Source organism: Taurulus bubalis, assembly GCF_910589615.1.
Source record: "Taurulus bubalis genome assembly, chromosome: 1".
Taxonomy (NCBI): domain Eukaryota; kingdom Metazoa; phylum Chordata; class Actinopteri; order Perciformes; family Cottidae; genus Taurulus; species Taurulus bubalis.
The window spans coordinates 40578505-40711603 of record NC_136589.1 but is presented as its reverse complement, the minus strand read 5'-3'; the positions used below and the strand labels follow the sequence as shown (position 1 = coordinate 40711603).

The window sequence follows — 133099 nt, the reverse complement described above, 5'->3', positions numbered from 1 at the left end:
ACACTGACACGTCTGACAGGTCGGATTTGGCGAATAATTTAGGAAACCACATGACGCACCGGAAAGCTCCAAAAGGAGGAAGAACTTCCAAATCTTAACCACGTCTTAGTTAGTTTTTTCCCCACTGCTTTAAGGAATCAGGTGCGTTACTTTAATTGTATCATGTTTTATAGCTCACATTTCTGTTCATTGTGTTGCTTTCTGGCTCTAAATACCTGTTTGTAAATTCAACTGTTTGAATGGCCTCGTGTCCAGCTGGGGGAACCCTGAGGCGTGTTGTGAAGTGTGATATTAGACGTCTGTGACTGACAGCTGCTCTCATCTGGAACAAAACGCTGCCAAAAAGAGAGAAACCGCCTTAGTGTGAAATGATGGAGAGGGGGTCGGCGGACTAAACCTGCTATTAGCACAGAGTGGCTGTCTGGTGGATTATTGAACAACTCTGATGGATTTGACCAAGAAGAGAACTGACCACAGATCAGTGGACAACATGACACTGCTGAACATCCAGGTTCAGATGGAGAATTTTGAGCGATAAAAGTTGTAGCTGAAGTTGTAACACCCTTTTGGTTGTGTGTGTGTGTGTGTGTGTGTGTGTGGATGCTTAACAAGGAGAGATTAGGATGCAGGGAAAAGCAAGTACCGTATTTATTAAAGGGGTTTTATTTATTTAGTCCAAATTGACATTATTCTACCTTGACAGTTCAAATTTAAAATGGTTTGTGAGACGGGTGTCCACTAGCAGTGTTTCCACTAAGCACGTTTTACAAATGTTGCAACAAAAAAAAAAAAAAAAAAAAAAAATCAAGTTTGCAGCAAAAGGTTTGCGCAACCGTTTCCGTACAGTTTTTCCAAATGCAACTTCAAAATGTGCATAGTTACGGCCTGTCCAGGGGTACACAGGCCTAACCCAACACAAGGAAAATAGCTTTGGCAAAGGTGGAACCAGGAAAGGAAACAAAGCAGGTGAGATAAGCAGCAATAAATATAATTTGACAGCTAACAAAAAGGCAAAATAACTAAAATGGAAACAATAGGCCTCAAAGGCCAAAACAAAAAAAAAAAAAACATACAAGCTAGAAAACAAAGTCTCTCTTGCCTATCGTGGAACAACAATACTGACCTTCCTGGCTAGCCACAAAACAGGAGAAAACAGAAGTGACAACAAAAAAATGGCAGAGAACCCCTACACGGCTTCCCCAAAAGGTCATAAATGGTCGCCTGCACCACCCACACTCCAGTCCGACCGCTTGCAGCTCAGAGAGGACAAGAGAGAGCACTGGATCTGGGTGTCCATATCACCAGCCCACTGATTGCCTGATGTATTTCAGGTGGTCTCCCGCTGCTCCAGGTGCACCAGATCTGCCACAATTAGACAAGAGGGCGGAGTTAAATCAGGGGGCGTAACATGCATCAACGGCTGATGCAAAGCTCTGCAACGCAACCAATGTGTGTTGCATCCCCTGGAGGGGTCAAATTCAAAACGACTGGATCCTACACTCCTCATATGCAACTAATGCACCACGGGCTTTCTGTTCAGAGTCTGTAGACTCTTCAGTCGATTCCTCAGACTCGACAAAGCTCTTCAAGAGCCACAGAAGCCATCGAAGCGAGTAAACTCACATTGACTTGTGAAATCAGAGGAGTGCCCCTTTAAAGGTAAAATGTGGGATTAAAGAGTGCTGACTGGTCTGAGGGTTTTGTTACCACGGATTCATTTTCTAAAATACTGCAGAATCAGAATCAGAAACCGTTTATTGCCAGGAGTGTTTGCACAAACGAGGAATTTAGTTAGGCGGAAGTTGCATACATTAGACATTAGACGAGACAAACAACAATCAACGACAGCAACAGTGCAAAAAGTCTAAATCAGATAAGGATAAAGTGCTCAGACAACAGATAACATTGATGTAAGTGTATGTTAAAGTGACGTGTGTGTTAAAGTTAAAGTTAAGTGTATGTGGCATGAACAGCAGTGCTGCTGTTCTGGTTTCAGTCTCCAAACCTATAATAAAAAAAGGGGAAATCTCCCACTGATTGCCTGATTTGGACAATTATTCATTTCTAATAAGCTGCTTCGCACTTCTTGGTAATAACAATTTCCTGCTCTTCACTGACTCTTAATGCATTTAGTGCTGCCTCAGACTACATTTAGATTAAGTTTCTCCTTCACATATGTCATTTCTTCCTCGGCCTCTTTTCCGTCTCTATGCTGTCCTCTTCCTGTCTGTCTCTCACCAACACGTTCTCTCTCTCTCTCTCTCTCTCTCTCTCTCTCGCTCTCCTCTGTCTTTCTTCCTTTCAGTGTCTGTCATTTCTCTCGGCAGGTCTCTTCCTGTCACAGCCGACACTTCTTACCTCTCCACCAATCTCCTGCTGTCAGCAGCGGGGCCGATCTGAGCAAACTCTTTCTCCTCCCATGTAAACATTGATTACTGACCCCCGATAGAGGCAGACGTAGTGGTGAGATGCTAGCGGGAGTTGTTGCAGTCAACCACAAAACAAACCTTGTGACAGTGTTGACCTCAATTCCAGGTGGAAAACTCTGAGCATCAGTTGTTCCCAACAGCACAGAGAAAAAATAAGATGATGCATACGTGCAACAACTGTATAATTCGCTTTATTGACTTGACAGTGACATTAAATTCAGCACTGGCCTCCTCATCGTGATCCACGTCAGAAAAGAAAATCACTGTTGGACATATTTTCTTTTATCAAGTCAGTTGAAATAGCTATTCCCATGTCCAGAAGACGCAACATGATCGCACCGGGGCACCGGCCGCACCGGGAGGCTCGGGGCTCGGTCTTCAGATGCTTGGCGTCGCCGTCAGGCCGTCGGTAACAGCCTCCTTCGCGCCGGCTCCGGTCTTCTCTGACTCGGGTTGTTTGTGAATGCAGCCCAAAGTGTGTGATAAACTCCATCTAGTGCAGTAAACCACTGCGATCATCAGCAGACACTCGGATCTCTGTGGTCACATCGGCTGAAGAATCTGACGTGAAAAATATTCAAACGGGCGGAAGGAGTCACGGGACCCAACATCCGGTTTTCAAAATACTAACTGATATGAATGTGAAGACCGGAGCCGGCGCGAAGGATGCTGTTACCGACGGCCTGACGGCGACGCCAAGCGTCTGAAGACCGAGCCCCGAGCCTCCGGGTGCGGCCGGTCCCCCGGTGCGGCCGGTCCCCCGGTGCGGCCGGTCCCCCGGTGCGACTGACTCTCGGGCTCCCGGTGCGGCCGGCGCCCGGCCCGGGCCGGCCGGCTCTCACTGGCCGGCTGTCACTGGCCTCACCCCGCCCCTCTTTTCTTTTTTCTCCTCTTCCCCTGGCAAGACCACCGTTCACGCTACAACATTTTTCACACAAGGTATTTTGTCTTTTCATAGTCAGGAAAGTAAAAGCACAGGTGTATTTAGATGTGTTCTGTTACAGCCACGGGATTTAATGAAACCTTGTGCAGCATCTTCCTTCGAGATAATAAATACATGTTGCTCTTCAAACATCAACACCTCCTGTACCTTTAAGTCTGCTTGCTCCACAATGACACTAACGCTCAGACCGACTCAGAGTAAGTTAAGCAGCTCATTTCCCATCAGCACTTTGCTATGAAAGGTCAGGCATTCATACGACGATTCAGCATTTTTACGTGTGAGCTGAAACATTTCTCAGAGCTCAGGACGGTCCAAGCGCTCGCCATCGAAATGTCACCAATCATCTGTTGGTTCAGTCTCGTAATGTTTGACCTGCACCGCTTTATTTGAGTTGTGACTTTCTCTCCAAGTCAAGTATTAGGAAGAACCGATTGGCTCCGCTGTAATGAGCTTCTTCTCAGCGACGGAGGACACGCTCGTTTACTCTGCGGGGATGTTTGGATTGTTGTCTCGGAGCCGACCTGCTGAGTGTGGAGGATTAATGGAGACGCTAATGACTCCACTGAATCAGACTGGAGCTGGTTGGGCTTCAGCGGCTGCAGGGTCAAAGGGTTAATGGATGATTTCTCCTTTAGGGCCAGGAAGGCAAATAATGTTGTAATATGGAGAGGAGAGGAGACGAAAGGAGACGAGACGAGAGGAGGAGAGGAGACGACACGAGATGAGGTGAGGGTAGTGGAGAGTAGACTAGAAGAGAGGAGATGACCAGAGAAGACGAGACGAGAAAGATGAGACAAGAAGTTTAACAAGACAATAAAAGTGTAACTGGCAGTGGTGGGCCGTCAGGGCCAGCTAAGCCTTCTCTGCTGGCCTAAACAGAATCACAAAGTTATAGCTATTTTATAATGTAATTGTTTTTCACAAATACACTACATGTATTATAATTATTTTTCCCTATCAGCTTATTTTCTCATTGCACAGCTCCTATCTTCCTCTGTTGCTCTGCTTCCAGTCTAAAGCGTTGCTTCCAGTGGAGCTTTTTTTAAGGAGAGCTCTTATCCAATCAGGTTTCACTTCTATGTCTCTATGTCTCTTTATGTCTTTCTCATGGAGGGTTATGGGCATGTTTGGCAGTGATGATCCTCACTGGCGTCCATGAAGCGCACCGATAAACCTAACAACCACGTGATTGAACAGTTTGTTAACAAAGAGAGGCGGATGGACTTACAGCATCTGGTAAGTGAACAGCATTTTCTGCTTTTTGTGTTGTTGTTTTTTCACCCTGCTTGGCTCTCCGCTGGCACTCACTGATGATGCCACCAAGCTTACCCGAGCAGGAGCGATGGAAAACAGATCTAGCAGCGAGCGCTCTCCCTACATCTCCACAGCATTAGCTCGCGCCGCTAGCTGACAAGCTAGCGCTGTGGAGGTGGTGGGAGAGACAGGGGTTCCCTCGCCGTCAGAACTGTTTTCTATCGCGAAAAAAAAAAAGTAGCTGCTTATAACCAGAATTTTACGGAAGTTAATATCGTTCCTTCTGATCGTGGCTCGTGCTCTTGAGCGTGCGGTGTTTTAGTGCTGTAGTTTTGTTGGATTGTTTGGTCATGTTTTGTTATAACTAAATGTGACTGGTTGTTGATGTGGACTACATGCATTGTTGCATGTTAATGACGCAGCATCCTGTCATGAGCGTATTCATGTATACAATATCAGACGGCACAGAAGGCCCAGGTCGAAAATGCACAGCCCGCCACTGCTAACTGGCCTTCTTCTTTTAAATCTTCCCTCTTTCTTTGTCTCTGAAGGTGCAAACTCATTTGAATTCTCAACAGCAGCCGTGATTCAGCAGGTCATTTATTCACAGTTTCACTCATTTATGTTCTGCTGAGACTTATTAGATGCTTAATGTTCCCGTTTTATCGCGGCAGAATTAATGAAGGCCCTGACTTGACACACAAGAAATGAAAACTGCATCAGAAGTTTCTTTATGTGATGAATAAATATCTAAATGAAAACTGACAGTGTTGTGTTGACATTCAGCAGTTCAGAATCTTAATCATGATTAAATGACTGCTGTGTACAGTAATTAGAAACTCATTGAAGTGATTTTGAAATAAACTCTGGCCTCTTGAAAGTATGAGATGTGTGGGATGAGTGAAGAAACAAACGCTTAAGTTTTGTAAAGCATAATTATTAAGTTAAAAACATCACAAACAAGTGTTTCCCTTTTGAGCTGCAACAAAATATCTTCAACAGAAGAAGAAAAAGGCTTTTAAATTGTAATAAGTGATGTCGGTTCTGATGAGCAACACAGAGGTTTACATTCATGCTTCATCATCACAGAAGTATTTTCAAAAAGTACAATTTACTTTTAGAAGAAAACATGAAGTTCTGAATGAGGATTAATTAGATTAAATAGTTCATCACTTTGGAACATTAGTGTATTTGCTTTCTTGGCCAAGAGTCAGAAGAGAAGATTGATATAATTATCATATCTGTGCATTCAGTATGAAGCAGGAACCGGCATCTGATTAGCTTAGCTAGCTAGTCTAGCTCTGTCCAAAGGTAACACAATATACCCAGCAGTATACTGTTAATGCTACCGGGGTAATTAAGAAGTTGCATCTTGTTTGTTTATTCCACACAAAAACAAACGAGTAATAATGAGATGTGGTTAATTGACGGACTACCCAAGAAATAATCCTCACACAACAACCGCTAAAACCATAACTAGTCGTTTGTTTCTCAGTCAGTTATGCAGCGCTATCTATTTCAAGTTTGCGAACATTAGGCAACATTAACCACGATAAGCTAGTGACAATATGAGAGTTAAAACCCTGCAGATTATGTTGCTATATGTAGACGATGACCTGCTTTCCCTTGGGAAAATGATGCTAGGATCATGATGCTAATGATGCTAATGATGCTTGGGAAGTGATGCTAGGTTACTGTAAACTAAGCTATGTATCCAGGTATGCTAATGTTAGAGGCAATCCTGCAATTTCCCCACTGCGGGACTAATAAAGGATTATATTATCTTATCTCGTATCTTATCAGACCACGTTGAGAGCAGACAAACACTCTAATCCACTTTTGCTTGTTTTGTTTTTTGGGATAGTCAAACATGAATGTTGCTTTTCTTGAAACCCCTAAAGCATGTCGAGGAATCCCCAGTTTGAGGGACTTGTCTTTGACTGGATGATCGATGTGAATAGTCAATTGAGCTTCAAAGAGTCAGAGAGACGTTTCGCTCGCCGCTTCATCTGCAGTTAATCACAGCCTGTAATGAAACAGAGCAGAGGATTGTGGGCCGTTGGCGTCCAACCATTCTTCCCATCAGCAGAGCTGGACTGAGACCAGTCGCATCACATAGGCAGTAAAAGTAAGACTCTCTCAGCTCTGTGTAATTATCAATTGACACAGTCTGAGCGTCTCGTCTAGAATAAGAATGAGGAAGACAAAACAAAAAAAAAGTAGTGAGATCACGGAGAACCAAAGCCTCGTACCTGAAAGAATTATCAACGCCTCGACTCCCATCAATGTCCTCTCTGAGCCTCGCTAACGCACAATAATCATCCTGTTTGTGGCCGCTTTGCCTCCTCACATCTTCTGCCTGGTGATTTTCTTCCTTTCAGAGGTGAATTCCTCCTGGATATCCTAAATATGAGCCAGTGTGTTGCAGGTTTACAGTGGCTGTATGGCACCGAGCCCAGACCTGCTATTGACGCGTACAGCTTTTAGCGATGGAGCTAATAAGAGCTTAATGATTTCTGTGTGTGTTTTTAATGCTTCATCTCATGGGAATCCTGTTCCCTGACATACGAGGTCAGGGCCAGGCAGTTTGTCATCACATCCAAGAAGATCCTTGACAGGCGTATAGCAACAGTAATAAAAAAGGGGAGGGGCTTAGAGAGGGGCTAATCGTGATATAGCCAACCCTCAAAGAGACGACGGAGACATTCAGCTGTCAGGTGGATTTCAACGGAGAGCAGGCAGCGGAGACAGACAAAGTCAAAGTGATCGAGGACGGGGAGCGAGGGAACAAGAGGACGAGGACGGTGAGGAGGGAACAAAGCGAAGAGAGGTATTTAGAATGGTCAGCCAAATTTCATGTGATGCCTTCCAGGATGGGCAGAATGAAAGAGCGAGAATGGGGAGGAAGAAAGGCCGTCCAGGTGCTGATGAAAAAAACAACAACGAGGGACACTGGATCTGTGTGTTCAGATGGTGAATGGAGCTCCTCAGGGAACATCCCACAAAAACATGTATCCTCTCTCTCTCTCTCTCACATTCATCAAGGTTACATCTCAGTCAGTTCATCCTCTGATGAGCTGCCAATGAGCCCATGAGCAAGGCGATCATTGTGTCGGTGTGAAAGAACTTGAGATCTGAGCCAGACTGCACTCAGATAGCAGGACAATGACCTGAAAGTAACCTCCTTTCTTTTTTTTATGTTGCTCAAAAGGTCCAGTTACGAGCTTTTTGTTGATTTTAACTGAATCTCATGGCCTTCTGTAATTAGATTAGATTATCTATACAACTTTTTACATATATTTTTTGTTGTTGTTGTTGAGAGAATAGATTCCATATTTTCTTCGTTCACGTATGTATTTATTAGACTATTGTTTTTAATTTCCTTTATTTTACAAGGTATCAGGGGCTGTTCAACCTAAAGTAGTCTCTATTACTTGTCATATCTGTATTGTTGTCGAAGGAAGGTCATCTTGTCCATACTGGGAGGAAAAGGCATTAAATTGTGATTAAATCCACCTGTGTGTATTTCCTGACACGCACACAGCAGTAACACATCAAAGACACACATGTTGTGACAGCTGCTGCTTTATCGTTCATTCTTTGTGAACGTTCGTGTCGCTCCGTTTCAGACGGCCGCTTGAATCTGTTAACTATTCCCTCCCTTTCTGTTGGATGCTGCCGTGTTTTGAGGGCAAAGTTTCGCATTCAGTGTCTGTCTTCAGGGACGGACGGAGGACGCTCTATTTCAGTTTAGAAGCTCCGCCAATCAAAGCTTTGATTACACTTTAGGAACAAAAAATCAGCAATTTGGTTCGTTCACCGAGAAGATTCTGAAAGGAAACCGCTTGAGATTCTGTTCCAAAAAAGTCTTTGATTGGGAAGATTTCCTCTCTCATCATCACTTCCTGGTAGACACACACACACACACACACACACACACACACACACACGCACAGCACAGCACAGCACATAGGCGTACAGGTCCAGGCTGAATGCATTGTAATGATGCTTTAGCTAACACTGTCACACTTTAACCTCTCTCTCTCTCTCTCTCTCTCTCTCTCTCTCTCTCTCTCTCTCTCTCTCTCTCTCTCTCTTTCTGCCAAATCAAGTCATTTAAGAGAGGGAGATTCACTTTTCTTGACAAACAGAAGCAGATTTTACCCGGCCGTCTCTTGGAAAGTGCAGCAGATGGATTTCATTCTAGCTCCTCGTGTTTCAAACAGCGGATTCCATTCTTTCGGACCATTTATTTTTATTTTTATTCCTTTCTCTCCTCTTACCGGTCACTCCACTGCACAATTCATATTTAAACACTCATGCCACATACACTTAACTTTAACTTTAAACTTAAACACACTCGTCACTTTAACATACACTTATATTAATGTTATATGTTGTCTGAGCACTTTATCCGTATCTGATTTAGACATCATTGCACTGTTGCTGTCGCTGATTGTTGTTTGTCTCGTCTAATGTCTAATGTCTAATGTATGCACCTTCCGCCTAACTAAATTCCTCGTTTCTGCAAACATTCCTGGCAATAAACGGTTTCTTTAACCATTTGGCTCTTTAACCATCTGGATGAAATCTCTTTGCAAGTTATTTCGATTGTGCGCTTTGGGGCGCAGCTGACAAAACAAAACAGAAATGTATCCTTTTTCTAGAACTTTGGAACAGCAAAAAAAAATATATATAATCATATGAACGCGTCATCAGCATGCTAAAGAGAATGTAGAAATATGACCGCCCAAAAAGAAGTGGTACATTTATTAATCTTTAAAAAAATGAAAAAAAATGTTCTACTGACAAAACCTTAGAACTACCAACAACCAAAATACAACAAATACTGTTGTATGCGTCGAAATCTCGACCCTTTAGCAATACATACTGTCCATGCTGTTGTGTGGAATCTCAATACGCAGACGTTTTGGACTTTTGTTTTGAGACGTTTCTCTTTCTCTGGTTGCTTTCATTCATTCTGAGTCACAATGTTTCTCGACAATGTTGCCCGAGAAACAAATCCACCGTTTCCTTCGGCAGTCAGGTTGTTTTTGTAGAAACCGAAAGTGTCAGGATCCAAGTTGGTTTATTGTGAACGAGGCGGGCTGATGCTTCTGTCTCTCTTCCAGAGTGAAAAAATAAATAAAGCTTGTCGGATGCTTTCGATGTTCACGAAACGGAGTGCTGTAGGAGTGGAAACGGGTATAAGAGCGTAAACAGGAGGAGGAGCACAGCACTGAGCCCGGCATGTGCTGCAAGATTACAGCTGCTCTTCATGTGCTGTTGCTTATTTATAGGCATCTTAAAGACTTAATATATTTTTACACTCCATGCAAGGAGCCTCAATTTCCCTTCTCGTAACTGTGTGATATTTTGATGATGCAACGATCACTGTGGCCTCAGGATTTCTCACCTGCAGCAGCATGTGGGACACTTTAAGCTTACAGGAACACAAGGAACACAAGAATTTAAATAATGTAGACGTTTGTGCCACACTATATGTATTTTTCTACTAAATATTAAACAGTCACCGCTCGAGTTGAGCACCCAGCTCAACAGAAACGAGGCCACAGCAAACAGACTTCTGCTATTGAAGACAACCTGCAACCCCCAAAGTCAAAGAGAAGCTCCCATTCAATCCCCTGACGAGGCATTTATAATACAAACTACTGTCATCAACAAGAGCAGAACCTCCGTTCTCTGTCGGTCGCGACATTCCCCCTGTGGACGTTAATGCTGCAGAAAACACGATGACTTCTCCACTTCATATGCTTGCATTTTGAAAAAAAACAGGAGGGTACACACACACACACACACACACGCACACACACACACACACACACACACACACAAAAACGGTTTTCATGACTTTTGGGCACAATACATTTCCTGGACGCTTACCCTACCTCATAACCTCTACCATCCTAGACCGAACCCTAACCTTGAACCAAGCCTTCGCCCTAAAATGTCATGATGTCATTTTGTCCTTATAAGGAAGGTGAGTCCCCACCTTCTGTATCAACAGATGTATGTCCCCACAAGACGGGTAAAACACACACCGGGCTCTGTGGGAGTAGATTTGATGCCGGCTTAATTAATGATTTTGTAACTGTTGAGGCGTTAAGCGGAGCATGAGGGATGAGGAGCGTTAACACAATGAGACCTCATGAACTCTCTCTCTCTCTCCCTCTCCCTTGATTTCCCTCTCAGATCGCCGCAGCAGGACGCCGGCAGCACGCCGGCCGGTGATATTGTAAATGTGGAGGAGGAGAGCTCAGCAGCTTTGTGTGGTTTTACCTGGACGGAGTCACCATTGTTCATGAAACGATCTGCAAGCCAGGCTCCAAAGAGAAAGTAACCTTGTGATTTCAGTGGAACAGATCCAGTTTAAAGTTTGTTTTCGGTTTAAACTTTAGTCTTTCCGAGGAGTTTCCGAGGGTGTTTGAGGTTGTTTTGGGGGTTTAAAGGGGAGCTCACCTCCGCATGCCAACGTTTCATCAACCGTGGACAAAATAACCACCATTGCTTATCTGTACATGTTGCGGAAGTCCAAGATACGACAGAAAATCAAACGCCGTTGTGTCTCGCTTCATAACAACATCATCATCATCATCATCATCATCGTCATCGTCATAACCACTACACCTAGCAAGCCACACATCGCCTGGTTTACTCCAGCGGTATGAGCCCAAAATTAACTGATTTAATTGCATTGAACGGATACAAGAGGATGCCGAAATAACAAAATGGTGATGCAATAAAAAACACTTTTTATTAATTCTCGATTTCTGAATGAAGTTCGGTCAGTGTTTGACGATGCTAACGTTTAAGCTTCTCCATCAACACTTAAAATAAGATCATCTGGGCATAAACATGGCGGCGACGTTATGGCCGAAAAAATATTGGAAACCAATGACGGGAGGAGAATCTTAACACTTACGGGCTTTCGCTAGATAAGTCAGCAGCGTCTTATCTAGCGTATGGCGAAAACATGGCTGTGAACACATGGTTTTACCTCAGTCTGACGTCAGGAATGAAGACGTTAACGGCCGTTTGTCAGACTGAAGTTTCAGGAAACTCGCCGTTGTTAATAACCCCGGCTGCAACTCCGTCCTGCTCTCTGAGCTGCACACATAATGAACATCTGCCCAAAGGGTCTGGATTAAAACTTAAACTCGAGCCCGGCGTGCTGCTGAATGAGAGAGCGGGAAATGTGCCGCCAGGTTTATGAAATTAAGACTGAAAGGAAAAAGGCGAGAAAACAGCTCTCCGCCGTTCTGCTCCTGTGGTTATTTAACTTGTACAGAAGAGTATGTGTGATTGTTGTTAGTCATCATGGCGACCACACACTTTAGTGGCGCCACAAATAGCTGGTCTTTCTCTGCAGAGGAGGGGAATTAGCAACCTAGTGGTCTCGCTATTTCCGCTTAAATTAGCCAAACACGAATGCGCTAACATCACTGATTCACTGCTCGATGTAGTCGGTACTGCTAAACTGTGAGTCCACGACTTCCCGTAAGGCGGTTTCATTTATATGGACGTTATATGGAACAAAGGTTGCACTGGCAGAGCTACACATCAAAATGGCCACCGCTCTGACCATCCTGCTACGTGGAATTGAATGGGAATGCTCTATTTCTATTGGTGGGAACTGAATGAAAAAAAGTCAAACTAAAGTGAGGTGAGAATCAGTTTCTTCATTGGTGGTTCAAGTTCAGAGAGATTCAAAGAGAGCACACAGACAAGAACAACACATTATGTCTGTTATTTCTCTGTGTATGAAGTGGAGTTTAGAGCAGTCGGCTGCTTTCTAATCAAACATCGTTCAGTTTTGAAGATTCAGGTTCAACAAAAGCTTCAATTGATTGAACAATTTAGATCACGTGCCTGCAGACTTTTGCGAATCTGACCGTTTGAAGATGAAAGTGTTTTTTATTATGGAGCAGAAACTTGTGTTCACTGCTGTGAGAGAGATGGCTTTATAGCTCCGCCTCTCTCTCTCTCTCTCTCTCTCTCTCTCTCTCTCTCTCTCTGATGACCTTATTTTCTCTAAACTATAATTCAGAGGTCTCAAGTTAAGCGGCCTTTTGATCTAAATGATGTTGTTAATCAGCCGCCAGAGGAGAGGAACCGCTAATGACCTTTATAATGAGAGGGCCAGAGTCAACAAGCCTCTTCTTCTCTGCTCCCCTCCTGCAGCGCACTCCTCCTCCTCCTCCTCCTTTTCCTCCTCAGCATCTGCCCTTTTGTCTTCTGCTTTCATTCCTTTAATTATCCCATTCGCTCCTTATCCTCCTCTCACTTTGTTTCAAATCTCCTCGGGGGGTAAATTGAGTACGGAAATGCTGCAGACAGAGAGTAAAGAAGTGATTTGAGATTTTAACAAAACACTGTTTTAGTGGCTGCTTTCATCCAACATCTCTATCCACACTGGGAGGGAATGCATTTGGTAAAACATGGATTCCCAGTGTGTGTGTATGTATGTGCATGTGTGTGTGTGTTAGTGTGTGTGTGTGTGTGTGTGATATATATATATAAATATATATATAAATATATATATATATATATATATATATATATTTATATATATATATTTATATATATATATATATATATATATTTATATATATATATATATATATATATATATATATATATATATATATATATATATATATATATATATATTTTAAGTGGCACAATCTTCACAGAATGGAGAGTGTTTGTCACATTTAGCACTGGACCATGAAAGTTGTCTCAACAGCACTTGCATGAGGACATGAAGCTGCTTTATTATCAAAATATAAATGTACAAATGCATGCGGCCTGTGACATAAATGCACACACACACACACACACACACACACACACACACACACACACACACACACACACACACACACACACACACACACACACACGGATGGACAGATAACTGGAGGTCATGTTTCGAGTTTTACATCCTGAGTTGAAGTAAGTAAAGTAAAACACAGAATCTCCACCACTGCAGCAGAAATGACGGAGAGGAGGAAGAAAAGGTCGCGTCTCCTCTGGACCCGGCTCACGACCTTGCATGGTCACCATGGAAACAGAGCCGGAACTGGCGACAAAGCACTGCGGGGTCGTTGTGGGTCTCGAGTGAAGCTGTAAACAACCATGTGACGAGTCTTCTTCTCGTACCTCGGGATGAGAACTGTCTGAGACTGACGACAGGAAGACATCACCAAATATATTCTCCTTCTTCTCCTAGTTCACATGTTGAAGTGTCTTTGCATTAATAAAGGATAGTTTCCTTCTTTTCTTTTTGTCTGTGCTAGTTTGTCGTCAGCAGCACAACGTATCGGAGGTGATCCTGAAACCAACGTGCGGCCTCACAACCAGAACAGAAGATTTCCACAGAAGCAAAACTAGTAAAAAAGATGTGAGGATCGCCCAAAATAAAGCAAGCAATTACTGTATCTGCTGCGAGGAAAAACAAAATATCCCTAAGAGCTTCTGTCTCTGATGTTTTGCACTCAGAAACCTTTCCTTTTTTTAAAACACAGTCAACATTACCTCTCCATTTGCCGAAGGCTCATCATTAAAAAGTTTTTGCACAGAGGTGTAAACCCGGCCAGGGATTCGCAGCATGAAGGCTCTGCTCCTCAGTGTGTCTCAGGTACAATCCAGGAGACACACGAGGATGTTGATGAAATGATGATATAATGCTTCCAGGAATCCTCCTTCGAATTCAGGGCTGAATAACACGCTTCTTCGAGGAAATTAATTGAAATGAGACCCCAAAATGAACCCTATTGCCCTTAGACGTACTCGGACTAGCGAGCAATAGCTCGTGTTGAGACATAAATCAAAATGTCTGAATCTTAATCTTATCGGTCCAAGAACATTCCGTCAATTTTAACATACTTCTGGAGCGAAGATGTCCCAATTCTTACCGATTTGTCAGGAGAATTAATTAATATGGATGTCTAGAAAAAAACAACACGGGTTAATTGCTTATGATTCATTTCATCAAACCTACCACTGGATTTTTGGGCTGGACCCAGTAGAGATTAAAAGGGTCATCTCTGATTATCAGCGCTGGGATGAAGGCGGCCAAGAGTCCAAATATCTGGGTTTCACAATTTTCAAGACATAGTCTTGTTAAATATCTTTTTCCTGTGTTATTAAAATGCATCCGATCCCATAACACACACATTATGTATTAATACATTCATGATTTTGGCCTGTGGTAAACAGCAAACCACCAGTAAACGTTCCCAAAACGCATTGAAGGTTGCTTAGAGCGATCTTTATAATAATAACTCCCTCCTTGTGAGAGCAGCGTCGATGTTTAGCATCTGTCATCGAGTGGCTCGGAAAACAAGTGCAACCCAAACACCTGTGAAGAAATGACCTTGGACTGGTTGTGTTGGGGAGAATTTGACGCTCGTGAGGATTTTTGTTGTTGCTGCTGTTGTTGTTGTTGTTGTTTTTCCATCATCGTTCAGCTGCAGCAGTTAGAAGGTCCTCAGAGAGTTTATTATTTTACCAGTTTAGCACGCAGATGTCTCATTAGCTGGCGAGGATTCCCCCTAATGACAGTTATCAGGTTAATAAGTAGCGAGGGGCAGGTGTTTGTGAATATGTGTGTGTGTGTGTGTGTGTGTGTGTGTGTGTGTGAATGTGTGTGTGTGAGTGTGTGAGTGTGTGTGTGCGTGTGTGTGTGTGTGAGTGTGTGTGTGTGAGTGCGTGCGTGCGTGTGTGTGTTTGTGCGTGTGTGTGTGTGTGCGTGCGTGTTTGTGCGTGTGTGTGTGCGTGCGTGCGTGCGTGTTTGTGCGTGTGTGTGTTTGCGTGCGTGTTTGTGTGTGCGTGTTTGTGCATGCGTGCGTGTGTGTATTTGTGCGTGTGTGTGTTTGTGCGTGCGTGTGTGTGCGTGCGTGCGTGTTTGTGTGTGTGTGCGTGTTTGTGCGTGTGTGCGTGTTTGTGCGTGCGTGTGTGTGTGTGTGTGTGCGTGCGTGTTTGTGCGTGTGTGTGTGCGTGCGTGCGTGTGTGTTTGTGCATGCTCGTGCATGCGTGTTTGTGCGTGTGTGTGTGTGTGTGTGTGTGCGTGCGTGTGTGTGCGTGTGCATGCATGTTTGTGCGTGCGTACGTTCGTTGTGTCCTGCCGAGTAGAAAGCGGAGTGTCTTGGGTGTGTGTGTGTGTGTGTGTGTGTGTGTGTGTGTGTGTGTGTGTTCCGCTTGTGTCATCACATTACCTACAGGTAAAGTATAAAATGCTCTTGAACGTCTCATCACCACAAGTCTTCGATTTTCACTGCAAGTAAATGAAAGTATTCAGCGCTTCAACGTTGAAGTGAAATCTGATTGTTCGTGGGCAGCAGACTTCCCCTGACCGCCCTGACGGGTAATTATAATCCTCGGTGTGCGTGGCTTAGAGTCACCGGGCAGCTACGTCCTCCACGCCGCGCCTGAGCAAACTGTTTAGTGAGCAGAGGTTTCCAATGAACTGGTGATTAAAGCGCAGAGGATTACAATCGAATGAATGCGTACGGGGCCGGAGACACGGTTTTAGTCTCTCCCATTCAGTTCAATGCCAGCCAGTATTTTTGACATATTCAACGCTGCAGTTTCCTGGTTTGGTGTCATCATCTTTTTGGCTCAGACGGACTGGAGGGGCAGATAAAATACTATGCTGCACCACGGATTTGAGGTACTTGTATCTTTACTTGTCACAGGCAAATGTTGTACTTTTTACAACAGCTTTAGTTGCTCTTCAGGTTCCAATTGTATATGTTCCCAACAAACGTATTGTTTTATAGAATATGATGCAGTGAAATAAACTAGCCAACAATATATAAAAGGAGTTACAATTAACACAACCGTGAACATCTACGGTACTGAAATGCAACATACACTTTAATGCAGCTGTAAAATTCATTCAGACACATCATATTTATATATATATATATACACACCGATACAGCAGGGTATGTTTTAGGGCGGGGCTACCTTGTGATTGTCGGGTTGCTACCACGGCGTTGCAACTTTAACCCTTTCAGTGTGTTTCCAGTTCATTAAAGACAATGGTAACCTTTTGGTCGGCATTCAAATGTTTTGTTCAGCGGTTGTGCTCCAACCAGTCGCGTCGCTGCTGGTTGCAAAAAGCCAAAATGTCAAAGACAAGGCCTCAACTGTAGTCCACAAACCAACTGGTGATTATTGATGTTCCTGGGTCCTTCAGTGCACTTCTCATATTGTAAATAATGATGTATTTTGCAGCTTGTGATGCTGTTAGTGACACTATTATTCATTACACTCACTCAAAACGTATTACGACGAGTATAAAACTGACTAAATAATAATTAAAGTAATTTCAATCTTTACTATTTCATCAAGACCTTCAGTGTTAAAACCTTTGAGATACCGGAGAGCAGACTGTCAGGAAAGTGTCCGAGAGACAGACCCAGAAGTCTTGTGAACCTCGACGAGTGGAGCGTCTCCTCCACAGCCGCTGGTTTTATTCCCACTGGGAGCGTCTGAACTCAGAGTCTGTGAGCCGCTGCAGATAAGAGCTGCATGTCCACGTGATGACACAGAGGTGTTGGTGCCGGTCTCCGTCTGCTGCTTCTGTCTTCTCTCCTCGTGCCGCAAAGTCTTGTTGGTGCAGAAAGACAAAGAGGAGAAACTGCTGCATCCAAAAAAAAACCTGGTTGAGCCAAAACTTTCTGTCTGACGGCCTCCTGATAGAATCCAGCGGAGACCGGACTCTTCCAGAGGTTTATCAGCAGCAAGCAGCAGCACAATTACTCCAAATCTACAATGGAAACCATTACTGGAAACGGCTTATGGACATTTCCATAACTCAGAACGACTGTCTGTCTCTCTCTCAGCGGCTCTGCTTCTCTTTCCATTCTTCTCTCTTCCATCCTGCAGCATCCCGGCATCATCCTCAGCTCCTCTGCTAAACCTGTTAACTTGCATTTCACACAGAAAAAGGGTTCCCCCTTTAATTCACGTTGCTGTGATTTCCAGGACTGTTGTGTTGCTCTGGCAGGTTTCAGTGTAACAGCGATTAGTGATGGAAACATGGAGGAAACATCTTCTCCTCCCAAAGCAGCTCCCCAAACACAAACACCTCCACTTCCTGCCAACAGCTTTCAGGCTGGGTTCAGTAGTGGTTGCACTCTAACAAACAGGACCGTCTCCTCTCTCCCACAGCACCAAGATCCTGGATGGAGGATAAATATAAAAAGTGTATGTTCTCCTCAAGAGACTCGTAGGCCCAGAGAGGGCAGCCATTATGCAAAAGCCTCCAGACATCAAAGCGTGTGATGTTTTCCTCTAGAAACGTGTCGACAGCGAGCGGCTGGAGAAGTGGAACTTGTTGGGAGTAATCAGGCGAGACGTGAAGCTGGAAGCCGACACGGCGGTCCGACCTAACGGAGCGTGTGGAGTCACCAACACGCCGTTCCTCCTGCTTTTGTTCCACGCTCTCACGCGTCTAACCAAGCGTGCCGCGTCAGCAGATGCTGCCTCCATCGAAGGGATTTATTTAATGATTTCAGATGGAGCTCGAGCTGCTTCCAGTGTCTTTATCAAAGATAAACAACTGTTCATGCTTTGACGGCCCGACTTTCCGGAAGACGTGTTCCTCCTCGTGTTGTTTTATAAACTGAATACATTTGCTGAAGACGGCGTGGCGACAAATCCCTGAGCGCTTTCTTGACACTTTATGCTAATCTCCTCTATTATTTGCTTCCGTTTGCCCTTGATGGAGACAGCTGCACCCTCAAGCGAGGAGGAGGAATAGGTTTTGGATTAAGGCCTGCCACACACACACACACACATACACACACTACGCCATATAGATCTGACTCTGTGACTTTCACGTATGATCTGTGCCAGACAGCCTGAAGACAACACGGCAGCTCGATCTGTCGGCGTTTAAAAATTCAACTGGATGTGCATCAAATATTTCCATGTTCTTTAAATGTCTTCTGTGTTAAAGAAGCGCCGCTTCGATGAATCAGAGCGCCGAGGACATCAGACGGTTATCAGATGGTAATCAGATGGTGTCCTCTGTTGTTCTCTGAGTCCTCGACTGTAAACCACAAGCCGGCGCCTCGCTGGAGCGTTATTTAAACACCACCAAGATAAACCAGATATGTCATGCGTAAACAAGAGATAAACACACGTTAATGCTGCTTTTAAAGCCAAACTTACACGATGCATGTTAGCGTGTGTGAGGTGAGCCACTATCTTCATATTTAAGGACACGCATGTGTTTAGACCCCTTCAATTACATCTAGAAATCCATTCAAATGTGTTTTATCTGAACTGTAAAGTTGGCTATAATGTTTGAAGGACAGACAGAGGTTGACTGTTCTGCGGCCGTGAACAGGAAGCTAATTAATATTTTGCTCCTGGGCTGCATATTGTACCCCAAGCGTGTTCGTATGCAGAATAAAAAGATCCTCATTCATCCACACGAAGAAAGAAAATGTCATTTATGAAGGAATAAATGGCACAACGGTGCTTATGCTATGCTCACTTTTAGTTATGATAACGTTTAAACTTGTTTGAAGATTTTTTTGTAATAGCTCGTAATAATACTTGCGTACTTTAAAAACATTTAGCTCATAATAATACGTGTGTGCTTTTACTTTAACAACATTTAGCTCATAATAATACTCATGTACGTTTACTTTAACAACATTTAGCTCATAATAATACTCATGTACGTTTACTTTAACAATATTTAGCTCATAATAATACTTGTGTACTTTTACTTTAACAACATTTAGCTCATAATAATACTCATGTACGTTTACTTTAACAATATTTAGCTCATAATAATACTTGTGTACTTTTACTTTAAACACATGTATCTATTCTTTTGATGTCAATTTCTGTGGGTTTATATTTACAGCTACCTTTAGTTTCTCAAGTTTCTGATTGGATATTTCCTGTACCGACATCCATATTTTGAAAGTTCAACCCGCCCCAAAATATTTTTTTTGGTTCATTCAAGTCAGCCATTTAATTTAAAGTCTCTTCTTCTGTGTTTTTGTCTTAATGTTGAGCCTGACGGGAAAAGGCCTGGCCACTTATCCATCAATCTGCGGCCAGAGAAATGTCACAGCGGCGCGGCGCATTAGCAGATTGGCCTTTCTGGATAAATGCCATTAACTCTGTGACTTTTGCCATTTTGCTGTCAGCCGTCAAACAAAAGCGTTGAGAGAAAGCCGTCACCTTCGTGACGAGGGAATTCAAAACGAGGCACTCAAGGCATTTAAGAGGCATTTAAAAGGCATTTAATTGAGGCATTTAACTTCTCGTTTCTCTGGGTTTCTTATGTTTAAATGCACAGAGAACCAACAATAGGCCGTTTAGGCCTCTCAATCACAGGTATATATCTGTTCAGAGTAAACAAAATGGAAACCACTCGACCTGCCCCGCAGAACTAAATCTCGTCCAAATTGGGGGCTTCAGACCATCAATCAACTTCTGAAGTAGGTGTCACTTTACCCCAAAGAGAAGATCTCTCACGTCGGAGTTATTAGAGCCAAATGAGTCGAGCCGTCTGCTCAGCGAGGGTCCAACATCTACAGAGGGGAGGGAGGTTAGTCTTCTAAAGGAGGAGGAGGAGGAGGAGGGGTTTATGTCTAATGCCACTATTCCATCACAAACACTGATGCCAATATTGCACATTGTAATGAGTTATTGTCACACGGTGTGCAAACAGCTGTTGATATTCCAAATGGCGTCTTTCTGAAGCGGCCCGTCTAATGAGGACGTCTCCTGTCTGTGTGAATGCAGCTCTCTGTGTTTTGTCATCAATTATTTTTGCTAATTTGTCAAACACCGAAGAGTCTCCGAATTCTACTCGGCAAGAGACAACAGAGCGCGCACACACACTCACACACACTCACACACACGCGCACACACATACAGTATGTGGGGGCGGGGCTGACGCAGGCCAGTTTTGAAGCGGGAGGCCCGTGGTTAGGAGCGGGAGACGCTGTCCAGGGTGCTGATCCCGGATCAGCACCCTGGACAGCGACAACACTTTGTCATGATCACAACAGGAAGAAGCTCCAGACTGCAGGCTGACCCAGTGAGCTCAAGAAAATCCACAAGTCTCAGTCTGCAAACAAATCCCATTAACGGCCACTGAATTGGTCTCAAAATATCTAAATCCCATTTTGATTGTCGGCCATCTTGCAACCATGTTGTCACAACTTTAAAGCGCTGGGAAATGGAAAATACACCCTCGTAATTTCCATTTGACCCCAGGGACCACATCACTTCACACATCAACACTTTGGGGTCATTCAAGCAAGAGGAGAGCAGTCAGGGTGAAGGATATACTTTCTGACAGTTTGCAGCCCGTTCGGACAGATAAGAAGTGACTCTACAGGCCCGTCCGTGATTTAAAAAACAGAACGTTTTGCAGCTTCCACGCTGATCTTATCCTGCTGGTTAGCTGGATTTTCTCCCCGTAGTGACGGACTTACACCAACCAGAGAGAGACTGTGATTTTTTGTAGCTACCTGGAGCGCTCGTCATTCAGGTCAATCTTAATGGAGATCTCTCTCACAGCCGCCGGTGACCGTTGAAGCTCAACGCCATGCGGAGACAAAAACAAAACCAGTTCAGCTTCAGCTCCTGAATCAGAAGGTCACTGAACTCCACGGAGTAAACACACGTCCTCACACCAGAACTACACACACGCACTCTTTAAAAAAACATTGGAGCAATAGCAGTTTGACTACGACCAGTGTGCGGTGTCAGAATCAAACATCCTCCCAAGGTGAGCAAACACCTACGATTACAGTAGATTAGTTAAAAGAGAAGAAAAGTTACATGTGTGTGTGTGTGTGGACCCGTCACTGTCTGCCATTGTTGATGCTCCTCGTGTCTCTTCGTCCTTCATCTGCTGGTCACGTCTCCTCATCCTCTGAGGCCGGTTGTCACTCGACTGTTTCGTTAAAACTCTGAATTAATGTGAAAAAAGTCTATATTTAATTGTTGTAACAGACGGTCAGGAATCTTATTGAGGAAACTTTGAATTAAACACACGTGTACGTGGAGGTGTGGTGACGTGAACGTAGCCCTTTAAGCCCTCACCCTCAACCTAATCCTATTTATTGTTTGAGTTGTGTTTAGAGGTTGTAAATGGGGATTATATATTATCGTAGCCCTGATTTGTATGTTTAATTTGATACCAAACATGTTTTTTTTTGGGGGGGGGGGGAGTGGATTTATACAATGTTTTTTTTTTGATGTGTACCTTGTGACCTGATATAAAAGGGTCCCATAATTAGGGCTCAACAGGTTTTAAATGTCGTGTGTGTTTTTTAAAACTTGATAAAGTTTGTTTCTGATCAAAAGACCAAAATCCAAAGATATGGACTAGATTTTATTGACTATACAACTAATAAATGAAAGTAATACAACAATGATACACAGATAGATTAATAATAATCCTTGAATCCTAAATCATATTCCAGTCTGGTTTTAAGTGAATTTTCTGACAACACAACCACCTCAGGTTCAAACAGGAAACGTAAACTCATTAATTGATGCAAGCACATGAGCAAATATTTACGATAAGCGCTGTTAATTACAGTGTAAAAAAACAACATAACTTCAGAAAAGATTTTGAGATTAAATCAAATTGAATTTGTTAGACTCCAGTTCCTTTTGCAGTGGACAGCAGTGAGTTTATCTTCCTCCTGCAGCAGCGCCGGGCGGGTATCAGCTCGGCCTTATCAGCGGGAACCACAAAGGGCTGAGGGTGAAGTGGAGCGAATACAGGGGGAGGAGGGGACCGGCTCTTTGGGGAGGCAGCGAGCGATTGTCCCCCACGGACGGAGCCTTGACCCAGAGGCCCCGGACCGGGGGCCTCTCTGTGGAGGACCGACGGCCACTGTCATTTTGCTTTAAACAGGAGGGATCTCCTCGTTCTGCACAGCCCGGGTTCACACAGAGTCAATATTTACTTTCAAATTGGACTTAATTGTAATTCAGAGGGACTGCAAGGTCAGTGTTCAAATCCTCAGACCGGCTGCAGGAAATCTGAGTCTGAATCCACAACTTGAACCGCAATACTATAAAGCTGCAGTGTTGCTGTTTTTCTGTTTAAAGTAAATGTAATATTATTGTTTAAAAAAAGCAAAGTAACAATGTTAGCTTGGTGATGGGCATTTATGTTTTTTTTAATTGATTAAAATAAACTTAACTGAATCGTGATATTTTCCAGCTGCAGACTAATTTCATTCATGTGTAGAAAATCAATAATACATATATATATATATATATATATATATATATATATATATATATATATATATATATATATATATATATATGTATTTTAATCCACATTTCTTTTTTTCAGTTTACTTTGAATGTGACTTCCTTCTGGTTAAAGTGATTAGAAAATACAGTATAGTTGGCGTTAGAGGTGAAACGTGTCTCACAGAAGATATCGGTATATATATATATATATATATATATATATATATATATATATATATATATATATACATAGATAGATATATACATAGAAAGCAAACCAAAGTAAACTGCTTATGTCATGGGTCTGCTGGACTCACAACATTGCACCCTCAATTATCCAGAAAAGGGATTTTTGCTGAGCTTGCATGCTCCATTTTTTTTTAGGACTGCCCTATTTTAAATTGCCCCAGTTACACCTGATAGATGAGGTCAGGACAACTACCACCGTTGGTAGTCACAAGGCTGAATACACGTACGCATGCTGATGGTCAGTGTCCCTTGACAATCAGGGATCCCCGGATCAGCACCTCGGACAGCGACAACACTTTCATGACCAGCAGGAAGCTACAGACTGCAGGTTGATCCACTGAGCTCAACATAACCCACAGATCTCAGTCCGCAAACAAATCCCATTAACGGCCACTGAATTGGTCTTAAAATATCAAAACAAATTGATAAATTCAACTAAAACTATGAATGAAAGACTGGATTTTGGGGCGCTGACCCAGATACACAAGATGGAATTTGACCATACTTGGACTCCAAAGTAATATTACGTCAATCAGGTCATTTTTACACCTCAATGATCAATTATCTCCCAGTCTTGTTATTTTGTATCCAAAAGTATATTAGTACTCTTTGATGAGAGAGGGTGAGTTGGTCTGGTCTCTATTTTCAACACCAACAACAAGAGAGGAAGGCAGCTGTGCTTCTGGTTGTTTTTCAGGTTTTCCTCACACTGATTAGACGTACAGCGTGAGCAGACATTGCATATATGTATCAGAGAACAGAGGGGGGGCCAACAACAATCACTGTTATGATCATTAAAACTATTTTTTTTCCACCCTAGTGGACGACACGCTGAGGGACTGCAAAGAAAGAGGAGTTTGATGAAACGTCCTGCTGTCTATGAAGCTGCATTCAACACCGCAAGAACATTTTTTTATCTGTGTTTTTTGAGGAAAGCATCTTATCAAATGTTGATCTGTAGTCGGAGGTTCCCGACATGAAAAGCTTTCTGTGGGTTTGAACTTGACATCTGGAGGAGGCAGCGCATCACAGTGTCAGGAGCATCACAGTGTCTGATCTCCACATGTCATTCCACACGCGTGAAAGAAGTCGGCACGCTTTGAATTTTAGCAGATCATTAATTTAGTTTGGAGGGTTTGCATTATAAAACTCATCGGCACGTTCTGTTGAGGAAATCTTGAAGCCTGCTGGAGAGCAAACGCCGAAATGACTAATAGATCCGATGTGCATTTAAAAAAAAATATTCATAAAACAACTTATGATTTAGTTGTATATAACAAATTGCTGAGTTTCCCCCTTAAGGGTTTTTTAAATGTTTCAACAACACCAGAAACAAACAGAAACATTACATTTAGTCATGTTTATTCAGATTCTCCTACATAAATATTCTGGTTTCATGACCTATTTATGGCGTCTAAACTCAACTTCTGAATGAAGACGCCTGAGGACTGAGGATTGGTTTACAAGAAGTAACAATTCTTAAGTGATGCAGGGGAGAGAAATGTAAAGATATACAAACGTTGAGATTATTTGATGAACTGAACTCTCTTTATTCTGTGGCTCAGAGGATCAAAGGATCCGCTCCACAGGTGTAGCTCATTAGCAAGACGACCACAGGTGTGTTCAATAACCCTAATTAACTCTCACAGTCGTAGAGGAACTAGTTGCAGGACCGTGGTGCATGCTGGTCAGTGTTTGCTTGGCCACATAATACAAGTTGAGAAAGTTGCACATCAATGAAGAATTATTGGTTACTGGGCCGTCTTAATGGTAAATAATGAATGTAAGTTGTAGCCATACAGAGTTTGTTGTAGAGCCGTCACAGAGTGCAGAAACATGAAATTAAATGTTGAATTTTCTTCAATTATATCCAGACAATTGTCACGACTTGAACCTTTTCATATTTAAATTGTATTATTGGCTTTAATGTGTTTAATAGAGTCAGATGCAGTAACGTGATCAAAACCTCTAATTCCAGCAGCATTGATATTTGTTGTTCTTTCTGTGTATTGTACACTGTACCTGAAAATCATGTGTACCAAGACATGCATCTGAAAATTTGACAAAAGAATGTGACGGTCTGAAAATACAAGTTGTTATGCTGTTGAAAACTAAATAAAAAGTGAGTAAAAAGAAAAATCCTCCAATTCCAGCGGTGTCCCCTCTTTGATCTTCACACTGAAGTAACTAACTACTGTAGCACAAGTCTAAACATATGAACAAGTATCACAATAAACACAACACAGAATATATCTCTCCTTTGGAAATATCTCTTATCAGAGCTCTTTATTCCAGTTTTGTTAAAGCCAACAGTTACTTCTCAAAGATTTACATTCAACAACTTCCCTTTACCCGACACGCAGGTAAACCTCCTCGTCCCCGGTTCCCTCACACCGTCTGTTGGTCGCACAACAATCACACAATAGTGTCATATTCTCAGTGTTCCAGGCATACACACTTATATTTACTATTTGTACAATATGCTGTCATTGAGTTCATCCATCCATCCATCCATCCCCACCCTCATCCACACACGTAAAACACTGTACAGATTTATGGGCGGAGTTCAAAAGGTCGTTCGCCTTAACGTTTAATATCCAAGAGTCGAGGGAAAGACACTGCTGAGTAATTTTTTTTTGCATTTTCTTTTGACTGCTAGAAGATGATTTGTTCTGAAAAGCCAAATGGAGAGAAGGTGGCGTGCAGATATATAATACAGAGCGATAACCTCTTATGTGTTCAGAGGACCCCGGTCCAGTGTGTCAGGATTACAGGAAGGAGAAGGAAATTCAGCGCGCAGGAGGAAACAAAATACTTTAAATAAAAGACATCATGAAAGGGAGAGCAGTCCAGCAGAAAATGTTCATGTTAATCCTAAAAAAGCCTCCGTATCATCCCTTCTTCTTCTTCGCCTTGTTCTGTTTCTTCTCTTAGTGTCTAGACGTCTAAAAGCCAAGCAGTAGCTTGGTTTCCTCTTTTGGTTCATTAAAGAGCGGGTGAGCCGCTGCAGTGAAGCCTCCTCTGGAGTCGGAGGCCCGTCCTTCTGCTTTGGTCTCTATTGCGGTATCAGAGGCGTGTTTACGCAGCCGTGCGCCATGTATATACTACTTCTAGGAATCCAGTGTCGCGACAGGAGGTCGTCACCTTTTTTGCAGTAAAGTGGCACAAAAGTAGCTGCAGGAGAAGAAGAAAAAAAATGGAGACACTGAAAAGTGCAAAAGAGTTTTTGGTCGCTTGTTTAGTTACAGCTATGTTTTTGGTTTTTCGGGGCGTAACGGCCGTGGCTTTGGTCCGGGAAGTTTGTATGATTGGAGAGGTCCGTGACCGCAGGGTTGAGATGAAGAGATGCTGCACCGGGGGACACGGGCTGGACCAAGCCGAACCGAACCAGAGGGAGAGAGCGAGAGAAAGAGAGGGAAGCGTCTCTTTCTACCTGCCGAAAATGTTCTCGTACTCCAGCAGTATGAGCTCCACTATCTGGTTCTGGTACACCATGTGGACCGCGATGTTCCAGGTCTCCGTTTCCGGCCGCAGCAGCGTGGGGCCGAACACGATGGCCACGCTCTGGGTGGTCATGCGGTTCTCCTCGCCGTGTTCGATCACCCTGGAGGAGCCAAGAGACGCCGTCGGAGGTTTAAAACACAAACAAGATAAAAACGCGACAGAATTCACACAGAAATACTCAGAAATGCTGCGTTAACTTGTAGATGGTTTGTAATTCATCATAAAAGTGGTACATTATTATTCATACACTCAAACACCAGCTATAAAAGGAGAGACACACTTTGATAACAGACATGAAATAGTATCATTTAAACTAAGTACTGGCTGGTTGGATGGAAGAAGTAAAACTAGTAATGTGATCGTTTGGTAAAAGTCCTTAATTCAACATTTTACTGAAGTAAAAGCATCAAATATGTTGAAAATGAAAGTACTAATAATGCAGAACTTCCCATTATTGGATTTTAATTATTGACGCATTACGTTTTCATCACTTAAATGCTACAGCTGTTCAAGTTGGAGCTAATTTGAATCAGTACAGTTTCATTGTATACATCATAATCTATTTGTTTTATATTTTGTAATGGTCAGAATATACAAATTAACTAAATGTTTCTCTCTGAACTGCAGTGGAGTAAAAGTAGCAGAAATACTAAAGTACCTCAGAATAGTACAATCTAAATACAGTACTAGTAAATGTACGTTGGTACTTTCCACCACTGCTTGCTGGTACAGTGGATGCATCTTAGATTCATGTGCTGGAGTTAATAATAATAATAATAATAATAATAAAGGAGTCAAAAGTAACAAACATCCTCTTGTTTCTGCTTTAGATGTGATACCTTGAGGCTTTTCTCCATTCAGATGTTTGTGAATTGAATTAAAACAAAACAACACAAAATAACAGATTAATGAACAATTGAAATAATCTTGTGTCAGCCCTAAACCTTGTTTTGAGAATATAGCCTATTTATTGTTATTTTAGTAATACAATGTTCTGTTCTGAGGGGAAAGAGGAATAAAATAAATAAAAACCAGAGTGTTTCTTACCTCCTGAGGTGTTTGAAGAGCGTCTGCATGGTGTCGTGGTTGGGTTTGGGCAGCTGTCGGACCAGATCCTTGATGGACTGAACTCGCTGTTTGTAGTCTGAAATCTCTGCAGAACCAAAAACATTTATCAAAGTCTGATGGATTCACCAAAGCGTTCTTCTATTGTTTCACTGATGCAATGTTGGAGAACGTATTTAGGATGCTCGTGGTTTATGGCTACGCAAACGCGACTAAATCACTCAGGAAGTGGGGTTTGGTGTCTTTAGGGTGTGTTTGTGTGCGTTTCTGTGTGTTTCTGTGTGTGTGCGTTTCTGTGTGTTTCTGTGTGCGTGTGTTTCTGTGTGCGTGTGCTACAGCTGCACGTGACACGTACTGATGGCGTTGACAAAGTCATGGAAGAGGCTGTAGGTGAAGAGCGGCTCCGGCAGCTCTCTGAAGTACATCTTTAAAGCTCCAGTGGTCACGTGGATGTCCTCCCACTTCTCGTCCGTCAGGTTCACCGTCTCATCTGGCCACACACACACACACACACACACACACACACACACATAAACCCTTCGCTCACAGTGCTGCCCGCAAACAGGTTTAAAGAACAATAGAACTATTTTATTTTATTTATGTGCCAAAAGTGACCGGATAAGGATTGAAATCAGTCTCCTGCATGCCAAAAGATCCATCGCAGTGTTTTGTAAAAAGCCGAATAAAACAAGTAGTAACGTCTCCTTGAGAAAGAGTGACCTTCACATGAAAAGGGAAACCGGAAACGTTAGAAGAGGTTTGGTGACCATTTACTGCTGTGAATTGTGAGGATTTATCAGATGAGGAACAAAGTAAATACAAAATAAATAAATAATCATTTTTAGGATGTACGAGTGTGTCTGTGCAGAATATGGCTCTATGTCTGAGAAGATGCTATTTATGATTTGTGTGTGTTCGGGCGGACGAGGCTCTCGTGTGTTTGTTTCCGTCTATATATGAAGGTACGGATGAGAAAATAGTTAATCTAAATAAAACCTTTCATACATGTTGAGTAACTTACCGTGGTTGACAACAAAGCGTAGTTTTTGTATGATCGCTAGGTTCCCGCTAACTCTGTACAGCCCGTCGACACACAGACCTGCAAGGCATCATGGGAGGAAAACGTCCATCAGTTCAGTATCTGTTGATTATTCCTGCTTGTTTTTCATTTGCTTTGAGCACCAGAAAGAGAAGAAGTGCCCACAGTCTATGTGACAAGCTGAGGCAGTTAAACCCCGCCCTTCTTTTACTGCAGGTTACATCACAACGGCCCAGAATCACTTCCTCCTAACGGGACACCCACCGTTGTTCTCCACGTGGTCGATGCACATCTTGACGAAGATCGGCACCGTGTCGCTCTCCCTGTGGCACAAACTGGACAGACTGCAGCCGAACACCTGGTCTGGAGACAGAAACACAGAAAACAGTCCAATGAAGTGTTTGTTTGTGCTTTAATGACCGCGATACTTGCTATGAGAGATAAAAAGAAAGATACGTTTTATTTCTGTGGGCGAAAAGACATCATAAACTACGGGTTAATTATTATACAACTATGAAAACATCAACTTTTTATGATTCCTGTGAGCAAACCGGCTTGTTGAAACATGAATTAAATCAAAATAGGACATAATTAAGGTGAACATTTATGTTTAAAAAAAACAAAAAAACTCTTGATCCACTTTACTAATATTGATTTGGTATTTTTGAGTGAATGATAAAAGTCAAGACACTATTAATAAATCCAAAGCACAGACGACAGAAAATGTGCAAATATAACATTTTGCAAAGGAATAAAACAACGGGAGGCAGTCAAGCTTTCGGGGTTAAAAGCGAGCAGCAAACCTAAAATCGACCTAAAATACTGCTTTCTACTTATTTATTTTTAATAAAAATGAACTTGACATTCATTGACTTCCCCAAAGAATAAATCAAACTCTTTGCTGCCTGTCGTCCCTTTCTGAATTCCAGATAATCCTGGGAACAAAAAGAGCGAAACTTTGAGTAAACGTTAGCGGTTCTGCGGGGAACCCTCGGTACCTTTGATGTATCCCTTGTCCCGGACGGACTGCAGGGTCGGCCGGCGGGTCAGGAACTTCTTCAACTTGTGTCTGGTCTTCTTGTTGTCGGAGGCATCCATGCTGGTGGAGGTCTTCATGGCTGCAGAGGACAGATGGGACAGGACGGTGATGTCCACGACTCGTCTCAACGCGCTGATCGCCATTCAACGTTTTGACGGGAAGGAAACCGATAGGCCGTCGTTTTAAAGAGCACGCGGGTCACGTGACACGTGGGTGCAGTCTACGCTTTCATTTTCAGTGTTCATTCACTCTTGATGATGTATTATCAGTTTTACTAAACATTTTTACGTAGTACTTTGCGGGTAAAATACAGAAAACGTGTTTATATATCAGACACAGACCTCGACTTTTCTTTGAGTCTCTGTGTTCTTTCTCCTTGTCATTTTTCTCCGCACCTGGCGACTCCGGCATGTCCTCCTCAATGGCCTCATCTGACTCCCAGGCCTAACACACACACACACACACACACACACACACACAGACACGATAAGATACAGGTTGCAAAAACCTCTTACTGCTGCACCTTTAGACTCTCAGGACAGTAAAACTACAAACCCAATCTGTTGACGAGTGAGTTGACCTAAAAACAAATGACTAACTTACGTTATTTTACTATTTTCTAATTGTATTTCTGTTCAAATTCACATAGTCAGTTAAGAGGCCTTCCACAAAGTGTTTTAATAACAACAACCAGGAAAGCAGCAAAATATACGATTGCTTCATTACCCTGCAAACAGCAAATATCTGCACAGTATTAATCACACATCGGTCAAAATGAGCAGCTGGTGTTCAGTTGGAAGTGCAGAAGTTATTACAAAGTGTCAAAGTCCACTCTGTTTCTCCTCTGAACAACCAAACAACCTTTGCAGTGCTTAGGCAGCTCCCTTTGATAATAATTTAGGCTAAATTCAAATAACTCTGTCCCTCCTCATCTACAGTGGGATCTAGAGTTCAGTAGCTCGACGTGACTGATGACAAACGTCATTTCGGTTCATTACAACGCAGTAGTAGTGTAATAGTAGTAGTGTAATCACAATTGTTATTGTGTAATAACTCCTGTATACGTATATAAATATGTACAGTATACAACTAAATACTGTGTGTATATATACAGATGTTTTGGGACTGGGTGAAGGCGGTGGGTCCTCACATGGGTGCTGATGGTGTCCAGCAGCGTCCGGTACCAGTCGTTGATCAAGCCGTCGTTCTCCGACTGGATCAGCAGCTCCGTGCCCTGTCGAGTCTTCACCTGCAGCCGGGAGGGAGGGAGAGAGAGAGGGAGAGGGGGAGAGAGAGGGCGGGAGGGAGAGGGAGACCAATAAATGAATCCAATCATCAGCTATGCCCTGATTTTGTGTATTTTGAATCGTTTGTTTTCATTTTTAGAAGAAGCGTCCTTTATATTTAGTGTTTCAGTAATCATTTCTTTAATGATACAAAACCTCTCCTCTCCTCCTACCTCTATAACATGCTTCTTGCTGGATTTGTCCTTGGAAGCCCATTCCACAGAGCCGCCCCTCAGATCCACAGTGAACTCCGGCTTGGACTGACCGCCTCCAAACTGGATGCACAGAGAGAGACAGAGAGACAGAGAGTTCAGCCACACAGCAAAATTATGCAGATGAGAGAAAATGTGATACTTTGATAATGAAGAACGCGTAGAGATTAAGATTTAAAGTTTACGGTACTTTCATGTCTTTCATTGCCGTTTTTTTCGTTACCACAGACACAAAAGGAGTCATTTGATAAGGTTTACATGCCGACTTTAAATTCTCAAGATTGAGACAAATTATCAGCAGTTCTTTATCTACATAGCTCATCAACTGCAGGCAGCGTTCATACACATTTAAACCAAATTTCCATGACCAAACATTTTGTGAAATCTTGGTGTAAACATGAAAAAGTGAGAACATGTAGTATTTAAACTAACAATGAGAATACAAAGCATACAGTAAACCTTACATGACACAAATGAATGAGACAATAGTTTGATTAAAAGAATAAACATTTATATAGATGCCTGTATGTATGCCTGCTTATATTTTGAGCGTCTTTCTTTTAAAAGCATATTCATTATTTCAAACTCAGTGTAAATGAACGACATGAACACATGAATATAACACATTTCCATGACTTACAAAACTTTTGGGGATTTTATTTCTTTCAAGGACTTTTCCAGGCCTGGAAATAACCATTTTAAAATTCCATGACTTTTCCAGGTTTTCCATGAAAGGGGAAAACTTTGCAGAAACGTTAGTCCGCTGAGTATCAACCTACAAAATAATCCTTCCCATGTAACCAGAGAGCAAAACCTCCATGAACTCGACAACTTCTCCAAGAAAACAACTCTCTGATTAGACCGAGCGGTTCATGGACTTCATCCTGCCTAATAGCCTATAATGTGAAATAAATACGTCTATTTTAAGTCAAACCACAGATAAAATAATTAATGACGCGGTATTATTGTCTCTAATCTTTTCCCCATGCCAGTGACTAACACAGAGGGAGGGGTTGGGGTCATGACAGACATGCAGAGGAGGAAGAGGAGGGAGAGAAAGCGAGGGAGAAGGACACAGTAGGAAAGAGGAAGCACGTACAGAGGAGGCTCTGTGGAGCCCGGAGCCACCATAGGAGACGGCGGGGCGTTTCTTAGCAGACGGCCTCCAGTTACTCAACAGTGAGGAGAAATTCATGGAAGGACTCACTGAGGTAGAATGGCTGCATGGAAGGAATGATGGAGGATGAAGACAAGGAAGAAGGATAGAGAAGGAAGAGGAAACATCTAGGAGATTTAATTCAACCCCAACACCCATCTAGTGACCTGACAAACCTTTAAATGCATGTTTAGGCTCTTTACCATCAAATCAAAAGACACCACTGTACATATCATCGAGTGACTAGTGTCTAGGAAGCTTTCTGTCACTCACCCAGCTGGTCCCGCCTCCTTGGCCTTTGGCAAATAGCAGCATGGATCCTTGCAGCACGGTCCAGGAAGACGTCCAGTTCTTCCTGCAACAGATGGTTCACAAACACTGTGAATGCGACACAAAAGACAGGAATCCAACTATCCATCTGCTCCGTGGGGTTACTATAGGTCAACATCTAACTCTGCATACTGCAGCGTTGGTCGAGCTCAAGTCGGCGCTACTCACCGTACTTTCTTGCCGTGCTCGGTGATCTTTGTCACATTCAGAACGCCGCACTTTTCAGACGGCTGGAGGGGAAAACAAAAACATTAGCACGCGCTCTGAAGGAAAAGCGTAACATACACATCAATCACCGATTCACAAGCACAGCAGTGTGACAGGAGAGAGAAAGTGCTGTCAAAAGTAAACAGCGGTAAACAATAGGAGTGTGTCACTCCATCGTGGAAACGCCACCACCACACAAAACAAACACCCACCGCCACCGGAAAACAATCGCAGCCTTCAGCTTGAAGGAAAACCATTATTTCCACCGGAGAAAGACAAGCGACCGAACACTAGAACGTGCAGAGAGACGTCCGATTAAATCAAATTTAGAAAAAGATAAGCCTCGAGCAGATCTTTTTGTTTTCGGATCAATCTTTGGGGATCAACGCACCCAGGAGCAAATTTACCATACAAGCAACTCCTCGGGCAACGTTGCCCATCGGTTCTGCTTATTAGCATGGGTTCCACACAGGCTCAAGTTAGAATGTATTATCTTACTGTGACTGTTATTTTCTGCTGTGAAAAGATAAACGTCTTTTATGTCAACACAGACTATCAGAGATGACAAAGGTAATAGAAAACTAGGACAAAAATGTGTTTCCAGATATTCTATGCCTGTGTAGAAACCCTGCAATAAGCACTTCCTACAACCAGGCACCAAGTTAAACCCCTGCAGGCCGGAGCCGGGTGGGCGGGTACTGACAGAGGCGGGGGGCTTGGGAGACGAAGGGCAGGAGTCGGAGTCGGGGGTCGAGGGCTTTGGGCTCAGAGGAGTGTCCTAGTGAGGAGACAGGCATGGAGAGAGGAGGGATGAGGGAAGAAAACACACACACTGTCACTAACGGCAGAAGGTTAATGAGAAGACGATGAGAGGTTAAGAACACACAGACAGTTCAAGGAGTGCGACGGCAATTAGCGGTGCGATTACAAGCGGGCAAAGTGTGTCGAGCACCTGTGTGATGTCCACGAGGCACGGATGGGTTTTTAATTAGACGAGAAGGCGGGTATTTTATCAGACTACAAACTACTTCATCTCTTTTTTTGAAGGCAAATCATTTATGCATCATCGTAAACCTTGATTATCAAGTTTGTGATTGAATGATTGAACTCGATTAACTCGGGAGGGAATCAAGAAGACGGGGGTGAGAGCGCGTGTGATTATCACTCGTTATCATGCGAGCCGATTGGTCTGCTCGGATCGAGGGCGCAAGCCGCCGATTGGTCGATCCGGCCGGCGGCCTACTGACTTGGTGTTTGTACGGGTGTTGGCGGGCCGAGCCTGCGCGGAAACGCCGGGTTTTTAACAGCCTCTGAGAAGCAAAAAAAAAAAAAAAAAACAGCCTACAACTGAAACTCTGGAGTCTCAACACAACACACACACACACACACCTGGAACACACTCATTCCCTACATTTCAGACATAAAGACTTGTTTTTGGTGATGCTGTAATGTGCTCTTAGGTATTTCAGGTTCGAGTTGCTCTTTTGCGTGTCGGACCTTGTCGCTGGCGTCCTGGACGAAGGCGCTGTGCCTCCACTTGGTGAGGACGATGGGCTCGACATGTTTCCTGTCCAGACTGTAGCTCTTTAGAGCGTCTCCCGGCAGCCGGGGGAGGGAGTTGTTGTACTGGAGGGAGGAAACAGGGAGTCATTCTGGATGGAGACACTGCAGATTCTGCCTCTGACGCATCGGAGCAGCATCTGTGGATGTAACTCATCGACCGAAATGATGCCAGATATTTACACGTCTCGAAGCAAGAAGTGACAAATCACGCGACAGTAAAAAGTGCACCAACTGAGCTCTTCATCCGCATACTTTGTAGCGAATGTATGTATATTTCAACGTGTTTGCTGTTGAATTGTATTGATTGATGTCAGGCCACTAAGTTTGTTTGATCTCTAGCTAACTCTGGCACATTTACAACGAGGTGGAAACTGAAATGTTGATTGATTAAAACTTAATTATGTTGGTTTTCAACTAAATAGCGTGATTCTCACTCACGGCCACAAAGTGTGAGAAAACTTGAAAATGAGTGACTTTCACCATCATTATCGATAAATTTTCACTATTAATAACCGCATTTCCTCTATTGGTTTTCTTTTCCCAGAAGACTGTGAAGCATACACTAATTAAATGTGTTCGAATACAAGAAATGTGTTTATAATAGAATCTGTTTAAACGCTGATTTTAGTGTTGAAAAGTGGTAATAACTGTCAACAACTTTGATAACACACTAATAGAAAATAATGTATCAAGCAAAATGCCAAATAATCACAGGGAGGGTCTGCTCATTTTTTTTACTTTTTACTCACTTAAAATTCCCGGTTGTTTTTTTTGGGACAGAAAAAGTAACTAGTATTTTGAAGACAAAATAACAATTACTGGGGATTTTCTCTCTCATCTCCTTCGTAAAACTAAAGAAGCCCGTTTCCGCCACACACAAAAAACCTCTCATAATTTCGACTTTATTCTCTCATAATTATGACTTTTTTAATTTTATTTGTGGTGGAAAACAGGCTTCCATATTAAAACAGCCAGGTTGATAACTGAGCAATCTTAAATTCAGTTTTAGTCACATGACGTCATCACACATGACCTTTCTCAGCGGGACGGAGTCTTACCTTTGGCAGCTCCCACTCTGACCGCGACCCATCTGCACTGTAGTAATACGGTCTGCCCTGCTCATCGACGTGTTTTAACCACTGGAGGTGAACACACGGACAAGGCTCGTAAGTGGGGGTCCTGACATTCCCCCAAATATGTGAGCAAGAACATCACAACTACTGACTAGCAGACAAAACGCTGTTATACATGTTCTGCAAATAGATCATAACGCTGGGGTGAGTCCTGTACTGCAAGTCCAGGAATCTAACTGTTGTTTATCCGCATCAGCGATTACAAGCATTTCCTGACAATGAGGATTTTTTTTGTTGATATTTCCATATGTGTGTGTGTTTCTCTGTGTGTGTGTCTGTGCGTGTGTATATGTGTTTCTTTGTTTGTTTGTTTCTGTGTATGTTTCTGTGAGGATTAGATTTTTTTTGTTGATATGGCCGAAACATTTGAGCCAAATTTAACCGTGAAATCAACCCAAAAGCCGAGCTCCCGCATGCATTCCCAGACGTCACCACAGTAAAGAGACAGCAGATCCCCGTGAAGCCGGTACCTTCTCGCTGGTGTGGTCGCTGACGTACAGCGTGAGGCCGCGCTCGTCCGTCTCCTCCGACCAGCCGTAGTACGGGCCGTCCGACTGGCTGGAGCCGGCGCTGAAGCCAGCGTCCTCCAACGAGGACAGCGGCTGGAGACGACCGATGGAGAGCGAGAGGAAGGGGAAGAAAGACGGCGAGAGCGAGAGAGGAGTGGTCTACCGTCAAGTGAGAGGAGAGAGGAAAGAAGAAGAGAGGGAAGCTTTCACCACGGACTCAGAGGAGAAACACCAAAACACCACCTTTAACAGAGAAGCAGGAGAGCCGTCACCCATGCTTGATTTGGGAGAAAAGTCTGGAGCCGGCTGCTGTAGGATGATTCAGTGTGTGTGTGTGTGTTTCTCTGTGTGTGTGTGTGTATCCAGGATGATTCAGTAACAGTGACTGTGTGCTGCCTGTAGGTGGCGGTGTGGTACAGCCGTGTCATGGAGCGGAGACGAATGATTCATCTACTTGTGCGCGTTCATCACAAAATGTATTAGTCCCTGTTCCATCTAATAAATTAAAACTGGAGTCGGTTCCAACACGCAAAAAGCCATGTGAGAAAATCAAAACTAGATTACTAGATTTCAGTGCTGAAAGAATAAGTTTACAGTGTACGTTAATCACAAGAAAGTCACAATACGGCAGGAGGAACTGGCCTGATGTATTTGTTATCAATTTAATAATTAACTTTGAGTGTGTGTGTGTGTGTGTGTGTAGGTTACTTTAATTCTATGCTTGTGAGGACCAGATTGATTTTAGAGTGACAACATCTCCTCTTTTGACCGTCATCTATCACCGCTTTAGTTGATAATTAAGAGTAAAGTTTGTAGTCAATTAAGTTAACGTATACTATGTCGGAGCTGCTCAGACACAAACACAGTTGATGTAATTGCTAATTCAGACTCTCTGTGTCGACGCCTGAAGTTCCTCATACGGAGAGATGAAACATAATGTGTATAGCAGGCGAGTGTGTGTGTGTGTGTGTGTGTGTGTGTGTGTGTGTGTGTGTGTGTGTGTGTGTGTGTGTGTGTGTGTGTGTGTGTGTACCTCAGAGCTCTCCCCTGCGCTCTGGCTCTCTCCTCTGGAGCTGCCGGTGCTGGAGTCTCTGGCTCTCGGCGGCTTCCAGGTTCTCTCCTGCGTGGCCCGGTTGTAGTAGAAGTGCCGTCCGTTCTGGTCCGTGAAGGTCTCCCAGTCGCCCGTCACGTGGACGGAGGAGCCGGCGGGGAACGGGGGTGGGTGGGTCTGGGTGATCTTCAGCTCCTGCAGGTTGGTGTAGACGGGCGACTCGGCGCGGCCGTGACCCGACGACGGCACCGTCTGACGGGGGAAGAGAAATGGAGCGAGAGAAGTGAGTCATCTCAGTCCGTTACATAGTCAGGGAAACGTTCCTCACCAGAGTGTGCGTGTGTGTGTGTGCGTCTGTGTGTGTGTGTAATAAATTCACAGCTTTCAGAGTGCAAATCAACACAGGAAAGCGAACTATTGAATCTAAAACACTTTAAAAGCCGTCAATCACGTCGCCGCACCGTTAATGCCACGTTCCCTCTGAGTCAATCACTTCATCTTCAGGCAGACATTTTTTGCCGAGTGGCATCGGTGCAAAGGAAATGTTTAAACGATGTGTGGTTATAGCTGACAGAGCCAGTGTTGACCGCAGAGGAGCAGAGTATTGAATGAAGAGGAGGAGGAAGAGGAAGAAGAGGAGGCGGAGGAAGGAAGTGATGTTGTTATATAACAGTGACCAGAGTCAAGTAGAAATAAGGAAGTAAAATTAAAGTTACAAAGGTAACTACGGTTCTATGAATCCTGGATGACCTCGCTGGTGGCTCTTGGGGAGCCGACATGGAGCCCCTGCTGCCGTAATTACTGATGTCCTAGCAGTAAGCCAAGTGAGAACACTCTGCTACTGTGGAAACAAGTCCTGTGGAAACAGGTCAGACACAGTCCGTCTAGTGTGAAGGGAGCGCTTCTATCTCTATCTAGAGCACTTCACTAGCATGGCTCGCTTCACTAGTCCAGCAGATGTGATTATTGGTGTTCAATCAGTAAGCTTCAGCGAGAGCACTGAGCTAGTGGGGAACCGGTCATGTGGCAACAGGCCAGGCACAGTCTGTCTAGTGGGAGGGAGCGAGGGCACCCTCCTCACCAGTACAGTCAGTGTGGCTCCTGGCGTCCTAGCAGTCAGCTACAGCGGGAGCACTGTGCTACTGTGGAGGCCGGTCCCTCTGCGACAGGACAGTACTAACAGCGGCGATGTTTAACGATGCTGATGTACACGCGGTCAATACCGTCATCGACGTAACCTCGGCAGCATCCCACCAGTTAGCCTGGTGGGAATTAGCGTGGTCTCAGTAGCCTGAGTGGCAACACTACGGTACCTATAGCAGCCAAAATGTTTACCTGACGTCGCTCTCGTTAGCGTCCCCTCAGTCAGCCTGAACGGGACTTGCTGAATACTTTCCAATTTAATCAATTAATCGTTAATCAAGAGCTAATCACAATTTTCGGACGTCTTAAAATTGCTTCTTGCTTCGAAAAGAAAAAGACATACAGTTTGACTTTGATAGTAGACGGGACAAAGCAGCACATTGTCATATTTAAGAGGAAGTAACCATCTCAAGCTTCGGTAATTTAGCTTGAAAAAGAATCATGTGATTAAGTTATTATCAAAACAGTTGTTTTAATAGATAATATCATTTGTAATTATTAGCATAACTTTTTTGAGTCAATACCTTCAGTATAGAATGACAAATTAATATTATATATATATATAAACCTGGCAAACCAAAATGTTTTTAAGGTAAGATGGAAGAGTTCCCTGTAACTGTGACTGACTTTGACCAATTGTTTTTGTAAATATTGTGGCTCCACAAAGAGAGGCAGTGAACGTTGGTTTAAACAACAACAGTGCAGATTTAAAAGTGTAAAGGTGTAGTGAGTCCTCCTTCAAAACCCTGACGCGTGACCGGTCCCCTCCAACAGGCCGCCGGTCATGATTCTTTCACACCTGCCTTACAAAGACGGCGCCCGGCTGCGGCGCAACGGGGCACAGAGAGCCATAAATAATGCAGAGGGCCCCGAGGCCTCCCACACGCCGGCTCCGTCGTGTTTTTATAGCACGGGGATCGATAGGGATGAAATATTCAGGAGGCGAGCAAACAGCTGGAGGTACGAGAGAGGATGAGTGACCCGAGGTCTTGATGAAGGCTGAGACGCTCATGTTCAATACAGCATCACTAGTTAAGGTGGAGAGTGCATATATTATACATTTTATAAGTTCTACTGTTGAGCCATTAAAGCAAAGCACTTGGCTCCCAAAAATAAAAACTGCTTTTTCAGGGGGTGTAAGAATATATAACAGATTACTTATTTATAGTTTCCATGCAAATATCATAAGACGCCAGTTAGCTTGTGGACTAACGTTTTTAAGCCTTGAGTTCGTCGATTAAACCGTCGCCATGTTGTTTTTTTGCAACCAATAAATGGAAGTGAATGCGGAGGACTGACGTATAGTAGCAGCAGCAGCCTGTCAATCAAAGTAGTCCCGACCTAAAGAATACTCTGCTTTATGGCCTATTTGACTCTAAATGGACCATAATACATGAAATGAACATCATCCTGTATTGAAGAACATTGGAACCCGGAGATTGAGACCATAGAGAGAAGAATAGTCACTCTCATAGACTTCTATGCAATCAGACTTATTTTTGGATTCCCTGCTGCGTGCCAAAGATTCTTGGCAGGCGGTGGCTCAGATTGAACAAAAAGTAGAGCTATGATGATGGATATGACAGCGAGCAACTAGTAAACACATCACCCTCTTCGTGCATTGAGATTGCTCGAATATAGTTTCTCCTCAAACGGATCGCTGCCATCGTCCCAGATGAATATTTGTACTCGTAGCGTGCAGCGTTCTGGTGACACTGCTGTGTCTTCCTGTATAATCCTGAGCGAACACGTGATTAAGTGCATGGATCCGTCAAAGGGAAAAAAGTCCTGGTGGTCAACGGACCGTGAGAAAAAGAACGAAAAAAGCCAGTTATGTAGCGTCCCACAAAAGCACATTCTCCTGCCAAAGCTGTTCTGAAATTAAACTTCACTTCAGTAGTCGGAAGCTCAATAAACTTTAGGAAGAGTTTTTTTTCTTCAGTTGTGTAGTGTGAAGCTATACGCAGGGATGTATTTATAATAATAAAAATAATAATTAATTTCATTTTTATCGCACTCTTCCTTCAAAGAATCCCAGAGTGCCACACATATAGTTAAAACGTTATAGATTATTAAACAGCCGATGGAATAGGTGCCCAACTTTCCAGTCCCTGACCTGTTATCAGTATTTAGTCGGCTGCTCAGACGTGAAGTAAAATTAGGCAATCTGCTCTCTGTCGCCTGATAAATAATTATCCTTGAGGGGAGGAGAAGATGAAGATGGCTGACACAAAGAGAAGGTGTAAAGTATAGATACAGCAAAGTGCAACTCAATACACGGAGAATAATGTGTTCTTTATGCAGTCAAACGAATGTCTATTACCTTCGAAAGGCAACTTAACAGCAATATCAAGAGGGAGCCGTAATGTCCGACTGTAAAGTTTTTGGTTTTGAACTGGTTTTACTGGCCAGAGGGTTGTCAAACCCTCTCAGAGCAGCTCGGTCTTCCATTGACAGCATCAACGCGGGCCACGGCGAACAACAGCACTTATTATGTAACCGAACGCATTAAAAATGCAGCGGGTGTCTCCTCGACTCCGTTACAGCAGCGGTGGACTCCCGAGCAGCTGGTGCTGGACATCTGGTGAGAACCTGGTCGACGAGCTAATCAATACTGAGCCGCGGTGGGACATGAAGAGGTTGACCTCTAACATCAAGGGGTGCGGCTCTCTTTGAAACACTCGGCGCTTTAATCGAGCCGCGCAAAAGGTGTCGCGCCGTCTAAAGAGTCGAGAAGAGCCGGGAGACACTCGGAATATCATCGGGGGTTTCGAAGTAAAAGCCTCTTTCTGCGTTGGGTGAGATGAATATACGAGAAACAGCATTTTAAAAATGACGAGCAACTGAAGTGAAAAATACGGGTTACTGAAATGTAAAGAAGCGAGTACAACTACAACTACAACTACTAACTACAACTTTCAAAAAGCATTTTGGTTAATAAAAAACATCCAATCACTGTGCTTCCAATGATGTTGCGTGGACTTATATAATGTTTAAAGTGATAAAGCTTAAGATTACTCTTCGCATCCAAAGACAAAGCATTTTGAATTTGCTATATTGCTCCATTCACCAGTAAAAAACAAAGTGGAAATGATTAAAAGTAATTATAAACCTATAGTATTGTTAAGTTTTCTGGTGTTTCTGAATTGACAATCAGTTTTTTTATTTAACTTTATTGGTCAAGTCATCTATCAAGCGAAGAGGTTAGACATCCTCTGGTTGCAGCTCTTCAAATGTGAGGATTTTGCTGCTTTTATGTTTTAAATATCTTTGGGTTTTGGAGTCCATTTGGGGAATTGTGGGAGGCATCTCTCACGGTTTCCGGCCTTTTCCGAGAGCAGACGATTTGATTAAGTTGTTGAACTCGAACTGAACTGACCAGTCAGCCTCGATCCCTCAACGGAAGTCAACTGCAACCACGACACCTGCAGCAAATCAACATTTCTGATTGCAGCTCAGCACACCCCCTAATGTCCCATTTCAGGCCACAGCAGCAGTTAATGAGTAGAGCACACGAAAGGAATGGAGAGGGAAGCTGCCAGCTCCAGATAGATGGACCCGCATGGTCTTATCTGTGCCGCCCGCGGCTCTGCAGGGGAATAATAATCAACTGGTCCAGTGTTCTCCAGCCGGAGATAAGAAACCACATCAGAGACGGAGAGAAGAGGAGACGGGAGGAGACTGCGGCTTCGGGGCACTGAAGGCATCACGGCTAATATTAGATGCAAATGGCTGCAGATGCTTTGGCATCACATGGTGTATATTTAGACGAGTCTGGCGTGAGGTTCATAACACTGTGTTCATGTCATGCAAAGCTGTTGTCCCGATTCACAGAGTTGGAGTAAAATAAAACAACAGCTGGGTTGCATTTTTGATAGCAGAGCAAAGGCTGTTGTGACTGAAACCACAAGCGAAACCGCGTTGCGGTTGTGGTTTTGTTTGTGGCGTTTGGTCATTTTCAGATTGCTTATTAGTCTGACGGCTAGTTCATTAAAGCTCGGGTAGACAGCTGGCGGCTCTCTTCGTCGTAGTCGTAGCTTGGGCTATTGCGTTTATTGTCAGACTTCTTTTGAGGGGGTTTTTGGGGGTTACTTTGTAATGTAGGCAGTTATTGCCAATACTGAATTAACAACTCCTTCTGCAGGATTTACCGACATTGAAGCAGAAGTTCATCATTAAAATGTATTAAATATAAATATACTACATTTTTGCCCCATGCCTTGCCAAGCTTTAGTAAAAAGATACTCAAATTGCAATGATTAGAGACAGAGGAAAGCTGCAAAACAGCTACGTTTTGTAGTATTTAATAACCCTGGAAAGAGTAAATACATCTTTTAGTATCACCAGGTTTACGACTAATAAAATGTGAAAACATTAAAAAAAACAAAGTTGTGTATTTATTCCACAGGCAGAAGTGTAGGCATGTCCTTTAGGTGGCAGGCTGACAACGGAGTTTGTGAAATCTGAAAAAAGGGATTGGCCAGTGACTAAGGAGGAGGGTGAGGAGGAGGAAGAGGTTGGGCTCCACATCTTCACCTCCTCTCTCCTCCCCTTTACCGTTTGACACAGGCGAACCTGCTCGGCTGCATACCTGCAGGGAGCTGGGCCTCGAAACACTTTGATGGCAACCTGTGCGGGGGTTAGAGCAATATATACTCACACACACGTGCGTGTGCGTGTGTGTGTACGCTAGTTTGCACATGCACGAACGTTTCCACAAAAACAAAACAAAGAGAACGCCTACTACTTTTCTACTTCCTCCTCTGCTTAGTTTAAAGTGTCACAGGTGCAAAGTGCCTCTGCGGCGCTTTAACACGTTCGGCATACATTTCCATAACCTCTGCAGAAAACTGTCTCCTAATATTTCCCCCACATGTGGGACATCTTCAAAGTCCTCTTTTAGATTAATTTAGGATCTGGACCACATTCCCAGAAGATACTAAACTCGATTCATACACCTGCATGTTCCTGCCAAGGAAAAGCGTTTATGATTCTGCCAGCTTTGCAGAGCTGCTTTTAGCACGGAGAAAAAAAAGAAAAAGAAACAAACACCAACAATTACCACAGCACAAAAGCCAAAAAGATAACTTAATTCATATTTGGCAAAAAGGTTTATTAATGTAGTCCAACGTTTGAGACTCATGCGATAACAAATATGCATTCAAAGTCAAGAAGCTTCGATCCGAGCGGATTAAAAGTCCGGGGATGAGGTCATGTTGTGTGTGAATCACTGTAGTTTCCTTCCAGGCCGCATGGACATAGTCACTGGTATTATAGAGCTGGGTGCTAGACTTAATGGCTTAATGTGAGACAAACAACCAGAGAAACTAGTTGGGAGAATGACATGGGAAGAAAGGAGTTTTATGAGGGAGGAGTTGTGTGTGTAAGGAGAACTGGCAGCCGGTTTATCCGGACAAAAATGCATCACAGATACTTTATTCACAGATAAAATATTATAATAACAATAATAATAATAGTGGTAAGAATGAGATAAATAAAATTGTTATATAGTAGGTTCAATATGGAGGATGATGATTTATGTTTGATTTATGTCTGTGTTTTTCTGACCTTGTCTGATTGTTCGTATAGATGGTTGTTATGCTGTTATGTATTATTTGTTGTTGTCTAGTTTGAGCTAATGAGTAACTTATATAAACTTAAGATACAATTATTTAAAGAAGGATGAAATATAAAAAAAAGGCCTCCATGGCTTTTCAGCTGTTTGAATGCCATCTGTGAAGTTTCTAGAAATGTATCTTCTATTTTCAGGTCACACTGCTGTCTGAGGTGATCTCACGAAATCTGACTGAAATGAACAATAGGGCATAAAAAGCTAAAAACCGCAGACAAACACAGCAAGACGACACAAGGGCGCCACCCAAAGCAATTACGCAACCTCAGAGCAATTACATTCAACGGGAGGAACGAGTAGGGACACTTGGCCGGCAGCTGCGTCCATATTTAGGCCGAAATAAAAGACACTGACTAAGATGCAGCACACGTCCGTGTGTCTGTTCAGGGACGGCATCCATTCCTTTACACACATTCCTTCTGATGCGAGACGCAAGGAAGGAGTCAATTAAAATGCACAAAGGGAACGGCAAAAGAGACGAAGGTCAGATGATCCAATTAGACACATTTTACATTGAACAAATACAAAATTAGAGTCAATAGTTTACGTATCTTTAGACTATGGGAGGAAGAGGGAGAAACACTGAGAACATGCAAAACTTATTTTTTCTTAATAATTGGGAATATTAACACTGATCTCCACATTCAATTCCATTTTTATTTAGAAAACTAAATTCCATTTAGTTATAGACCGACCTAAACTGCGAAGATATGAAAAAAAATAGCTTTTCCAGAATTTATCCTGGGAACTAAAATGTGCTTTTATTTAACAAGTAAGCAGCTATGATGTTCAATACTCCTTAAATAATAATAATAACCGGTTTGTGCACCAGACTGGGTGTTTGGTACAGCTTTTGCCTCATTGCATATTTCACGAAATATCACAAAGATCTATTTGGAGAATATCTTAGGGAAAAGGAAACGGTTTAGTTGTTCTTTGAGGGTCTTACACAGCTACAGATAAGAGAAGCGGATGTGCGGTGGCCTCTTTTACAGAATCCCGCCTGACTGTAGTGAAGTCTGCCGGAGACGGAGTGGGTCCGCAGAGGAATGCTGGTCTTGTTCCGAGTCTATCTCTGATCTGCTCGTGTCTGTACACGGTTTGCAAATGGGTCAAACGCAAGAGACAGCAGGAGGGAGAGAGAGAAACTCAGAAAGTGATGCGGTAAAGCGAGAACGCCGCTCGAAGAGGACGAGGCCGTCTATGCTACGCGGCGTTGAGATGTTACCATAATTTTAACATCCTGTCGAAACAACCTCTAATGGAAAATATTGGGTTCTGGGTTAAGTTTAGTACATGAATAGAGTTCATTATGTTAGGGTAAATACAATTAAGGATTTTCTTATGGGTCATTGACACATAGAGTGCTTTGTGATGCAGCTGATTGTGTTTAAAGCGTCCATGAGATGTCCGGATTATAGACGTGCAACAAGAAAGATAAGCACATTTAAAATGTCACTGAGCTCTGTGTGTTTTAGCAGAGGGTGCATGTTGTTTCAGGTGCCAGTGAGACAATTGAGAACAATCCAGGAAGTCCAGTTGGAATAATACAGTTTGAAGTTTTAAACCGTTGTGTTTTGGCCTTTTATATTATGAGTATTATGTGGAAGGTTTCTCACTGATCTGAAAGGTTTCATTGCAACAGGGAGGTAAAATGTGTTAGTAATGTACTTTAATCTATGGGCGTTGGCCAACGTAGCGCGTTGCCAGGTGATGTTGCGTTGCACTTTGACAAGAATTCAACCGTTTTTGTTGTCGGGGCCCTCTGCGTTTGGGGGCCTCCAGTTCTGAAAAATGAAGCCAATGCGGAAGTGTCCTAAAACCTGCATTCTCTCTCCTGACCACCAGGGGGCGACTCCTCTGGTTGTATAGAAGTATATACAAGTGACTCTACTTCTCTCTAGATGTATTCCCTCAGTAAACATTGTAAACATGAGTTTATGTCTCAATCTCTAGTTTCAAGTCTTCTTCAATACAGCATGATGTTCATTTAGTAAATTATGGTCGTTTAGAGACAAACAGACCATAAAGCAGGGGATGCTTCAGGGGCGGGGCTACAATGTGATTGACAGGTCTCTACCACATCGTATATACGGCGTCTCTACCGCGGCGTCACTCCTCCGCAGTCCAAATATGGTCACTTCCTTTCCACTTATCTACAGTCTATAGTTGGAATCTACTCAAATGAATGAGGTCTGAGGCCACTTTATGATGGAACATAAAAACACCCAAAAATAAAACAAAATGTCTTTTCCATCTTCTTGATTTCAAAGCAACACGTCACACCTTCTACAGTTGACTGGATCACATGACTACATGTACAAAACGTGCGTCAGTAAAAGTGACACATTGGTTGAAAAGTGATTAGCGTTGGCACTGCCCAAATGCAGGAGGAAATGAACGTTTTCCAGATGTGCGCATGTGTTCCTTTTTTCAATAGTGTGTGTGTGTGTGTGTGTGTGTGTGTGTACGCAGCTGTCTGGATGCCGCTCGGCCCTCTCCACAGGGGACACCAAAGTTTTCCCCGCAGGCCGAGACACGACGCTTGAACCCACATTCACCGTTTGTTTTTGTTTCGTTTGAGACAGAATCAAATTTTACGAAAAAAAAGGACATTTTTAAACCACAGAGATTTAAAAAACGAGCGAGTGGGAAGTGGGTTCAGTGTTGCTCGCTGACATATTTCCCCGAGGCTTTTTCCATCGCGATACACAGACACACACACACACACACGAGGCGAAGAATTGGCTGTGCAACATTCTCAGAGTTGACTCGGTCTTGAATTTACGATCAGATGTGTGTGTGTTTTTTCCCCGAGGCCACACGGCAGAACCGGCTTTAGGAGGACCACAGAGTGATAATCCTCTGCAGCTACCTGACTGGTCGTGGCTAATGACGCTAATTCTTGTGCGGGTTGGCTGCAGTCGAGGAGGGGGTCCACTGAGGACAGCTGGCGTGCGTGTTTATGTAATGGGACAGGTGCGGTCACTGCTCAGGACACATAATGCAATGGATGTGACTTAGAAAGAGGCCCTCATCTATCATTGAGCTCTGCTGCTAGGTAGAGCGTGCATCTTAAAAAAAAAATTAAATCGATGAATGAAAAAGTTCCCAAAGGCCTAAAATGAGAGGGATGAAGTTAAAACAACAGAATCATCCAAATTAGAAAGATACGTTTTTTATTCTCTCACAACAGTGAAGCCGAGAGCTGAGATTAGTTTATCTGCTGCCGTTTTGGTTATATCTTTTAGGAATAAAAAAGGGGGGCGACATCACAACAGGCTTTCAGACAGCATCTAAATCCCTGCTGATGGGAGGTTCACATCCTGACGCCCGTTATCTCCATCCTCCTCGGCCCCGTTGGTTCAACCGAGCCGAGGAGCAAGGAAGATATGAACTCCCGCTACTCGGTTAATGCCTTTAACGCCGCATCAAGACCTGCTGTTATCTGAGTCTGCTCTTCCTGTGCAACACCACACATACGTATATCCATCTAAGATAGTGTTCCATGAAAGTCCTGTGGCATTATTTAAATCATCTATTTATCTTGGGATGGTGCGGCTCAGCACGACAACAGTTTTGCTGCAGAGAAACTTCTGCTGGGTGTTCGGCGCCTTGCTGCAGGATAAATAGTTGTTCTCTACTTTCCACCCAGTTTTTCGCCCAGCTGGTTCGGGGATTTGAACCGGTGGTCACAAGCCCCACTAATGTACAGTACAGCTGCTCTCCGGTGTCTTGAGTTGGAGTCAGCGAGACGAATGAATCGTTGACGCAATAAGAAGCAATGATGGAAGTTCTGGGGTTTGAACGCCGCCTCAAAAAGAGTCATGTGACCAATCTGAGGGGTTGTCAGATCCTTATCAAGATAGGAAAGAAGGAACAAAGTAGTTCTGCAGAACACATTTATGATTTCCTTACTTTACTTTCAGTGAACTACATGCATATTTACCTCATCAAATAATTCAATATGATCATTTATTGTCTTTCAATGGAAACATTGTGATTAAATCACATCGAGATATCCTGATACACAAGTATGTCCTAAATTGATGACAAGCACATACAAACTCAAATTTCTAGTCACAATGTTTATTATTTAGCAGTGAAGTTCTTTATAAAATGGAGGGAGCGAGCGAAAAAGAAAAAAAAAAAAAAAATATATATATATATATATATATATATATATATATATATATATATATATATATATATAGAGAGAGAGAGAGCGAGAGAGAGAGAGAGAGCGAGAGAGAGCGAGAGAATCAGAGAGAAATAGAATGAGAGTGAGAGACAATAACAGAATGAGAGAGAGAAAGAGAGAGAAAGAGAGAGAAAGAGACCCTCCTCTCCCTCAGCCTCACACTCTTCTGGATCCCAGTTCATCTCCAGAACAAACTGGACTCTGAAGCTCAGAGATCTTCAGCCTGATTTAGCTCCCTGTCAGACGACCTTTGACCCTCATCTGATCAACCAGCCCTCGGACTTGATTTGAAAGTGGTGAGGCAGATGGCTGCATATGTGAGCGTGTGCATGCATATGTGTGTGTGTGCATGTGTGTGTGTGAGTGTGTGAGTGTGTCGTAATCCCTCTGTGGCAGACAGGGCACACACACTCTCACTTCCCATCCTGCACCATGTTGGGGAGCCGGAACAAACAGCCCGGAGTCGACTGGCCTTGTTTTATTTTTCCAATCAGACGCGTAACATTTCATCTCCACACTCTGAGGATCTCAAGCTCCTGCAGCCGGATACTATTTATACTGTATTTATACTAATTATACTGTTCCTACAAAGGAATTTTGCAAAATAAAAAATGTTTTGTGTGTTCGGCTTAGCTGAAAACATGTGTGTATTATTGATCAAAACTAAGTGCAGTAAAATGTGTAGAATGCTAATTACTTACAGATAACGACATGAAAACATCAGATCTGTGTGCTGCGAAGAGGAGACTGTAACCTTCCTTCAAACTGATACAAGATTAAAAAAATACAATTTCATCAGAGATCAAATTGATATAAATAAATGTATATATAAATATATACATAAATATGAATGTATTTATAAATATATACATACATATAATTGTATATACATAAATATAAATATATTTGTATATAATATAGATAAATGTATATATAAATATAATTGTATATATACACATATTTTATTATATATGTTTTATATATAATATAAATATATATTTTTTATATTATATAAATACATGGATTTATATATATATATATATATATATATATATATATATATATATATATATATATATATATATATATATATATATATATATATATATGCTGATGGGAGGTTCACATCCTGACGCCCGTTATCTCCATCCTCCTCGGCCTCGTTGGTTCAACCGACTCAATCCACTCAAAACTGTTTGTCACTTTACAGCTTCACAGTCAATGACATCCTTGTCAAAAACAATGCTTCAACCAGCTGAAACGAATCAATCAGATTAATGTCCATAACAAAAAGAAGCCGTCCTTTCCTTTAACTTTTCTTAAACAGGCAACTGAGAGAAGATTTAAACAACGGAGTACTGAATCTGAGAAACCACCGAACACTGTATTGAGTATTGAGCTGAACCATCAGCCTTCTCATGGGGTCGGATCTCATTTCCAGGCACACAGCTCCAGTGTCGAGCAGCCGGACCCAGCTGGACAACACTGAATGGGTTAAGACCAAAAACACAACGGGGTATTATTCCTTCAAAACACAAGACACGGGTCCTTTAAGGCCATCGGGCATCCATTCATGGCCATGAATGAGGCTACGTGGCCATTAACCCAGCAGACAATGACGCAACACACCCATGGTGCACTGGGCTCAGAACAGGGAATCTGACCAAGGCTTTTATATACACTTTGCCTCGAGTCGAGAAAGAAAAATTTTGAACGTTGTTTCTGGGAGTCGACCCCATTATTCACAAAAACTATGGGTTATAAAAGATATTCAAATGCTGGGCTATTATGCAATAATATACACTGCAAAGTACCACAATGACCGGATTGTTTCCTAAATTTGTTGCTGAAGCCGCAGCATCTTCCTGAGCTCCTCGTGCCTTTCAGACTTTTACATAACATCCTTAGAGGAGCAGAGGCATGTTAACATGGGCATGACGTTGCAAAAGAAAATGAGACGTATAAATATGGTAGTTTTCCATGTAAAGAACATCTAATCAGATAACAGTCTCATTCGTCAAGATGTTTAAGTGAACCTTGCAAAGCTGAAAGAAATGAGACAATTAAAAAATTATGAATGTTAACGCGTTTTTATTGTCATTTGGTGCTTTCATTTGTCTCGCATGACCATGAATTGATCTTTTCAGACGTTTTACAGACAAAACAATTCATGAATTATTGAAATTACTTCAATACTAGAGATTACAGATATGAATGTCGAGCTATAATCAAAAAAGTCATTTTTTCTCGCCGAGAAAGATGAAAAACAGCAATTCACCACACTCAACAACAAAGTCAAGGACTCCTGGAGGTCCACAGAACCTCGACAATAATCTCAAACAAGTGCAAACAGGAAGTTTAAAAGAGATGAACCGCACACAAAGGTAAAGAATATTATTCTGTTATTAGAAATGAAGATGTGATAGACGCCGTGAAACAAGATCGGACCGACTAAAGCTTTACACGGTGGCACAAACAATGGAAAGTAAACGTCACGCAGTGGACGTCGCACACGAGTGGGCGCTGGAAAAGAGTGAGTCACGCTTGAGAAATGACACCAGGAGGCCTTTTTTTTTTTTTTACTGGCAGAACGAAACATAGCAGAACCCCCCCCAAAAAAATAATGAAGGGTTGACTGCGAGTGAGGGGAGTATGTGACTTAAGAAAGAGCAGAAACCATGACGGCATTCTGGGTTTAACATGTCTTCCATCTGCCTCACAGACTTGGTATTGAATCAGAAATGTGCTTTCACAGCACAAATGTCCATTAAAACTAGATTCCTAGTCAAGTAGCAGTTCACATCCACGTCTTTCTGAAATGTCATCACTTATATTTGGCAGATATTTGTGTAAATTGTCTTAAATAGCTTCTTTTTGATTTGTTGTTACGGCCAACAACAACAAAAAAAACATGTTTTGTGAGGTCACAGTAATCTTTTACCCATTCAACAGATTTTTTTTTTTTAAATAGCCGGAGAAGACGACGATCCTTTCCGGTCCAAAGACAGCTAAAAAAACAACAGCTTAAAAAAAAAACTGTTACACGGCGAGCGAAGAGGCCAATAACTGCGATGCAAGGAAAGTTGAGCAGCGGCATGAGACGACAAAATGACAGAGCAATTACAAAAAGCTCAGAGTGTAATTAAGCTTGACAATGTGCCCAAATATTCCCACTACAGTCTCAACACAATGTCGACAACGGTGCAAAGTAATTGGCAGTGAGTAATAACACACGCCGACAGATAATCAGTGTGAAGGTGCAACAAAGGAATCTGATGCATTTATATTTAAATGTTGTGCCCCATCGTTCACTTTTCTTCCTTTTTTTGTGCATCTTTTCCTTGAAATCTCTCACAGCTCTTTTCGTTCACCTGGGAATCGTGTATCGACTCGTCTCCGCACACCTTAAAGAATGTGGTGAAGAGGGAGGGAGAGAGAAAATAAATGTAATGGAATACTTTTCACCTCCTCCAGCTCCAGAGAAGAGGCCACGTGTACCAGCTTCCTAACAGCCGCTTGCCTCGGCAGCGCACCTCTTTTATGGAGGAGTAGGAGGAGGGTAGAAAGGGCAGGTATGAGGAAGACAGAGGCAGGAAGACAGAGCCCCCTGGGCTAAGGATGATCCTTCCTCCTGCCTGCAGCGTGTCACGACTCCTCCTTTTAAAGAAACGACTGCATGGGCTTCAGGTTGAGAAACTAGCGTGCAAGACTGACAAGCAAAGCACTGCTGTAAGATCCAGTTTGCTCACATTTCATAATGTCAGATGAGGATTTACTCCACCGGTTAAGTTGGCTATTAAAAAAGGAGTCGTCCACCCTAAAACACTATTAAAACACACATAAGCGACCTCATGTCCCACTATGACCACCTTGATATATTTACAATAATGTACATGCTGCAATGCGCAAAAAAACATTGAATTAAAACAATACTGGATCTTAAAATACTCTCATTCAAGGTTTAACAAGCATTCAACAAGCGTGTTAAACCTCAAGGTCAAACACGATGTGTTTTGGTGAGTAAAACATAACATTTATTATTGTATGTTTGTTATCAGGAAGTAATATGATAAAAGCAACATATTCCAAATGACGATGCAGCATGCGTGTTTTTTCTAAATCTCGATGGGCTAGATATTTGAAAACTCTGCAAGGAGTCCGTAAAGCCGTCTCAATAATTCATATTCAGAAACGAGAGAGGTGGGCTTGTGGCTCTAAGATCATATTCTATACATAGAGTAGATATTACTAGTATTAGAGTAGAAACGATACAAAACTAAACAGGAGGAGGAGCAAAGGGAACGTTGTACAAAATAAAAGTGTCGTAGCTCGCCTTCAAAGCGACTTCTGGCCGCTTTCCCACTGGCCGGCTCGAGCCAGAGGGCAAGCAAGGTCGTTCTGATAGGCGTGAGGGGAAGCGGAGAGATACGACGACGATTATGCAGCGGCGACAACAATTCAACGGGGAGCTCCGAAAAGGGAAACACTGCACCAGGCAGATATTTCACCCCCAGACGTGTCCCAAACTGAACCAAAAATAAGTGAGAATTCGCACACGAAGCACTCGCACAGACGTGGCATCAGTGAAGGAAACTCCAAAAGTCTATGAATGGATCCAGAAGTGGTGCAGATCCAGCAGAGGTTACAGGTTACCTCATCTCTGGAAACAGATCTTAAAATCATTGAGGCTGAACCGTTCACATCAATAAGTAGATTGTTGTCGTCTAGGTGGGAGAGATTTAGTGTTCCCCACAACAAACGTCCAGCGGGACAAATTGTATAAACTATCAAGATAAGTGTGTGTTTTTTTTCTCCCCCCCGCATTCAAGATACAAGGCTGAAGATGAACAACAAGGTGACGCTAAACAGCAGAATTTCAGCATCTTGTTCTCCTCACTTTGGATGTTTAGTCTATTCAAGAAGCAATCATAATTTTTTCGGTCTCATTGTGATCCAAGGACGTTTTCATGTTTTCATCTTTCATCCAATGTAACATTTGTTTATGTTGTCGCGTTGACAGTGTGGAAAATGGCCACACTTTCTATTCGATAATCAATCAATCAAACTTTTATTACAGACTCAAGGTCCAGATAATACAAAAGACATTACATAGAATAAAATACATACAAAAGAACACCTACCAATGCTTTATCACTAGACAGCTGTACCAATGTCTCCACAGATGGTACTGCGAGTGTGTATTACTAAACTTTATGTTTGATAAATCCAAGATGATTTAATTTTCAGACTCATTAACTCAACAGATACATTTATACATAAGATTTCTTAAAACAGTTTGGAAGGTATTAACGCCTGCAGCCACACACATTTACTTGCACTCCACCATCTCGGTCTCTTCAGTAACGATAATGTTGGAGCCACCAAATTAATTTCCGTGTCTTGGGAACTTGGCGTCATTGCTCCAACCACGATTGTCAACAAGCCATCATCTCATTCATACTTTAATTGGAGGTGTAAGTGACAGTGCAGGCACCTGGAATGTCTAATAATCCCCAATTGCATCAACAAAAAGTGTGTAGGGTTGGTTGGTTGAAGCAGGAAGTTGGTCGATGTTATTCTATACCTACAGGTATGGTGGCCAAAACTATAGACTCAAATTGTCTTAGTTTGGGTTGGCAAACATTGGCCATGATGAAATAGATGAGTCTCTTGAAGTCAGTTTGTTTAATTACAAGTTGGTTCGGGGAGTTTTTCATGACAAATAAAAGAAAGCAACGTGCTCTGGGTCAGGATGAACCACGGACGCTGATAAAACATATATTTGTAAGATATAAAAGGCTCAGCCTCAACACATTGCTGATCCATTCAATCTTATTACAGTGTTAAGCACAGCAACAAGGAAGGGGGATCATATTCAGCTTGCAATTACAAATGACCAGAATACAGTGAACAGAAGGCCCAGCACTGAGCACAGAGGAGGTGGACTCAAATCCAACTGTCCTTGGGAAAGGGGGAGGGACAAAGCTTTCTTTTTTCTATTCATAATATCACTTATTCACTGGACCTGAACCTGAATGTCTGGTCTTGAATGCTAATGAACAAAAGTGTGCATCATGTCTCTGGCTACTCAGACAGAAAACCTGGCCAAAGTGCAAAAAAACCTGCTCGAGTCAAACCAGTTCAGCGAGACTAAGTGGAATCGCGCTCTCTGTTGAAATCAAGCATTTCTCACATAACTATCACACGTGCAATGTGGAAATATATATTACATCAGGTGTTTTAAATGATCAGTAGGCAGGAGAAAGACGAAGAGGAACCCGCAGACGCCGAGAATAATCTACTAATCTAATCTGAAATGGAATTATCCCGGGGGCACAGCCCGAACAGGAAGTTAAGGAGCTTTCATCCTGCGGGAGAGGAGCCGACATGAAACCAAGCGGAGCCGACAGGACGCAGCTAATTTTCCCAGCATGACCCTGTGGGTCCGCCAACTGTCTTTGTTTCGTCAGAACGGTTCAAAATCGCAGCGTTTTAGACACCAAGTTTCACACACGGCCTGCACAGCTGTTCACCAACCATAAGAACACAGAAGCTGCGGCGCTGGGTTTGAACTCGTAGCTCTGCAGTCGAGGGTTCAAAACACCCGGCTATGACGCCACACAGTAAAGACTTCTTTCACTCGCCTTAACACGTCTGTGATCAGTTATGATTAAACTCCCAAATAAGGAAGCCTTGAGCTATGAAGAAACATAAAAAAGGGACTATTCAGTTTGTTTTTTGTGAGTTTATAATGAGTGTTGTTTACAGTGAAGCTGATTATTGTGTCTTCGAGGATCTTTTGAGACTTGGTGATGGCAACTCCAAACAGTCAGCTTGCCGGTTCCGCACATCTAAGAAGGAGAACCCCTGGCTAAGAGAAAACCGTTACCGCCGGCCTGAACTTGTCCCCGAATGCTCAGATATGTCTGGCGCTCGTTCATCCCGGGGTTCCTTTATCCCCTCTGTCAATTAATACAGTTGCAGGAATTAACTTTTAGCGTGAAACCGCCGAGGACCACGTCCCGGTTTGCGAGTTTCACCTGAAAAATGTGCCGACCATCAACAAGCACGTGCACGTCGGTAAATACTTTGCAAGTGCTGGGTAGTAATTATCTGCACACAAAGACAGAGACGCTCCAACACAGAAGTCTTGTTCACGGCGGTGCTTTTAGTCTACGTGGACGTGATTGACGGCGATTCAAACCGCTAATGGATCTTCTTCGGGACCTTAAAGGAGCGCTTTGTTGTTGATTGACAACATCAATACACCGATCCCATTCGTTTTTGTCAACATGGATAATCATGTGCGTGTAGAAACCAGATTGCTGTGGACAGGAACTGTTTTGCTGTTGGTTTTTTTGCCTCTTAAAACATAAATAATGACATTTCTTTGAGGTATCATGTACATTTTGCTTATACTAGATGCGTGTCAAATTCACATTATTAAACATGACAGTGTTAATGCCTTGCTCTCTATATCTATATATATATATATATATATATATATATATATATATATATATATATATATATATATATATATATATATATATATCTCAAAATCACAGTTTTTCTATGAAACTCCAAGCACACACAGCAGAAGTAGAACAAAGCTTAAGCTGGGATCATCCTGTCATTGATCCCCAACCAGTTCATATTACCACCACGTACATACTGGTTTCTTTATCCCGTGACCTTTGCCCTGATTGTAACAACACTGAGAACCAGCGCTGGGGGATATTATGTAAATTGAAAGGTTTATAAAAAAATAAACGACTTTGCTGAAGCAGTTAACCACTGATCTGAAACCATTAACTTGTGACGCCCATCATAAACACACTGGAAGCTCTGGGGAGGAAGTAGACCAGGACAATGCATACAATGTATTGTGTTTGTGACACCGATGTAATGTGTGCTACATAATAATGTAAAAGGGGCGGGACCTAGACATCGTTATTTTAGCTATGGTATGGCAAAACAACGGACGCCTTTTTATTCCTTTTTTTAACTCCAATAACCATGTTTGGGCTGCAACTGATATTTATTATTTCCAACCTAATCTTGAGTCTAAAAAAAGTTTAATTTTTTTTTTCAGCTGGAACCAGAGGATTGTTGGGGGTATTTTCGCTTTAAAAATGACAATTAACTGGAACATGTACAGATTACCCTTATCAAATCTAAACTGCATATTCTTAATTTCCAAACAGTAGTAAAGAAAAAAGACAAAACTAGAAAATGACAGAAAAACTGAGTGCATTTAAAGACTTATTTAAATGTGCAGTTTGTTGGCTTCGGTCAGATGTTGCTATTGTTGCTACAAGATTCTGCAAATTCCCTCAAACGCACAACAATCTTTAGTTTTCAGCTTTCACATTTAAACATCTAAGAGTCCTTTCTTTGAGGACCTGAAGCTAGAGCACAGTCTGAACCAGTAATGTGCCAATTTTCTATTCGTTTTGGAAACTAAAACCTAAGAATACAGTCAGAGGAACCTACAAGTTCTTGATAAAGACACGTTACTCAAGTAAATACTGTTGAAGAAAACCAAAACATGATTTAAAGACTTCTCTTTCTTTTCATACAATGCAATATAAATCACATCTAAACATAAGACCTCTTGTGACCACACAAAAAAAAAATTAATAATCTCTGGCGCTGATCTTCACTGGGGGCAAAGTGCACACAAAGACGGTCCTTTCCTACTTGAAAGTGAGAAATTATAGTGCAGGCCGCGGGCGGCCAGAGAAGAGTACACATGGGCAGGGCCCGAGCAAACCTTTATTTATATTGGACCGGGAGATTATAGGGTGCCAACTGCTCTCTGTCATTTAGCAGCTGCTCAGACCCACACGGCGGTTTGGAGGAGATTGATCTCATAACACTGAGGAAGACGCAAAGTATATTAAAAGAAAGGAGCTTCTTTATCTTCTTCTTCACTCATTAAAAACCGGGTCATGTTTACAGAAAACTATAAACTCATGAGAGGCAATATGTGCCGTCCTTGTTTTTGCACACCGCTTCGAACGATGCCAATTTGCAGATTATTGTCAATTTTAAACTGCTATTTTTTTGGGTGTGTAGCAAAAGATAAAAAGGAAGAAAATAAAGGAATTTGCTGTTTCGCCGTCAGTGGAATACAACGTTATGAAAGGTGATAAAAGAAATCTACAAAAAGCTTTACCTTGAGCAGTTTACGGCTCGATGCTGCAAGTAAATTGATGTATTTTTTTAAAGACACTAAAGAGTACAATTTAAAGTCAAGTAATAATGATTTTTAAAGCAAAGCACTGTAAAATATATTCTGTTCAGCTCACTCAATGTGAAATATCAGTCATCCTAACTCCGTAAAATAAAAGGCAAGCACCGTTATCCTAATAAATAAATATGACAGAATATTTTGTCCTGTCTGCCACCCCTCCTCCTCCTCCTCCTCCTCCTCCTCTTCCTCCCTCCCACCATCATCACTGCTGCCCCGAGCTCTTCTCAGCAGCCAGCTGTCCAAACAAACATTACGTAGCCAGCACTTATGTAATGAAGCATGGCAAGTGCTTAGCGCATCCTCTCAGCCATCCTGTTGCATGCCATCCTCCATTCCAAACATCTCAAAGAGCTGAAGCTCAAATAAATCGACGTTATTGAAGGGCAATAAACGCAATTTGTGACACCAGTGAAAGAGACAAAGTCACGCAATATATAACTTTAGGGATCAACAACTCTCCGCTCGCACGAATGGGATCACGATACGAGTGCAGTAGCATGACAATTGAAATAAAAAAATAAAAAAAAACAGGCAGCACTTCATTTTAAAAAGATAATTCTCTTAAGAGTGGTGCCACGAACACCGCGAATGCCAAGAAGCGCCAGCTGGCTCGTGCGAATCCTGGCGTGCCTTCGACAAACCCTGAAAGCTGTACCATGAGCGGTAATCACCGCGCAGTGTGTGTCGCTCTGATGTGCTGACTCGGCAAAAAAAAAAAAAAAAAAAAGCAGAGTTGCAGCATCTGAAGTTGACCGTTTCTGTATTTCATTTCATTTTTTCAGCGTCCCCGACAGCCGGTACACATGCAGGGATAAAAGAAGCCGTCTTACCGTCTCGCTCTCCTCTGGGTACATACTGTCCCGTCCTGCAGAGGGGAAAGTTCTGGAGCCGGCGGTGCTGAGGAGGACGAGGACGGTGCAGAGAAAACACAGCAGCCTCTGCCTAGACGCAAACTCTCTCCCTGACTGACATGTCACTGTGGCAAACCAGATAACGTCTCACACACACACACACACACACACACACACTTATTCACTCGCACGTTCTTACATAAACAGAGAAAGAGAGAGAGGAGGAGTGCATAGAGGGCTCAGTGATGCTCGACACACACTGCAGGATCTGCCCCACCATAATGCCACAACACAGGACGCCCCAGCTGACCACACACACACACACACCCCAAGGGGATTAAGAAAAGCTCTAGAAAGTGAGGAACACTGTGCTCTTCTTCATCTCTAATCAAAGAAGTCACACAGGGCAGAGCTATGCTCCACACTGGATGATCCCCAATGATTGCCACCCATGATATTTATCATGAACCTCTGGGAGGTATTTGTTATGATGTGGCGAAAAAACAAAATGAAAAGTATCTTCAAGTATAGCTTTCCATTCTGGAGCTACCTAATCTAATAAAACAATATTTCTTTCTGGTTTAGTGTGAAAGTTGTGACTCCCACAGTCGTGTTAATATGCGAGTTTGTCTTCTTGTATTTTAGACGGCCGTCATTCGGTGACAATCCGACACACTGGACGACGTCTTTCATAAAGATGAGCGCAATTACTTCCACAAAATGAGGCGTGCAGATTTTACATTTTGTAAAAAAAAAAAAAGAAAAAAAAAGACAGCACTGGTTATGGATTTGTTCTCCGTATCAGAATCAACATTAGGACGGAATAAAAACACATCTGTTGATCCCTAGATGGTATAGGTTTCTACATCTCTATGTATGTTACAATACATCATGTATAAGGGCTTGTATCCACGTAAATATATAATTTACAGCAAAGGACTTCATAGATCAGACTCGCTTCATGGTAATTCGATGGGATGAAGTAATCACCGTAATTATGCAGGTGTTTCCTTTTGCTGGATTAGCCAAAAACAGATATTCCAATATAAACCCTTTAATTTGATCTATAAATGGTTTTCTAAACTGAATTTCCAGAAAATAGAGAAAGTGAGAGACAGAGTCAGAGAGAGTCGAAAAGAGAGTTAGAGAGCGAGAGTCAGAGAGAGAGAGAGTCAGAGAGAGAGAGTCAGAGAGTCAGAGAGAGAGTCAGAGAGTTAGAGAGCGAGATGTAAAGCAAGGTTGTCAAATCCGGCCTTTTCACCGTTCTGTTACACAAGCACCAAGAGAACACTGCACAGAAGCCTGTGTGTGTGTGTGCGTGCGTGTGTGTGTGACACACCCTCTGGGCGTCTTCATAACGGTGGTAATGAGCACACACAACTGACACAACCACCGTCTGCAACACTCCACTGAGACTTTCCATCTTATTCCCAAATGAACCGCTGTTTCTCACACTGAAGTTCCTGAAAGGAGACATCTGTAAAAGTCATCTTGAGGCTCAAATTCCCTCGAAAAAAAGAACAGCAGACAGCCCAAATATTAGAGCTGATGAAGCCATCAATAGATAGGAAATCTACTGCAAATTGAAACAATCAAAAATACCAAAGATTTACAAGCTTCTGGTTTTTATTTGTACCTTTAAAATAGCAAATTTACTTTCTTTGGACTGTTTTTTTTTTTCCACCAAAACACGGTGAAATTGTGACATTTTCCCCCTGTTTTCTGACACGTCATGAACCAAACAATAAATCTATTAATGGAAAGAAAATAAATACTCGGCAGCGTGTCGTTGTGCTGACAGCCGCCAGTCATCTGGTCGGCTCAACGGTGACCCAGATGTGAGGGAGGTGGCTTTGTGGCAGAAGGTCACTGGTTGTAATCCACAAAAACAATCTGTGAGGAAACATGACGGAGCAAGATAAGACGAGAAAGACCGGATATAAACACACGACGTGTGTGTGTGTGTGTGTGTGTGGGGGGGGGGTGTTTGCTTATTTAAGTTGCTCCCCTTCTGCTAGCACCGGGGTGCCCCTGAGCAAGGTATTTAAGTGCAGCGGTGAAGTTTTTCAAGAGTAGAGGAAGAATAAATTACAGGCTAATGTGCAAGCTTCATCTCGAAAAAAACTGCAATGAATAACCACTTAATTAAAAATCTTTCCAAAATGGAAGTAATTGTTTATATTGTTTCCATCTGGGGGTCTTCAGTTCAGCAGGAGACATGTTGGGCCCCCACTGAAAGATAAGGATGATTTATCATCTGAATAAGCCTGCAGCGAGTTCAGTTTCTCCCCGGCAACATGTGATTTAATAAGCCTTTTTGTTATTTTATTAATAAGGAAGAAAAAGAGAATCAACAGGCGTGCAGATGGTCTGGTTTACAGATCTGTGTGGAGAATGAATGACGGGATTAATAGATTACATATTTGACGTGCATTAATGTGCACAGATACACACACACACACACAAACAAAGGTGTGATAGTGTAAAAATAACGTACACTTGCCAACTCAACTTCCTGCCACACACTGAGTAATCAAAGAAATTATGAAGCGCTGCTTCAGGTCAATCATCCTGCTGAGAGTCACTGGAGGTGTTCAGCTGATTACAGACGTCATAAGGACTGATGGGAGTCTGCGGGGGTGGGTGGGTGATTTTGACTGACAATCAAAAGGTGAGGGGTTCAGAGAGAGAGTAACTCTGAAGTGCACTTCACAAAGTGAGACATGAAGCAGAAGCTGTTTTTTATTATTATTATTATTATTATTATTATTATTATTATTATTATTATAAACAGACTTATGAAGCCTTTAATACAAGATTCTGAATTAAAGACTTGGACCCTGGAGACAGAGGTTCAAGTTAACTGGCAGAGGTTGCAACATAACAGTCTCAGGTTAATAATGAAGGGAGTTGTGGGTGAACTAGGGCTCATCTATGACACTAATATGGACAGTCAAGGCACCAAAACACCATGCTAAAGGTCAGATTTAGTCCAAAAAAAAAACAGTGTTGCATTTGTTGTTATTGTTAAGTGTAAAGAGACATTTTGTGGGTGTTTTGTTATGTTGGACCTCCCACCACTTGGTGGCGTAAGGCCGACTTCAAGTGAGTCAAGGCCTACATCATCAGGAGGGGCATTAGGGTCAGCTGTTGCTCAATTTGCAGAGTTTTTTTGACCGCGGTACAGATGACGACGATACGGTAACATAGATATGGAAATGTTTTTGGGTTTATTTTATGATTTGAGTTCATGCAACTAGGTTGTGCCGACGTGGTTATGAAAGAAATGCAACTGATTAATAAACAAACAGCACGTTTACACCAAGAAGCAAGGGAGCAACCAAGTAGTGGCCTTAGCGTTTGAATAGGCAATGAGGGCACTACGGTAAGTAGGAGATAAAAAATTACAGAAAGGACACAGAGAAGACTTTTTTGTTTAAATTAGTTTTTCAGTTCGACATTGAATGCACCATTTGAAGCATGATGTGTCAGTATGATTTGTGCATTAAATCCTGCTCACTTTTATCATCCTGAAAAGTTTAATTTATTCTGGTTAATCACCTGAATCAAGCAAATGTTTTGTCATTCAATCTTGTAATGCCAAACTTATATTTTCAAGTTCTGTTAATTCATGAACATTTAACAAAAAACGACTGCTGTTAAAGTCAGTCAAGTGGGTGATCGTGAAAAATAAGGAATCATAACTAGTTTCATAAAGAGAATTGAGTCTGTAACACAGCGCCGCATATGAGGCTTGTCATTAGTGTGCTAATCCCCATTTACAGAGGCAATTTCTGCAGATGTCATTTTTTTTTAATAGCTCCAGATATTTTAAATGTCTCCTTATCCACTTTAACAGCTAGAACACTAGAAATTAAGACATGTCTTCACATGACGGGAGAGGAAAAAGTCAGGGTTCAGCAGCCGGGATTTGACATTTGACGGTGCATGTGAGGTTCTTACATCCAGAGCACGGTGGATTTAGCGTGTTCGGTGTTGTGCTGTTGTGTTGTGTTGATCCTGGAGGAAGCAGAGTGAATGAGGCGGTGCAGTGAAGCAGTAAATTAAAGCACACTGAGACCTTGACAGCCATTACATTCGCTGGCTGGAGGGAAGCGTCTGCTTCGGTGGGTACAACGTCCAATCCACAGCGGCCGGCGGCTTTATGCGCGAAGGCGTCAAGCGATATCTCGGTTGATAACGTCAACATGTCCTAACTAAGGATCGATGGCTGTTGGGCTCAGAAGAAACTCCATAATAACGCTGAGACAGCTCTGTGCCGTTTTTCAAACGTGTCTCCACAGCTTCTTTTATTACAGTTGCGTTGCAGCGTGTCGCCTCCAACTTATGTGCCCTCTGCTTTGGCTGCAAGGAGTGGTACCCAATGGTGTAGGAGGTGGGGATGAATAATAAAAAAAGAAAATGTACCAAACCCCTGCCCTTGCATACTGATTTGCCAGAAATGCCCAAATGCAAATATAAACCGACTTCCAGCCTCCACTCGAGACCCCAACTCCACACTTCCTGAAACTGCTTTGCAATAAAACGCTACTTTCAATTATTTCTACAGGAAGAGTTGCTGTCGCATCAAAGTAAAAAAGAAACACAATAAACCAAACTTAGATTTTAAGGCCAGAAAGTGACATGTCGAAGTGCGCCCAAATGTTTTTCCCCCAATACCGGCGGTGCTCAAAGCTTAGTGATGCTCACAAGGCGAGCTGCTGAAGCTGGCGAGCTAACAAGCTGGGAACATGCTAGTTCCAAGTCAATGCAAAAGATTCAGATGGATTTAGGTCTACTTCTACTACTTCACCCCAGCGAGCTGATCCACGCAGACCTGAAAGTTCACAATTTGTTTATTTGAGTGAGTCAGAGCTTTTAGCTTTTAGTTTTAGTTCAGTGAAGATAACTCCATCTGCTTATTCAGACTCTCAGATATGATCGAAATTCAAATCGGCAGCATCTGAAACATTTAAATGGATGAATGCATTTTGGCACATTGGTAATAATTTGGCCACAAAACAGGACGTGCAACTTCATTGAAAAGCAGCTCGGATGTCTGCGATGCTGACAAATGGACGATATAATCACATCCCCGCAATCTAAGCGCCTGAAAGAAAAGTGCCGAGGAAAAGCACCTGGAGGATGACAGAGCGGCGACTGTTGATAGACGACCAGCCGCCAAAGTAGTGACAAAGTGGGCCCCCGTGTCAGGAACTGTGTGGCCGATAAGAGCCTTTCAAAGAGCCGCTCGGCAGACTGTCACACTCATTACTCTCTGGAAGCAAGAAGTTCATCACAGGGAGGAACAACTGCTGCAAAACTCACAGCTCTACTGTCTGCATTTACACTACTGCTGCTCTGCTTTCATGTTCAGTAGAGATGATGAAATCCTTCTTATTTCCCATTCCTTTTAGGATGTTACGCTGCAGAAAAGGAAAGACAAAGAAAGACACGAGAAGAGAAGAAAAAGACACGAGAAGAGAAGAGACAAGAAGAGAAGAAAAAGACACGAGAAGAGAAGAGACAAGAAGAGAAGAAAAAGACACGAGAAGAGAAGACACAGACACGAGAAGAGGAGAGACAAGAGAAGAAAGACACGGGAAGAGAAGAAAAAGACACGAGAAGAGAAGAGACAAGAAGAGAAGAAAAAGACACGAGAAGAGAAGAGACAAGAAGAGAAGAAAAAGACACGAGAAGAGAAGACACAGACACGAGAAGAGGAGAGACAAGAGAAGAAAGACACGAGAAGAGAAGAGACAAGAAGAGAAGAAAGACACGAGAAGAGAAGACACGAAAAGAGAAGAGACAAGAAGAGAAGAAAAAGACACGAGAAGAGAGGACACAGACACGAGAAGAGAAGAGACAAGAGAAGAAAGACACGGGAAGAGAAGACACAAGAAGAGACAAGAGAAGAAAGACACGAGAAGAGAAGAGACAAGAAGGGAGAAAGACACGAGAAGACACGAGAAGAGAGAAAGACACGAGAAGAGAGAAAGACACGAGAAGAGAGAAAGACACGAGAAGACACGAGAAGAGAGAAAGACACGAGAAAAAAGACAAGAAAGTAAACTAAAAGAAACTCGAGAAAGAAACCCTGAAACTAGGACACGCATCACATCCCCGCTTCTGACTCCCTTGAGCTTTGTAAGTCTTCGTGGACGCCCGATCAAACTTCAATCAGTCGCCATGCAGCCAATCAGAGAGCCTGAATAAGCAGCTAGGTTGTGACCAGCTCTGGGTGGACGGCACTTCCTGTACTGCTCGTGCCACAAAGTAGTCATGGAGTTTTTAAACCTTTCATTCTGAGAACAATCCTCATTCTTCTGGCTTTCCCTGATGTGCTGTAACTACGTTACGTTGTTCATTCTGGTCACATGACATCTATTGCTTCTGTCCATCCGGAGAGAGGGATCCTCCTCTGTTGCTCTCTTTTTTCCCTGTGAAAGGGTTTTTACTATCTTTATTTGGGGAGTTTTTCCTGATCTAAATTTGAGGCCCCGGGACAAGATGGTATGTGTACAGATTGCACATTTTAATTTGTGATTTTGGGCTATATAAAATAACTTGAATTGAATATTCAATGCTGCGTTCACAACACACTTTACTTGCGTGAGTTTACTCAGGCCCGGGGTAAAAAAGAGTTTGACACCCCTGATTTATACGTTAAAAAAAGAGCCACACTCTTCTTTAAAAAAAAAAAAAAAAACATGGCATAAGACATTGATGACATCGATAGAGAACAGTATCCACATTTTAACAACCGACCACAAACAAACACTTTCTGTTTCTATGATATAAAAGTGCTTCAACAGGAAAAGTGTCTGACGTAGAAGGACGAAAACACAAAAGAGACTTTCGTATTCGTTGTAATATTTGCACTCGCCAATCAAATGAAGAGAAAGATCACAAAGTGTTTACTTTGGAACAAAGCCGGGTTGTCTAGATCACCACAACAAGCTCCACCACTTTGACCTTTTCTTCCCCCGTACAGCGGCCGAGGGAAGGAAGGAACTCTGCGGTGGACTGAGCCGCTTTCACACACAGACTTTGTTTGAAATTGTACACAGTCACTTTGAGATAACTTTTAACATCAGTGGTTTACGTCATCGTGTGTGGCATCGCTCTGAAATCAGAACTTCAGAAAAGGGAAGTTGACAAGAGTGCCGGTGTGACCGAAACCTGCTGCGACGAACCGACTGCCGTCAATGACAAGTGAACCTACATTTTCAGTTTGATAGCACCGTGGAAGAATACGTTTATTACTTAAGACTTAGACCAAAAGTTCATTTCAGGGGTCACCCCAGAATTTGTGCGTTTTATTTTGTATATATTTTATGCTAAAGCCACATGAGAATGTGTATTTTGCACTGTTTTGTAAGTTTTATTAATGCTGCTAGAGAAAAGTGTGACTTGGCCTAATCTCTTATATTATTAAGTTATTAAAGGATATGAATGAGCTGTACTCTGCCTCCATCATAGTGGACTACAGCAGGCGTGGTTTAGGATACCTAACATAGAAAAGAGTCAAATAAATTCAATGAGAAAACTTGTGCAGAAGCTGCTATTTATGTTAAATTAAATCATCAAGTAAAGTAGATAACTTTGCAAAGCAACAGTGGTGCCTGATGATTCAGGTCGCCGTTCCACAAACTGTGAAAAGCACCATTATACACATGTGTAACTTGAACTCCACATACGCTACACAATCCCCTCCTTTCTGTACGCGCGCACACACACACACACACACACACACACACACACACACACACACACACACACACACACACACACACACACACACACACACACACACACACACACACACACACACACACACACACACACACACACACACACACACAAAAAGGAGGCCTACACCCAGTGGCAGCGCCACACAGACCCAGTTTCTATTTTCTCTCTGGCTTTTGTTCAGCAGCAGACTGAGCTAATGATTTCAAGAAGAAACACCGACCACTGCCCCGTCTCACCGAGGCTGCACCTCAGTAGCTTTAAGCCCGGGCTGTTTAACACAACTGTCCATTTCAGGTTCAAGAGGTCAGATCACCTAAATATGTAGAGCCAACTGCAAAAAAAAAACACTTTAAATGCCTTACACCAAAACAATGGAATTAGACATCTGCTGTAGCTGAAACAGGAACAAGCCGACCTAAATGATCAGTGTTAGTCCAGGTTCATTACCCTTCATTCGTCCCCACAGCTTGAATGCGGATGCCACTTTAAAAAGGTCATCATTGCTTGTATATTAAAAGTGCAGCGCAATTATAAAACAGATGTTTACAATTATTAACAGTAGTCCGAAATCGGCGTTGACACGTGGCCCAGACTGTTTCCTCTCATGGTGACATGATGACTGTTTGTTGTGTTAAAAGCCAAGTCGGGCTGGGAAATATATATCGATATTATATGGACATCCTAATATGAGACTAGACGTTGTCTTAGATTTTGGATATAACATAACATAAGTGTCTTTTCCTGGTTTTTAAAAGGCTGCGTTACAGTAACACAATGCCATTTTCTGAACATATTCCTCAATACTGACGACTATTTAGTGAATGCACCTAGGGCTGTGCGGTATACCGGTTTCAAATTTCCATAAGGTATGAATTTTTCATAAACCGTCATACCGGTGCATAGCCGTAACAACGAATTGTCGCTTCAGCAGACAGCAACATCTATTCGAGTCATGGTTTCTAACTTTATAATAACAATTAATAACCCACAACTAACGTTCTTTAACAGGGTAAAACTTCACGACACAACAGTTTGTGACACATGAACAATTTGTAACACTAATAATTGTGCATTTATAAAATTACACCGCCGAACTGCATGCTGGGTACAGCTTGCCCACTATCAAAGAAACTTTAACCCTTCCGGTCTGTCCCTTCCGGTTTTTTTCCTCACCTAGATTCCTCTGGGTCCTAAGTCCCTTCATGTTTAGCTTCCTAACACCCTCTATGTACCAACGTAAAAACAGCTGCTCACCACTTGCAACAGCTGTTACAAAGAAGAAAAAAAAACATGACATACCGTGAAACCGCCAGAATCATACAAAATACCGTGATATGAATTTTTGGAAATATCGCCCAGTCCGAAACGCACCAATGGTGAACCCTACGATATCCACATTGTGGTACACACTTCTTTAAATGAGTCGTTACCTGGGGATGTTCAGTGGAGCTGCTGCTCAGTTCGTCCCCCGACTCCGAGTCGTTGGCGCGTCTCTCTTCGCCCGCGGAGTCGCAGTGATGGGCGTCGTCCACATCCAGTGGGGCTCGCTCCATACCCGGGGATCGAGCTCGGTTGCGGGGTAGGGTGCCTCCTCTTTGAGGGGGCTGGAGGGCCCCGCCCTGGACGAGGATGTCCGCCAGCGCTCTGTCGTGGTCGGTGGGCGTGCCGGGGGGGCTGAAATGCCCCGAGGACGCCGTGTGTGCGGAGGGCGAGCGCCGATAGCTGGACTCGTGTCTGTGAAGGTTCTCTGTGGACTGGCCGTCGAGTCCCAGGTCCAGACTGGTTGGCTTTACCCAGAGTTTGCCCCTGCTTTGTGGAGGCGAGTGGCCGGCGGCAGCAAAAGGAGGTTGGAGAGGTTTGGGAGGCGGCATGAGTGCTTTGCGCACCTCGCGGACGTACTGAGCCGGTACGTAGAACGCCTTAGTCCCTTCCTCCTTCCTCACCTGCCACCAGTCGTCGTTGGATTTCTTGACCAGCATGTAGCACTCCCCCTGGTGGATGGTGATGGTGCGGTCCTTGGCCTTGTATTCATAGTCGTACTCCACCTCGATGTAGACCTCGCCCGGGGCGATCGGCAGCTCCGCCATGACGCCTCCGACTGTCCACCGGGCAGCTCACCGCAAGAGGAAGACGTTCATGAGCATGGTTTCCTGAGCCGAGCTGGAGGGGAAACAACAAAGACCCAAAGTGAGCATCCAACACATTTCTATTTGACATTTTATGTTCCACAGACGTGATTTAAATCAACACAAGGGCCCTTAAAATGTGTTTCTATAAGATGTGTGTGTGTGTGTGTGTGTGTTGTATATGTTGACAGTCAAGGAGAGTCGTGTCACCTAAACAGGAAATTGAAACTGAAGGACAAAAACACTAATTGAAAATTATTTAAAGTGGTGATGACGCCTTACAAAAAGAATTTAAGAAAGTAAAAATAGAACCCAAAAAAATAAATATATAAAACAATCTTTCAGGTTTACCTTCAGTAATGTATTCATAAATCAGAACAGATGATTTAAAGCCTCTTAAAGCCTAATCAACTAATCAGAGCGAATGAATGAAATAAAAACCGAAGAGCTTTAATCCTTTTCGAAGGCTTTGGCACAGAATGTCGGACGTCAGGAAGGGAGAAGCCAACGTGACTCACGTCTTCCACCACCGTGAAGATCTGTGTGTCTAACTCTCTGATCATGACAGCGAGTCTGCAGCAGGGTGCTTCTAAACGGACAGATTAGTCAAATCACACACATAGTTTCCTGATGCGGTCACATATGTGTGTGCACGCACGCGCACGCGCGCGCACACACACACACACACACACACACACACACACACACACACACACGGTTACAACATGAGGTGGGGCTCCAGCACACCTTGAGCAAGCTGAGCTTTGAAGTGTATTTTAAAAGATATTTTAAAAAATTGCTCATAACTCAACTGCCGGTGACAACAAGAAGCACGTAATGGAGTTGAACAAGGGCCCTCTTATCTGTGGGGAACGTCAAGGGCAATTTAATTAATAATTAACAATATAATAATGCCCTCGTGACACGGTGAGATCTTGTCATATACTGCCTCGGGTTCTTTGCATGGGCTCTAACATTCCATTCTCTAACAAGCTAAAGAGTTTAAAAGATGTGTATCTCGCCTGTGCATCTCTGATCAGTGTGTTCAGCTGCGACGATGACTCATTTAGTTGGTCGACACCAGAAATAAGTGACCCGTCGCTAAGTCATAGCGTCGCTCCCACCGGGGTTCAACAACGATCCAGCTCTGCTGCGCGCGCGCACACACACACACACACACACACGCACACACACACACACACACACACACACACACACACACACACACACACACACACACACACACACACACACACACACACACACACACACACACACACACACACACACACACACACACACACACACACTCTATTAAGATTTATGGATTCAGAGCTCGTCATAGATAAACATTGCGTAACAGCGATACTCACTTTTATGGCCTTACTTGAATCTTTATCGCTCTCATTTAGCACTCTTTTGCTGAAGTGTTTCGCTGGTAACTGAAAGTTATGAACTCATCTTGGAAATTAGGTTTTCACAATTAGAAAAAAAACAAAACAGGAGATCCATGAGAGGACGTGAGCCAAATCCCTACGGGCGTACACTGGAAGCACGATACCAAAATTATGACTTTGATACGATACCTGCAATAAATATCACGATACCTGATACTTACGATACCGGTATATTTATCTATAATAGTAATAAATAAAACATCTGAATCGTTCCTTTTTTTTAACCAGCTTGTTCCTGCCCAGCTTGTTGAACACTTAACAAATGGCATTAATATTAGTATTAGCCTACAGCAAGATATTAATGAAAACAGCATAGTGCCGCATGAAAGGGAGCGATAGATTTAGTATCGAAACTAAAAATATGCAATAAGGGTAAAAGGTAACCGCGGTACCTTTTTAGTATCGATATACTGTGCATCATTATAAGCAAGTTAAACATGCAAGGCCCAGCAGCAATCAACACAGACATGTTGGGCACATTCATGGGAACATGATCCCTATAAGTTGTCTTTTAAACGTGAATTATTGAGACCAAAGTGTCAGATCAATAATGGTATGTCTCACTGTGTTTTTAATGTTGACATTTCCTTATTACATGTACACATGAATGTAATAATTGTGTATGTGTTTTAATGGCGACTACTTTCACACGCATGGGCCTTAAGTAAATAATGAGAAAACAAAGCACTCCTTGTTGTAATAGAATACAAACATGTGGTGTATTGAGCAAACTTTGGCCTTCTCAAAATTATTCCAATGTCCAAAGCCATCCAAAACAAAACGAGGTTCAAATTAATTTGTCCGCCCCCCAGCTGAGCAACAACCCAGACAGAAGTCTCAAAGTTTCAAAGAAAGCAGATGTCATCAAGACGAAGAGGCCGGATATTAGACGCTCGTAATGAACTTAAAACCAAGACTGTGATGCTGATGGTTAAATCCGGACTACGCGTCTGTCATCTTCCCACACGGACACAGGGCCAGCAGCAGACTGGACACCGAACCAACCCCACAACAAATAACCTTGATTTGCCAAGTCCGTGTAGTGCAGACAGACAACATCCGGGTGGATCTATTTGGGGAGAATGTTCACGGCGAACTATTCTGCCATCCAATTTTCATTTCCGATGCATCTTGATTAGCGAGCACATTGTTTTAAAGCCGGCAAATGTGGGATAGGCAGCTATATTATCTAATATTACATGTGTCTGCATTTCTCTTTACCTTTAGTTGTGCTTTAGCTTAATAAACATCTGTGACAGCGGCCGGATTACCAGGATATTGTCACCGCAGGGATGAAATCATCATGGCTTACCTCGCCGGTTCAGGCCAACAGGCCAAATCTATTGGCGAAACGAAACCCGGCCTCCGATGCCAATTCACAGCTCTCGGTATCAACACACAGCGGACTAGTGAAGAATTAGGCTGGGCGACAGGGCATATCATGAGCTGGCGGCTTTCGTCATTAAACCGTGGACGCGCTAACTCGTGAATAACAACGATCATGAATCAATCAAAAATGATCAGGATTAGCACATTTTTTTAACCAACAACACTTTACAATCCCTCACTCACGTCGGCCACAGTTGACTTTGGTCAATCCTTCTCCAGTTCTGGGTATAAGAACTGAGAGCAAACAGCGGGCCGGACTTTCTCCACCTACTCAACAGCACAGTATCCATCTTCAGAGGCTCAAGTCTAGAAGTATTCATTTTGGGACGCAAGTCAGTGCAGCAGACAGACAAAAGTTAATTTCCTGTCTTCCTCGTGTTGGTTCAAAAGGTCACTCAAACTAAACAAAAAAAACTAATCTCACCTCAAACAACGTACAATGTCTAAAAAACACCAATTAAATAGAAGAGTTTGAAACTCTTTTAAAGCCAATTTTCCCTGACATTACATCTCATATGATAAACAACGCAAACCGTACAACATACATATTTGGTGAAGACCTCCTGGTTACTCCTCTTCCTCACATTGAAAAGCATTTCGAAGGATAAGTGCCCGGAGACTGTCTTTCACTTATCCCTGCCCAGATTAAGCTCCAGCATCAGCGGTGGCCATTTAGTGGACAGCGCAAATCGTCTCAGAGTCCAATCAGCAGAAATCAGAGGGAGCACCTTAATTTGATGTGATGGTAATGAGATTTGCTGAGGGGGTTTGGATGGGTGGGTCAGAATTAAGGAATTAAATCATCCTGAGCTACGAGACGCGACGGCAGGGCCTCGGCTGAAGAGTCCGAAGCGATGGGAAGGTGGAAGAGGAAATGTGTGTGGGAATATTTGAACTGTTGTGGTGGGGAAAACAAAAAAATCTGCCGTTGTCAGCGCATGTAGGAAATGCACCCTCCAGTTTTCTCTCCCGCCTCAGCAAAACAGAGAGCGGTATCTTGGAAAGAGGTTTTACAAACGTTAAACACGGACGGGTGAGGCAGCGGAGTCGCCGTTGCGCATCGTGTCTCACATGACCCGAGTTAGCGGAGTTCAGAGAGGCGGCTACTCTGAGGGAGTTGTGTTTTGTTCTCGTCAGAGAGAGCTAGTTTCTCTCCCATTATGGGGTTATTTACAGATAGTGAAATCAGGCTCACTAATCTCATGTTAGACATTCACACGGTGTCGTGTACAGAACAGCCAAAAGGTCAGAAACAAAGCTATGATTATTGTTTCCCCTCCAGTGACTCATTTTAATTCACTAACATCAACTGTTTTCATTGGCACTGCTTTCCACCCAAAAAACGAATTGCTTAAAATAAAAAAACATTGTCGACTCCAAATTCTGTGTAATGTTTCTGGATAAACATGCTGCCTTTAAGTCTAGTAAAAGTCATTTTTAAATAGTTTAAAAACACCTTCAACGACACGTTTTAGACACAGACATAAAACAAAAAACATCAGCTTGGCTCATAAGAGAGATAATGGGTTTTAAAACGGGGAAATCTGAAGTCACACTATGTAACATCAGTGACTAGCAGAGCCTGTCAAGAGCCGCACTGTGACCTTCACACGAAGTCACACCAAATATAGGTCCATGTTGCCCCGAAAACGGCCTGAATCCAGCACATGCCGTCCCAGTTAGGGACTCAACTCCCCAAAGGTCTCCTGCAACTGTCAGAGACCACGATCTGTCACACTCCAACAAACCACAGCCAGCTGCAGCTCCCATAATGTGGGCATCTTGAAAAGCAGGAGAGAAACAGGAATGAAAGAAATAAGAAGTGGGACGTGTTTGGAGCCAGGTAGGTCACCCATTGCATTGTGGGGGAAAGAGAGCAGGCAGAGTGACACAAATCATATTCAACATGACATCACCTCCCTGTGATGGAGCCAATCCTACTACTCATACTTACTGGTAAATACACTAAGAGGTCGTATCACAACTACGTGAGAGAAAGAAAAAAAAACTATGCTTTGATGTATAGCGTTCAGGTTTTTATAATCTAGCCTAATTTAGAGTTGCATCTGACAATATTTAGATTTTGCTTTCCCAGAAAACGCCCATCACAGCCCTTTTTTAAATGTAAATCTAGAGATATTTAATTCGTAACTATGTGAGAGAGAATAAAAACTATGCTGGGATGTATAACGTTCAAACTATTTAATAGACTGAGAATGTATTCATTGCAACTTCGATAACCTATCCTAATTTAGAGTTGCAACTCACAATATATAGTGACAGCTTCCTTATTTCATTTTACAACAAAAAAGGTCAAAAATCAAGACATATTTAACTCACAATAACCAAAAGCAGCAAATGTTTGGTATTTTTTGCCTGATATGGGCTCTACTGTGATTTATATATTAATTTCCAAATCAAAAGTAAAAAAAAAAAAACTAAATCTCTAAAGCTCTGACATAAAGATATTTCCCACGCGCGTTGTTATTGCCCACATTTTAAAAAAAAAGCCTGTCACCTGCCTCGTGCTGCACCCTGACAGGTCCACAGTACTGCTGACAGCCAACGTTAATAATGAAGGCAGAGAGCTTCATGGGACAAAACAGATGTAAAAAGGATATAAAAACACACCTGTGTTGGGCGTGAGTGTGATATTTAGGTTTAAAGATACACGTTAGCTAGTATTCCTACAGGGAATACTTAAACTTTACAGTTCCTGGTGCTCGCACAGCCATTTCTCTAAACTTAAATAGCGATACAAGTACTTTTATTCACTCTATGGGGAAACGTAAAAGTCTCATATTCACGTTCATGGGTCGTAACTTAGTTATATTCACGTTCCGGGGTCTTAACTTGATTTACAGGGCGCTAACGTTAGCTAACTAGCTAATTAGCTTCCCTGCTCAACATTCCTCGGTGTCCCAAAACATCCGCACCTTCACGTACCTTCTCTACTGGCGCGAGACACTCCAGGGGCAATTAAACACACTCCAAAATGCCCCGGAGTGAGCTAAAATAAAAATCCACGTTAACTTTCCCGTCGACCGACCACCGAGTGAAACCGCGTCCCTACTTGTCAGGTTCGTGCCCGTCTGTCCTGCTCCTTTTCCTGGCCGGTGTTAATCCACAGCAGCGCTCGCTCCCGTGGCCCCGCGGCAACTTTGGCAACTACCTTTGAAACAAAGATCGTCTATTTAGACAGGAATATCACTCCGACGCGCAGATACGCCCGTTTATGTGTAAACTTTTGCCGTTACAATTTTGTAATGACTGTTGAAACAACTCGTTTATATACTGCTGTCGACAAACAGTTAGTGGCTTTCATTTAACTGTGTTTTTAATTAATTAAAAGCGTCTTAATATTCGGAGTGAGCATACGTTCAGAGTGAGAGCTCCTGTCTAATGTTGTACTCTCAAGTTTTACGCAAACAGGGAATCAGCGCCACCCGATGGTTGTGAATTGCAACTGCTATTTATAAAACATATAATGGTAACTTTCTAAATGTTTGCTTTACGGTTTCCCTTCACTGATGGACAGTAAATTACATCACTTAAATATTACCCAGTTTTACTACTTTTTTCGTCATCATCGTACGTCTGTACACTAAATGTGAAGCTATGCCGCCATCGGCTAGCGGATTTAGCGAAGCAGAAATATGTAATGGTAATGTAATATGTAAGGGTGTCCAAACTTTTTCCACTGAGGGCCACAAACAGAAAAATATACGAAAGTCAGGGCCACTGTTTGCGTCCCGTAAAACTTGGTGAGGTATATTGCAAAATGAATCAAATTAGGTCAATTATATATATATATATATATATATATATATATATATATATATATATATATATATATATATATATATATGCTGGATGGATGGATAGATAGATTAATCAAATTAGGTAAATTATATTATATATATTAATGATATACATACATATATATATATGACACAAATGTCATGCTGAAATGTCATACAGGTATTTTGGATCGAATGATTTAACCTACAAGATTAATTTACTATTTAGCCTTTAGTCCAAATGTATTTGTTTTAATTGTTTTATTATTGTTTTAACTGTTTTATCTTTTCCCTATCACTTACACACACACTGCATATCAGCTATTACATTTGATTACTTTTTTTTTTCTTCTTTCAAACCCCGATGAGGAGAAAGAATTGTCACAATGACAGACACAGATTTCCCCCCGAAGAGCATAGATAGTTTAAAAAAAATAAAACACTTAACAGGTCCTTTGGATTAGTGCAAACTCCCCACATACTGCGGGGGTTCTCCCCCGGTCAGCCATCCCGGCCGACCGGCGTTAACCCAGCATCAGCCTTTCGAAGGAGGATGCATTCAACCATCTGGACGCGTCAGGCTGAACACTGGAATACAAACTCCCAGAACTCACTGAGCTGGAGCAGTCGGCACCAATAAGTCACTGTACTATTTCAGAATTTAGTTTCAGAATTTTAGCTCACTTTTTAAATAAATACAAATTTTAAAAACGTAAAAATATAGATAAATAGGTTGCTAATTGTTATGACTATTGACACAAATTGGGAATTTATGAAGTATCGTTCAATTTTATTCTTGAACTAGTGAATTATAATATCAACTTTATCTCAAAATGTTAATAAATATATCCTCTTAAAATACGTTTTCATTTCTAAAAAAATATTTATATTATTTTCTCTCTACCTAATGCAACGATTTTTGTTTTTAGTCTAGGTTTATATCAATGATTGGCAAAGACACTGACAGATTTATTAAATAAAACACTGCAGTGCTCCATAATACAGCAGCAATGCCCCTAGTGGACACTGGGAGAATAGCACGTATTACACCATGTGGCAAACATAGGATATCTCTTTTTTCAATCTGGTGAAAAAACATTTTAAAATACAATTTTGAAGACAGGTTTTCGAGATTGAAAGCTCGATTGTATGCTGTAATGGCAGTGTGGATCAATAATGTGGTTTTGATGGGTTTCAATAGGGACAAGTGTTGTGTGTGCGCGCGTGTCTGAATACTGCAATTAGTCTTATTTGAGACTAGATTTAGACTTATTATACAAGCTGTATATATGAGCGCCTGAAATAAAGTTTAAGTTAAACATAATTGTTGTGGCATTGACATTAAATATAATTGGAATCAGGAAGCCTAAACCAAACCATGAAAACCACGCAGAGGCCAAATGTACACAGAAATGATTCACCTCTCCTTCAAAATTAACTATCAGATATCAGAAAATCCACTTAAGCGTGGCACCACTTCAACATTAAATGTCCGTCTGCAAAACAACATAGAAGTCTGACACACACAATACAAACGGAACTGGAGATGCAAGTGTTTTCTCATAATTATTTAATCACACATACATTTACATCATGCAATCAATCCAAAACTGTGATCTCATGAACTTCCCATCGCCGTCGTTATCAGAGCCCTATTTGTGCCCCAGTTCTCCAGGAATGATCCAGTACCTTGTCCACTGATGGATCCTCAAAACTGTCTTTAAAAAAAAAAAAAAAAAAAAAACGACCAACTATTACACAGTAATAAAAAAAGTGGCTGCACTTTTGTTTTTTTCAAATTTTAGAATTAATGCAAGATCAAATTTAGGATACCACCTCAACTATTCTTTTTTGCTACTACTTTTCACCCATTTCATGTCCAGTTTGGGTGGAAGGTCAAAGGATCAACATTTTGAGGTCCATGCTGCAAAGTCTTCACTAATCTTGAAGCTCACACAGAGGGAACAAACCATCTCAAGAGACACCGAACACCGTCCTGCAATAGATGACGAGGAGCTAAACTACTCCCTGCAGCTTGTAGAAAGTAAATCATGACCACTTAAATTATTCGCCGTCGACAAACGGTTAAATTTACAGGACTTTGGAAGCTTCTATTATTCTCCAGTCAAAAACAGACGCATATGGAGTGTTTTTCTGAGTGCAGGTATTGTGAAGAAGTGCTATTAAACCCGACTTTCCTGTTCCAAGACGACACGTTTTAGCGTGACATCTTAGGAGAGAAAGCCAAAATGACCCACCCCCTCCCCGTCCCTCTTTTCACGCTAGATTTGTTCCACGAGTTTGAGCCGAACATGGAGAAGTGAGAGTCTCTTTCACGCGTAGTTCTAAAAAGCTTTTGTCGCAACAGACAGTGAAGTGTCACCGTCTCGTCTACCGGGAATCCGCCGTCGAGGAAAATTCCTGCGTCCTATCTTTAGAAACCGCAATGACAGAAGTCCTCGGTGAGAAAAAAAACATCGAGGGCCGAAAGTAAGCGGATCAGATGCCAACAAGGAAGGGGGCGGGACCTTTTGACTGTGACAGGATTACCGCTGTAAGCACACCGTGATCAAACCCACCAGTCGACTGATATACAGTGTATGTTTGTGTTTTTTACAGTACATTGCACAAGATGTTAGTGTCACGCTGCGGTTACAATCACATCGAGCTATTTGCAGATGCAGTGGGGCTTCACGGGGTTAAAAAAGAAAGAAAAGAAAAACACAAAGAGAAAAAAAAAAAAAAAAAACACAAAAAAAAAAAGCTGTGGTGGGAATTAAAAACACAACAAAGACAATAACATAACACACAAAATAAATCCTAAACCGCCCCCCCGACTAGATTTAGTTAAATAAAACCCCTCCTCCAGGTGTTGACAGAAGATTGTTGTGCAATTTTACACCCGGCTCTCCTGACTGATCAGCAGCGAGGGTCCGCCCCCGACCCTTCAAACAAGCATCTGCACCGAGCTATGGGACTATGAAAGAGATACAGCACATAAAAACCCAGCAAAACACATTGCTTTCTGCAAACTTACAACCAAATGAAAAGGGGCACGAACAGTCACGGGTCCTAAATCTAGTAGAAACAACAACCGAGTGTGAGGGAGGGACGACGACAAAAAAAAGAAACAAAAACAAACAGATGCGAGGCACCCATGAAAAGAAATCATGATACGAAAGGGATCAAACCGTTACAACAAAAGAAACACAGTTTTGGAGATGAGTGAGTGACAGGACCAGCATCGTGTGCTTTTCTTCGTCTATGTGCCTCTATGTGCAGAGAGATATAAACGGCGCTCGTCAATGTGGAGAGACAATAACATTTAGCTACGTAGCACGGGCTATGCAAAAAAAAAAAAATAAGGTGGAAAGTGTGTCGTTGCGTTAACCGGATCATCGCCTTTCTCCCTTCCTACATTCTTTACATCCTTCTCATGAAGTCACCAATAACGAATATAGGTTTTATTTTTAACTAAATGATTAAAAACAAGTGGCCTCCGCGAGTATTTCGTTACATCTACAGTACACTGTCGCACGTTGTGTCTTTTCATTTCCCCATCCTTCTCTTTAGCCCGTCCCCTCTGCTGTTTCCATATCTCGCTCTCTCTCTCTCGCCGTGTGCAGCAGTACTAACTTTACATCTGTACAAGAGCGGACAGAACAGTAGTGCTCGACGCCACCTAGTCAATTCAAAACCCAAACAGTTTTATCCCGTAGTTCATTTTAATTTTTTCCTCCCCTCAAAGTAGCGCGTAAAATCCATTCAGAGGAGAAAGTGTGATTCACAACCGATAAGCGCGATGATGAAATGTACAGCGGTTATCCTAAAGGGTCACGCTAGTTCTTGTAGTAGGGTCTCCTTTTTTTTTTTTAGGTTGTATTTTTAATTTTCCGGATCTTTCTACCCTTACATTCAGTGCAGCACTACTCGCCCGACGACGACGACTGACCGAAACCGAAGCTACACATTTGAGGTGTTCGCTGGTTGCGCTCGCGACCGTTTGGTTCGGTGGATATGAATATTTATTTTCCTTTTGTAAATATATATATTTTTTGTATTAATATCATCATTATAAATCATATCCAGTACGAGAAAAAGAGATGAGTCGTGATGAAGATCGGGGAGTGAGGGAGTGGGTGGAGCTGTACAGGCCAGGAATATTTAGTTATTTTATATATATATATATATATATATATATATATATATATATATATATATATATATATATAAAAATTCAGAAACTCCTTCGTGGCTCCAAAGCAGCGACGAGGAGCTGGTTTCGCTGTGATGGGATAACGTGTAGTCGGGTTGGGGGGTGGGGGGGGGTATCGGCTTCTTCAGTGGTGTCGTCCTCTTCAGCTGCAGATATCCAGAGAGAAAAGAGGCCGTTAGTGACGGCCGCACATCGACCACCAACAACCATCCATCATGCAGCCGACAGGTTACATCTAGACGTGTCAGACTCATTTCAGTCGATGCAAACAAAAGAAAATATTTTTTTTTAAAAAGGAGGCGACAATATCTGAATATCAACAAATACACATTAAAAACTGGATTCATAACTGATTGAAGCAATACTTGCTGAGGTAAAAGTATTTTAGTAGTGGATTTTTCCCAACTCAATTTAATTTCTGTATTGATTTATTTATTATTATGTTACTGTTGTGTACATTTTAACTTTTAATTGTTTCGGTCTTATTTCTAATTCTAAAAAGTCATCTTTCAACTTCATGTTTTAATTAATTAATTAAAGTTAATATCTATTATTTTCACTCACAATAAACATGAAACCTGTTGAGCCCTGATCAGGGGACCCTTTTATATCAGGAAAATCAAGAAAAAAAAAAATCATGGTATAGCTGCCCCAACCCCCAAAAAAACTAACATCAGGGCTACAATAATGGGGGTTAGGGTTAGAGGAACTTGTGGACGCTCCGGTCTGATCTTCAGGGACATTATTGTTGATTTTATAAGATGAGATATTCCTTTATTAGTCCCGCAGTGCAGGATGACAGCAGCAAGAAACACATAAAAGTAAACAGTAAAACAGTAATATGACATTTTGCCTGAACTGGACGATTCACAGTGGAGACGCAGACAGAAAACATGGAGTGAAATAAAAGTGTGTGTGGGATGACATCTAACAGTGGCCTTCACCCAGAATCTACCTGGATAAACATCCTCCAGATCCCTAGAATATGAAATGCTTCTACATGAAGTCATTACGGTCACCAGAACCGTTTCCTTCTTCACTTCCTGCATCTCTTACGTCTCCCTGACAGGAAAGAGCGGCGTCTTATTCTTACTTCTTGTCGGGCTTGCTGCTGCCGCCGACGCCGGCGCCGACAGCGCTGCCGCTGCCTCCCCTGATGGACACCGTCTGGCTGTTTTGGTAGAAGCCTCCTCCGCTGCGGTTGATGTTGGGGTGGGTGGGAGACGCCACCGGCTGCTGCCCGGGCCGGATAGGCTTGGCTGGGTGGGGAGAGGAGGAAGAGGAGATTGAGGATTATTTGAGATGTAAACTCTGAAAAATCTGTGTAATCGTGGTGCAACAGGAAGTTCCTCAGAGACGCGCCACAAGAAGACCTGCGTCTTCTGCTTGTGAGAAAAGTGAGAAAATGTAGTATTTAAACTAACAATGAGAATTCCAACGCATACAGTAAACCTTAAATGACACAAATGAATGAGACAATAGTTTGATTAAAAGAATAAACATTTATATAGATGCCTGTATGTATGCCTGCTTATGTTCCGAGCGTCTTTCTTTTAAAAGCATATTAATTATTTCAAACTCAGCGTAAATGAACATCATGAACACATGAATATAACACATTTACATGACTTTTCCAAAACCTTTGGGATTTTTTTTCTTTTTTCAAGGACTTTTCCAAACCTGGAAATAACCATTTTAAAAATTCCATGACTTGTGCAGATGTTCCATGACCGCAAAAACCCTGTCATCCCTTCTTACCGATCTGGGCCGAGTGTCCCCTCCTGGCCATGTTCTTGGCCCTGACGGCCTCCTTGATGCGGTCCACCTCCTGCTGGTAGCGCTTGCGGTCGCGGGCTGCGTTCTCCTTGGCCTCCTTCAGAGCAGACTCCAGGGCCTTGACCCGCTCAGCCGTAGCACGGAGACGCTTTTCCAGTTTCGGAAGCTCACAGCGCAGGTCTGCATTATCACGTACCAGCTGTGGGGGAAAACGTGCATCGCGTTAAGCAAAGATAATGATGGGAAAAAAAGATGAGGCGGAGAAAGAAGATGAGCAAGAAGAAGAACTCCCACCTGTTTGTGAACTTTGGTGAGCTGCTCAAGATTGTTCTCAAGAAAAGATATTTTCTGTTTCTGTGCTGCGCTGCCGCCTGTGTCGTCCGAGTCCATCTCAGCGCTCTGCACGATGAGCAAAACACAAGCGTTAGGAACTGATGACATCAGTCAAACTAACTGTTGATGTCCGTGAATGCTGTGTCATTTTGTTATCGATATGCATCACAACAAAATCCCCCTCATTGCATCTGAAGAGATTTCTTTGTCAACCAGCCAATGCACATCTAGAGTCACAGTGGTTCACCTTTTTCACTCTGGTAGCCAAGTCCTGGACGAAGAGCTTCCTCAAATTGTGCAGAGTCTGCAGCTCCTTGGCCTTGAATGGAAGAAAAGACGACAAAACGAGATTGAGATTATTGGAACAGACTGAAAGAACCAGGATACATCCATCAAACAAACAGGAAGTGTAAACATCTGCTCCTGCGTTTCTAAAACCTAAATATGATGCTGGTGTTGAATTCGTAATTATATTGAATTTAGTGTAAAAACTAAAAGGATATTTATATGTAAACTTGCAGAAAGGTTGGAACTCCTTCTATCTGATATGACAAAGATTCACAATAAGTGCTTTTAAAGCAGCAGCTGATTTGATATGAACTCACCACTGTCTCCTCCAGACCTTTCAGATCTTGTCTGGCCTGCTCCCTTCTGTCCTGCATCACCCTGAACAAACAAAAAACAACAACAGTAAACATCTAAAGAAATGCACACGGCACAATGCTGCTGATGAACGGATGCACATTTATTGTGCAGTGTCCGTTAAACTGAAACATATCAACAGAGTGTGCGTGCGTGTGCGTGTGTGTGTGTGTGTGTGTGTGTGTGTGTGTGTGTGTGTGTGTGTGTGTGTGTGTGTGTGTGTGTGTGTGTCGTACGTGAGCTCGTGCAGCTTGCGGCTCTTCTCCTGGTCGGTGGATTTGAGCTTCTCGTGCTCCACTCTGAGCCTCTCCTGCTCCAGCATGATCTTCTGGTTCAGACTGGAAGAGACGACAGAGCATCACGTTAGTGTGAACATCAGCGAGTATTATTTCATTTTTACATAATATTCTTTCGCCAGCTCTAGATTCCTGAAACATTGTTTTCCTGATATTGAATGTAACGTTGTCTCTTTGTTTTGACGTTGACAGAAAGGCGTCTTACTCCTGCAGCTCGGTGATGAGCTTCTCCTTGTTATCCAGCTCGTCTCTCAGGCTGCTGATCTGCTTCTGATGAGCGTCACGGTGGGAGTGGATCTGCTTATCCACCGCTTCCTGAACAAAACACGCAAAATTGATCATATAACAACATTTCAATTACAAAAACACAACAACAACAAAAAAAAAAAAGGTAAAAAAGACCAACATTTAGGATTTTATATTTAGGATGTAAATTCACAATTTTCTTTTCTAATAGAATCGGCAAGACTGTTGTGTTTATTGTTTTCTGTTGCTCAGGAACACACCTTGACTTCGTTGGCAGACTGGAGCTCAGTCTGTTTCTCCATAGCGTGAACTTTCTCTGTAAAACATGAACACAGGATTCATCATCATAAATTAGGAACGCAGCGACATTAATATCCACTAAACCCCTACGATATGAAAATTTGGTGGGATTGGGGTTTTGTTCACTCTTTACTTTATAACCATCATTATGTTGCTTATTGATTTTGGCTCCCATGTCTGATTGCTGCTAAAATACAGACTGATAGTTGTCATACATACATAGTCTTGCACTTTATTATTATTATCCGTCTTCACTTTATGTTGGACAGGAGAGAAACGTATTTTCAAATCTTCTGTATGTTTGCACATGTGAAAGACTTTACATTAAAGCCGACTTTGAAATGAAATCCTGGTTTCGATTGGTGTCAAATCATTGGATTAAGAAAATAAAACAAAATTTGCCGAGTGCAACCCAGTTAGACTTTCATAAACTCTGCATGTAAACCTCGTGCACACATTTTACCACTTGCTCTGCTGCATTGCAAACAAAGTACTGTCTTAGTTTTTAAAATCTGTTTCTGATTCAGAACCAGACCAAGTATTTCAAGTCGGATAAGTATGTTGAGGTTAAAGAGAGTCTTTAACTTTCATTAGCTCCTCTTTGGATTAATTGCCTCCGATAGCATTTAAGTGCACTTGAAGCGAGCGTTGGAGCTTCATCTCTTGCTTTATCTCAGTGACGTACCCTGAGCGCTGAGCTTGACAAATTCCTCATTCAGAGAGTCCACGTTCTCCTCCAGCTGCCTCTTCTTCTGCTCCACGTTCTGCAAGTACTCAGTCAGGGACTTGATTTTAGCCTCATGCTGGAGACGAGAGGGAATCAAACAGACGTTAATGCACGTGATCTTCATGAGGATTTAGGCTTCACACACAGAGACAGACAGGTGCGTCTTGTGTTTGCGGTTGGTTCCTGCGTCTACCTGGGAGATGCGCAGCTGGCAGGCGGCCAGCTCCTTCTCGTTCTCGTCCATCTTCTTGTTGCTCTCCGACTGGGTTCCCTCCAGCTGCTTGCAGCGCTTCGCCATGGTCTTCACCTCCGACTTCATCTTACTGATATAGAGACGGGCCACGGTGAACTCCTCGTCTATCATACCACTGCCCTCGTGTTGCTGGAGGAGGAGGAAGAAGAAGAAGACGACGATTATTTAAAAAAAATGCATTTGGTAATCAGGTCATCATGATTAGTGGTTTCATTTGCTTTACTGCGACATCTTTCCTTCTTCCTCTAAATTCCTAGAAGCTGCTGCAGCTTCCGTAGCCACACTGTTGCTATAGTAACTACGCTCCAGACAAAACCAGTACCTTGATGTCGTTGCTGCCCACGGCGATGCCAATCTCGGCGAGGTCTTTGAGCAGCGACGACATCATCTCGGTCACCCTCTTCTTCTGGTGGTTGGACATCTCCTTCAGCTTCTGGAGCTCGGAGTCCAGAGACGACAGGGTGGACTAGAGAGAGAGAGAGATAGAGAGTTTATTCTCTGAGACGCTATGCTCTATGGTTTTCAAAGGAGAAAGCCAAAATAAAAACCACTGTGGGAGCAGAGAACAGAGTGCGGATGCTACCTTTTGCCACCGCTATCGTTTTCACACACACACTCATCGAGATACGAATACGTCTCTCACCGATTTCTGGCTGAGCTCCTCGCTGATGGTCTCGAACTCCTTGGTCTTGTCCTCCACCTCCTGGCTCTTCTGGTCGTAGTTGACGGCGAGCTCCTCCAGCGCCTGCAGCACCTCCTTCACCTCGTCTTTGGAGGCTTCGTTCTCCGCCTGCAGGCGGTTCAGCTCGGCCTGGAGGTTCTCGTGGTCGCGGCGGGAGGAGGCGAGAAGCTGCGAGCCGGGGAGAGAAGTGCCATTTTTTTTTAACTCAAGATTATTTCAGTATGGATGAAATATCAATTTGCATCGTGAGCTTTCCTCCTTGCTGATTTTCTTTGCATTTTAAAATGTATAGATGCATGCAAAACGACCGTATGAACATCAGAGAAACAAAGACTACAATACAGTCTTGTAGTTGTAATGTTATGATGCATTTAGTGTGAAAAACTCACTCATTTAGTCTGCTACTGAAACCCAGCGAGTAAATTATAGGAGTAGCGTAAATACAATTGTAAATACAACTCCACAGCTGTGAAAGCTTTGTGTGTTTCCTCCCATTTCGGAAATGACAAAGATTTAGAGCCCTAATTTATGATGGGCGGCAAGCAGCAACCTCTAGTACTGAGAAATGAAAGAGTTCCTCAAATGGCCACTTGAGGCGAACTCCTAAAGCAAGTGAACCCCAACAGACCCCCATGTTAAAATGCACAACTTGACAGCAGAAACATAATCACTGTTCATGACAAACGGATGAGGGGTTAAATGATATTAAAGCTTAAATTCAGGTATAATTAAGGACGTGGCTTCTCGGGTTGCTGGCGCCAATTCCTCCTGCCTCAGCTCCACCTCTTTAAACAATTTTGTGAGCTTCACAACAACTCTTCCGAAGCCAATGGGCGACCCGAAGGAGGCTCCGTCCATATTTTAAAAACAGCCTTTAAAGTGGCACACAGTGCAACTGTCATTTTCACGCCCAGCTCCCAGGATGTGCAAGGAGCAAATTAGGTAGTAGAAGGTGGTAAAATGAGGTGAAGTGAGCGGCTATCTTGAGGCGGCAGAAAGAGATTACGCCATTGGCCAACAATAACCTGTTCTATAGTCAACGGCACAGTATTTCCTGCTATTTATAGGAGGTATTAATTAAATAATGAGATGCGCTGACATCGGCAGGTTGACAATGCGTGTACACTCTTGCTTGTTACACACAAACACACTACACAGCAGCTCTCCTCCTCCTCAGGTAAATACAGTGTCAGCAGATGACAATACTGTCAAATTAAAGTAAGGCGCTGTATTGCTCAACCTGCAGTGCACTCTCAGCACTCATTATAATAATAATAATAATAATAAGATGATGAATTTTGGGATAAAAGCTCATTTGGACAGGCATTGCGCCCAAATTCCACCGACAGAGATTAAATAAGATAGAGGCATTTGCTCATATGCAGTTTTATGAGACAGGGTAAATGCTGGAGGCTGAAGGTCCACAGGCCGGGACCAAATACCCTTCACTTCCTCCTCAATAAGCCACAGGGACATTGGTTCAGCGCCATCCTCGACAGTGAACAGTGACAAACAGTAAATGGAGCGTCCTCTTTATCAGAAAACACAATATGAAACTCATCAATATAAACCAATTCCAGGGCTGTAGCGAGTAGTTGAATGCTTCATTCATAAGTTTGACGTTTGAATCCGAAATAAAAGTTTTTAATGCTGAGCAGGTTTATTTTCTCTTTCTATTAATTCGGTTTAAACTAAAAAAATGCTCCACAGTTGCAAATAAAGTTGGATTGTTTCCAACTGGTGTGATCCAAACATGGCCAATAACTTCAAACTGTCAAAATATATAATATCATTTCCAAAACGTGTTTCTTTATAACGAAATGTTCATCTTTTTGTTGACGTTTAGCCTTTCAAAGAGTTGTTGCTTCTCCAAAGGGACGAAGAAAAAATGTAAATAGCAACACACCAGGTGTAGGTGCACCTGGTTTTAAAAAAAAAAAAAAGGGAGATGACACGCTGATTTGTTTAATTCATGTTACGCACCAAAAACAAACAAAAAAACTACTACAAACAACCCATTTGTTCCTCGTTCCAGATTATGTGCTGCTTAACTAGCAAAAGTGGAGCTGGACATAAATATACATCACTGCATGATGTTTAAATGAAGCCAGGAGAGTTCACTCTGCACCTGTTGCTCCTCCAGCACTCACCTCATCCTGGTCCAGCATCTGTTGCTTCAGCTTCTCCGCCAGCTGGCTCTGCTGGTTGATTTCCTCATCCTGTGAAGTGCAAAGAAAAAAAAATTCATTGCGTTCACAACAGGCAGCATACGTTTCACTGGAGACACTTGGTTGGTCGAAGATGACAGACAACTGATTAACAAAATATTAAAAAGAAGAACACAGTTTTATTTTACTTAGTATTTTACTTATTTAACTAACCCCTGATAAACAACAAATATCATTATATTAATGGATATAATCTTCAAGGCAGAGGAATATCTGAAGGACTCAATCTTGTTAACTTCATCTGATGGTAAATCCCAATCAATTTACCACCAGATAACCTCTAGCAGTTTAAAAAAAGGGCCATTTTCATTTTTTATGAGGAAATTCCATGTCTACAAACAATCATACACATCCGTCTCAAACATCCCGTCCTTTCGCTCACCTTATCGTCCAGCTGTTTGTAAAGTTTGGCCACCTCGGCCTCACACTTGTCCTTCTCCACGTCGGTGAGGCGAACCCCGGCCGGCACGTTGGGCGTGGAGACCTGCTTTTCGTTGATTACGTTGTCCAGCGCCTGCACCTCGGCTTTGGCCTTCTCCTTGTCAAACTGCTCATCCACTGGCACACTTTCTCCTGAGGTAGGAGCACAGACACACACACACACACACACACGGTAAGGATGTGCGGGTATGACAGTGAACGGTTCTCAGTGCTCTGTAGACCAAAACAAGCGCTTTACATTACATGCAGTGACCACAAAAGAGGACCCAGACACAAAGAAGTGTCCTAATAAAATCTAAAAAGAATACAGCATTGATTCCTGTTTCTGAGGACTCCGTTTATGGCCAGAGATGAAACTAATTCCTCACCGTTCCTCCAGCGGTTGAGCTCGTTCTCCAACCAGGTGACGGTGTTCCTCAGGGTCTCATTCTTCTTCTTCTCCCGCTCATATTTCTGCTTCCACTGCTCTGCCGTCAGCTCCACGTTCACTGTGACGGTGTTCTTGATGGTCTTTGCTCTGAAAAAAAAAGACGAAAACACTTTTCATTCAACTGAAAGGACCCTAATAAGAACATTTTATGTACCATTCATTAAAAAGATATGTACCTAAAATGTACCAGCAATCAGGTGTGAACCATTGTTTATTTATACGTTTTATGCAACTGAAAATGACATACAGGCTGGTTTTCCTTATACTGGCCTACCAACCTTTGTCCGAACATGAGGGTGGATTTGGTTTCGCACTCGTTGTAGGAGGAAGGCGAGCAGCAGATGATAATGGTGGTTCGACAGTTACCACCCAGCGAGTCCTGCAGGATACGGGTCATCTTGCTGTCTCTGTAGGGGATGTAGGCCTGGGGTACAAGAAAACAGGAACATTTAACCAATGCAAACCCAGAGAGAACTACACATATTACAAAAGTACACGGACATAAAACTAAGCAATTAATAAATATTTGATGAAATGCCTGTACCTTCGTGTAAATATTTACTACGCTTTCTCATGCACGACGGCCAAGATTTGGCGACTCTGCGATTCTTGCCGTTTTGCTGTTACGTCTCTCAAAACAAAATACAGATCAAGCTCAACATTGAGCATGAATTGAGAGCGGCCGTATCAAGCCTGCAACCCCGTTTTAAAAAGATTTGTAGAGGAAAGCAGCTCTCTGCAGCCACGAACACTGATAAAACATGATGGCTCACATATTCACACTAATTCTGTTTTGATTTGCCCAGGTTGCACGTTATGGATTTTATGTAAATGATGTAAAACAACAACGCAGAGGGCCAACAGGATGCGATGGCTTGAGTTACTTTAACCTGATACATTATCAGCATTGATGCAAACCGCTAAGCTGAAGCAGTCTGCAATACTTCTTTAGACACCACAAGGCTCTGCCAGGAGTGAGCCATCGCTGCACAATAGCTCATTTGTTTTAGACCAACATCAATATATCTGAGGCTGACCCCCCTCAGGTTGTTTACAGAGTGAAGGGTCCCAAGAACAAACCAATTGTTGATTAAAGTGTGAAATCACTTTGAAGTATGAAGCGGCGAAAGATAAACATTGCTCGGAGGAAAGTTCTTATCGGCTCAAGTTATTTCTGCGACACAAAGAGCCTGTAATGATTGAAAAGAGCACTTTCACAGGCAGATAACTAATAAAGACATCGGTGTTCCTTTAGGCTGTGCAGCTGGTGAACAGTACACGTCCCATCTGGCTGTTACTTTAACAGTAATGGCTGTAATTTCATCATACCATAAAACATCTGGGTGTAAAGAAAATCATCACCTGAGGTTTTCACACATCTAATATTTGTTGCGCTGAAAAAATAAAAATAAATTTGATCTTATTATGATCTGAAGTAAAGCTTAACTGACAAGACATTAAGGGGCCGTGTCCACCAATGCATTGTTTCCCTAAAACAGAAAGCTCTTCTTGTATCCTCGTGTTGTTCATATTGAGATCACCTTCATTATCCCATACGATGTGCACCAGACACGAGGGCCCCATTACGTCCACAGTAATGCTGATGGCATTTGTAGCATAGCTTTAATACATGCCACTCCTAACTCAAATAATTAAAAAAATGCTTTGGTGAATACAGCTCCTTTGGAAAACATTGAATAGACAGAACAAATGCATCTCCTTAAAAAGGTTAAACGGGCTTAACGTCAGATTTAAGAACAAACGCCAAAGAGAGTTGAAGTGGAGTCACTGACCGTTCCTTCAGCCAGAGCAGAGATGACGTTTCCTAAAGACGACAGCGACTTGTTGATGTTCTTGGCTTCATCCAGCAAAGCTCCCTCTGCTCCCGTTTTACTGACCTGAAAACCACATGGACAAAAAAACCTCAACACGGTGTTGTGCAGCTCAAAGGGTCAACCAATGCGCACAATACTTATCCACCAATATCTCCGACAGGTGGTTCTCTGTACCTTTTCACTGCCGGCCAGATCCACCAGGTAGAGTTTGCCGCTGAGCTTGTGCTCCGTCTGAGTGTTCTCCTGTTTGACGTTTATCAGGAAGATACTGTGACTCCTGGAGCTGTGCTCGTTCATGTCTAAAAAGAAAAAAGAAAAAAGAGAAGCGAAATCCACGTGGTTAAAAAACGCACCGGCCTCCAAAAATAAGAAGCGAAAAACTACAGTCAACGACGACAAGATGGCATCTTACTTGTAACTGCTACGTGTCTGTTCGATTTGCCTTCGTCAATTGTATCCATGACCTCGTCCGGGCTGCAGACAAATCTCTCAGTGCAGCCCTGTGAAGAGAAGCAGAATACGGGGCTTGATTCTTGGTCTTCACAAACAAGTTTTACTCAAACTCTGACATGTGAGAGGAGGTCAAGTCTCACCTTGACATACGGTACTCTGTTTTTGTCTTCGTGCACCGACAAATTGGTCTTCGACACTGGAGATGAGGACATTTTCATATTTAAATAGACATTTAAAGTATATATATATATATATATATATATATATATATATATATATATACCCTTGTGTATGCTTCCAAAATCGTCTCATTACTTCTAAAATGTTTCCCAATTTGGCTGACTTAAAGTGTACGAACTAGAACAACTTCTACACAGCAGGTAATCTTCAATTCCATTTAACAAATGTAATTTCCTTTCAACTGAAACGAAAAAATTTGTGTTTCTGAGATCATCATCATAAGAACTGGGTAACATGAGATGCTTAAAAATAAGTTTCTGCAGCTCAATTCAAACACTATGAACGTTGTCATATTTACAACAACAAATTCTGTCAACATTTCACAGGCTTTTAGCAGCTCGTGCCGTCACGTGTGTTAATACCGCCTGGTACAGCCAGGCCAGATGAGGGCTACGGTGTTCACTGCACTGTCAACACTCACCATCCAAAAGATCCCGGATCTTGTCTAAGTAAATTTCAAAATAGGAAACCTGTGAACAGGGAAAGAACCATCATTATTTGGCAAGCGAGTCAAAATACACACAGGAGTGTCTCCATGATAAAACAGCAGCATAGGAGCACAAGACGTTTTACAAACAATACACAAAGAGGCAGAGAAAAATGGGTTAACGGTGTTTTGAAAATGGCCTCTAATGTTTGAGACGAGCAGCTCAAGTCTGATATTTTCACAGTCAACATGCGTTAAGAGTTAACAGTTTTTTATTTTCTGAAGAGCAAAAATGATCTTCATTAAATCAAGTTAACGACTCGCCACTTTTACATTTCCTTCTTCCCCACACAACAAGTATGCATCAGCAGTAAGTAGACAACCGGTAAGTAGAGTTCAACAAACAGTGGCGAGTCAGCCAGGAAATGCACAGCGTGTTACACGCCACCTTTATTATCTCTAGAGAAATGCTTCGTAATAGCAAACTGCAAAACAAGTGCGTAATTTGTTGCATGCACCCAATGTTTGTCAGCCATAAATAGATATTTTAAACGCAGTATCTGAATCAGGAATTTTAATTTGGGGATTCAAAATGTCTCTAATAGGAGGGCAGAGTCACTTTAATCTGTAGAAGCTCAACAGCTTGCTCATTCCAACTACTCACTTTGATATGAAACTCCAAGTTTTCATCCATGGAATAGATATAGTTGAAGATATCTTGAACTATCCTGGGGATGATGCCCATTCCATCTGTGTCATGGAGATTCCCCTGCAGACGGAGGGCGAACAAATGAAATGCACCGATGTGACGATTTCTAGACAAAAACGTGATGTTTTATTAGAAAACAACACAAGTTCTGAGAAGTCATCCTTACCTCCATGGTGTGCGTTTTGCCAGATGACGTCTGCCCGTACGCAAAAATTGTCCCATTGTATCCCTCCAGAACATCTATGAGACAGAATGTTTTTGTTAAAAAATTTTATTTTTTTTAAAAACGGCTGCACTGGTGTCACTCTCATTAATTGTTTTATTATTTTGTGTAAACATACTAATAAAATCAAAAGTGAGACCTCACCTTTTACAATCTTCTGGGCGCAGGCATTGTACACCTGTTCCTGTGTTGTGTTCGACTGAAACACTTTGTCGTACACGTACGGTTTGGACTAGAATAAAGAGAAGAAGAAAAGTGATTGAGTACCATATATGCAATCAAAACAAAGTAATTATCGTGTGATTCAAATCAATAATCGGAGACATGTTTTGTAAACAGATCAGGTGCATGCTACTTTCTTTCAGCAACTCATCAAATAACAAAACTAATGTTTCAACATTTGTTCGTTCAACACCAAGCGTCCGGTCGGTGTTTCCAGAAAAGAAAAAAAATCAAACAGGACTTTATGCATTTTGCTATGGCAGTGATACTTTGTTTGCTGCCATTACAGAGGGGGCAAAAATAAAAGATAGACAGAAACGCCAGCTTGAAAAAGGCGATATGCATGATGTTCCTACTGACCCGTTACACAGTTCGTACGTAGACTTTAAAAACATGTCAGTTTAACTGATGGGTACGTCGATAGTGACAGAGAGGGCGATCGTGCTAGACGCAAACCGTGGGTGTTGCGTTACATGGTCAGTCAGTAGCATGAGTTGTAGCCATTTGTGCTTTTCTATGGGTGAGTCAAAACTTCAAAGCACAACTCCAGTGGGATCGCGATCAATAGCTGGATTTAAAAGGGGCGCAACCGCAGGGTAATAAAAACTGATGCTGCAAGCAAAATCTGAGGTTCAACTGAGATGCCACGCCGTCTTCTGAGGGTTGAAGTCCCAGTTGACTCATCTCGACTCCACCCTGACGGATGGGATTCTAGCTGTGGTGCAACAAGAGTTTAAGAATAAGGCGATAACCCAGGTTACAAGATATTGATTCAGCATTAACACCTGTAGAAGGCCGAGAATGTTGGCAAGCAGCTATCGACTCTGGCTTATTCGTTTCGGACATCTCAACGCATTCATAACTCAAGGTGAGACCACAACTATGTCACTGCCCAGCATTAAAAGCTATACAGGCACCTTTACCAGTACGAGAACATTTCAGACTACTACAGCTGAGATGCCCTCAATTTTCACTCTGGCTCATAATCCCCACCAATGTCTTAATACATTGATAATTCAGCCGAGCTAGCCACATCCTGGCAATTAACCCCGTCCAGAACAAGAGCCACTATCATGACTGCCAGACGCTGTCAGCAAACAATGGCACAGCCGCAGTTGAACGTCCTCATTGTTACTACTGCTACTGGCCTCGTTACCTACACTTCTGTCTGACGGGATTACTTGCCGAGAATGTAATTACACTGAAAAGCATTGTTAAAAGTATGAATAAGTGCCCTGTCGCGTCTCTGCTGCCTGATGGCTTTGTTATGATACTTGCGCAGGCTAAGCCATTCAGGAGAGACCGTGACACACAGTCCAAGGTTATTCTGCAGCAGCCACATGGTTCTTATTGCATGATGCATGAAATCTAATTGGATTAGAAAAAATAAGCCAATAGTACACGTTTTATCAATTTGGTCTTTTTAACAACCTTGTTTCCTGGTACAAAGATGACAGGAAAAGAACAGGTGTCAATTGCTGTTGCAACGCATATCTGTTATGTACTTCTACTTATCTCTCTAATCCTTTTATGTTTCACACAAATCCACTAAAAGTGTCTACGTTGTGTTCTGTGGGGGACGTGCCAGGCTACTGTATGCAAATAAGAAATGTGACAGCAAAACATGGGGGCATAACCTTATCTTTTATGTGCAAAACTGACACAGATGTAAAGGCTGCATGAATAATTCACCTGCTGCACACTTGCACTGCGCTGGCAAAACAAACTCCTCACAACACCCATGCCACCTCATTTGGAAACTTTGTCACTCCTCCCTTTCCAGCGAGAGGCTGGCAGGACTTTTAAGCGAGGCCACAGCTGAGTAAGGGCGTACAGCTTGAGGAGAACAAACCCTCTGGTGAGGGGAATATCTCCAAGCGTATCTGCGAGCACCAAAGTGGCATCACCTAAGCCTGCAATGGTGAGGCTGCTTTGTTAGTCGTCTTTAGAAAAGGTGCAGTGAGGTCAGCTTCACCGCTGCTGTTGAGGCTTCGGCCCTAAAACAGGGTCCACGCCCTTGATTGTTTCAGAAACGGATACAAATATGAGTTAAGTGAGTCAGTCATACTGGATAAGAGCGCCTGCAAAACAAAGTACATCGCCACAATAATTGCCCTCCCCACCCAGAGAGATTGCCCAGCGCCTGGCCAACTGCATTCTCTGATTGGTGGAACAGCTGGTTACCAGGAGAGAAAACACAGAGGGATTACCCAGGAGGCCTGCGATGCTGCTTATGGGCGCTGTTCGTGTTGTACACCTCAGAGTAGATGCACCAGCAGGGTGCAAAGCTCTACCCTGCGACACTTGCATCCTTCACAATGTGCACTAGTATTTTGGCACTATGGCTGGCATCTGAACTGGGCTGGGTCACACCATGCCTGAGGGGCAAATGCAGTCCACCCGCTATTAGTTAAAGACCTCGAAATAAACTGTTCAAGAAGTCAGCAGCGCACCAACAGTCTTCCGTGTTTTGTACGACAAGAAAATGAGTAGTCTTGTCGTACTCTAACCCCGCCACCTAAATTAGTAGTCAAACTGCAAAAAGGATGTGATTCACATCCACTCAGCCAAAACTTGCTACTTTGTGAATGCAATTTAAGATCAGTTTCTATTGCCTAGTAAACTCTTTTAAAGTATGGGCGAGGAAAGACACAAAGTCCACAAAGAAAACAATGTCCGAAAGGAGAACTAATGTTTACCAGGATTATTTTGTCAAACTATACAGCCTTGGCTTTTGCTTGTTCAGCATGTACAACTTGGGACGTCAGCCGAGGCATTTATGCTGTTGTTATGCTCCCGAATTAGTACAGTCATAAGGCAAAAACATGAGACCTTTTGCACGCCATGGCATGAACACAGGTTGTGTTACGTAAAACGTGTAATTTCTAGACGTAGGCTACTTCCTACACCCATGCTGCACATCATTTGCAAATTAACCTCGGGACAAATCTTTGTTGATTTAGTAAAAATGGAGGTAAACATGGCACTGCATTAGAAAAGGCATTTCCTTCCTTCGTTTGTCACAGTGGAAACTGTGCCCAGGACGGTAGCCCTATCAAGTACTTGATCTGTACCACTAATCAAACCAAAGACAACACACTCTAGTCCTCATTTAAAGAAAACAGATTATGGATTTTACTGAAAGTTGTAGTTGAACTTGTTGTGCCTCATTAACTGTAAAGTGTCCAGTCACTGAAGGCCAGAAGTAAAAAAAAGAGAATGCCACTGGGCTGAATATAATTTGACATTTCAACTGCCAATAACATTTCAACTGCCAATAATTCTGACATCAGTGTCAGGGAAGCCTGGGAAGCTTATTCTATATCATGTCATATTCAATAGAAGGTGACACCAGCTGGTCTGCTAGCTAATGTTAGCTTTAATTAAGCAACTGTGTTAAAACCACCCAGCTAGCCAAGGCCGGCTAATCTGTCACCTACCAGCTGGCCTCCTCGCCTGCTCGTGTGTTAGCTAGCTAGCTTAAAACAAAGCTGGCTTAACGTTACGCAAACCGCAACATAATCAATAGCTCAATCGGTACAGAAACACGGCTGCTTGTCAATTAATGTCGTGGTAATAGCGCGGTGTGTACAGGCGACGTGTTTAACCAATGTGAAGGTGGCTTTGTTGAATGACAGCTCGCTAGCCGTGACAGGGAAACTGGGGAGAGGGGGAAAAGTGACGTTTTTACGCTAAAAAAACAAGTCGACTGGCACGTGGAAATGTTCATTTAAAGGCTGCTGTCGAGCGTCCGTGATGTGGAGCCCGAATAAATGGGAAGTTGTTCGTACGAAGGACTTGTTTTGGTGTTGTCTTTCAGCGGAGGGAACAGGTCAGGTTAGCTAACGAGCTACAAGACAATCAAAGATGGCGGCCTGCTGGATGTCCCGGCAGGCTCTGTCATGTGTGACCAGTTTAAAGACCTTCAGCACGAAACGACTCACCGCGATTATAACGTCCTCCTCCCCTTGGAACTTGGGGATGTATCTGTCGCCTCGGACCACCTCGGAGCTGTTCAGGGGCCTGAAGCGGCACATCACTTTGATGGTGCACTCCGCCGGGTCGGCCATCTTCCGCGGTTCACGAGTGGAAATTCACCGATGGGAAAAAAATAAAAGTGTGTATCCTGGATCCTGGGAGGGAAGAACAAAATGGGAAGGGAGGCCGAGCCCCTTGGTCCCGATCTAAGGTGCTGGGAAGGGCGGTAATCTGTCGGGCATGCGACACAAATCCTTGTTTTTTCCCCCTCTCCAGTCTTAGGAAGCCATGACACCGGTGATCAGCGGCCCCTCCTGCTGCTGTGGATGTGGATCACGATGACGTCACCCCGGCGCTCCCCTCCTCGCTCTGTCCGGCTGTTGGGAAAAAAAAAAAAAAAAAATATATATATATATATATGTATAACATTTTATTCAAAATATATATGACAGAGGACATACTATTGATTCAGTATATTATATTATACTTCGCACGAGACAAAAATATTAGAAAACATGCATCGCCTTTATTGTATTTATAATATTCATACTAAATATGATATATATAATTAATGATACATATATCAAGTATGAAATGTCAAAATATGCTTTTACTACATTTACTTTAACGCTTTAGTTACTTTGCAGATAAAGAATTAAGGCTGTAAAGATGAGCCATAACTTTACCAGCTAAAATATGAAAGTGGTCTATACGTTGATGTATTTAAATAATGGAGCACGATTCCCCATAAGGACTACTTTTACTGTTGGTAGTTTGTATTTTGATGCATCTTTTTATTAAATTACTTTTAACAAAGTAACCCATTTTATTCAGTGTTTCTTCACTGTTGTATTTGCCTTAAGTAAATGCATATCTAAATACTTCTTCCACAACTGCATATAATCAGTGTAGGAGGAAGTATTTGGATCCTTTATTTAAACAAAAGTAGTAAATGAAAAAATAAAAAATGTAAAAGTATAAAAGCAATACAGAAAAATTACAATAAATAAAGCTAAAAAAGCTAACCTAAAAGTATTATTTATTCTAGTTTGATAGCCCCTATTATTTATGTATAAATCTGCGGGAATGTGTAAGAATAAGTGTATGTTATAGCTGGTCAAGCTAATTTTTTAACAATTTTACATACTGTTAGGTAGTTTTATCTATCAAAACACATATTTTATAAAGTCATAGGTTTGTTTGGAAAAAAAAAGCAAATAGGTAAGTCAGTATCTCCTTTTATCACCCTCTGGAACTGGTCATTTTACTTCCTCACAAACAGACCACAGGCTGTTTGGATTGGCAGCCAAACCTCCTTCATGCTTGTGTTGAACATCGGAGCCCCACAGGACTGTGTGCTCGGCCCACTTCTGTTCTGGCTGTACACCCATGACTGCTACCACAGACTTGAAGAGAACTCCATTGGGAAGTTAGCAGATGACACAACAATGATGAGACTTTATAGAGAGAGGAAATCAACAATCTTACAGAGTGGTGCTCAGAGATCAACCTACTGCTCAATGTCAGTAAACCCAATGGAGCCGATTGTTGATTTTAGAAAAAGGTGTTAAAGACACACAACCGTGTCACACATCTCCCACATGGTGAAAAAAGCTCAATAACAGCTGTATAAGTGAAGGAAATTTAAGACAACAATATTTCCATGCCAAGTTCTTGTTAACTTTTACAGAGGAGCAATAGAAATCATTGGAAAAATGACAAACTGGCATGAGATTTGCACGGCCCAGAACAGGAGGGCTCGACTGGCTGGTTAAAACCGCCCAGAACATAATGGTACCCATCTACCGAGTAATAATAAAAGGTGATAAAAGGTACCTGCAAAGAGCTCAAATAATATTAAAAGACAATATGCACTCCACGATAATATAATTTAGCTTTTTATATTTTTCTCATGTTGCAAAATGGGACTGCAAACAACATTGTGTTTCACATCCCTGTACTCAACAATGAAAAAAAAGGAAACCTTGCAACCTTGAAAATATTTAAGTTTGTCATGCTTTTTAACAACCCTATTGATCCATTTGAAAGTCAATCATTGCATGAAGCATGATCTGCGGACAGGCCATATAGTATAACCTATAAAACTAACTTCTGCTCAAGATCCCTGGGTTTTCCAGATTACCTACGCTGAATTGCAGAGAATGTGCGTGAAATGAAACAAGATTTTCCATTAAAAAATGCAGCCATAAAAAAACAACTGCCTCTTAGATTTGAACGTTTCCCTGATAATAAGTTGAAACACTGACATGGACAATGATGTCACACAGGGTGGAAGACATGTTTCATGAGCGCTGCTTTAAGGAAAATGTAAGGGAAGTATTGTGAACACTGGTGCTATTGTTTAACCCAAAAGAGGACATTACTGTAGCCTGTGACTCAGCTGTCATTGGGAGAGGGAGCTGCAGCTGTGAGACCTCCTGCTAAATAAAAATGCATCATGTCTGACCTCACTCAACAGATGCCATAATGGAGCAAAAGCCACGGCAAACACATTTTCTGGCCCCTCCCTGAAACAGTGAGGGATATCCTTTTTCATGTTGGAGTGCTAATCCAAATACCAGTTCTACTGGCCCTGTGCTGCAGCGACAGGGTGTGGTGCTTCTGTGTGAGCTGACAGGGTAGTCTGGTTGTCCTTGAGAAACAAGTCCCCGCGGACCACAATGTCTACTGTTCATCTTCGACGTGACAGGGAGAATAAACGGGAGAGTTATGCAGTAATATGAGCTGGTTTTGTACTCATTTCTTTACACATTCTGATACTTTGGAAAGAGAAAGCAGGCTCAGAGTTACATATTTATAGGAAACCCTCCACCCCACCCTAACTGTGTATCAAAGGGCTCAGCGTCCAGCTAAGCCTGTTAGGTAACAGCTGCCCGTGTCTTGGTTATTATAGTATTGTAGCGTGATGATTTACTTTTATTGTGAATTTGTTAGACTGCAGGCATCAACATGTTTGGGGAATAACATGACATGAATCTTTGCCTGTCATGCTAGTCCTTTCAAATTATTGCCACAGTGCTTTTTTAATTATTATTTTTAAACAAAAACAATATGCAGAATATGAAGTTTATTAACAAAATCCATCAAGGTGGTTTTGGGTGACACACATTCATGGAGGGGGGCTGCATGTTAAGGCAGCATATGAGGCCAGGAGGCAAGAAAAGTATTAAGACACAGGTCTTTAAATTAAATTAAATAAGACAGAGAAAATGGTATAATATGGCAACGCTGTTTAGGAGCAGTCAGTAGCAGAAGTCTTTACTGTGTTACTTCACAACGATAATGGAACACAATAATGTAAAAATTAATGCAATTCAATGTCCATTGTGATGGAATACAAAACAAGCTCCCACTTCTTCCAGGCTGTGTCTCAGATTTCAGTTCTTCTTTCCGGTTCTTCAAGTACTTTAAATTACAGGTTTATAAAAGTACTCAGAACAAAAATTTATAAGAGTTGCAAAAACACACTCTGGTGTTTCCGATGCAACTTTGCTAGGAAATTGCAATGGCCGCTTTAACGTCTAAATTCCAATATTTCTCACTGACTGAATTAGACGTGATGAGACTATATTCAAACATCTAAAATAAGTGCTTAGTAATAGCAACATAAATAACGTATCAGAGGCAAGAATATGAATATATTTTATTAATTTGCAAAACCTCAATTTATGTTGGAAAAGTTGTTTAACCTGTGTATAATTGCCAACTGCTGACTAATTATTGTCAAATTGAGGGTGAGTAAACCGATTGATCTACATACCTTCCATGTCCCCGTTCAGGACTTTGTGTCACATCATGTGTCCCCGAAGGTTCAAGGTTTTATATTTGCTATTTGTGCATAGACCAACAGTCCAGACACATTGGAATTATTGTGCAGGGCTCTCTGAGTCAACAGTTTAGGAAATAAAAACACACTGTAATAAGAAAGAGAAAAAATATAAAATATAAAAACACTATACATACAGTGGTACGAAGAACTCGCCACTATGCGTTTATCGAAGTATTCTGCAACTTATTTTCAATAATCATCGGCATTAATTCTGGTGATGACAAAGGTAGCATTTGTCCCAAGGGACAATTTACAACTAATCTTTGTTGACACGACACACAGAATTACTGTTTTTGTATCATCAGGATGTAGGCAAATTTAGAAGACACGGATGACTGAGGAAGCAGAGATCTGCTTTGAATTTAAATAAATTAATTGAGGATTAGTGATTCTTTGAATAGTTTTTTTTTCAAGGTTTGTGGACATGGTTTAGTTAAATTAGGAAAAGACACATAATAAAAGAAGCAAAGATCAGTGTGGAGTACTGATGAAGTTCCTGATCTTGAGATGAACAGACCAAGAAGAAAGACGGAGAACCAGAAGAGATCTGCAGACAGAGGACAGTGGGCCAGTAAAACAGAATATATGCTGGTTGCTGCAGGAAATGTGGTCAGGGGTTTGTGTGTGGAGGTTTCCTTACCTCTGCTACAAGAATGGTGGAGGTGAGTCCTACAGATTCTGAATTTAGAGCTGATTACACTGAATTAACTTGTCTTTTCTATTGGCATAATTGCATATATCTCTATTGATATACCTAGGAGCCTTTCTGGTGCCATATGGTCTGCTAGCTGTGGTGTTTGGGATGCCTCTGTTCCTACTGGAGACCTCAGTCGGGCAGTACACCCAGGAAGGATTCGTCACCTGTTGGAGGACGTTGTGTCCTCTGGCACAAGGTGAGTGGATTTTAACTGAACTACAATGTAGAACTCACAGGAGGAAAATCACACTTCATGCATAAATAACTGACTGTTTTCTCTAATCAGGGGTGTCAAACACATTGTAGTGGAGGGGCCACATGCTGCCCATTTTGATCTCAAGTTGGCCAGACCAGTAAAATCATAGCATAATAACGCATACATAACGACAATATTTCTCATGTTTAAATCATTGGTGAAGGTTTTTGGATGATAAACCCTATTTTAAGGTCTTTCTACATTAAACTAAAAACACGTGCTTAACCAGAACTTTGCTTAACCAGAACTTTAATATAATTCAGTACTATGTTGATTTTAGAAGAATCATATTATTGACTCATTTGTAGAGACTTTTTTGTAGACAATATATTAAAAAGACACTTTGCTTGGATTCATTAGAATGTCCTCTTTATGAAAAGGTTCTTTTGTCTTTCTGTGACCTCTAGGGACTGCTTTTGGCTCTGTCTACTCAACAGTGGGACCAGTTTTGTTGCTGGATTTGTCGTCTTCTCTGTACTTGGCTTCATGGCTCAGAAACAGGGTGTTACTGTCGACACAGGTCGAATCAGGTAAAGACTTGATATGATAGTGAAGTTTGATATTAATCAAGAGACAAATAACATTGTCTTTCTTGTTATTTCCTGGTCACAGGTCCAGGTTTGGCCTTCATAGCTTACCCTCAGGCAACAGCTATGATGCCTTTTCCACAGTTCTGGACCGTCTGTTTCTTCTTGATGCTCATTCGGCTGTCTGTTGACTCACATGTGAGATGCTTTTGTTGTATTTCCTATTGATTACGTAACCAAGTAATTGCAGGAACAAAAATGACTTATTTGCTCAAAGTTTTATCCCCAGTTTGTTTTAGTGTTTCATCACCACAATAAACAACTTGTTTCCAAAGCTGTTTCGTCAACCAGGAAGACATGAGATGCTCGTCCTTTTCGTCTGCTGATGACCTTCTTCCTCATACATCTGCTGTTGGTCACCGAGGTGAATCAAATATTGCCATGAGGGGAGTTTGAAACATCTATTGTCACTTTATTTATTTTTTAACTATTCCTCATATTGTTTCATCCTGCTGCAGGGAGGGATTTACATATTCCAGCGGATTAATTATTATGGCAGTAACAGGGCTTGTCACTTTTTCATGGCTTTTTCCAAATGGCTGGCTCTGGCCTGGATTTTTGGTATGTAAAGTTACTTCATATCCCTTTTTTAATGATATGATCTGACTCTTTTTATATAGCGATGCTTCAGTTATGAGGTTATGTATTAAAAAAAATGTTTTAACTGTCCTTACTTTGAAGTCAATATGAATGAAAATGCTGTTAACTGAAGTGGTTTGTGTGATAAGATAACTTTGGTCAGACTGGTTGTAATACCTCTTCTTTATCCTTCCTCCTTATCACAGTCTAAACACTGCTAAAACAACAAATATTGTATCACTTTGAAACTGATCTGTGACTTTGTATCAGGTGCTGGTGGTTTATTTAACATCATAGCAAAAAACCTGTGTGCTCAATCCCAATTTACAACTTGAGTTTGGACGTAGTGGGCGGGGCATACGCTGCTGAATGAGCGAGGAGTTTCTATTGGTTGGTTTGACTTGCTCTTGGCACGCTGCTCTAACAGGAGGTTACGTGAGGAGGACATGGAGGTAGGTTGACATCATATTGCTCTGTTTTGTCAAGTATTTTACATGTAGCAGCACTTCCCTTTGTTTTCATGTTTTAGTGACATGGGGTCCTTTTTTTTAAAGAACGACATGGTGGGCTGCTGTGTTGACATGAAGCCCCACTTTCTGCTAGCATATAACGTTAGCCCACAGTGAGCTAACATTACATGCACCTGATGCATAACTATGTTAGCTCAGGTTAGCTCCACATGTATGAAACAATTTAAAATAAACCCTATGAGTTTGGTTTTCTCCGACCGGGGTAGGTACAGTTGATGAGGTTACAACCATGTTACTGCCTTGTATTAAACTGGATGAAGATAAGCTGAAGTTGAATAAGCCATTAAATCATTAAAACTCGCTAGCTAAAGACACCTCTGCTCCAGAGTCATAAGATAAGTCCGGCGCGAACAGGGATCCACGTGTGTTGGTCGGATGGTCTATCCCATGATGACAGTACAGGAAATGTAATCTCTGACATCCTTGTCAATGTACCCAAAGTTTAATTATGTTAACATAGACATAGCTATTGATAGCCTAGCCAACATCGCCAGTCTGACTAACCGTTTAAGCTATATTGACCACAATCGCGTTAGCATCGGTTGCTATTATCTTGTAAGTGTTCTGCTTGCAAGATCTGAGATGGACCAAACACATACATTAATTACAATTATAGCCATTGCCTCGGTTTTTCACATACTATAGACAATCTAATGTTAATATTTATTAACTCACGTTAGAGTGATAAAGCAACATGGACAGCTTCAGTCTACTCCATGTGACATGATATCCCATAGCCAGTAGAGACCCTTTCACAAGCCGATACCCCACATCAGGCATTCTGGCTTTAATAGATCTTATCTTTTGATCAAGTACAATGTCTGATTTATCAGAGTAGGTGTTTTTGACTGAGAGGTTTTGCTCCCTCATCCTCCTGTACAGTCTGGATCTTGAAATGCCATGGGCAGTAGCCAGAGTGGTCATTGGTAGGTTCATGCTTAGAAGGTTTTCAAGGACTTGGGTATTAACGCTAAATTTCGTTCGACCCACAGTACCATTCCATTCAACTACAGCTACACTGTCAAGTAATGAAGCAACAGTGATGTTTGAAATGTGAGACTTGATCACTTCACTTAGATTAGGCATGGTCCACGGTGCAGATAATTACAATCCATTAAGCAGAAGGAGGTAGAGAGGAGGGGCATCAGCAGGGCCATGGCAGCAGGCAAGGTAATGAAGCACAGAGGCTCCTGGAAAAAAAAAGAGTAGAGCCCTAGCTATAAGCGCTATCAAAAAGGAAAGTCTTAAGTCAACTCTTAAATGAGGTGACCGTGTCTGGATTTTAAATATGATTCTCGATCTTACAGGAAGCCAGTGGAGAGCAGCTAGTACAGGAGTAATGTGATCTCTCTTCCGCGTCCTCGTTAGTACACGAGCTGCAGCATTCTGGATCAACTGGAGAGACCCAAGGGACTTACTAGAGAAGCTTGATAATATGGAGTTACAATAGTCCAGTCTTGAAGTAACAAATGCGTGGATCAACGTTTCTGCAATCGCTTTGACAGGATGTGCCGTAGGTAAAAAAATGCAGTCATTGTGATTTGTTTCACGTGGGATAAATTGATTTCTGAGGTGTTCTGGGCCGAGTAAAATAACTTCAGTCTTGTCCGAGTTCAGCAGCAGGAAGTTGCATGTCATCCAGGTTTTTATGTCTTCAAGACACGCTTGAAGTTTAGAGACCTGGTGGATTTCATCAATCTTGGTCGACATATATAGTTGAGTATCATCGGCATAGCAGTGGATGCAGTGAAAGTTTATGGAGTGTTTTCTGATAATATTGCCTAAGGAAAGCATATATAAGGTGAATAAAATTGGTCCAAGCACAGAACTTTGTGGAACTCCATGACGAACGGTGGTGGTCATCGAGGCCTCATCGTTGACAAATACAAACTGAGATCGATCTGATAAATACAATTTAAATCAGCTTAGTGCTGTACCTTTAACACCAATCGACTGGTCTAGTCTCTGTAATAAGATGTCATGGTCAATGGTGTCAAACGCTGCACTAAGGTCTAACAAGACAAGTACAGAGACAAGTCCCCTATCTGATGCTACTAGAAGGTGATTAGTAATTGTCACTAGTGCTGTCTCTGTGCTATGATGCTTTCTAAATCCTGACTGAAACTCCTCAAGTAAGCTATTGTTATGTAAAAAGTCACAAAACTGATTTGCGACTACCTTCTCCACTATCTTAGAGAGGAAGGGAAGGTTAGAGATAAGTCTGTAGTTAGCCAACACCTCTGGATCGAGAGTGGGCTTCTTAAGAAGAGGTTTAATTACAGCTACTTTAAAAGACTGTGGTACATGACCCGCTAGTAAAGACCCATTGATAATATCTAGTAGAGGCGCTAATTAAAAGGTAAAACTTCAGCTGTGTCCTGAAAATGAGAAAATTATTATCTCCTCATTTACTTGTCACGTTATGCTTTCGATACTGTCCCATATTACTATGCAAATAAACATTGGTGTTAAAATATAAGAAAAGTTGTTCTGACTCATTTGTGTCGTTTTTTTTATTTGAAGGGGAGCAACTTACACATCATGTAGTTCCAATGATCACGCCAAGGATGCACAATACTATACAAACAATTAAGTCCTCTTGTGTCTTCCTCATATCTGAAGAATTAGAAATACCTCTAAGAGGGTGATGCATCAAACAACCACAGAGCATACTCAAGTCTTCAGCTCATCATGAAATGTTGGAGCAAGTCTGATTTTGGTACCTACGTCTGCTGTTTAGTTTAACAGCTGATCGCGGCGCTGATAGTCGCCCATGCGTTCTGTTGTTTTTGTGAAAAACAATTAAATTATGAAATAGATATAACTTTTAATAATAAAAAAAAATTAAATTAATATTTAAACTTTGTGATTCTGTTTGGGCCAGCAGAGAAGGCTTAGCAGGCCCTGACGGCCCGCCACTGCGTGCGCCTCGTCTGCCCTAAGGAGAAGGAGAAATGGGAATGCGCAGCCTTTGGCGAGATAAGTCTTTTTTAGGACTCTGATTGGATAAATTGTATGTCACTCATTGTTATCTTTAATCAGTGATTGGCGAAACTGCATATTAGACCCGTCTTCCTTGTGCAAAATCGATCTAGCCCCACCACGTGCACGGCGCAGTAGAGACGTGCACTGGAGCAGCTGCGAGGTGCACTAGCGGAGAGGACAAGCAGGAAAAGCATATATTTTGCGCAGATATCCTATTATTTTACAAATATTACTTTTTTTTTTGGTGGCTCAAGTGGCGGGCGGCCAATAGAGGCCCCCCACCACTGAATGAGGGCATGGTTTAGTCAAATTAGGAGACATAATAAAAGCAGCAAAGATCAGTTTGGAGTACATATAACTAAAACACACATTATTTTTACTTAATCATCGCCATCAATTCTGGTCATGACAAAGGTAGCATTTGTCCCATGGGACAATTCTCAAGTGATCTTTGTTGACACGACACACAGAATGACTGGTTTTGTGTTTGTTCATTCTTGTCACCAGGATGTAGGCAAATTAAGAAGAAACACATGACTAAGGAAGCAAAGAGCCGCATCCATACGTATGTTTAAATTACATTTTCAAGGTTTGTGGGCTTTGTTTAGTCAAATTAGGAAAAGACACAAAATGCAAGAAGCAAAGATCAGTTTGGAGTACTTATTTGAACTGAAACACACATCGGATGAAGATCCTGATCTTGAGATGAACAGACAAAGAAGAAAAACGGAGAACCAGAAGAGGGTTGCAGAAAGAGGACAGTGGGCCAGTAAAACAGAATATTTGCTGGTTGCTGCAGGAAATGTGGTCGGCCTGGGCAACGTGTGGAGGTTTCCTTACCTCTGCTACAAGAATGGTGGAGGTGAGTCCTACAGATTCTGAATTAAGAGTTGATTACTCTGAATTAACTTGTCATTTCTATTGGCATAATTGCATATATCTCTATTGATATACCTAGGAGCCTTTCTGGTGCCATATGGTCTGCTAGCTGTGGTGTTTGGGATACCTCTGTTCCTACTGGAGACCTCAGTCGGGCAGTACACCCAGGAAGGATTCGTCACCTGTTGGAGGACATTGTGTCCTCTGGCACAAGGTGAGTGGATTTTAACTGAACTACAATGTAGAACTCACAGGAGGAAAATCATACTTTATGCAGAAGGAAATTACTGTTTTCTCTAAATCAGTGATTCTCAACTGGTGGGTCCCGTTTTCAGTGGGTCTCTCTCAAAGAATTTTTAAGGGACTTTTCTATCCAGTGGAGTGTAGTTATTTTGCCGGCTCTGGTTTCAACTTGTTTTGCACTTGTCCCTCCATGTTTTCAGCAGCATGTGCCAGGTTGGGTCAAACTATCCTGATATGGGGGAGACTGGGTTTTTATGATAATTAAATTAAACTACTGAATATAAAATTCACAACTGATGACGCTACCTGCATGAGAATTGAGTGCTGCTTAATTTTCTAGAAGTTAATTTAAGAAGTTGAGAATCTTCTCGATTGCAACTGAAAAAGCTACAAATGACTTTACTTTATGCTTCTTTTGGCTATCAAAATCTGCTGAAAGATCGGAAATCCTATCCGTCACAGTATTCCTCGTTAGGCTAATGTTGGCAAAAGCCTGTCACTTTTAATTTTTTTATTTGAACAGTTATCCGGCGGGCTGAGCTGGACCCCCTGGCGGGCCGGATGTCTGACACCCCTGCTCTAAATCATGGAAGCTGTTTTGTCAATGTTTAATGCCTCAACAGGTGGTGTTTGTAAAACTGTGGTTTGTGTTTCCATTGTAGGAATTGGATTTGGAATGCTCATAATCACGTTATGTTACTTCATTTACATTTTAATTGAAGCTTGGGCTCTCTTCTACCTGGTGTTCTCATTCAGATCCCAGCTCCCCTGGGCCAGCTGTGAGAACACCTGGAATACAGGTGAGACTTTTTCATTGATGCTTAGAGAAGAAATTTGATTAAACCCAACAGTCAAAGGGGTCTTTCATTTTAGAAATGTATTGTTGTTGTTCAATAAAGCAATAAGCCACCAGGTCACAAGGTTATACAGACAAACACCTTTTACATCACAGCTACATTTCAGAGGTTTCAAGTCACTTGACCTCAATGAAATCTGTATTTGTTCCCAAACTCAGCTAATTGTCTTGGTCTTCATCCTTCCAATTCCTCTAATGTGAGTGCACATCAGACCAACACCACCTCTGCTTCAACTGAGTTCTGGGAGTGAGTCTAACTTATTTATCTTTGATATACTTTAATGCTACCGTTTAATGCTATTGGAAATGTAAAATATTCTAATGCAACATTGCTAAATGCCAGAGATATTTGTTTATGAAAACAATATGAAAATTACTAAAATAACTGATTCATATTGACATGAATATTTTTTTTTAGAGGCTTCTATAAAAGAGGTTTTATTGAGTGTTGTATCACATCATGTGTACCTCTTAAATGTCCCCTCTCCTCAGGCGGCGGGTCCTGGGCATGTCTGGAGGCATTGAGGAGCTGGGCAGTGTGAGATGGGAGCTGGCTTTGTGTCTTCTGGCCTGCTGGGTGTTCTGCTACTTCTGTATCTGGAAAGGTGTCAAATCGTCTGGAAAGGTCAGAGGAAACCTTTTAAATATTTATCTATTTGTAGAGTTACATTCATTAATAACCTGAACAATTTTCTTTTCATTTTAGGTAGCGTATTTCACAGCCCCGTTCCCCTACGTAATGCTCATAGTGCTGCTCATCAGAGGCTTGACTCTACCTGGAGCTTGGGACGGGATCTACTACTACCTGTATCCAGACCTGAGCCGCCTGGCTAACTTTCAGGTACCTCGTTTATTTGATCCCAACTCTAGAATGACTTGGGCATCACTACAGAGGGATATCATTTAAATCTGTGTAGTGGAGCCATTTCTTCAGGGTTGACTGTGCTTCGACTGAACTATGTCATATGTCACCCAACAACGTAAAAGAGAAAGTATTATATATATCATGAATACTCTGGATCCTTTGCAGTCTCCAAATGGCAAAACGCCTAGACAAACCATTCGAAAAACATGTGTTAAATATTAATTTTCTGTGATATTGTTATCTGCTTTTTACTTGGACTAGATAAGGCTTTATGCTATGGTCTCATTGTGTTTTCCAGTTCATGCTCTCCTGGATCTAGTCATATCGTGTTTTTCTCTGTACATTGCAATCCTAGTTTGACTTGATTATAGTGAGACGTATAGTTGGACATGCCTGGAAAACCTCTAATGGGAGGCGTCCAGGAGGCATCCTGACTAGATGCCCGAACCACCTCAGCTGACTCCTTTCGACACGAAGGAGCAGCAACTCGACTCCAAGCTCCCTCCTGATGTCCGAGCTCCTTACCCTATCTCTAAGGCTGAGCCCGGCCACCCTACGGAGAAAGCTCATTTCGGCCGCTTGTATCCGAGATCTCGTTCTTTCGGTCACGACCCAGAGTTCGTGACCATAGGTGAGGGTTGGAACGTAGACCGACCAGTAAATGGAGAGCTTCGCCTTCCGGCTCAGCTCCCTCTTCACCAAGACGGACCGGTACAGCGCCTGTTGTACTGCTGCAGCCGCACCGATCCGTCTGTCGATCTCCCGCTCCACCTTACCCTCACTCGTGAACAAGACCCCGAGATACTTGAACTCCTTCGCTTGGGGTAGGCAGTTTGTCCCCACCTGGAGGGAGCAACCCACCGGTTTCCGGCAGAGCACCATGGCCTCAGATTTGGAGGCGCTAACTCTCATCCCTGCCGCTTCATACTCGGCTGCAAAACGCCCCAGTGAATGCTGGAGGTCACGGTCCGAGGAGGCAAACAGGACCACATCATCCGCGAACAGCAGAGAGGCGATCCCGAGACTCCCGAACCGGATCCTCTCCGCCCCCTGGCTGCGCCTAGATATCCTGTCCATGAAGGTCACGAACAGGATCGGTGATAAAGGGCAGCCCTGGCGGAGGCCAACACCCACCGGGAATGTGTCTGACTTATTACCGAGGATACGAACACAGCTCCTACTGCAGGCGTACAGAGACCGGATGGCCCGTGCCAACGGGTCTGGCACCCCATACTCCCGCAACACCCCCCACAAAAAACCCAGAGGGACCCGGTCAAAAGCCTTCTCCAAGTCTACAAAGCACATGTAGACTGGTTGGGCAAACTCCCAGGACCCCTCCAGTAGTCTTGCAAGGGTAAAGAGCTGGTCCACTGTTCCACGACCGGGACGGAATCCGCACTGCTCGTCTTGAATCTGAGGTTCGACAAGCGGTCGGAGCCTCCTTTCCAGCACCCTGGCATAAGCTTTTCCCGGGAGGCTGAGCAGTATGATGCCACGATAGTTTGAGCACACTCTCCGGTCCCCCTTCTTGAAGATGGGAACCACCACCCCGGTCTGCCAGTCCATGGGCACTGTTCCCGACCCCCATGCCACACTGAAAAGGCGTGTCAACCAAGACAGCCCAACAATGTCCAGCGCTTTCAGCATCTCAGGGCGGATCTCGTCCACCCCTGGCGCCTTGCCACCAAGGAGCTTTTTGACTACCTTAGCGACCTTTGCCAGGGATATGGGAGAAACCACCCCAAAGACTTCCGGCACTGCCCCCTCTCCGGGGAACATGTTGGCCGGGTTTAGGAGTTCCTCAAAGTGCTCTTTCCACCGCCCGACGATGTCCCCAGTCCGGGTCAGCAGTTCCCCCCCCCCTGCTGAGAACAGCCTGGGGTAGCCCCTGCTTTCCCTTCCTGAGCCGTCGGATGGTTTGCCAGAACTTCCTTGAGGCCAACCGAAAGTCCTTCTCCATGGCCTCCCCGAACTCCTCCCATGCCCGAGTTTTAGCATCCGCGACCATCGCAGCTGCAGCCCTTCTGGCCTGCCGGTACCCGTCAGCTGCTTCAGGAGACCCCTGGGCCAGCCAGGCCCGAAAGGCCTCCTTCTTCAGTTTGACGGCTTCCCTCACCCCCGGTGTCCACCACCGGGTTCTCGGGTTGCCGCCATGACAGGCACCGATGACCTTCCGGCCACAGCTCCGAGCAGCCGCGTCCACAATAGAGGCTTTGATCATGGTCCACTCGGATTCCATGTCCAGAAGTACTTGATATCGTTTTTTTTTACTTTTGTTAATGTTTTGTTCCCATTGAATGGTATATTTGATACTGAACTAGTTCATCTTTATCTCAGTGATAGTGTCCAAATGAACATTAAATATCACTGGTATGTAAAAACTACACGGACAACAACATGGATATCCGCGGCCCCAAATTGGCCACGAAAAAAATTGCTGAAACAAGAAATCCTACGTTTGTATATAACACACTTGTTCTGACATTACAGGTCTGGATAGAGGCAGGATCTCAAATATGCTTCTCCTACAGCCTGACTGCAGGGACTCTTAATGTCCTGGCCAGCTATAATGAGTACAACAACAACTGTTACAAGTATGTCAGATATCACCAGCACTTTAATATAATACAGTACTATGTGGTTTTAGAAGAAGGTTTCATCAGATTATTGACTCATTTGAAGACAATATATTAAAAAGACATTTACCTTGGATTCTTTGAATGTCCTCTTTTTGAAAAGGGTCTATTGTCTTTCTGTGACCTCTAGGGACTGCTTTTGGCTCTGTCTACTCAACAGTGGGACCAGTTTTGTTGCTGGATTTGTCGTCTTCTCTGTACTTGGCTTCATGGCTCAGAAGCAGGGTGTTACTGTCGACAACGTGGTCGAGTCAGGTAAAGACTTGATATGACATGAAGATGAAGTTTCATATAAAGTCCAGAGACAAATAACATTGTCTTTCTTGTTATTTCCTACTAATGAGTTACTAATGAGTATTCATGTTGGAACAATGCTTTTTCAATGATGAATTAAGTGTTTCCTCATGCTTTACTAATGCTAAATAGCATGTAGTTATTATAAAGTGTTACCGTTTCGTATAAAGTCCAGATACAAATAAAAGTTGTTTTTTTGTTTAATTCACAGGTCCAGGTTTGGCCTTCATAGCTTACCCTCAGGCAACAGCTATGATGCCTTTTCCACAGTTCTGGACCGTCTGTTTCTTTCTGATGCTCATTCTGCTGACTGTGGACACACATGTAATAACATTTGTCAAACAACATATTAACAAATAATAGACGTGTTTCAGCCACAAACCATTTTTTTTGTCAATTCTATTTCCCCCCCAGTTTATGATTGTGGAGAGTTTCATCACCACGGTGACAGATTTATTTCCGAAGTTGTTTCGTGCGCCATTGAGACACAGGATCTTTGTTCTCATCATCTGTGTATCCAGCTTCCTAGTACATCTTCCCTTGGTTACAGAGGTTAACAAAAATACATATTAATAAAACTAAACTATTCTAAAAACACACTTAAAATGTAATTTACAATCCAAATCTTCGGTTTTATTAAAACCTTGTTTCTTCCTGCTTTAGGGAGGAGTTTATGTATTCCAACTCATTGACTTCTATGGCTCTACCAGAGCCTGCCAGAATTTCATGGCTATTTGTGAATGCGTGGCTTTGGGCTGGATTTTTGGTAAGCCAGAATAGGTGTTGCTTAAAGCATAAGACTGTTATAAGTCTATATTTATACAATTATCAAAAAATCCTATAAAAGGGCCAAAACCAACACTACTACTGTACTGTACTAGTCCGTCTCTCAGTATGTTCTCAAGTCCTTTGGTTGTTATTTAAAGGCTCAGTCATTTATTTAAACAGCTGGGAACTCCAACTGCAGGAAATAGTGAATTGTACAATTGAAATACTGACTAAATGGACAACTTGGACTTCCATCAGGTGCTGACCGTCTAAATAACATCATCGAGGACATGACAGGACATAGGCCTTCTGTATTCTTCAAACTATGCTGGAAATACGTCATTCCTCTGCTGTCCCTGGTGAGTCAGGAGTGTTTCTTAGTGGCAACCAATGATTTTACATATTTTCATTAAAAGTGCTAAATCAAAGCATCTCTATGATTGAGAGATTGCCCCATAAAGCTCTCAAAATAGTGGCGGCTGAGCCGAACAGTGCAAACAACGGGATCAGTGCTGACAGAGCACAACATCTTTCTCCTCACCTTCACAGATTTCTTTAATCATGTACCTGGTTGATTACAAACACCTCAGGATTAATGACTGGTACGTTTACCCTGACTGGGCGTATGCACTGGGATGGACCATGACACTGTCCTCCGTTCTCATGGTGCCACTGTGGGCAGCTGGACAGATATGTTTGACAGCAGGAACCTTCAGACAGGTCAGTACTCATCTCTTACAGTTAAAACAGGATGCTGTTTGCATTGATTTATGATATAATGAGGTTTCGTGCGTGTTGCTTGTTCTTATCATCGATTGTGTCATATATGTACTGTGTGGTTGTGATGTGCTTTACATGTTGCTTTGTTAATATGTTGTCCGTTTCGTTAATATTACTACTGGAGGCCGTTAAGTGATAGGAGGATATGTCCATGGCGTGTGTCATATCATATCATGTGTGCAACATTTGAGTCCAAGACAACCTTCCCTGTGGGGACAATGAAGTACATCTAATGGTGAATGTGCAGCGAATGTATTTTGTATTGGTCGATCACCAAGTCCAAAGAGTGTAAAAGATTGGCCAAAATGTCTCTAATTTTCCTACTGCTCGTGTAAACGTACTGATTTTGTTTGTTCCTGTGTTGCAGCGTTTGTCTGTCCTTTGTCGTCCTGTTGAAGATCCGGCCTGGAAGGGGAGAGACATGGGAGACGAGGGAACGACTGTTGAACTGAAGACGTCTGCAGTGACAGCGTAGTGTCACCTTAACTCAACATTTACTCTACCATTTGAGTATTTCTCAATTAATTAAAACTGTGGTTTGGGGCATTTTGCTGGTCTTTTTTGTTGTTTGTTGTTTGTTGAAATAGTGTAATTCTAACCTCTTAGCATTCCTAAACTGTCAGTTAAAGTCAAGTATCACTGTGTAATTTATCTTGTTTCAATTTAATCCTCATATTTAACGTTTCTTCAGTCATTTATCACTTACTTGCTCTCCAACCATTGAATGTATTAATCTGTGTGTCCTGAAAATGAGAAAATGATGATCTCCTCATTTACTTGTTACGTTATGCTTTCATTACCTTCCCATATTACTCTGGAAATAAACATTGATAACAAAATACAAGGAAAGGAAAAGACAGAGGCACCCAATTGTGAATGAACAATTCAAAGAAACTAACATTTACCCTAATTGATATGTAATATTGAGCTAACATATGTTTAGTAATAGGATGAGGGCTTTAACATGTAGGTTTTGCACCTTCTGTTGACCTTGCTCCAATATTATGATTCCTTGGGATATAATTCACATCTGTGATTAAGTTTGTTTTCTACTTTGGTCTCCTTCAATGTATATGACGCAAATACTCATGCTAATAAACAGCCCTATCCATTTATATCAATATACCATGTTGTAAGATCCTGACTCATAGGTATTTTCATAAATGTATCTGTTATGTCCCTGCAGATCTTATTAAACGAAGAATGACGGTTCAAGTTGAACCTCAACAAAGAAGACAACCAGGTCCGAAGATATCAGAGAAAGCCAAACCAACTAGCTCAGAGCGAGGGATGGAAGAGAGACATTCAAACAAACTGCTCTCATCCAATAAGATCTAAGATGCAGAGATGCCCTCAGAGAAACTGTGGGCGGTTCATAAAGCTTAACCTCCTAACTGCACATCAGAAATGTCAATCGAAAACAAAACATTTCCAGATGTGAATGAGTTTGATGTTTCCAGGCCAAATTCATTTAAAGTCAGTTGATGAATTAATCTTAGCTGATATTGTTCTGCTAATATTGACATATAACATGCGTAAAAGGTGAATTTAAGGACATGTGTTAAATCGAAAATAAAATGACTTTAAATTACCTTTGGAACTCAAAGAGTTAATACACTTACACCAGATAGAGAAATGAATAAACAGATCAATAAGCTTGAAGATTTGATTAGTATCTAAAATTAGAATGAATACGAAGTTGTTTCACAATCTTCCTTGGTGCCTCTGAAACTCTCAACTGCTGAACTGTGCATTCAGCTTTTGAACCACGCAAGTCCAAACCTTTGAATCATAGTCATATAAAATTACATCTTTTGTAATAAGGACTTTCTGCAAAATAAAAGCATTAAAGACCATTCTTAAATATCAAGTTGTCCTCTCAACCATCTGACTGGAACCAATCAAGCTTTTTGTGGCCAAACCTTTGAATCATAGTTTTGTCCAGTTTTGTTGCTGGATTTGTCATCTTCTCTGTACTTGGCTTCATGGCTCAGAAACAGGGTGTTAATGTTGACACCGTGGTCGAGTGAGGTAAAGACTTGATATGATAGTGAAGTTTGATATTAATCAAGAGACAAATAACATTGTCTTTCTTGTGATGTCCTGGTCACAGGTCCAGGTTTGGCCTTCATAGCTTACCCTCAGGCAACAGCTATGATGCCTTTTCCACAGTTCTGGACCGTCTGTTTCTTCTTGATGCTCATTCGGCTGTCTGTTGACTCACATGTAAGATGCTTTTGTTGTATTTCCTATTGATTAAGAAACCAAGTAATTGCAGGAACAAAAATGACTTATTTGCTCAAAGTTTTATCCCCAGTTTGTTTTAGTGTTTCATCACCACAATAAGCGACTTGTCTCCAAAGCTGTTTCATCAACAAGGAAGACATGAGATGCTCATCCTTTTCGTCTGCTGATGACCTTCTTCCTCATACATCTGCTGTTGGTCACCGAGGTGAATCAAATATTTCCATGAGGGGGCTTTGAAACATCTATTGTCAAAACTTTTTTTTTTTTTTTTAACTATTCCTCACACTGTTTCATCCTGCTGCAGGGAGGGATTTACATATTCCAGCGGATTGATTATTATGGCAGTAACAGGGCTTGTCACTATTTCATGGCTTTTTCCAAATGGCTGGCTCTGGCCTGGATTTTTGGTATGTAAAGTTACTTCATATCCCTTTTTTAATGATATGATCTGACTCTTTTTATATAGCGATGCTTCAGTTATGAGGTTATGTATTAAAAAAAATGTTTTAACTGTCCTTACTTTGACTTACAGACTGGTTGTAATACCTCTTCTTTATCCTTCCTCCTTATCACAGTCTAAACAATGCTAAAACAACAAATATTTTATCACTTTGAAACTGATCTGTGACTTTGTATCAGGTGCTGGTGGTTTATTTAACGTCATTGAGGACATGACAGGACAGAGACCATCGGTTTTCTGTGCTGGAAATACATCATTCCTACACTGGTGAGTCAAACATTTTGGTGATTTTACAAAAGTTAAAGGACATTGCCAACATAATTTGAGTCAACCCTCCTTGCCTAAATGTATTGCCATACTTTTTTTGGAGCTAAACACTGTTTTATCCCCTTAAAAAAACATAACTCTTTGCACCTTCACAGATTTCCTTCATCCTGTACCTGGTTGATTAAAAACACTTCAGGATTAATGACTGGTACGTTTACCCTGACTGGGCGTATGCACTGGGATGGACCATGACATTCTCCTCCGTTCTCATGGTGCCACTGTGGGCAGCTGGACAGCTGTGTTTGACAGCAGGAACCTTCAGACAGGTCAGTACCCATCTCTTACAGTTAAAACAGGATGCTGTTTGCATTGATTTATGATATAATGAGGTTTCGTGCATATTGCTTGTTCTTATCATTAATTGTGTAATATATGTACTGCGTAGTTGTGATGTGCTTTACTATGAAGGTAGATTTGTGTATTTATTCTGCAAACAAAAAAACATGTTTTGAGAGCAAATTTCTGCTCTGAGAGCAAAAAACTGCGCTCAATCCCAAAATTTACAACTTGAGTTTGGACGTAGTGGGCGGGGCATACGCTGCTGAATGAGCGAGGAGTTTCTATTGGTTGGTTTGACTTGCTCTTGGCACGCTGCTCTAACAGGAGGTTACGTGAGGAGGACATGGAGGTAGGTTGAAATCATATTGCACCTGATGCATGACTATGTTAGCTCAGGTTAGCTCCGCATGTATGAAACAATTTAAAATAAACCCTATGAGTTTGGTTTTCTCCGACCGGGGTAGGTACAGTTGATGAGGTTACAACCATGTTATTGTCTTGTATTAAACAGGATGAAGATAAGCTGAAGTTGAATAAGCCATTAAATCCTTAAAACTCGCTAGCTAAAGACACTTCTGCTTCAGAGTCATATGCTAAGTCCGGCGGAACAGGGATCCACGTGTGTTGGTCGGATGGTCTATCCCATGATGACAGTACAGGAAATGTAATCTCTGACATCCTTGTCAATGTACCCAAAGTTTAATTATGTTAACATAGACATAGCTATTGATAGCCTAGCCAACGTCGCCAGTCTGACTAACCATTTATGCTATATTAACCACAATCGCATTAGCATCGGTTGCTATCATCTTGTAAGTATTCTGCTTGCAAGATCTGAGATGGACCAAACACATACATTAATTACAATTATAGCCATTGCCTCTGTTTTTCACATACTGTAGACAATCTAATGTTAATATTTTTTAATTCACGTTAGAGTTATAAAGTAACATGGACAGCTTCAGTCTACTCCATGTGACACGATATCCCATAGCCAGTAGAGACCCTTTCACAAGCCGATACCCCACATCAGGCATTCCGGCTTTAATAGATCTTATCTTTTGATCAAGTACAATGTCTGATATATCAGAGAAGGTGTTTCTGACTGAGAGGTTATACTCCCTCATCCACCTGTACAGTGTGGATCTTGAAATGCCATGGGCAGTAGCCAGAGTGGTCATTGGTAGGTTCATGCTTCGAAGGTTTTCAAGGACTTGGGTATTAATGCTGAATTTCGGTCGACCCACAGTACCATTCCATTCAACTACAGCTACACTGTCAAGTAATGAAGCAACAGTGATGTTTGAAATGTGAGACTTGATCACTTCACTTAGATTTTGTAAAAAAAAAAAAAACTGCAATTCCTGAGAGAAAACCATGTGCAGGTCATCAAAATCAATTGGCTCCCTTGTAATTACTGCAGAAAGCCGTTCCCTGGTCCTGCATGAAAGTGGCCTTCTAATGGATTCCTGTAAGAGGGAATTTAGTAAGATAGAAATGTATTAGAACAGTGGTATCACGTTTTTTTTTAGATGTGTATGTATACAGATAAATTACATTTTGAGGAGAGGTCAACATACCTGAACAGAAGCTCTTTGTGGAAAAGGTTCCATTCTGTAGAAAAGGGAATTATGACCACATTATATTATTATAAATACAAAGACCATATAGTTATATTGTATAACAAGAAAAGCCAGTTATGGCCAACAAACTTAACAATCTAATGATTTAACAATCACACAGAACTCTCCATAATACACAGACACGTTTAAATGTAAGTTGAATGTGTTTTGTGTCACTATTTTACCATCTGGTGCTTATTATAAATATATGTCATGTGACCAGAATGAATAACGTAACGGAGTTACAGCACATTCAATGAATATGACAGAAATTATTCATATAATGAGTAGTAGGCATGGTCCACGGTGCAGATAATTACAATCCATTAAGCAGAAGGAGGTAGAGAGGAGGGGCATCAGCAGGGCCATGGCAGCAGGCAAGGTGAGGAAGCACAGAGGCTCCTGGAAAAAAAAAGTAGAGTTAGTAATGTGCATTGAAGAGACAATAATTTATCCAGAAGGAGATAAAGAAGAGGCGCTCAGTGTATCCTAAGATGTCCCCCAGCAGTTTAGGCCTATAGCAGCATATCTAGGGGCTGGACCAGGGCAAACCTGAGCCAGCCCTAACTATAAGCCTGAAACATCCCTAACTATAAGCGCCATCAAAGAGGAAAGTCTTAAGTCAACTCTTAAATGAGGTGACCATGCTTGCCCCCCAGACTGAAAGTGGGAGCTGATTCCACAGAAGAGGAGCCCGATAACTGAAAGCTCTAGCCCCCAACCTACTTTTTAAGACTAGGAACCACAAGTAACCCTGCATTCAGTGAGCGTAGTGCTCTAGTGGGGTAATACGGCACTATAAGGTCCTTAAGATATGATGGTGCATCACCAGTTAAGGCTTTGTAGGTAAGGAGAAGGATTTTAAATATGATTCTCGATCTTATAGGAAGCCAGTGGAGAACAGCTAGTACAGGAGTAATGTGATCTCTCTTCCGCATCCTCGTTAGTACACGAGCTGCAGCATTCTGGATCAACTGGAGAGACCCAAGGGACTTACCAGAGAAGCCTGATAATAAGGAGTTACAATAGTCCAGTCTTGAAGTAACAAATGCGTGGATCAACGTTTCTGCAATCGCTTTGACAGGATGTGCCGTAGGTGAAAAAAGGCAGTCCTTGAGATTTGTTTCACGTGGGATAAATTGATTTCTGAGGTGTTCTGGGCCGAGTAAAATAACTTCAGAGTTATTTTACTCTGAGATTTTTTATTTCAGAGATAGGTCTGTAGTTAGCCAACACCTCTGGATCGAGATTGGGCTTCTTAAGAAGAGGTTTACTTACAGCTACTTTAAAAGACTGTGGTACATGACCCGCTAGTAAAGACCCATTGATAATATCTAGTAGAGGCGCTAATTAAAAAAGGTAAAACTTCAGCTGTGTCCAGAAAATGATTATCTCCTCATTTACTTACTACATTTTCTTGTCATGTTATGCTTTAAATACTGTCCCATATTACTATGCAAATAAACAGTCAAAATATAAGAAAAGTTGTTCTGACTCATTTGTGTCTTCATTTTTTTTATTTGAAGGGGAGCAACTTACACATCATGTAGTTCCAATGATCACGCCAAGGATGCACAATACTATACAAACAATTAAGTCCTCTTGTGTCTTCCTCATATCTGAAGAATTAGAAATACATCTAAGAGGGTGATGCATCAAACAACCACAGAGCATACTCAAGTCTTCAGCTCATCATGAAATGTTGGAGCAAGTCTGATTTTGGTACCTACGTCTGCTGTTTAGTTTAATAGCTGATCGCGGCTGATAGTCGCCCATGCGTTCTGTTGTTTTTGTGAAAAACAATTCAATTATGAAATAGATATAACTTTTAATAATAAAAAAAAATTAAATTAATATTTAAACTTTGTGATTCTGTTTGGGCCAGCAGAGAAGGCTTAGCAGGCCCTGACGGCCCGTCACTGCGTGCGCCTCGTCTGCCCTAAGGAGAAGGAGAAATGGGAATGTGCAGCCTTTGGCGAGATGAGAAGTCTTTTTTAGGACGCTGATTGGATGAATTGTATGTCACTCATTGTTATCTTTCATCAGTGATTGGCGAAACTGCATATTAGACCTGTCTTTCTTGGGCAAAATCGATCTAGCCCCACCACGTGCACGGCGCAGTAGAGACGTGCACTGGAGCAGCTGCGAGGTGCACTAGCGGAGAGGACAAGCAGGAAAAGCATGTATTTTGTGCAGATATGCTATTTTACAAACATTACTTTTTTTTTTGGTGGCTCAAGTGGCGGGCGGCCAATAGAGGCCACCCACCACTGAATGAGGGCATGGTTTAGTCAAATTAGGAGACATAATAAAAGGAGCAAAGATCAGTTTGGAGTACTTATAACTAAAACACACATTATTTTTACTTAATCATCGCCATCAATTCTGGTCATGACAAAGGTAGCATTTGTCCCACGGGACAATTCTCAAGTGATCTTTGTTGACACGACACACAGAATGACTGGTTTTGTGTTTGTTCATTTTTGTCAACAGGATGTAGGCAAATTAAGAAGAAACACATGACTAAGGAAGCAAAGAGCCGCATCCATACGTATGTTTAAATTACATTTTCAAGGTTTGTGGGCTTTGTTTAGTCAAATTAGGAAAAGACACAAAATATAAGAAGCAAAGATCAGTTTGGAGTACTTATTTGAACTGAAACACACATCGGATGAAGATCCTGATCTTGAGATGAACAGACAAAGAAGAAAAACGGAGAACCAGAAGAGGGTTGCAGAAAGAGGACAGTGGGCCAGTAAAACAGAATATTTGCTGGTTGTTGCAGGAAATGTGGTCGGCCTGGGCAACGTGTGGAGGTTTCCTTACCTCTGCTACAAAAATGGTGGAGGTGAGTCCTACAGATTCTGAATTTAGAGCTGATTACATTGAATTTCTATGGGCGTACATGCATATAACTCCATTTATATACCTAGGGGCCTTTCTGGTGCCATATTGTCTGTTTGCTGTGGTGTGTGGGATACCTCTGTTCCTACTGGAGACCTCAGTCGGTCAGTACACCCAGGAAGGATTCGTCACCTGTTGGAGGATGTTGTGTCCACTGGCACAAGGTGAGTTTGTTTGTAATGAGATAAAAGATAAAGCTGTATGATACTCGAACTGTAACTGCAGAAAATACATATTTTGTCCCAGACTCAACTAACTCGGAGTAACCGTCAGAAAAGAGATATATAGATTATATATATATATATATATATATATATATATATATATATATATATATATATATATATATTTTTTTTTTTTTTGTATTTTAGGAATTGGATATGCACAATTGGTGATAAAACTTTACGACTTCAGCTTAATTATAGTACAAGCCTGGGCTCTCTTCTACCTGGTGTTCTCGTTTAGAGCCCAACTGCCCTGGGCCACCTGTGAGAACACCTGGAATACAGGTGAGACTTCATTTCTAAAGCTTGAAAGCTGTCAAGACAATACAAGGGTTGTAACTTCTTGGAGCACATGTTTCCCTGTTCTTACTATCTCTGCAAGTTTAAGAGGGAGATATTATTTTGAGATGAATAACAATATAGAAAGTCACTTATTTGTATAAGACAGTGGCGGGCCGTGGATTTTCTACCTGCGCGTTCAGTGGATCAGCTGTCAAACTTGACTAGGTGCATACCGCCACCTACTGCACCGTAGTGTAATTTCAGGGTGCTGGTGCTGTCTCTGTGAATAATCACACGTACAGAACCCCCTAGCCGGCCGCACCATGTAGTTTAACCGGCTTTTCTACCATAGAGAGAAACAGAGGTGAAATCTGATTGGACAAGAGTGTTAAGCAGAGCGCTTAAGCAGCTGTCAAGCTGCGCCCGCGAGCAGACAGAAGCAGACAGACCAGGCAGGAGGAACAGACAAGACAGGAGAAAATAATTATAATGCATGTAGTGTATTTGTGAAAAACAATTAAATTATAAAATAGCTATAACTTTGTGATTCTCTTTAGGCCAGCAGAGAAGGCTTAGCAGGCCCTGACGACCCGCCACTGGTATAAGAGTACCTTACCATTATGATTTGTTTTTCTCTCTAAACCAGCGAACTGTGTGGGTCCTGACATTTTTGATTCTTCCTCATCAAATCTGACCAAGCTGAAAAACACCACCTCTGCTGCAGCTGAGTTCTGGGAGTGAGTCTAAATTCCCTTTATTTGTATTTTGTTCCATGACTTTAATGCATTTTGCATAATAATGATTCAGTCTAAACATTCAATATTATAACAAACTTGGATATACAGTATCATATAAAAAGGGGCTGACCATCAATTTTAAACTTGAAGTACTACTGACAAAAGGTTGCATATTGTCTCATAATATGTTGTCAGTTCGTCAAAACACGTAAGAGTTTTGTGATCTGACGCCTCTATCTGCAGGTCTTTGTCTTCAAATCATTACAAATCACTGCTGATAAATAATTAATCATTTAAATTCATTATTATCAATTATTACATTATTATCAATTATTTATTCAACTGGATTTTAAAAATCTTCCCTTATTATGTCCGTCGAGTTCAATGATGCCTTTGCTAAAATCAGCACTTGCCCATCATGAGATGATAAAAACATATATTGCTGATACTGCCGGACATAACTTACTTTCTACCTGGTAGCTACTTGCTCATGTACTGTAATGTTATTTTAAATGTATCTCTTAAATGTCCCCTCTCCTCAGACGGCGGGTGCTCAGCTTGTCTGGAGGCATTGAGGAGCTGGGCAGTGTGAAATGGGAGCTGGCTTTGTGTCTTCTGGCCTGCTGGGTGTTCTGCTACTTCTGTATCTGGAAAGGTGTCAAATCTTCTGGAAAGGTCAGAGGAAATATTTTAATTAAAACGTTGTACCATCATCATGCATTTTATGCAAGTGTTCTACAATGTACTTTCATTACTTTTAGGCATTACAAATAATTTGTGTAATTTGTATTTTTTTTAAGGCAGTGTACTTCACAGCCACGTTCCCCTATGTGATGCTTCTGATACTGCTCATCAGGGGTTTAACTCTACCTGGTGCTTGGGATGGGATCTACTACTACCTGTATCCAAACTTGAACCGCCTGGCTAACCTTGAGGTATCTTGTCCTTGTTTGCATGTATGGTGTATGGACAGTCATCCTAGAGGCAGGAGAAAGAGTTCAGCAACTGGTTAGTAAGTGTCCCAATAACAGCCAATTTTTGTATTTTTCATTTATTTCTCCAAATGTTATTAGCATATGTGGCAACCCGGGGAGGCAAGATTCAACAATAAAATGGGAGACTCAGACAGTAGTACTTTAACAGAAAGTGTCTTTTAATAAATAGGGGCATGGGGTTAAACTCAACAAAAGATTCCTCCCGGTCGGGGTCTTTGGTCTTCGGCCTCACAAGACGCTTCCTTTGTCCTGTGTGGGCAGATCAGAGGAGAGAGGTGAGTACAGGGGTTTAACTCACGTCCGTTGCGGCTCCTCTCCAGAGTGCCAGGGGATCCTCCTGTCCAGTCTGTTTCTCTTCCTCCTGCTGCTTCCCAGCCCTGAGAATATATGCTCCCTCTTATTACCTGATGGGCTGCAGGTGTGTCCAATGCCATGTGCTGATTGGCTGCAGCATATGCACTGGGAAGTACACTCCCTCGATCACCTCCCCCAACCTGAGCTTGGGGATCCGCCCCCTGCACGCTGTCTGCTCCTCCTTTCCCCCTGGTCTGCCACACATAACAGAGAGTGACAAGCACAACTGTTGAGTAGAAGTCAAAGGTGAGGTCCAGATAGAACAAAGCAAAGATACATGCACTATATAACGGCTGTCGGATCATAGTTACTCAATCTAAAACAGCATTTCTTCAGCTTGCATAGGTGTAGCCCGCCCCCCAACATACTCATAGAATCCACAGTTACAATATGTAACTAACGTTATATCGTATAGGTTTTGCCCGCAGAGAGCTGTTGCTATCAATTTAAGGGTGAAGGTGATTTAGGGAAATATGAGTTACGGGTTATTTGAAGCACAGCATAAACCCTAGGAAAATACGGGACACTAGGAAACAAGTCTAGAACACTTGAAACAGGGTCAAAGACTGGCATAGGGAACGCACCAAATAAATGTGAACACAAGGAAGGGAAGGAACATGAGGGACCATTGTAAGTAATAACGCCCACATGGATATAATATACTTCTTTCTGATATAACAGGTCTGGATCGAGGCAGGATCTCAAATATGCTTCTCCTACAGTCTGACTGCAGGAACTCTGAATGTGCTGGGCAGCTATAATAAGTACAACAACAACTGTTATAAGTAAGTATAAGTCACAATCACATATTTTAGAATACTTTCCTTTGAAAGTGTGTGGGATCTTTTTCTTTTTTCACATTACCATTTTAAATGTGCAACATTGCACTGCCACTCTCGTCTCTTTGACCAGACTGTCTTTCTGTGACCTCTAGGGACTGCTTTTGGCTCTGTCTACTCAACAGTGGGACCAGTTTTGTTGCTGGATTTGTCGTCTTCTCTGTACTTGGCTTCATGGCTCAGAAACAGGGTGTTACTGTCGACACTGTGGTCGAGTCAGGTAAAGACTTGATATGACATGATGATGAAGTTTCATAGGTAACACTTTATAATAACGACACGCTATTTAGCATTAGTAAAGCATGAGTAAACACTTAATTCATCATTTATAAAGCATTGTTCCAACATTAGTAACTCATTTGTATGCAATTCATAAATACGTTATAAATGTTTTATTCTTGATTAATAAGCTTGACTATTATGTGTTTCATGATTGTGTTTTCATACTTTATAAATGTTGGATTTCCCTTTGGTAAATTAAGTAATATATTACAAACCAATTATTAAGGACTAATAGATGATGTACTAATGCTTAACATGTGCTTTATTAATGTGTTTTGATACTGCATTTCAGGAATTATTCAGGTAAAACATTTATAACTGTGTTTATGAATTGCATACTAATGACTTACTAATGAGTATTCATGTTGGAACAATGCTTTTTCAATGATGAATTAAGTGTTTCCTCATGCTTTATGAATGCTAAATAGCATGTAGTTATTATAAAGTGTTACCGTTTCGTATAAAGTCCAGATACAAATAGAAGTTGTTTTTTTGTTTAATTCACAGGTCCAGGTTTGGCCTTCATAGCTTACCCTCAGGCAACAGCTATGATGCCTTTTCCACAGTTCTGGACTGTCTGTTTCTTCCTGATGCTCATTCTGCTGTCTGTTGACACACAAGTGAGATGCTTTTGTTGTATTACCTATTGATTAATTAAGTTTCACCCTCCCGGAGCCAGACCCAGGAGGGGAGCTCGTCGGCGAGCGTCTGGTGGCCGGGCTTTCGCCCATGGGGCCCGGTCGGGCTCAGCTCGAAGAAACAACATGGAGCAGCAGTCACCCCGTGGACCCACCACCCGCGGGGAGAATTATCGGGGTCGAGTGCTCTGCAGACCGGGCGGCGGGCCAGGCAGGAGACCTGGGCGAGCCGATCGCCGGCAGCATAGACTAGCTCTAGGGACGTGGAACGTCACCTCGCTAGCGGGGAAAGAGCTGGAGCTGGTGCAGGAGGTGGAGCGGTACCAGCTAGATTTAGTTGGGCTCGCCTCCACGCACAGCATGGGCTCTGGAACCAAGCTCCTGGAGAGGGGTTGGACTTTGTCCTTTTCTGGAGTTGCCCAGGGTGAGAGGCGCCGGGCGGGAGTGGGGATACTCACGAGCCCCCGGCTGAGCGCCGCTATGTTGGAGTTTTCCCCGGAGAACGAGAGGGTCGCCTCCCTGCGCCTACGGGTTGCAGGGAGTAAGGCTCTGACTGTTGTTTGTGCTTATGCACCGAACAGCAGTTCGGAGTATCCGGCCTTCTTGGAGTCGGTGGGAGGGGTCCTGGAAAGGGCGCCGCCTGCCGACTCCATAGTTCTCCTGGGAGACTTCAACGCTCACGTGGGCAATGACAGAGAAACCTGGCGGGGCGTGATTGGGAGGAACGGCTTGCCCGATCTGAACCCGAATGGTATTTTGTTGTTGGACTTCTGTGCTAACCATAGTTTGTCCATAACGAACACCATGTTCGAGCATAAGGTGGCTCATAAGTGTACCTGGTACCAGAACACCTTAGGCCGGAGATCAATGATCGACTTTGTAGTCGTATCATCTGATCTGCGGCCGTATGTCTTGGACGCTCGGGTGAAGAGAGGAGCAGAGCTGTCAACGGGCCATCCGGTCTCTGTACGCCTGCAGTAGGAGCTGTGTTCGTATCCTCGGTAATAAGTCAGACACGTTCCCGGTGGGTGTTGGCCTCCGCCAGGGCTGCCCTTTATCACCGGTCCTGTTCGTGACCTTCATGGACAGGATATCTAGGCGCAGCCAAGGGGCGGAGAGGATCCGGTTCGGGAGTCTCGGGATCGCCTCTCTGCTGTTCGCGGATGATGTGGTCCTGTTTGCCTCCTCGGACCGTGACCTCCAGCATTCACTGGGGCGTTTTGCAGCTGAGTGTGAAGCGACAGGGATGAGAGTTAGCGCCTCCAAATCTGAGGCCATGGTGCTCTGCCGGAAACCGGTGGATTGCTCCCTCCAGGTGGGGACAAACTGCCTACCCCAAGCGAAGGAGTTCAAGTATCTCGGGGTCTTGTTCACGAGTGAGGGTAAGGTGGAGCGGGAGATCGACAGGCGGATCGGTGCGGCTGCAGCAATAAAACAGGCGCTGTACCGGTCCGTCCTGGTGAAGAGGGAGCTGAGCCGGAAGGCGAAGCTCTCCATTTACTGGTCGGTCTACGTTCCAACCCTCACCTATGGTCACGAACTCTGGGTCGTGACCGAAAGAACGAGATCTCGAATACAAGCGGCCGAAATGAGCTTCCTCTGCCGGGTGGCCGGGCTCACCCTTAGAGATGAGGTAAGGAGCTCGGACATCAGGAGGGAGCTTGGAGTCGAGTCGCTGCTCCTTCGTGTCGAAAGGAGTCAGCTGAGGTGGTTCGGGCATCTAGTCAGGATGCCTCCTGGACGCCTCCCATTAGAGGTTTTCCAGGCACGTCCAACTGGTAGGAGACCCCGGGGAAGACCGAGGACACGCTGGAGGGATTATATCTCCCGGCTGGCCTTGGAACGCCTCGGGATCCCCCAGAATGAGCTGGAAAGTGTTGCGGGTGAGAGGGAAGCCTGGGTCGGCCTGCTGAACCTGCTGCCACCGCGACCCGACCCCGGATTAGCGGCTGATAATGGATGGATGGATGGATGGAAGTTATTGCAGGAACAAAACATACTTATTTTCTCAATGTTTTATCCCCAGTTTGTTACAGTGGAGTGTTTCATCACCACAATAAGCGACTTGTTTCCAAAGCTGTTTCGTCAACCAGGAAGACATGAGATACTCGTCCTTTTCGTCTGCTCATCCTTCTTCCTCATACATCTGCTGTTGGTCACCGAGGTGGGAAAAATATTTTCATGAGGGTACTTTGAAACATCTATTGTCACAAAATATTTTTTAAACTATTGCTCATATTGTCTCCTCATGCTGCAGGGAGGAATTTACATATTCCAGCTGATTGATTATTATGGCATGACCAGGGCTTGTCACTATTTCATGGCTTCATCTGAGTGTCTGGCTCTTGCCTGGATTTTTGGTACACAAAAATATATATTGTATCCCTTTTTTTATAATAGATGAACTATATGAAAAAATGCTGCTTATGTATGTGTTTTCTATGATTTCATTAGATTGCTATGGTCGAACTGGTTGCATTACCTGAACGCAACCAAATGTTTTTTAGCGATTCTTAAAATGAAATGTTTTTCAAACGTTGTATGACTTTTGAACTGGTATAACGTACAGTTTGTGTACCAGGTGCTGATCATTTAATTAACATCATTGAAGACATGACAGGACAGAGACCATCTGTTTTCTTCAAACTGTGCTGGAAATACATCATTCCTCTGATTTCACTGGTGAGTCAGAAAGGTGTTAACGTAAAACTTTTGTATTGCTTTGAGTAACTGCTTGGTAATTGCTTGAAGACAAGGAGTCTACAGCCATGATAGCTGGTCTGTTAGAACTGTGCAGGAGACGAGCGAGTGTGATTCGTGTGTTTCGTGTGTCAGTTGGCACTAAAAGACAAATTTCAGATAAGGATAACGATAACAATGTCATTAGTTTTGCAGGTATTTGGACAAATCTAAAAAATTGACATGATGCGATTCATTTAATACTCATGAAGATATGCCATCGGCACAAGAGGAAAAGTCAGGAGATCACAAAGAAGGGGTTTCATCCTCTGGGGACCATAAATGTCTGTACAAAACGTCATGGTAATCCATCCAATACTCTTATATTTCAGTATGAACCGAAGTGGAAAGACCGGTTGACTTTGCAATGCTGTGTGGCTAAAGGTCTGAGCTCACACTGACATGCACACCATTCTGTAGGATCTAAAACCTCTCATGCATTGGCACTGCTTCTTTTCTCTTTTTTTTTATCCCAAAAAAAAACACAGATTTCCTTAATCCTGTACCTGGTTGATTACAAACACATCCAGGTTAATGACTGGTACGTTTACCCTGACTGGGCGTATGCACTGGGATTGGCCATGACGCTGTCCTCTGTGCTCATGGTGCCACTGTGGGCAGCTGGACAGATGTGTTTGACACCAGGAACCTTCAGACAGGTCAGAGTTCAAAGAAGATATTTCTCCAACTCTGGATGCCTCAAAAAGAGCTTCATGTTTTTTTATCCGATTAATGATTTAGTGTAACCTCCTGCCACCCATTAACGGGTGCTCTGCAAGATCACTCAACACAACCATTCTACTTTTAAGCCCATGCAGTCGTACTTAGCGCTGTGTGTAGTTATTAGCGTAAAAGTCGGGTTACAAGCCACTCCTACCTCCTGTCAGTGTCCCGCTGTAGCAAGCTAGGAGCAGTGCTAGCTAGCGCTGCTCCTAGCTCCTGCTGCTAGCTCCCCGCTGCTGCTGCTACTGCCCGCGTCCCCTCTGCCCAAGTCGGGTGTCGAGCCGGGGCTGGTCCCGCTACCTTCGGTGGCCGTCGGGGAGCTAGCGGAGCGCTAGCGGAAGGTAGCGGGGGAACTAGCATGAGCGCCAGCTGGCTACAGCGGGGAGCAAACGGGGACACTGACCAAAGGTAGCAGCGGCATGTAACCCGACTTTTACGGTCGTCATGGCATCTCATCCAGGTCTTTTGGTGTGGTCTGCGAGGGATGGCTGCATACACTTTTAGCTCTGGGGGACAAAATGTCTGATTGTCATGATTATTAAAAGTAGTGAGTAAAAATACTGCTTTTGTTTGTTCCTGTGTTCCAGCGTTTGTCTGTCCTTAGTCGTCCTGCTGAAGATCCAGACTGGCAGAGAGACGTAGGAGACGAGGGAACGACCGTTGAACTCAAGACATCTGCAGCGACAACTTAGTTTCACCTGCATCTCAAATTAACTAAACACTGCAGTCTATTATTCGGTTAATATATCATTACAGTTAAAAAAAAAAAAAGAAAAACGTGGGTTCAAGGCATTTTATTGGTGTTTGTCAGAAATAGTGTCATTATAACCTCTTAGCATCCCTAAACTGTCAGATACCTCAGTTAAAGTCGAGTATCATTGAGTACCTTCTCTTGTTTCGATTCTTATATTTCATGTTTCTTAAGTCGTTGATCACTTATTTCCTCTCCTGAAAATGTGAAAATTATCTCTTAATTTATTTGTAGTCACGTTATACTTTCAATACCTTCCCATATCACTCTGCAAATAGACATCCACATATAAATTTGGAAATAGTTGTTCCAACTCATTTGTGTGTACATTTATAATAATAGTTAGGCACAGTGTGAGATATGTAAAAAATCCAAAAGTGCATCTAACCCAAGAATGGTCAGGTAGACACTGTTCTACCAATGTCTTAGTGATGACTAATCCTACTACCTTTGTACTGTTTATAAGCAGCACACAATTTTTGTCTTCAGTCCATCAGATTGCCTTGTGTATGATGATCAAATCCTCTCTGCGGACAGAATAAACACTCCAAAGATGCATTTTATGGCCTCTGAGTTCCTTATTTCAGCATTGTAGGACTCACTCAGTACTTTGACGTTTTTTTGTGCGATTCAAATTAGCTAATTTAAACACATATCTTATGTTTAGCAATCAAAGTCTGACAGATTCATTTTTGGCTTGCCCAATTATATATTGATAGACTAAAGAGGAGGAGTAACACTCACACTTATAGGTCACCTGTTAACAGAAAACAGGGGAATTTGGTGAAGTTAGGTAAGGACACAGTAAAAGGAGAAAAGATCAGTTTGCAGTACTTGTGAATTACAACTGAAACACACAACGGATGAAGATCCTGATCTCGAGATGAATGGACAAAGAAGAAAAATGGAAAACCAGAAGAGGGTTGCAGACAGAGGACAGTGGGCCAATAAAACAGAATATATGCTGGTTGTAGCAGGAAGTGTGGTCGGCCTGGGCAACGTGTGGAGGTTTCCTTACCTCTGCTACAAAAATGGTGGAGGTGAGTCCTACAAATTCTGAATTTAGAGCTGATTACATTGAATTTCTATGGGCGTACATGCATATAACTCCATGTATATACCTAGGGGCATTTCTGGTGCCATATTGTCTGTTTGCTGTGGTGTGTGGGATACCTCTGTTCCTACTGGAGACCTCAGTCGGTCAGTACACCCAGGAAGGATTCGTCACCTGTTGGAGGATGTTGTGTCCTCTGGCACAAGGTGAGTTTATTTGTAATGAGATAAAAGATGTAGCTGAATGATACTCAAACTGTAAACTGTAGATTTTATATATATATATATATATATATATATATATATATATATATATATATATATATTTTCTTTTTGTATTTTAGGAATTGGATATGGACAATTGGTGATAAAACTTTACGACTTCAGCTTAATTATAATACAAGCCTGGGCTCTCTTCTACCTGGTGTTCTCGTTTAGAGCCCAACTGCCCTGGGCCACCTGTGAGAACACCTGGAATACAGGTGAGACTTAATTTCTAAAGCTTGAAAGCTGTCAAGACAATACAATAGACGACAATAACGTCTTCTTGGTCTAGCCTCCCCGGCCCTGCTACTGGAGCAGAGCAAGGCCACTGCAAACAGTTCCACGCTCGATGTTCCCTTCTAATCTCTCATCGGGCTGATGATGTTAAATGATTATTCCAGTGGTACTTTTACGCATAATAATAATAATAATAATAATAATAATAATAATAATAATAATAATAATAATAATAATAATATTACGCATTATTATGAAACATTTCCCCTCCACAACACACACACACAAATATATATAAATATACATATACATATATATATATATATATATATATATATATATATATATATATATATATATATATATATAAAACACCACCGCCGAGCAACGTACAGTTACGCAGCGCCTCTCGGTCGGACGCCTCCAACCTCGCACAGCAGATGGAAACCGATGGAAAAACACAAAAAGCAGGAAACTTACCAGATGCTGTTCATTAAAGACAAAGTCCATCTGCTCTCCTTAAAAAAAAGTTCAGCGGCGCGGTTGTACAGTTTATCAGTGCGCTTCAGTTCCAGCAACAGGTGGCCATGTACTCCCACTGACCAATCACAGCGCACGTTAATGGTCACACGGGCCCATGAGGGAAAACAGATGCTAGAAGGCCTTCTCATATAGTTTAATCAGCTCTCGAGTCCATAGAGAAACAGAAGTGAAATGTGTTTGGATGAGCGCTGTTAACCAGATCATTAAACAGCGGCCACGCCATGCAGCAGGCTGAAGGCTGAGGAGCAGAGCAACATAAACTGTGCAATGAGAAAATAAGCTAATAGGGAAAAATAATTGTAATACGCGTAGTGCATTTGTGAAAAACAAATTAAACTATAAAATAGCTATAACTTTTAATTACATATATAAAAAATGCGTTATTAAAAAATAAAATTAAAATGTAAACTTTGTGATTCTGTTTAGGCCAGCAGAGAAGGCTTAACAGGCCCCTGTGTCTTCCAAAAGATTAACATGAGCTTACTAGCTACTGTAGCTCGCAGTCGTGACACAGTACTTGCTACAGGAGGGACTGCTTTTGGCTCTGTCTACTCAACAGTGGGACCAGTTTTGTTGCTGGATTTGTCGTCTTCTCTGTACTTGGCTTCATGGCTCAGAAACAGGGTGTTAATGTCGACACCGTGGTCGAGTCAGGTAAAGACTTGATATGATAATGAAGTTTGATATTAATCAAGAGACAAATAACATTGTCTTTCTTGTGATGTCCTGGTCACAGGTCCAGGTTTGGCCTTCATAGCTTACCCTCAGGCAACAGCTATGATGCCTTTTCCACAGTTCTGGACCGTCTGTTTCTTCTTGATGCTCATTCGGCTGTCTGTTGACTCACATGTGAGATGCTTTTGTTGTATTTCCTATTGATTAAGAAACCAAGTAATTGCAGGAACAAAAATGACTTATTTGCTCAAAGTTTTATCCCCAGTTTATTTTAGTGGAGTGTTTCATTACCACAATAAGCGACTTGTTTCCAAAGCTGTTTCGTCAACCAGGAAGACATGAGATGCTCGTCCTTTTCGTCTGCTGATGACCTTCTTCCTCATACATCTGCTGTTGGTCACCGAGGTGAATCAAATATTTCCATGAGGGGGCTTTGAAACATCTATTGTCAAAACTTTTTTTTTTTTTTTTTTAACTATTCCTCACACTGTTTCATCCTGCTGCAGGGAGGGATTTACATATTCCAGCGGATTGATTATTATGGCAGTAACAGGGCTTGTCACTTTTTCATGGCTTTTTCCAAATGGCTGGCTCTGGCCTGGATTTTTGGTATGTAAAGTTACTTCATATCCCTTTTTTAATGATATGATCTGACTCTTTTTATATAGCGATGCTTCAGTTATGAGGTTATGTATTAAAAAAAATGTTTTAACTGTCCTTACTTTGACTTACAGACTGGTTGTAATACCTCTTCTTTATCCTTCCTCCTTATCACAGTCTAAACAATGCTAAAACAACAAATATTTTATCACTTTGAAACTGATCTGTGACTTTGTATCAGGTGCTGGTGGTTTATTTAACATCATTGAGGACATGACAGGACAGAGACCATCGGTTTTCTGTACTGGAAATACATCATTCCTACACTGGTGAGTCAAACATTTTGGTGATTTTACAAAAGTTAAAGGACATTGCCAACATAATTTGAGTCAACCCTCCTTGCCTAAATGTATTGCCATACTTTTTTTGGAGCTAAACACTGTTTTATCCCCTTAAAAAACATAACTCTTTGCACCTTCATAGATTTCCTTTATCCTGTACCTGGTTGATTAAAAACACTTCAGGATTAATGACTGGTACGTTTACCCTGACTGGGCGTATGCACTGGGATGGACCATGACATTCTCCTCCGTTCTCATGGTGCCACTGTGGGCAGCTGGACAGCTGTGTTTGACAGCAGGAACCTTCAGACAGGTCAGTACCCATCTCTTACAGTTAAAACAGGATGCTGTTTGCATTGATTTATGATATAATGAGGTTTCGTGCATATTGCTTGTTCTTATCATTAATTGTGTAATATATGTACTGCGTGGTTGTGATGTGCTTTACTATGAAGGTAGATTTGTGTATTTATTCTGCAAACAAAAAAACATGTTTTGAGAGCAAATTTCTGCTTTGAGAGCAAAAAACTGCGCTCAATCCCAAAATTTACAACTTGAGTTTGGACGTAGTGGGCGGGGCATACGCTGCTGAATGAGCGAGGAGTTTCTATTGGTTGGTTTGACTTGCTCTTGGCACGCTGCTCTAACAGG

The 133099-nt window shown here is 42.3% G+C and overlaps 5 protein-coding genes across 6 annotated transcripts in view; 3 read left to right on the top strand and 2 right to left on the bottom strand.

Moving 5' to 3' along the window:
* Positions 1-25450: 25450 nt before the first annotated feature.
* LOC306741591 (rho GTPase-activating protein 12-like) lies at positions 25451-74073 on the bottom strand. Of its 2 annotated transcripts, XM_079223897.1 has the most exons (19): positions 74017-74073; positions 67529-68258; positions 37240-37509; positions 36168-36365; positions 35623-35703; positions 34499-34627; positions 34249-34311; positions 33705-33779; positions 32963-33024; positions 32738-32819; positions 31270-31371; positions 30961-31059; positions 30152-30254; positions 29770-29889; positions 29036-29134; positions 28754-28831; positions 28088-28222; positions 27715-27820; positions 25451-26767 (listed from the first exon to the last, which is right to left on the bottom strand). In XM_079223897.1, exons 2-19 carry the CDS (start codon positions 68183-68185, stop codon positions 26593-26595), a joined length of 2634 nt encoding a protein of 877 aa, XP_079080023.1. In that variant the 5' UTR covers positions 68186-68258; positions 74017-74073; the 3' UTR covers positions 25451-26592. The 2 variants fall into 2 exon arrangements, with proteins under 2 accessions (XP_079080023.1, XP_079080024.1); XM_079223898.1 differs by lacking the exons at positions 34249-34311; positions 36168-36365.
* Positions 74074-79140: 5067 nt separating this feature from the next.
* Positions 79141-95619, bottom strand: LOC306745198 (kinesin-1 heavy chain; the record flags this gene model as incomplete). Its single annotated transcript, XM_079227950.1, has 26 exons — positions 79141-79232; positions 80180-80345; positions 80845-81061; positions 81157-81261; positions 81443-81514; positions 81801-81861; positions 82074-82175; positions 82339-82448; positions 82640-82695; positions 83365-83482; positions 83600-83788; positions 83982-84125; positions 84303-84509; positions 86492-86560; positions 86952-87142; positions 87379-87527; positions 87719-87864; positions 89234-89338; positions 89450-89574; positions 89688-89775; positions 89869-89924; positions 90390-90438; positions 91060-91164; positions 91271-91344; positions 91472-91559; positions 95494-95619. The coding sequence occupies 26 exons, from the start codon at positions 95617-95619 to the stop codon at positions 79229-79231; spliced, it is 2922 nt and encodes a 973-aa protein (XP_079084076.1). The 3' UTR covers positions 79141-79228.
* A 10022-nt stretch (positions 95620-105641) lies between these two features.
* Positions 105642-112807, top strand: LOC306754110 (sodium- and chloride-dependent GABA transporter 3-like; the record flags this gene model as incomplete). The annotated part of the gene is made up of 14 exons (XM_079238022.1): positions 105642-105873; positions 105970-106104; positions 106796-106933; positions 107149-107236; positions 107482-107614; positions 107696-107830; positions 110345-110448; positions 110621-110745; positions 110996-111108; positions 111199-111336; positions 111448-111550; positions 111811-111911; positions 112102-112272; positions 112700-112807. The coding sequence occupies 14 exons, from the start codon at positions 105642-105644 to the stop codon at positions 112805-112807; spliced, it is 1824 nt and encodes a 607-aa protein (XP_079094148.1).
* A 7151-nt stretch (positions 112808-119958) lies between these two features.
* LOC306754101 (sodium- and chloride-dependent GABA transporter 3-like) lies at positions 119959-128676 on the top strand (the record flags this gene model as incomplete). The annotated part of the gene is made up of 14 exons (XM_079238011.1): positions 119959-120115; positions 120201-120335; positions 120543-120680; positions 121324-121414; positions 121957-122089; positions 122215-122349; positions 123445-123548; positions 123698-123822; positions 124392-124504; positions 126549-126686; positions 126780-126882; positions 127104-127204; positions 127750-127920; positions 128572-128676. 14 exons carry the CDS (start codon positions 119959-119961, stop codon positions 128674-128676), a joined length of 1749 nt encoding a protein of 582 aa, XP_079094137.1.
* A 963-nt stretch (positions 128677-129639) lies between these two features.
* LOC306754090 (sodium- and chloride-dependent betaine transporter-like) overlaps positions 129640-133099 on the top strand; it is a gene marked incomplete at both ends in the record, with an annotated part of 4286 nt that continues 826 nt past the window's right edge. Inside the window, 8 exons of the mRNA XM_079237999.1 lie at positions 129640-129775; positions 129861-129995; positions 130133-130270; positions 131259-131271; positions 131359-131486; positions 131569-131681; positions 131773-131852; positions 132632-132761. Of these exons, the coding sequence (XP_079094125.1) occupies positions 129640-129775; positions 129861-129995; positions 130133-130270; positions 131259-131271; positions 131359-131486; positions 131569-131681; positions 131773-131852; positions 132632-132761 (873 nt within the window). The remainder of the gene's footprint in view (positions 129776-129860; positions 129996-130132; positions 130271-131258; positions 131272-131358; positions 131487-131568; positions 131682-131772; positions 131853-132631; positions 132762-133099) is intronic.

Coding starts and splice junctions, on each gene's coding strand:
- LOC306741591 (XM_079223897.1), bottom strand. CDS start 68,185: ATGGCGGAGCTGCCGATCGCCCCGGGCGAGGTCTACATCGAGGTGGAG. Junction 34,628..35,622: donor CAGAGTGGGAGCTGCCAAAG/GTAAGACTCCGT, acceptor TCCTCCCTCCAG/TACAACAACTCCCTCCCCCG. Junction 32,820..32,962: donor GAGCACGGCAAGAAAGTACG/GTGAGTAGCGCC, acceptor CATCTGTTGCAG/GAAGAACTGGACGTCTTCCT.